The sequence below is a fragment of the Phaethon aethereus genome (assembly GCF_964289735.1).
Source record: "Phaethon aethereus genome assembly, chromosome: 16".
Lineage (NCBI taxonomy): Eukaryota > Metazoa > Chordata > Aves > Phaethontiformes > Phaethontidae > Phaethon > Phaethon aethereus.
Window position 1 is genome coordinate 3,951,897 of NC_138592.1, and position 126,417 is coordinate 4,078,313.

The window sequence follows — 126,417 nt, forward strand, 5'->3', positions numbered from 1 at the left end:
TAAAGATAGTTAATTAGTTATACTAACAAGGAAATAATTTCAATCATTAATTGCAGCTGTTTCATGCTCCGCCTCCCTAAAAACACTGAACAGCTGTGCCTCCTGAGAAAACAAACAAACAAACCAACAAACAAACCAAAACAGGAGAAAAGTTTAAGAGCAGATTACTGAAAGTGGTTATGGTATAAGAACAAATAGACATGGGACCACCTTATTTTTATTTTAGAATTTTTGATTAGTGAAAATTGAGAAGTTATTTCAGTCAGTCAATTCAGAAAGCAAGCCAGCATCTTCTGCAGATCCTGAATTTCAGTCATTTCTACTAGGTAGTTAATTATGGAACTGAGAATGCTATCTAATGCCAAACAAGATCCAGGTTTCCAAGTCAACATCCATCACAATTACAATTTTCAAATTGAGTTGTAAAACAGCTGAGACACCTCACAGGTGAGCAAACAAACAAAATCTTTCCAATGCAGCAGTCCAGAACAAATCCATGTGCTGAGCCCCATGCATTTAAAAATAAAAAAAATCCAAAACCAAACAAAACCACACAAATCCCATCTAATCAAAATATGATTGTTTTGTCTTCCAGTACAGTTCACGCTAGTTCTGGTTCCTACCACTTGACTGGGCTTTGCCCTTGTGATTGTTCTGTCTTCACATAAGCATCATACAGTTCTCTCAAATGCACCAACAGTTCCTCCAGGTTGTCTCCTGTCAATGCAGACAATGCAATGACCCGGTCATCTGTCTGTTCTTTAAGGAGTGGCAGATTGATCCTGGACTGAGCAAGGTCAATCTTATTCCCAATGACAACACAAGGCCTCTCAGACAATCCTTTTTTATATTGTTCCAGTTCATATTTTAAGTCTTGCAGCTGAATCCATGGCTGAGACACAGAAAGATCCACCACATATAAGAGAAAGCAGCAGCGTTCAATATGCCTTAGGAAGGCCATTCCAAGGCCCCTGTTTTGATGAGCACCTTTTATTAGGCCAGGGATGTCAGCAACTACAATGAGAGAAATTTCACAGTGAATCCAAAGTATCCAACAAGTACAAAAACAAAAAAAAAAATCAACAAACCCCTAAATTTAGATTATATCAGTGAAGATAGAATACAGATTGCTAGTTTGATATTAAGGGCACATGCAAATGAATGTGAAATTTGCTTTCAGTATTATTTTGAAGTTCTTTAGAACTAGCAAGAATTCTACAGAACTGCTGAACTTACTTCTGCGCCATCTCAAAGAATAACCCAGGTGACACAAATTGCTCTCAAGGTACACACAATGTACTACAATTCTTACCTGCTACTTGTTCATAGTCTTGATAGTGGACAATGCCGACGTGGGGATTTAGGGTGGTAAATGGGTAGGCAGCCACTGCTGGCTTTGCACTGGAGATTGCTCTCAAAAGCGATGATTTACCAGCATTGGGAAAGCCCACCTGGAATGCAAACACTTACTAAAGCCACAGTTCTAGGTTAATCCCGATTTAAAAAAAAAAGTAAGCTTTTGCAGATGTGGCAAGGTTCTTCCAGCATGAATATAATTTTGTATAATTAGTTCTGAAAAGCATCCTGGTGCTCCCTTTTTGTTTTTCCTAAACCCTATTTTATTTATATGTGTTTTTTCTTACAAACATTAAATAGATCAAACATGGAAGGGTCCCCATATCTTTTTTTTGCACCATCTTAAGTATTTACTTTGTTCATGGCCGAAAAGGGTATATACCATAAGATCTCTTTTACCCTGAAATAATGTTATGACATTTTGTCCTGCACTTCCCATTTTATCTGCGTTTTCTAACTCTGATTTATTGTTTTGCAAAAGAATTCAGAATTGGCTTTGTCCCTGATTCAGTAACATAGTTTGGCCTATAAATAACCAGAGTGCCTACAAGTTTGGGATTTCATAGTCTTGACATCAAATAATTAAATTGAAACTTGGCCTTCTGGGGAGAAGGCAAGAATTTAAACAAACCTATCCCAGAAATGAAGTTACTCTGGGATATCTTACAGCTGACATATGATAGTTACGTAGATGGTCAACAATCCCCAGACAGAAGTAGATCAAATCCTAAATTCTCCTATTTGCTGATGTCAGACACTCAGAATTCTTACCCGAGTGAAGTACAGAACAGATTAATCTCAGATTTCCAAATCAGTGCCAAAAAATGTGTGAAGTGGACCAGACTGTCCAGCTGGTCAGAGAATTAAGTGTATTGATCCACCACTGCCATCTTTTTTTTTTTTAGTCTCTAAATGAATTCACAAAATGTTGCTAGACCAGACAATTATTCCGCAGTTGCTGAACTACAGCAATAATAATTTACAGCAAAGCATAATTTTAACAGCTTTACCAGCTAGTGCTAAAACATTTTCACACTTAAACATGAAATCAGCTTAAGCCCTAAATTGACTTAGAATTCATGTCTAAATAGTATTTTCATTTCAGAGGATGCCAAACCTGGAACTAACAGTGTCAAATGTTTAATTTCTGTAAAAAAGAGAAATACAAGGGTGAAATAGAAGATTATTTCAACTTTATCAATTTTATTAAAAAAAAAACAACATAAGAAACCAGAAATTAATTTAGAAGAACTCTCCATACTGTACTGTTCATCTGCAGACCTGGCAGACAAAGCCTGCTGTACATCATCAGTGTGTCTGTTAATCACTGATGAATCTTGCACATTGCTTTTCTATATATAGTTTTGATTTTAGCAAAAGTAGGATGATGTCAAGTAGCAAGAGTGACAGTTCTGCAAATCACTTTGGACGCCTTTCTACCAAGTAACAGCAAGAAAGCATCGAGTTGCACCTCTAAACAAGCAAGCCAAAAGGCTAACAAAAATGTTATCAAACATTATTTCTTCAGTCAGTCAAGTGTCATCCTATGATAACGAAGTTGAAGAACCATAGCGACACTCACCAATCCTGCATGAGCTGTTGTCTTGAGTTCCAGATGGAGGACCCTTTCCTGACCTGGCTCTCCTGGAGTAAATAATGTTGGAGCTCGGTTTTCATTGGAAAGAAAAAAGCGATTACCTTTCCCTCCAGCTCCTCCATAAGCTGCAACATACTCTTCACCATGTTGAGTGAGGTCAGCCACAACTTTCCCATCCTCCTTAACCAAGGTACCTACAGGGACCTTAAAGTGAAGAGAGATGCAACCATTACATTGAAGCTCAAAGTCCACAGCAGAGCTGTCTTCAGCAGATCCTTTACCAGCTGATTTCAGATTTGTTGAAAAATCATTCTTCCGTATTCTCAAGCTGGGGAATCCAAAAAGAGAAGTGTACCTCATGAGGCTCACTTTCTGGACCCAAACAGCACTGTCAGACATTTACACTTCATTAAAACATTAACAGTACCATAACCCTCTCTCTCTCCTTTTAAGCAAAGAAGCCTAAACACAGTAGTGAGCTAAGAAACATATTGTAGGTGTGCACCAAAACAGGAATGTTGAAGAAAAAAACCCTATGAAAGAAAAAAGTCTGCTCCTATTTAAGAAGTTCCGTGTTCCAATTGCCCTAGGCATATGACCCCTAGAAGTAGTGCAAATCATAACCGTATTTGTTTTGGACAGCTACACCTTCCAGAGAAGTCTAATTTTTATGAACAATTTAAAGCAACTTGATCTGCCTGTGTGCCAACCAGCCCTGTCTCAGCAGAGACAGCACACAAGACTCCCTGCAAAAACACACATGAGATCTTCTCACAATAAGGTCATCCAGCTTGAAAATCAGCAATGTTAATACAAAGCTAACACACTAGCATCCAACCTTAATTTACTTACTTTAACATACACATATGCACCATTAGCTCCGTAACAGTTTTTGCGTCCTCCTCTCTCCCCATGAAAACCCTGATAGAAGGGGAGGACTGAGGAAAGTGATTTTTTTTGCTGGTCAGCTGTAAAGCAAAATATGCATATTTTAAACACATTGTTTTAGTAGAACAGGCAAAGAGCAACCTCTTGACTGTTCTTTCCCTTTTTGAATATTGCATGAATGCATATCCTACTTACTGTCTCAACAATAACATATCAGGGAAGACTAATATTAATTTAAGTTGTGATGAAGTTTAACTGCCTATATTTATCTGCTTAGATTTATTAACCATGCACTTTATTAAGCGATCATTCCAAAATCAACCATTACAAAATAATCTAGAAAATCAGTTTACTAGATTAGCAGATTTTGCAGCAGGGTGGTGGCAGAAGCAGCTTCATCCACCTTATGAGTAAAATTTGATCAGATCTCAGCCTTATCATAACATAGTCAAGCATCAGCCATGAAAGTGTCTGCAAAATACCTTGACTTTCAAAATGCTTTCTACGGCTGTCAGTGGCATTTATGCCCCTGTTACCACAGCTCAGGACAAAGCTTAAAAAGCAATGTAAAAAAAAAAAGTATAATTTCTTATACAGAAACCACCATGTTAACATTTTTGACATTTACCATTTTGTACCCTACCTGTAGGGTTGTTTTTGCTGCAGTGTGGGGTGTTAAAGAGATAAGACGACATGAAACAAAACAGACTTAGTGAGTTTTACCTTTCAAAATGACATGACCCCCATCACCTCCATTTCCACCATCAGGACCTCCAAATATTTTTCTGGGTTCACTATAAAATGAATGACCTCCTCCTCCTCCTCGTCCTCCAACCACACGCACTTTCCGGTGGTCCACAAAATAGCGTGTCTGTAACAAGGATGGGTTTTGTGCCCTTTAAGTACAGTTTTTCAGAGTCACATTCCAGCAAAAGTTATTAATATGCAGACCGGCTACTTTTAGTCATGATGAGTTCCATTCAACAGTAAAAAAAACTAAATCAGAACTCTGCTGCTATTCACAGATCAACCAAATACAACATACTAAGTATAATAATAATGAAAAGTAAACCTCATTTTGCAAGTATTTTTAGAATTCCCTTAAAAGTACATGCCTGAGGCTATGTTGATACAACCTAAGGCAGCAGGTCAGATACCAGAAGTACAAAATTCACATTAAGGGAACTAGTAACAGGAAAGGTATCCTTTTAATACAGTTATATAATGCTGACAGGTAGGTTAAGACAGCTATCAGTAGAAACCTAAATCACTCAGTAATTGTGTCCCTACTCATGAAAACAAGAAATTTAAAAAATTATATACATAAACTTTTCACTTTTTTAAATTGAACTGAAATTTGCAGAAAGGACATAGCGCATGTGTGGCTGAGATATTCTCATAGTGATTCATGCTTTCTATACCAGGGGATGAAATTCAGGCCAACTTCAATTTTCTAACATTTAAGAGAAGTATTAAAGACAAAGGATTGAAAGTATTTGCAAACAGAGTAAGCAGAGAAAATCTTAATATAAGCCACAACCAGTTGCTCAGGGGGTAAAAAAAGATATAGTGTAAAGAGAATCACAGATCTTGTCCCTATTTCTAACATGAACTAAATATTTGACTTCTGGCAAACTAATTATGCTGCACTATGTTTCAACTTTTCTGTCAGCAAAATAGGTTTGATGATATTTACCTGTCTCTAGGAAGTGGGCTGAAATTGCCAAGTGAAAATATTAAAGAAGTACATTCATAGAGGTAGGTGAAATTGTTTGCATATCGGGATGAAAAGAGAAAGCATAGCCTTGACTGTAGTAACATTCAAATTCTGTCAATTACTAAGGGACTTCATAATGAGAATGAGCACTACGGGTCACTAATTAAATCGCCCAAACAATAGGCAAGGGAGAAAAAGTCCTATTAGTATTATGATACCAAGATAACCAACTGAAAAAAAACCCCCATAAATCTTGATAATTGAAGTTATACTATGATTTCTTAAAAGGTCTCTTTTACAAAAGTATTTGGCACCACCACACGGCGAGACGGGAAACTCTTGCTTTAAATGAGAAATGATTTATTGATCATTAGAAAATACGAGTTTCCACAGACACGTAAGAAGAAGACTATGAAGGAAAAGTTCTAGGACCCTGCAGTTTCTCTGACATAAAATGCTGTCTGTTTGGCAGCTGACTACTATGCAAGACTATAAAACCAGTGAGGAAAAAACCCCCGTATTTTAGCTTTAAAGCTAAGTAAGACTTTTTGCTTTCTCGACCTATGCATGCCTTCAGCCCAAGAAGTGCTGCGGCTAAAGCCACACTTAGGGCTACTACAGCCCTTCTGAACACCGACAATGTCAGAGGGCAGACTTATTTCCTCACTATTCACGAAGTTTATCAGATTTTAGAAAAATAATCCCTCACATCACGAGCATATATTTGATCACTGTGAGGAGAGGACGGCAAGAAACAGGGAAGCTGTTTTCTGACGCGTGCCTGGGAGATGACTACCCAGCAGGGAAACCGCAATACAAACTAACAATGGCTTTATGCTAGAACTTACCAGTTTCCTTTCCGAAATGGCTCTTTTTTGCTTCAGCTGCCTGTCCTTTGAGCACCTCGCGCAGGTTGTGGAGAAAGTCGGCTGCCGGCCCCCCGTCGGCAGCGGCACCGGGCTGAGGAGGAGGGCCGGCCTCCACGGGAACCGGCCGCCCAGCACGGCCCGGCACGGCGGTAGCATGGCGCTGGCAGCCGCCGGGAAATCCCAGCGGCGCGGCGCGGCGCTGGCAGCCGCCGGAACTTCCCAGCCGCCCCGCACGGCCCAGCACCGCGGCAGCACGGCAGAGCACCCGCCGGGACAGCCCGCCCGTGACGCAGCCGCAGAGCAGCGCAACCCGCCCCGCCCAACAGCCGCCCGCGCGCCCGACCCGCCCCCGGCCGCACTCCACCCCGCGCACGCGCAGCTGCGGCGCTGTGGGGAAAGCGCGGGAAGGTGTGTCCCGCCGCCGCTGGTGGGTTCTCTCCCTTCTCCCCTGAGCCTGCAGTCTCCCCTCACACGCCGGCGGCCGGCCCGCCCGCCGCGCCTCACAGCGGCCGCTCCAGAGAGAGCGTCGAGTCCGGGCGCCAGGCTCTCCACAAAGTCCCGTGGTACTTGCTGTGTCCCAGCTCTGCGTCTCACGGAGCGCTAAATTAGTCCGTGGAAGAGCGGTACGGGAAGGCTGCGAGGCCCAGCTTTGGGATCCCTGCCTCGCAGGGGTGCGCCGAGCGTCCTGCCCGCTTCGGTCTCACGGGCGCTGGAAGTCGCTGTCCCCGCAGCGAGCCTGGGAGCCCCGCGCAGAACTGCGGGCTGCGGCAGCTGAAATAACGCGTGTGCGGGTGCCGCGCGTGGGGCTTGCTGACTGACGGGCGGGTACCCCGGCCCCTTCAGGAGCGAGTCCCCCTGCGCCATCGGTCAGCGTGCCATGTTCCCCTCCTCCGCGCTGTGAGGTGAGCAGGTAACTACGTACATCCACTCTGCACACGCTGGGCGTTTGACCTTTGCTTATCAAATAATTCGAAAGCTGGGACGAGCTTTCGTCACGGGTAATCACCTATGAAGTGCATCCGAGAAGTAGGGGAGAAGGTGCAACTCAATCCCTTTATCTGTTGTTTCCGTTCAAAAGTCTCCATCATAAGAAGAGTACCACCAACTTCATTTTCAGATCATTTTTAACCTAAACCATTTTCAAGCATTCTGTATTACAAAACAAAATGATACAATTAATGGAAGAAGTCAAAATGCTGGCATCACTTTGTTTCCACATTAATACATAAAAATGGACAACACATTAAATAAACATTTTGTTATTAACAATTAGAAATATTAACACCAAAAATCATGTATAAATTAGGAAATAAATGTACAAACTATTTCCAAAGTGCTCTTTCAAATACATTATATACACAACATTCAAGAAGTTCTTAATGTAAGACATTTCAGATTGATGTAATGTTGCTGTTTCATTTTAAGTGTTGTTCATAGTCTCTCAAAAGTATTTCAGCACTTTCAAAAACCACATAAAAGGCATATTTCCAAGCTGGCAAAGAGCAATACTGCATTCGTCTGGCTAGCTGTAATATTAACATATTGTAAAGAAAGCCATCTTACTTCCTTTCTGTTCCTTGCTATTTGAGAGTACTTATTTGTATGAAAACACCATCAGGAAAGATGAGAGAAATGAGGACTGACTAAAAAAGTCTTCTATTCTATCAGCAATTAAAATTATTAATGTAGCAAGGGCAGTGCTTGGACAACATTTAATAGTAAACTCTTTAGCTGTCCAGTTAAAGATTGCTCTACAGGAAAAAAAAAAACAATTAATTGAGCGGTCTTTTATTTCCCTTGTGGTCTTGTTTTTTCAAAATATAAAGTACTAGAACTTGAACTCCTATAAATACACTGGCTCAGACAAAGAAAAAGAGAAAATCCTACAGAGGGTGTATTTAGTCTACATTGTAAATTTGTAATCTCGTATTAAAAAATGCTCATGGATGATAATGATCCTAGCCTTTTGCCTTAGAGAAGTATGGACATGGTATTTTGTTCAGCACTTACATAAGCACTTAGTAAGTGCATTTTTTCAAGACTTTATAAGAACATATAAAACGGAATAGAAGTGACTTACATTGTTCATACTGGCTTTCACATACCACTAGTTTTTATTTCTAAATTCTCCCTCTATAGGTATTCTCTCACTGGTTGACCCCATTAATAGTTTCCCTCTCTATATGCATAATAGTGCTTCACAATTAAAGCTGAATTTAGTTGCTTATCTGCAATAAAGATTGATTTTTTTCTTTGACTTATGAACTACTTCTGTCAAGCTACAAGAGAAAAATAAAAGCAATGATAGGCCGTAAGAACAGATGATCAAAAGATTTGACAATGTTTATGGTTATAATGCTTGCTGGTAAATCTGAGCAAGGGCAGTGGAAGAATCAGAAATAAAGAAGGATGCCAGCCACCTGCTTGTGTAATTTGGCATGAAAATGTATATGCGAATTATAAAATTCGGAGTAGCATACTTAAGAGTGGAGTTTTGCCAGATGTTTTTCTCAGCTAAGCACAATATGAAGGAATATTGCCGTCTAGTAGGTAGACACTGCAGATGTCAGAGCTCCCTTCTATTTTTCTTTCCATGATAGAAATACCTTCATTTACATGGATATATAAAAGGTGTCTCTAGTGATTAACATTTCCTTGAATATAGGTTTTGATCCTCGTTCTGTACCTTTTACAACAGAAACGTGGACTTAGGCAGATTATTGAATTATAAAGACTTGGGTAGTTAGCCCTGGTAGGTATTGCAGAAATTGCAGTTAATTTTAGTTTTAACATATAGCGTAGAACTGTCTTCACGTAAGGAATGTATCCATCCCCTTATTCTTAAGAAGTAAAGTTAAGAGCCATGGATTTCAGAGGCTGGCAGGTAACCTTCAATGCATTCAGTTAGAAAAAGGTCAATAACCTACCACAGGGTAGCTCCCTGGACTGAGATATGACTGCATGGCTTTCTGTTGAGCCAGACTGCAGAATAACCTGGCTGTTTTCCAGAACGGGGCACAACTGTGATCAAATGATCCTAAAGCTATTTAGAAACATCAAGAATGAGGCGAGGGGGGGGATAAATGAAAAACTTCTGCATTGTATCAACATACAGTACTATACACAGCACCAAATATCAAACCATTAAAGCATTGTCTTGTTACCAGTAGTGCACTGCTTCATATCCAGCATGAAATGAACACTGTTCACATACAGACGCTGCTTTGTGCTAAGGGGTAACCAACATATTACAATTAATCAAAACTATCTGTACATCCAGTTCAAAAGATGGATATACTATTTAAATGAATCTGACACAGGATCATATTCTTTTATTGCTGGTAATTTCCATATTGTCCCTATAAAAAAGAGAAATAAAAATGTTGGAGAACAATATATCAGAGGTTTACAAACAGTGAGTTAGACTATTACTTTGGTCTATGAATTTTGAAGGACCCACGGAAGTATCACCAATATGCCTGCACCAAATTATCAGATAGATTTATATGCGGAGCTAACAGCTAAATCTGCTTTTTCATAGCAGAGATTTAGACAATTTACCTGCTCATAGCCGTAAGGCCTCTGTTGCTGAGCGGATGGCCCTGTCTGAGAAGCTCTGTAACTTCCATATTGCTGCCCCTGTCCCTGTTGGTAGCTGGAATACTGTGAAGAGGCTCCTTGTGCAGGACCTGAGAAGACAGTGAAATCTATAAGTAAGGCTTGATTTGCTAGGAGGAGTTCTTACAGCTAACGTAATGTAAAGCATGACGGTAACAAAGTAAGCTCTGGAGTAGGAACTGTGAGGAAATTTTGCCTAGACATCCCCTCTAGCTTTACACTAGAAATTGTTAATACCAGTAACGATCTAGTTGCGGCAGTGTAAGCTTCAGTGCCCAGAAAATTTGATACACTTTTAAGTGATCCGCCTCTCTGAAACCTGTATTGGCACAGCTCAATTGTTACCTAAATGCAAGCTACCTGACCTCTATTTTAGTAACAATTGCATGTTTAATTTCCTATCTAATCTGGCTTTACCACCATAAGCACTGCTGACCAGGCAGAACCTAAGACATCTCTTGCATATAGAGATAATTTTAAGAAAAATGTGAATCAGACACACAACTGCATGGAGATATTGATTTCCTTTTGCTTGGGACTGTATATTCTGTGTATAGACGGCTATGTGCAGTTTTTAGCATTATTGGTGAATTTTTATGAATCATAAACTGAATTTTGGGTTTAATTTCACAGAATATGTCCGGTTTGAGTAGTCCAAACTATCTACTAGTACTGCAGAGTGAGGTGTTAATAATTTAATTAACTTTTTAGGCATGTAGGTTCTATTTCATGAGACCTTACATTTCTAAAATGGGTTCGCTGTTTATAGCAACATCAATTTGTCAAGTTTGGTTAACACTGCCAATTCAAGGTCAAGTACCATCACATTTGGGAGATGCACCAGAAACTCCTTGCCTTGAAGCTAGGATTTAGATTATTCCAATCTCTCTAGCCCCTGTTTTTGTACTAAATAACCTGAGATAGTTTCTTTCTCCCAAAGGCTGAGGATACATACAAGCTGTCTCCATAAAACTTGGATTCTTTTGATGACAGCAGGGAGTTCTGCCACTGGTGGCCCGTAGGGTTGGAAAGCCCTCTGCCAGTGTTAGCAGCATCTTCGAAGCACTGCCACTTTTCTCCTTTCATCTCAGTCACAAGGAATAAAACCCCTGTGCTTTGCAAGAAATCCAAGTGAGGGACTAGTGATTCTCTGGACTGTTGACGTTATTTTTTCATGTCAGTTGCAGAACTACTAGATGTGTAGGAGGCCTGAGAATCCAGCAGTGACCTCCTGCTGACACTCACCAGGAAGGCAAACGTGTATTTTCTAACTTTCTTTCAAAAGAGAGAGGGATTCAGAATGCTAACTTAACAGTATGGAATGCAGTGCTATATTAAGATATGTTACTGCCGAGAATCCCTTTACATGCTGTGCTCTTTGGCTAGTTTTGGTATGTGGATGGCCAAGGTTAATCAAGGAAATAGTTTAGAGCATATTTTAGCTTAGGAATGGAGGCGTCAGGATGAAGTATTCAAGCATTTGACTGGTCAGTGACGGTTTTCTTACCGTATCCTTGCTGTTGTCCTGGGTAACTTTGTTGATTTGGGTATTGCTGCTGGGAGTATGTTTGCTGTTGCGCAGCTCCCTGTTGGTATCCTGCCTGCTGCTGGCTGTACTGAGAATTTCCTAAAGAGGGAAAAATTGAAGTAGTTTGGTTACAGAGGAGGCAGGTATTTCACTGTGCATGCGAATCATAAGGAAAACAAAAGTGTAAGGAGCCTTGGTCTGGAACTCATAGACAAGTACTCTTTTCAGAAACAGATGATTGCATTTTGCCAATCAGGATGTTTATTTCTTCAGTGATTTTTAGTTCTTTTGAACAGGAGTTGTTTATTTATACACATCACTAAACAAACAAACAAACAGACGAGTGACCTGTTCCCCAAAGGATTTTTTTTACCCTAGAAGTGTTTCAGAAGAAAAACACAGAGTCACAAATATAAGGGTGCCAGAGTAAATAGTTGGTTTCTCACGAAGCCCTCCCACTGTATTTTCTTCTAGATAATGATGTTTATTAATATATCCCAGAAATACCATTATCTAGTTGTTAGTGGTATTTTTTTAAATAACCTAGGATGGAAATTCCATTTGCAGTATCCTGAAACAACAAAATGAACAGAGACTATACAGACAACATTGCTTTTCCTAAATGCCACCTCGCTGCATTTAGAGTTCAGATATCATAATAGTATCACTGAATTTACTGACGTACTACTGTTGAGAGTTTTTTAGTAGTAGAATTGTAAACTCCTAGTATTGATGATTTTCAAAGATTAGTTTCATTTAACACATTGTTTTTCACAATGTGTAAGGTGAATTAAGTAAGATTTTAGAAAGCTGGTCCTGGAATTAATCAGTAGGCTTTCTTACTTTAGAGAATTTTCCATTTATGGCTGCCAATTTTTTATGGCTCTGAACCCCATTTCTAACTGCAGCCTGTTAGTTTACCTTTGTCAGCATAACCTTTTACTTTAATACAGACATTTTTATTTGCATTATATAAAATGTTTGTTAAACAGTTTTGTAAGAGTGGAGGATACTGATATCTGGGAAGTCTTTTCTCTTACTGAAAAAAAAGTTCAATATCCATAGCTATAATTCCACCTGACTCAGCTACAACTGAGGATCGTTTTCGTAATGAGTATGAGGCTATGCACAAGTTGTTAGTGATCCCATAAGGCTGCACAGCATTCCTGCCTCACAATACCGCTACTAACATGATACTGTGTATACAGTCTGATATAGTCTTGGTATAAAAAATGCTATACATAGCTAAATTTTGTCATGGACACTCCTGAACTAATGGCTAAGTAGCAGTTAGTGATGCAGAAATTGCAAGTCATATTTTACATTTTCATAAGCATTTTCATAAGCATTTCATTAGTATTTTAGGGGATTAGAGCTTTGGTTTAGAAAGATTGCCAATACATTTTCCTACCTCCTTCATAATAGTGTTGTGTAGAGTCGTCAAATGACCTGTCATAGCTCTGCTCAGTATAGGATGACTGCTGATAGGCATAATCACCATGTCCTACAAGGAATCGCAAAGATTTATCAGGTACATTGTTAATACACCTAGAGATATATTGTTGAGTACATGTATTATGAAGCTGCTTCTGCACAGAGAGGAGGCTAAGAGGAAATACAGACCCCCTTAGATAGTAGGTTGAATGCATGGCAAGGAAAGTCACACCTATGGATAAATCTTTTGCATTTACTAATCCAAACTTGGCTTTGTGCTCTTTTTGAAGCAGCTTGGATAGCAGGATGCATTGATGCATCTGTTTGTGTACCAGGCTCCCATGCCCTGGGATTAGAATTTTCTAGCATTTAAATTGGAAATGAATCGTAATGGGTTTGCCATATCCTTGGATGTGGCAGTCATGCTGGTCTACACTTTACCAGTAATACAGTGACTACAGCTCAGAGGCATTACCATCTGGATAGTATTGCTGATTCATAGGTTCTGATGAGCCTTGTCCATGACTGTACTGTTCGCTGTAATATTCTTCCTGACCCATGTACTGCTGCGAGGAACCTGCAAGGCAAAGACAAAAGAGAGCAAACTGAGCCTGTGGACTCTTAAGGGATGGATTTTCCTTATTTAATTTTTTTTAAGAAAACAGTGTTTACATCTGGATAAGTAAACAATCTATGTATGTTAAGAGCAGTTTCAAAGATGTTTTGCTCACTAGAAAAAGGAAATAAATCTATATTCTCAGAAAAAAAAATGTTGGAAATTGAAATTACACAACGGTCAGCAACTTGTCTTAAAACCACTCCCTTCTGTGGCAATACCGAAAGTAATGGCTACATTTCATCTACTAATCTGAGTTATTAGAAAGCACAGGAATGTATTCCATGCTCGAGAACACAGTCAGAATTAAATATATTTTAATTAATCTATTAAATTGTTTCTTAGCAAAATTCAGTTTATGTTAGAACCAGTCTAGCAGCTTTATTACCTCTTAGAACTTTTTCCAGAGAGGTCTTAAAGCATGGTAGTTATCCTCTGGTGTTTTCCTTTCCTTGGCCTAATTTTTCGTACTAATTGCTGGCAAACTATTATCTTCTTTGCAGAAATGTGTTCCTTGTTAACTGTGCCACGTTACAGCTGATCCAATACCATTTGAAAGAATTGAAAAGATTCCCAGTGACTTGAGTGAGCTGTATATCAAATTGTTCATCTTTTCTTTAGAGATATATGATCCCTTTTAGACAGAATTATTTTTCTAAACACCTGAAATAATTAAATAGATAAATATTGAAAATAGATTAAAGTTGATCTGATTGTTGTCATACTTCCACCACTTGAGATTTCCACTGTTCTCTGATGGGATCTCCTGTTCATAAACATGACTTAGAAATTTTGTTGACTTACCTACCCCACAGGATGGACTGAGTATCGTCAATCTAATAACAATTATATCAGTAATCTAATAATAGATTTTACCTTGCTGTGAAGCTCTGTAAGGGCCCATTGGTCGCTGACCCATCATGCTGTTGCCTTGGTTGCTCTGACTCATCATGGCAATGGAGGACTGCCCCTGGTAATGCTGGCTCCCTCCTTGCGCTGAGTTGTAATGTGACGTTGCTGCTTGTTGGTGCATCATGGAGACTACAATGTACATGGAAAATACTGTTTTCTAAAAGGACGTGACATTTCTCTCCCTAGTCTCTTTGGAAACAAGTTAAAACCTTCAACTAACATGCATCCTGATAATTCTGTGAATTTTCCACAGGGGGAGATGTTTTCCTACTACATGCATTTAACTCTTCTGCACTCTTCTGTAATCCAGAAAGGATGTTATTACATGGTCAGTTTTTGCCATTTGCTTCAGTCAGACATTTAAAAATACATCTAGCCTTGATTATTGTTAGTTTATTTAAAGAATGTAATCATTATTACAGTAGGATTAAAGAAAGAAATAAGAACTGATATTGGTTCGTCTCTACCTCCTGACTAATTCACTGCTGCATTTCTTTTATAATCAACTCTTTCTTCTACCTCCATCTTATTATATAGCTGATGATCATACAGTTTAAATAAACTGATATTCTAGCATTTATTTCATCTCTAAATTTCATACTGTTGGCAAGAATTTTTACGCATTGGACATCCCATTCAATACTCAGTAGCAAACGTTTTTACAAATTAATTCTGAGTCATCTGCTAGTCTCTCTATGCCCTGCAAGCAGTGTGAAGTATCAATAAAATAACAAAAATGGGCTAGTAATGTACAAACAGTAAATGTGTAATACTCTTTGGCAGGCTGTTTCATCTAGGATAAAGGTGCTTCTCACATCCCTCCCACGGTTGTGGGATTTGCTGCCGGGGCCTATCAGATGGTGCTGCTGCACTTTTGGCTAACCCTCTTTTCCCAACTCATTACACAGCAAGTCGGGGTAAGTTAAAGCAAGTCTGAAACTGTTCTGACTTACACTGGTGCCTGACACCTCGAAATTCAGAGATGTCTTAAAGCTGTCTTTTCCTCTTGTATGTTTGTCGCTGTCTACAGACAATATTTACAGAACAAATTAATGTGTGGTAAACCTCTGAGGTCACTGAAAAGTCAAGCTGGCCCAGAAGGAGGAAGAGGGAGTTTACCTGGATTAGACTGCATGTTGATGTTTGTTCGAGAGACATAATTGCCTATTGACCCTGGCCTTGCATTGGCACATTCTGAGATGCAGGCACTGTATGGCTATAACCAGGCCCAGTTCCATGACTGCTGACAGTCATACTCAGAGAGGTCGTGGCATAGTGTTCTGGCCTGACTGCTGCATAGACACGTGATTAGGACCTAGAAAAATTAAAGAGAGCAACAAGAAAATCCGTGCTATTATTGGCAAAGTACAGTGAGCAGTAAAGCCCTTGCGGCCTTTCTAAAATACCTTATGATAAGGCAAAACAAAACAAAACAAAAATCCTCATTATTAAAATTCCCTGGTATCTACAGACAAATGAAGACTGCCTGCTGCACAGTTAGAGTGACCCTCCTCTTCCTGGCAGCCAAATCCAGGCTGTACAGAATTGCAGGCAGGAAGAACAAAACCAGCAGCAATGCCCTACAAGCAGTTCCTCACGGGCAGCAGAATTAACAAATGCCAGTAATTTCAGATACTTCAGAAAATATATGGACTCTAGAAACATCCCAGCCTTCTGAAATTGGTCCTTTCCTTCCTCCTGTCCTGCTGTTGACTCCTCTTCCCTCTTCCCACAGACGGTGACAGCGGGAAGGCACAGTAGAGGCTCAGAAACACTTTGGACATCGCTGCATCCATTCGGTTCCTCTAATAACCAACTAACCTTCTTAGCTGGGGCTTATGAAGTACCAAGGGACCCTCTCCTCAGAGGACAAGTCTGTCTCTCCCTTTCCTGAAGTTTGACAAAGTACCTCAGACTTTCAGAAGATAAATTTTACAAGTCACCATAATAATCCTTGCTGTTACAGTACTCCCTTTTCAACATCACATGTAATCATCAGACTGCTCCAATTATATCCCGGGTTTGTATCATCCTCCTTACCTGGCAGTATGCTTGTATCTTAAAATTCTACTACTGTTGGGTAACTAAAATTGGGGAGAATCTGGTTCTTATTTTTTGTTGTTTGTTGCTGTAAATACTTTTATTTATGAATGAGTTTTGGAAAGTTTTCATTGTGAGTTGTTATTATCTAAATTGTGATAGTGTGTATTGTTGTCAATCTAAATTAATTTAGCTAGAATGGAAGACATGCAGAATCCCTAGAAGAGACAGAATTATGTTATGATGTTTAGATAATGATATTTTAATTCACAGTGTATTAAGTGTATCTACAGCCTCTGAAAAATGTGTCTAATCCTTTTAGTACAATCCTCATTAATTACTCTTAATGGTATTTATAGGCATCAAAACGAGAGAATTTGATGTAGATTATTATATTTTCCTCTGATGGAGAGATGCAAGCAGCATTTTCAACAAGAGAGCCAGCTCTACTGAAATCAGTGGAGCCAGGTCGATATATCACTACAGTGATCTAGCCCTGGGTTTCGCTCCAGTTTTTGTATGTCTTGTAAGGCTGATATTTCTACTTGTGCAACACAAGACCACATGGTGTTTGAATGGAGTTGCACTCTGGAGTTCACTCCAGTTGCTCTGAGTGAAAGATGGAAGGAAGCAAGTGTTGGTAAACCTTGCTGTATTTGCATGGGAGAACTTAGAGAATCTTGCTCTTCTTTAAAGGAAAAAAAAAAAAAAAAAGAGGTTTGGCTGATTCATGATTGTAAGGGAAAATATCAAACCATGACCAAAAGTGTTTAAATAAAATCACTGAAACAAAAGATAAATACAAAGACAAATTCAAATACATTGAACCTCTTTTATACTTTCATGAATCTAAGGCAGTTGGGTTTTTCTTTGAAAGGCCTCATTCATGATTTCTGAGCAGTTAAAATTCTCAGTTGGGACCAATTCTGTATGGAGGCAGCTGAGTTTCACTGGTTGGTTTATTGAATTTAATGGGTTTGCCTGCAGGGCTGTGGCATGAAGAATCATCGACTTGTGAATGGTGTATTACTGGAAATCTCAGTGGGTTGTTTTTTAACTTGTCCCCATCAACAGAACTACCATTACAATTGACCTAGCTGCCCCTACAGAGAGTTATCATGTATGTAGGGAATTACCTAGTTACTGTCCTGCAGAGGTGATTCCTGTCAAGTCCTGACTGAGGGCAATAAAGACTAAAATGTAGTAGCTCCTATGTCTTCTTCCCTCTTCTTCTCTCTTTTACAATGCTTTACAACTTTCATCTTTATTGCCATTAGATAAGAAATTTCCACAAATACTAGAGCCCATATATTTGAATTGTTTGTGTGTATGTATTCCTAATTTCAAAAAAATCGCTGTCCAACAACTGTTGACCACTGTGACATAATTTCTGTCTCAAAGTCCATCTGCACATCAAGACTGCTGTGTCATATAGCATCATTGTGCTAACTTGATTCTAGCTGGCACGGAGACAGTAGCAGTAGAGACGCAACCAAGGGGAGTGTCCCTAAGCCCAAGGGTGTGAGGGTCCTGTCGTCACAGCAGGCACCATCAGCAGAGCACATGCCATCACTGCTGCTGTTACCTTAGGCTACTCAGAAGAGGCAAGCTACCGCATTCTCAGCCCCACCTTCGTTTTGAAGTGTAGCTATATCCTCAGTCTGGTTTCCAGTCGACTGATATTTTCATTATAAAATACCTGGCACCCACCCAGGTGACAGAGTCTCAGTGACCAGCCAGAGAGTGAACTACCCTGAGACCCCCGCAGCTCAGGCTGGGTTTTGGTAACCCAGTCTGCACTAAATTACTACGAAAAATTGGAAGGTGGGGGGCAAATAAGTAAAACCAGCAACAATAACACAGAAAATGTAGATTCTTAGTAACACAAAGCAATGTTTTGACTGACTTATTATAATATTTACACTAGATAATAAATCTTTCAAAAAGAAGGCACAGATAAATGTAGTAAGTTCACTTTACAAGCTGTAACTGTTTAAAGTAGGTACCTCATCCATTAGTTTAAAAGGTACTATCAGCTTGACCACAAATGGATTTTTAAAGTCAGAAGTCATTTCATGGCTTGCATCTGCTCTTGAGTACCACTGCCAAGGCCTGTGATTTTACAGTCAGATATTTCTATTTATAGAAACTCTTTTCTCTCTCTGTCACTCTGCGAAAGACTCACAGAAACAAGAGCTAACTAAATAACTACGAACTACGAAACAAACAGATTATGCATGCTATAAAATGCAGAGTAAAAAAAATTTTTTTTACATTTCAATTAGTTTCTTTTAGTTGCACAAACAAAAACAAATAGACAAAGTATATTATCTATCTTATTCATACGAGATGTCTCTGCAAACTCTTTGGCTATGTAGTACAATGTCTGCAAGCTTCTGTAGAGGACAAAGACTGATGCAACACCATATTATTTTTAAGAAAGCATGTATCCTGGAAGGTCTTTCAATCTGACGGCTTGGTTGTGCGGTTAGTCATGCAAGCAATTCCATTTTACCCTGGCCAACACCAGCATTTCCAAGAGAAAAATACCACAATATATAATTTTTCTTAGTAAAGGCTTGGATGCATCTTTACTTGGTGATTTTCATTATGCATTTTTTAAAAAACGTTTTTAATTTCCCCTACAGAAATACTAAGCAGATTGGAGTCCTTGCAGAAGCCAACATCATTCCTGACTGTAGCCATTTTGTGATGATTTCAGCATGTGCCTGAAACCCCCATATGCCTGAAAGGTGAGTTAGGAGAGATCTTTTACAGCTCTGTAAGTATATTCTGCATTAATGATTTTGTTGCCAAGCAACAGCAAAGCAGCACAAAGGGGACCGAAGCTCACCATTGCTAATCTGACTCTGCATGAGGGAGGAAGGAGGAAGGCCCGTCCCAATTGCATCGCTGAGATTGCTCTGTGAATGGAGAGATTGGTTGGATGCACTCTGAGTCATTCCTCCTGGGCCCAAGTTTATGTTTTGCGTTGGTGGCTGCAAATAACAAGGAGGAGAAGCAAATTTTTTGTTAGGTTTTAATTACAAAAATAATAACCCCCGAATTAGCCTATGTGACTAAAAACTGCCTCAACTCAGTATGTGCTTCCTTCACTTTTTGGGCTTGCTTGCATAAACCTTTCTTTGTTTGACTATTATGTGTGAATGACATTCAGCACGATACAGAGAAGCCAGCAGGCAGCACAGCGAAGATCTTAAAATTGTGCTTGTAATAGTGCCTGGCTTCTCTGCCCATTCTTCCGTACTTACATGAATTTCATTTTGTGCTGGTCAGAACATAACTGCTGAGAAGACATGCATTAGCAAAGATGACACAGAAGTGTGTTGACAAATTGACCTTTGTCAAGCATGAAGCTATGCTGTATTTTGTGTTACGTGTCATACCGCCAAAATCAATCCATTTAGCAAGAATAACACAATGTTTATAGACAAACCAATGCCCAAATGCCAAATGAGATTTTTGACATAAAAGTTGCATTTTTTCCTCTGACTAAAGAATACAGTAAAAACAGGTAAAAAAATAATTAATCTGGAACAAATGGAGGCTGTTCAGATCTGCACCACTGCACCATTTACAGTATATAGACCTTGAGCTACGGAGACAAGAGATTAACACAAATGTCCCAAAGAATGTGTTTTAAACTCAGTAAAAGTAGCTTTTGATTTGTTTAGTGGTCTACTTGACACCTTCAAAACTTTTAGCTGGAAAAAATGATTTATTGACGGTGATCAGTAGCAGAATCAAAGAACATTTTCCTCTGGCATAGTAAATGTATCTGATGGTAGTGCTGGTACTTACAGCAGGAAGCAAGGACTGCATATTCTGGTTAGAATCTGCTATTGTTGCCAAGTAAACCAGGTTTCGGTGCAAGATTTGTTGGTATCTACAGAATAAGGAGCAAAGCTTATTTGGAAAGGGTTAATAATACAGAAAATTCCAAACCTTTCTCTTTTTTTCTTTTTTGCTCTTTACAAATGATTAGTTCAATTATATTAGCCCACTTTTCCTCTGTCATAATAAATAGCAATAGTAATGACATATCTGTGCTGTCATGCTTTTCATCAAGGATCAGTGTTTTCAACACCTCTTTTACAAATGGCTAAGCTCAGGGGAAGGGAGAGGTAAAATACACTCTCCTTTGAAAACACTTTGAGTGAACTGTGAAGCTGAGACCTCAGTCTTTGAGTACTGACACCCGGTGAGCTGCTCTAACAATTAGCCACTTTCGCTTCCTCTGTTTAACAAGGATCCTAGTAGTAATGACATTCCAGAACTCCAAAAACCAAAACCTGTTTGCCCAGCCAGCAAGCTGACAAGAACAAGACTTTTTTCAAGAGTGCTCTAACTGGAGTGTTTACTCAAGTAAGCACCACCAGAACCATTTACGCTTCTTTACAGTTCTTGATGAACTGGAAAAGCTCATAATAAAGAACAGCAGGGCATCCAAAAGCAAACTAACAGCTGTGCCACTGAGCAAAGTGAAGAGTCAAACTTTTGGAAACAGGGAGGGTTCCAAGAAGGCAAGAGAAAATGCTTTTTTAGCATCAGTTTTCTTCTGATAAGGGGAAAATGGGTGGGAAGTGGGAAAAGTGGCCAAAAAATGACTTCTTTAGCAAAGCTATCATTTTTAGACAATTTTTTTGAAAGCACAGCTTTCTGCGTTTGGCCCCATAACTTGACCTTTCATGAGGCACGCTGGCTCCTCTTCCTGACAGATTTAACCCACGCACTTTATAAAAGCATTTTGCTTTCAAGATTAGGAATAGTAAGCAGTGACACAAACTTATGTGTCTACATGCATATTGTTTTAGCCATAGATAACCGCACTGCCGATCCTTAACATTTAAATACTTTCTGATGAAAATGTGTTATTAACTTTGTACCTGATTCTACTTGTATTTAATGAATTTGCATAGAACAAGTGGTCCATTAACCATAATTGTTTGTAATCATTGTAATAAATGATCTCTTAGAAATATTGTAAATACTTAAATACTTTGGAAAAAAACCCCTCTGTTCCAAGAACAATACACATTTCTTAATACAAGTGAATATAAAAAAAATAGTCCAAGTATTTTCTCAGTGATCAGTGAGATCACTATGAACACCAGTCAGTGTTCATAGTACTATTCTTGAGAAAAAGTACACCAAAAATTTCTAGCATACTCCAAAACTCGTAATACTCACTGAGTACATTCTGCAGTTTTCCCCTTGCTCTGATAATCCATAATACATTGTATTAGGTGGTGATTTTCATCTAGCATCTGCATAAAAGAAATACGATCAAAACATGTTACTATAAGAATCGTTTTAAAGTCCTGTGTTTTTGTGATACTCCACATTCACCCTTCTTGGCAGGGGATGGTGTTTTGGGCAGTTTTGTTGCCTTGGGATATTACAAAGTACCTACACATGACTTTATGGAGACACAAGACTGTGCTTCTCAAATAATTCATCAACAGTTACCTTTAAAGGAGTTAGTTGAAATACCCAACACAGAAGAATTAATGGACTTACCATTTTTACTCCTTAAATGTTGGATAGATTTTTATGCTAAAGAATGAAAACACTTTCTCTATGAAATTCCTCTGCCTCATTCTAAATTATCACCCAACCCCTTCCAAAACTTCAGATTTTACTGACATGCCTACTTTCAAATAAGAAACATACCTTCAAAAAATTTAAACCTACTAGTTTTCCTGCACAGGACTAGCGTGTGCAGACTACTGAACTTGACGAAGTATAAAATTTGCATTACTGGATCTGCTGAAACCACATTTAAGAGAATTATACCCCAACATGTCCTTTGGGGTAGTTCAGCTCTAATACAGGGAGGACTTAAAATGAAAACACAGAGTAATTATATACCAGTTAATTTATGTGTATCACTGGCTGCTAGCTTAGCTTCATTCAGTAAATTCTACTGACTGACTTGTTCCAAGAAAATTGGGGCTGCTGGACAAAATGACAACTCACCCTCATTTAATGAATAATTTAATGAACTTATAATACAATTAAAAGCTTCAAATATCCTTTGAGGTGTTTTAAGATTTCAAATGTAATAGTTTGTCTCTTTCTGCCAGCTTTCTTGTGAATGCAGCAAGCTTTATGCGGGTGAATGAATGGAAAAATAACAACAGGATTTTAAAATTTAGATTTGTCTGGCAAAAACTCACTACATAATACAATTTGTAGGTATCACTGCTACTAAGTGCTTGCAAGATTTGAGAAGAACTCACGAGAAAAGAACAACGTGTTTTCCTACGAGTTAAATGTGAATTAATCCATGTGGCTATGTGTTCTGATCAGAACAAATTCTTGACCCATTCAGATGCAAGGGGCTAGATTATAGGAAAACGAGAAGAGTCTTTTTGACGCACTTGCAATCTAACTAGTCACTCCCTTAGAGAACTCAGCTTGTCCTGCTTCTTGCCTGTAATTTGCCGGTTGGTCTTAACTTTGCTGGACACCCTTGTCCATCCCAGGCTCTGACTGCTGGCGCTTGCAGTGATCCCCTGGGGCTCCGGTCAGCGGAGCAGAGGCGTTGCGGTGGCCTGCCACGGCAGGTCGGCAGGCTGCCGGCTCGAGTGCGGACGGGGAACGTCAGAACTGTGTCAGTCAAGAATCCATGTTCCTCCTGCATGCATGCCTGTGCTCACATGGCAACCTGGGTGCAGCGTATAATTTTGAGAGAAAATACTCCTGCCTGATTCACAGCGCAGCGCTTTGCTTCATGCTCTCTACTCACTGCCGTACTCAATCTTCACCTGTGTCAGTGGAAATTCTGCATACAGAATTAGCAAAGAATACAAACCTGTCCTTTTCAGTTTCCACAACAGGTACAACTGACAACATTTTCACATTCAGTTAAGATACGTATTCAACAGCAAGAGTCCAAGCAATATTGCAGATATCTTCTTCACCAGAAAAGGGATATGCTCTGGCAATTAGCTGAAGAACATTTTGCTTACTGAAAAAGGAATCGGGAATAGCTCTTTTCCTAACTTCCTAATGAGGAAAAAAGAACCGAGTTCTGATCTCCATTACACAGAAGAAACTGAAGTTTACTGCCCTGCAAATGCTATTTGGTGAATTATTTTAAAGCGCCACCATCACCGTTCTATTGCCAAAAGCCCTAATTTCCTCCTTCTACTTTAGGAATAGCTGGTACTGGAACAAAAACAGCTTTGAAAGACTATCAAAAGTGACTTAATAAATAAAAATAAGCTGCTTATATATTACAAATACAAATAAGAATAATCTTGTTTTCCAATGAAAATGGTATGTGTTCTAAAAAGTTGACTTTAATGAGGATTTTTTGAGTTCCTAGCCCGGCACCTGCTCCTTCTCTCACTGCCCCATTTCTATACTTGACTATGAAGCCCATCCAGTTACTGTGCCTGCAAGTCTTTCCCTCAGCATCACTGCTTATCAAAAAGAAAATCACTGCCAACAGTCCAGTGTTGATGCACAGCCCTGAAGTAACACGCCAGCAAATGTACCCAAGATGGGAAATGTTTTTACACGTTATTGGTAAAGAAATAGCAATTTGAATCTTCCATAAAATTTATGAATATGCAAAAAGAAAAGGGCTTGAAAATCAAACCGAAGATACCTTGGCTACCCTTTGTCTATGGATACAGTCATGGTTTTAAGTACAAACTACCCGAATTAGGAAATTCTGTCTTAACCCCCACCGATCTGGAGGGTTGAGAAAAGCATACCCACTGAGTCTGAAATATTTTAGTATTTAATCAGTTCACAATACCACATGTGCTGCAAGAGCTATACAAAACGGGATTAGTTTCCAAATACTCTCCTGAGATTCAAGTCACCTCTTTAGTCTCTCGTGTAGCAGTTTGTTCTGCCTTAACCTCTGTTCCGTCACAGTCTTCCACTGAGGGTTTTTTCCCTAGAACTCATAAATTGGCACCAGATAATGGTTTGGCTGCAAAACCCACTGCTGATCGGTTAATTGGTGTATCAGCGATGGCACGTCTTACTTGGTCACTGTTTGCGAGTGGATCATGTAGAACATGGACACCTCACTCCCACCGCGCCACGCGACCCCGCGTAAACAAAATACCTCTGCGGTGGGGAACAGGCAAAAATTACAAAAATATGGTAGAAGGACAAATGAGAAATAGCGGTCAAAGTAAAACCACGCACGTTCTTTATTGACATTTCCAGCCTCGTCCTTACTGACCATTACCTTCTGCAGGAGGAAGGGGTGTAGGGCATGTGTGCACAGTCCCTGCTGGCATTCCTGCCAAAGGAAACAATAACTTCCCAACTAGTGGCCTCCACACGAGACCCAGCTGGAGATCTCCTCTCCAGAGAAAATCTTTCAGAACCTTTGTTTGTCATTAAACACCAGTAAGCACATCACAAATAGTAATAGTACATGAAAAACACCAGTGATTGGTGCTCCCTCTATCTTCCGAGAGATTAAAATTCTGCATCCAAATACAAAAGAAAACCCGTGCAAATTCAGTATTTCATTGTCATTCATTTTTTTAGGTTGGATTTTTGCAGGGCCAGAAGCTGACATGCCATCAGAAATTAATCACACATTCGCAGGTTTTGTTGCAGTTTCCCAATGTATTATTGGCAGCTTTTTTCCCCTTTGCCCGCAGCAGACACCGTGCCATCCCGATTTTATTCCCCGAGTCCTTCTCTCGCTCCCTCCTCGCAGCGATCTGGACACCTTTGCTTTGTTCCACCTCCTCCTCCTCCTCCTTCCCCCACCTCTCTCTCCAGCTGTCCATCTCTGCAGCCCTGGCAAATTCACGAGTTTTCCTGACCGCCCTAGAAATAAGCCTCCTTCCTCAGCCAGAGGAGCATGAACGGAATAAAGGTCTAAAATTGTCTGTATAAAAGCATGCTTTTTTACCTTCTGGATAGTTTGCTGGGTGACCTCCCCTTTGCCTCTTGGGCGAGCAGAAGCAAAGGCAACCGACATGGTGGGGTTTTTTTATGTGTCTATAATATATCGGTTCCAGGCTCTAATAATATTGTTATTATCTGGCCGCTCTTGCCGTGCACGGGCTCTCCGCAGTGCGCGGGGAGGGGAGCCGGCGCAGATGGTACGATCTGCGTCCCGCAATCAGCCACGGGCACCGCACCCCCGGCCGGCACGCGCCACCCGCGCCCCGCCGCCCGCGCCGCCGGCTCGGGGCGGGGAGGCGGCGCCGGGGATTTCGGGAGGGGGCGGGAGGCGGCCGCGGCCGCGGCCGCCGCCTCCTCCCCGCCGGCCGCACATGGTGCGTCCCTGCTGCCGGGCTTCCTGTCGCAGGCGAGCGGCATCTCCCTGCCTCCGCCAGCGGCCGCCAGCTGCGCCAACTGCGTAGGACGACCGCCGCATACGCCAAGTGCGCCAGCGCGCGGAAGCAGGGGGGACGGCCGCCTACGCCGAATGCGTAACGAGGGCTCCGTACGCCAAGAGCGCAGATGGAGCCCCGCCTCCCGCCCCCTCCGCGTCGCGCTCTCGGGTGCAGCGTACGGAGTTGGCGCAGGGGGCGCCGTCGGCGTGCCGCCGGAGTGGCGCGCGGCTCCGGAAGCGGGGGGGGGGCGATGAGTGTGCTGTTTTGAGGGAGGCGGCTGGTTCCGGCCCCGCGGGGACGCACGGGCGGCAGCCATGAGCTACGACCGGGCTATCACCGTCTTCTCCCCGGACGGCCACCTCTTCCAGGTGGAGTACGCGCAGGAGGCGGTGAAGAAGGGCTCCACTGCGGTGAGTGAGCGCGGGGGGCGGCCGTGGGTGCGCCGGGCCGACTCGCCGAGGGAAGGCCCGCGGTGGGGCCTGCCCCTCGCCACGCTCCCGGGCCTGCCGGGCCCGCGGCACGAGTGGGGCCGGGCTTGCGGGGAAGGGTGGTCTGTCACGGTGCGGGCCGCTGGAAGCGTGACCTGCCTCCAGAGAGGAGCCCTGAGGCCTCAGCAACGGTGTTCGGGCTAAATACGGGGTTTGGAGCTGCCTTAAAAATCACCGTTTTCTTCAGAGTGGGTGCCGTGCTGTTTGTAAAGCTCTGGCTCTGTGTCGGGCCGTTACTGCGGGTTTTATAGGGGGCATGTTGGAGTCTTTATGAGCGTGGGTCCCGGTGGAGCTGGGCGTCCCGGAGTCTGGACAGCCGTTGCACCGGTTGCTCCTCAGCGTGGAACCCTGGCAGGGAGCAGAGCAGCCTCCTGCTGCGGGCCTAAGGAGGGTAATGATCTCTGTTTCATTATGCGGTGTGTGGTGAAAATGGTGATATTTTGTGCTTGTGCAAGATGCAGATTCCCAGTGGATCGGAGAAGGTGTCAGTAAAGGCATGGAGAAGCAACTTTCCGGCTCCTAGCTCCCAGTTGTCCCAAGCTTTTGCTCAATGAAGGCTTCTTTCATTTGAGGGAAAAAGAAATTATAAATTCCCATTAATACCCGGAAGAAAATTTACCGCCTTTGGAATGGGAATAAATGTAACAAGCATTAGTGCTGAACAGACTCTTTTTTTTTTTTAATATATAAGTGAAAAATACTGTAAAAGTGGAGCTAACATCTAATATAATCTACCTCTGTCTTGTTTCTTGTTGAGCAGTTGGTTGGGTTTAATGTTTTTGGAAACGTCTGTAACACAATAACAGCAGGGCCACCCCTTAAGAAAAAATGATTCCTGTCATCTTATGAGAAGCAATGTGAATGAGTGTAAAAGGTCAACTTTTTTTTTCCCCCTCTCTGTTGTTGCAAAAGTATGAATTAGGACATTAAGGCAGCAAGCTACTGACAGGCTGCTTGTAGGTTTTACCTGGTTTCATCTTCAGTGTTTTGGTTTCTGACTTGAGCGATACCAGTGGACCAGTTACAGTGGTAGCTTGGTTGTTGATCCTGCTTCTGTGACTGCAGGAACACTAATGCTGGAACTGGGGAGAGATGGGGAAAACAGTTGGTAAGAGAAGTGGGAATATATCTCGAGAGCCACATGGATTTAAGTTGGTACAAGCTGGTTATGAAACTGCACCCTGGAATCTAATGCAACTTTTGTTACACCAGTCCCATCTCCAGGTTGTGGCAATAGGAAATAAAATACTTCAAGTTGAAATAATGTTTACAATGGAGGGTTTGTGTGTGTGTGGCTTTTCCTACTCCTTTCCGTGAAATCTGCAACTATTAGGTTTTTTGGGCCCAGCTTAACTTTTTTTTTTTCCTTCTTCTTTTAATGTATTGAAGGTTGGAGTAAGAGGGAAGGATATTGTTGTTCTTGGTGTGGAAAAGAAGTCTGTGGCAAAACTTCAGGATGAAAGAACTGTACGGAAGATCTGTGCTCTTGATGACAATGTCTGCATGGCTTTTGCAGGTATATGATCCCTTCAGGCTTTTTGGAAGTTATTGGAGCACCTTTGGGTATGTTTATGGATTCTGAGAACATAAAATACTTAGCATAATTGGCTCAGGGCTGTGGGGAAGGAGTTATTTCCATGGTTGCTTATTCTTTTTTAAATAAGAGTAGCCTACTGTATGGATAAATATATAGAGCAAGCCAATGATCTACATGTTAAAGTTACTAATGTCCTCTAGGTTTAAGGTGAGGATGAAGACTATGAACTGATATGTTATTGGCACAGATACATCCTGCTTAAATATAGAGATGTAAATTTATATGTATATATTTAATATTTTATATAATATATTAAAAATACCTATTATTAATACACATAACAGTAGCTATAAGAGACATTTGTTAGTTAGAGGGACCTTTTCCCACATCCATCAAGCCAAAAAAGCTAAATTTTGCAGTCTTGCATAAAACAAAGAAATCTCCTCTCTTCTAGTTCAGAAGACTCCTCCTGAAAGAACAGCTCTGGACTTGAAACATAAATATTCTACTTTGACATTCTTCCTGTTCCAAATGCCTTAATTTCCATTGTTCAAAGGTTAAAAAAAAAAAAGTAAATGGAGAGAAAATGTATTTCAGAAGCTTTCTCCTCTCTTTAAAAGTAATTTAGAATCTTAGTGTTGTTAATACTTTAAGGGGAGATCTGACTTAACTGGCAAAAGCAATGGGTTTTAGGTCTAGTGTGCAGGAATGATAGGCTCAGCTACTTCTGCTGCCTTGCTCCCTTAGCTAAGGGTTGTGGTATGTGCAGGTGCGTTCACAAGCTTGCAGAAAAGTTCTCTAGTAGAAACAAAGCTGTAAACTGAAAATGGCATCATTAGCCATAAAAATGCCTTTTAAATTTTTTTTCAAAGGGTCATACTCATCACTACCATCACGCTGCTGTAGCCTCATCAACTAGACAAGATTTGCTGTGCAGATGAAGCTGGCTTATAGTTAGGGGGACTGCACGAAAAATAACCAGTGTGTGTGAGAACTGAGAGTGCTTTGCTATTTGCTGTTAGATGGAATGCTATCAGTCTGTCAGTAATACTCCGATTACTTGGTTCAGAACTGTGTGTGTTAGATAACTCACAAACATGAAAGCTGTAAACTAAATCCTCTACTTATTCTGGTACATTTGCTTCTTTCTGTTGCCTTAAAAATGCTATTCTTGCTCAGCAAACCTGGGAAAGTGTGATCTCATTTGATTTTTTTCATTGCTGTTGACACTGACCTTGTGAGCCTTATGGGGCAAGACTAGCCTTTTTATTTGTGCATACAGTACGAAGCATGAATCTGAGAATACTCTTGTTTCAGGGCTGACGGCTGATGCCAGAATAGTTATAAATAGAGCTCGTGTGGAGTGTCAAAGCCACAGGCTTACAGTGGAGGATCCCGTCACCGTGGAGTACATCACACGTTACATTGCTAGCCTGAAGCAGGTATGTTGGACCGCACAGAGATGCTTAAAAGTATGTCCTGACAAACAGTGCTTCAGACTAAGTACGCAAAGTGTCTGTCGTGGCCTTGTTCTGCTCAGCTGATAAAAATCAGTGTAACAAAACAGACTGCAGCTGTTTATTAGAAATAGGGATGTAGTAATAGAAAAGGAGGATTGATTACTGTTTGGGTTTTTTTTTCCCCAAGATGAAGAAATTAATTAGTACTTGTAAGGACTGCGTAACTACATTTGTGGTATCATCAGGAATGCTCTGCTAATCTACAGCTCTAATTCACTCCCCTAACAATGGTGCTGTGTTATTGTCAAAGCGTCTTCATGGCTCCTGTTCATTTTTCCTCCTCCTAAGCCATTGCAGGGAGGGGTAAGAAGGGAGCAAATCAGTGCAGTACTTAATATGTTTTACATTTGATATTCATGAATTTAAAATGAATTACAGTGCCAAAATATGCCCAACTGCATTCTGTGATAAAATTATTCATTTGCCAGTGTATTAAACTGATTTTCAGCAACTAGTGGGGATTAGAAAAAGTCTAATTTACTTAGGCACAGGCATAGGGACGATGATAATAGTGTAGTTCTTGCAATAATCACTAGCCTGCCGGAGCAGAATACCACTTCGCAAAGTTCTGCTTTGTTCCTTTACAGTAACCTCACATTTGTGTCTTTCATTTTGGCACATTCACAAGTTCTCTAAAACTGTTACAAACCATAAATCTTGCACAGTATTCCTGCTGTGGTGCTGCTGCTGGTGTCAGGCCGCTTTGTTGATGGGCGCTTCTGGTGTGTGCTGTGGCAACAGCTTTGCTAATGCAGGGTCAGCAGGAGGAGGGCTGTAGCAGTGGCCTGCGTATCCCCACAGAGGATGCCGTGCTGTCTGATGGAATCATTGCAAATCATTGGTGAAAACTGACTTTGAGCTGTCGTCACCCTCTTTTTTTAAGCTTGCTTGTCAAAGCAGAGCATTACACCTGGGCTTGCAGACTTAGCCCTCTCTGCCTCTGGGCACCACCCAGCAGCTGAGGGAGATTTTTCCTGGTAGCTGTGATCGTGCAGCAAACATCAAACAGGTGTTAGGAACAGGAGCTGGACAGTAACCACCTCTTATGTGCCTTGCTTATGGTCTTCTGTAAGACATGGGATCCTAACTTTAACAGGTAGATTGGTAAGGGAGCCCACTGGAGATATCTCTGGTGCCTCTTCTGATTGTAACTTCTACAGTGTCTGCTCACCACTCTAAAAATGTTTTTAGAACCACAGAACCATTTCTGAAGTAAGTGTCCCTTCTTTCTGATCAGAGATACACACAAAGCAACGGTCGCAGACCTTTTGGTATCTCTGCTCTTATCGTGGGATTTGACTTTGATGGAACCCCCCGGCTGTACCAGACCGATCCCTCTGGTACATACCATGCCTGGAAGGTGAGTTGATTCTGTCTCTTGTGGAGAAGTAATGAAATATTTGTGAGTTAATATCCCTTTTAAAGAGGGTCTGGTATAGAAAGGAGATCTCACTGGCCAGATGGTGCTGGTTTACAGCTGCAAAAATCCTTAAATGATCAAATTTACTGAGAATGGCGGCCTGCAGTTCAGCATCACTTGGGAAATCTTGTCCTGTTTTCCAAAAAACCACCTGTGCCTGATGACTGTCTTTTTGTGTGACATTTGGGCAGTAACATGTTTGGTCTCCTGAAAAATACATGGTGATCACAAAATGGTTTCAGATTATATAATTGCACAATGCATATTTCTTGCTTATTCTGTAAATCAGGTCGTCTTCTAAACTTCCATTCATTATCTTTTTTCCCCTCGATGTTTCCAGGCTAATGCCATTGGCAGAGGAGCCAAATCTGTGCGTGAATTTCTGGAGAAAAACTATACTGATGAAGCCATTGAAACAGATGATCTAACTATTAAACTTGTCATCAAGGCTCTCCTTGAGGTGAGTCTGTTTTGGGTCCCTTGTGTGACTCTTCACTGTATGTCTGATCAACTTCTTAAATGTGAGTACGTGCACTTTCCTGTGACATGCACGAGGATTTTTTGCTAATGGATCTGTGAAGACTGTTTGTTGTAGGCCGTATGTGTGGGATTAAACTCAAGGTTCAGAATGTTTCAGGTAACAGTTTCTGTAGTTTACACAGAAGAACTTCACAGAATCACTAGGTTGGAAAGGACCTTTAAGATCATCAAGTCCAACCATTAATCCAGAACCACCATGTCCCCTAAACCATGTCCTGAAGCGCCACATCCACACGTTTTTTGAACACTTCCAGGGATGGCGACTCCACCAAATAGCAATTTAATAGCAAAACTTAATAGCAGTTCTCTGGTGAGGAAAAGAGACTTCAGTTCTGGGCGTGAAAAAAATGCACCAAAGATGTGTCGAACCATATGCAGAATATTTTTACTGAAGTTTAAGATACAGAAAGTATCAGAAGTCAGATGGTAGAAACGCGGTGGTGTTCACCAGCCCCCGAGGGCATTGATGCCAGAATGAAGACCCTTATTTTTTTGAGAGTCACACTGCTACTGGAGTTGAGTGCTTAGAGCTAACAAGCAAAATACTCCCCATCCATATTTCTTCTTCTAAGAAGGCCCAAAAGGAGTTTGTTAGAACTGGTTAATGGATGCATTCCTAATGCTCATATCTAACTCTTGTTAAGGTTGTGCAGTCTGGTGGGAAGAACATTGAGCTGGCGGTTATGAGGCGAGAACAGCCGCTGAAGGTAAGGTCTTTGTTTTGCTTCTCTCCCTCTGTAGCGGTTTCTCTGATACTGTTGTTGATCTGTATGAACTTCCAGCCCTTAATCTCACATTCTGCACTGGCAAATACTTCTTCTGTTTATTACTAGTGGCCAAGGAATGTTGTTGTGTCTGCACAAGGTACCTGTGTCTGGATAAATATCAGCTAACTTTCTTTCCATGCCAGAACTAGAATTGCTGAAATAAAAGCTTCTAAGTTGTATTAGTATCTTGAGGGTCACCTGCGTTTCTGTTTTAGATCCTAAACCCTGAAGAAATTGAGAAGTACGTTGCTGAAATTGAAAAAGAAAAGGAAGAAAATGAAAAGAAAAAACAGAAGAAAACATCATGATGAATGAAATTCAACTGCTTAGCTGCTTCTTTTTAATTCAAGTGATGGGCTATTCTGTATAGACAACATGTAGGCATTCCACTTATTCATACTGTGCCCCTCTTGAGACCTACAATAAACCTACTGATTTTTTTTTAAAGCTGTTATTTTAAAAAAAAAAAGCTGTCTGTTCCTTGGATTTTAATTAGCTAGGATTATTTGGTTGGATACAAAACAGCAGTAGTGACCCATTAAAGGACAACCACTTTGTTTGCATTTTTGTCCTTGGACACTTCACTTTGATTCTTTTCCATGCTGTCCCAGATGTTAGCTTCTCCCCTTTTTTCTTTAAAGTAGCTGTCTCAAGTGTTGTTGTATGGGCCTCAACAGCATGTAACTAATATGGCATTATGCTGCTTCTTCCCTGACTAGCATCCTCAAGTCTAAACGGTGGGGGCCTTGTGATGGCAGGTGTGAGGTTACCTCTGGAGGCCAGTCCAGGGGCGGAGGAGTGGCGGTTTGGGAGGTCAGCAGGGGAACGGATGGCTGCAGGCACGTCATCATGGTGGAGGTGCATGGCTTGGTACTGCCATAGACTTTGCATGGTTAATCTCGGTCAGAATAAAGTGTTGCTGTTGTGATTGCCCACCAGGGGATTTATAGACCATACAGACTGTTACATACAACATGGTTAAACTAAAGCTCTACTCCAGCTTCTCCTTTTGTATTTACTCTCACCCTGCTTCCTCTCCCTCTCACCCACAGGAGTTGGGTATAGCTCTGTTTCTGGTTGAGCCTGGTTACTGTTCCCAGTCCTGGTGTCAGCCACTCCTCTCCTCCCTGCAGCAGCCCTATGGGAGGCAGATTCCTGCCTCTGTGCACTGAGGCCACAGTGCTTGAGAGGCAGGATGTGCTCTGTGCCATCCCCTGGCTGCAGCCATTACCATGTACCATCTAATAAACTTAGAGAAATGTGAAGGTGCCAGGTGACAACCATTTGCTCAAATGCTTTGAAACCAGCCAAAAGAAGCTGTGGCTGGGAATAGGGAACAGCTGGCCCAGAGTCAGCCATGGGCCCATGCTGCTCTGAAGCAAGGTAGGTACAGAATAAAGGGGGCTGCGCAGGGGGGAGCAGGACTGACACCAGCCCCTTCTGCCCTGTTAAAAATTGTGGGTTTTTTTTTTCTTTTGTTTGCCCTTCTGTACAACCCTCAGGCACAATAAGCCCACTGCTACTCCTGAGGGCACCTGTACTCCCAGCTTTCAGGGAAGGGGAAAGTTGGTCACTTCATGGCTTGTGCTGGAGGGCTTTGGAGTGTCTGTCCCTCAGGCCTCTCCTGAGCTGTTGTCCACCAGCCTCAGCACCTGTGTGCAAGGGTAATAGGTGCCCCTTTGTAAAAGTTTCCCATTTATATCCACCAAGGGGGTAGAACTGGAACAGCCCCTGAAAGCAGCTCTTCAGTTACTGGCCACAGGCACAGCCAGGACAGACAGTGAGAGGGAGCTCAGCTGCACCCACACAGGACCTCTCAGCCCCAGGACAGCTGCTCAGTCCCAGCCGGACTGCTGCAGGCAGCAGACAGAGCCTGCTGTGACTCACCCACTCCCCAGTCTCTCACACCACAGCCAGGCTGTTCACAGCTAAATGCTGCAGAGAAGAATCAAGGAGATGAAAAGAGCCATGCTTCCTTGTCCTGCTCAGGAAAGCATTAGACCACAACAGCTGAAGAAAGTGAGGTGCAGGAATACTGTGTGGTGTCATTTACCAGTCCTGGAGCTTGAATGTTGAAGATTGACATTACAAAAGCCATGTATGTTCCCTGCACAAGTCACCTTGTGCTGGAAAGCGTTGTGCCTGGAAGTCAAGAGGGCTGACAGCCCTCAGGGCTCTCTGCCCCTCAGCAGTCCCAGGGCTGAGCCACAGCCCTTAGCCCCCTCACACCCCCCCCACACAGCAGAACGAGCCAGGCACAAGCACTGGATGAGACTGGGACTCATCCATAGTACAGTAACTTCAGCAGCACAAGTAACTACGATTGCATCTTGGGTATTAGATCTGAGGCTTTACTGTACAAACAAGGGGAATTACTGCCTTAAAAATAAGTGAGAGGCATTATTGCACAGAAGGTAACAATGATTTCTTTTTGCCACTGCCACCTGGGATAAGCCAGCTGACTCTGGCAGTGCAATTCCATCTTCACACTTAATGTCACAGTGGCTGTTTTGCCAGCAGAGAAATTAGAGGCTTGCAGCAGCTTCCAAGGAAGCTGTTCCAGCACACACCCTGTTTTGCTGGTGTAGAGGCCAGATACCAAAGGCAGCTGTGGGTACTGAAGCAGCAGCACTGCCGCCCAAAGAGGTCCAGTTAAGCCCCCGCACCCAGGGACTGGGACTCCATGGGACAGCCACAGGCTCAGGGTGGTTTGGGCAACAACAGTAACCCTCATTAGGCCATTCCTCACCAAGGGAGCTAGAGCTCACAGGGAACAGGAACAAGGCAGGTCAGTGCCTGGATTAGGGGTTTTAAGCCCTTCTCAAATGCTCTGTAATACCCTCCAAGCCTGCTGGAACTCTGCAGCCCAGTTTTCTCCTTTGAGCCCTGCTAGGACAGGCACCTGAAAAGTTGTACAGACTGGTGTCACTGAGCTACATACACCACAAAGTAGGAGGGAGACATTAAACATTTACATGTTTATTATAATTACAATTTACATTACTCCAAAGAGCAGCCCCACTGCTATGTTCTAATTCTTAGCAATAAAGTCCTACAAAAATAAATCCAAGCTTTTACAGTAACCTAGGTCAATGCATAACTAAAAAATTCTAGCTATGTAAGGGGTTCAGTCATCAAGGTGCTTTTTCAACAAAAGTCCCTACCAACCAAAAAAAAGGGACACATGCCTATAGCAATTTAACCCACTTATTCATGCAAACAAATGTAACCCCTCCCTCCCAGCCCCTCTCCCCACATACAGATTTTTAAAAACAAAAGAAAAACAACTAAACTATTTACAGTATGGGGGTATAGAGGAAACAAATTAAACATGCCCATCTGTTAAGCTTCATCATATGGACTCCCATCCCTAGTTTAATGAAAACATTCCATAGTGTTCCACCACAGTCTACTAGTGTACAGAGAACTGTCCGTGTTTGGTACTACCTATGAGCAAGGTACAAATCGAGGCAAGAAGTCAGAGCTTCAGCTCTCCTTCCCAGACAGTCAACTACTGCCAAAAACTCTTTATTCTGAGCGCACGAGCGGAGACATTTCCCCCTCCCGTCCCGCCGAGGGCGCAGCACATCGCTGCCCCACATTGCCCTGACCCAGTAAGGAGCTCCACGCCTCTGAGGAGCGCCCAGCACCCTTCAGCCCCAGGGCAGTCACGGTTCTGCGTGAACCTGCAGTACCTCCACAGCAGTACCAGCCGACAGACAGTTGTACAGTCATTTACACTACTACATGATCAACAATCCAGTACTCCCAAGTGACAATATACATAACTCCTCAGCACCAGGAATCCATTCTTCCAGATACCAAGTGCTACTTCACACCTGCTGCCAAGAACAGTGAGACCAGCAGCACCAAAGAATCCATTTGGTTCCTCAGAAAAAAGAAATGATAGCTGGTTTATTTCAAGTGAGCTTTGGTTCCATGTTAAAATAGCATGATTTATCTTCTTCAGGGTTCAGAAAAGGAGTCTTACTTGAACCTTAGACTATAGCAGCCTTTGAGAGACCCAGAAAGAAGAATCATGTAAGTTATGCACTTAAAAAAAACAACACACAAACAAAAAAGACACCCTGAAGAAGGTACCCCTGAACACATTCCCTCTCCAAAGAACATTCCAGCTGACAGTCGCTGGTCCAAAATAAGTCCAGAATATAAGCAGTAGTACATGAAGTTCTGTCACTTGAGCTGAGACAGTAAACAATATGAACCATTTTCCCACATTAGTGCAGCAGTTGGTTGTTTTCTTTCTATATACAGTTTCGTCTTCTCAGGAGAGATGTTAGAACCTATTCAGAAAAAAAAAAAAGGCAGAATTGGATTTGGTATCAGGGGGATCTTCCCCCAAGAAAAAGAAAAGCAAAGTTCACACCCATGCATCTACTGAAGTGCTTAGCTAGAAAGCCTCAGCTCCAGCAAGCAGCTCTTGCTTTCGCAGACAGAAGGCTAGCCCAAGAAATCAGCAGAACAATCCTCATATTAAAGAACACATCAAAACCACTCATAGTTCTTTCTACCACTTCAAAGCACAGATCAGAAACAGTAAGGAAAAATTCTTGATATATCCATGAGACTGGAGAGCAAGAGGCTGCACAGACAGTTTAGGCAAGAAGTAAGGAGACAAACCTGGCTCAAAGACAGTATTTATTCTTGCTAAAAAACTTGCCTCTGAAGTTACACTCGGCCAGTACCAGCTCTGTGAGTGGTTTGGTTTCGCCTTGCTGCTCCGCTACCCCTTCCTCCTCGAAATCCACCACGAAAGCTGCGGCCACGAAGGAACCGTCCAGACACTCCAAATGTCTCTGTATTGAGCTTCCTTTCTTCAGCCCACGTGGTACGTCTAGAACTGAACAAGACCGCATTCAGATTTAACACTAAATAACCACCAACTCATTTAGCTAGGAAGCTTCAAGCACCCTACTTTGTTGAACTAAACTGCAACAAGAACAAGCTGCAGCATACACATGCTCACTAACTCAATTCCTCTGCTAAGCATGGATTTGAAAGTGACAGCTGTTGGCTTTTGTAAGCTACTTTTATACTGGAAAATGAAAGATGGGCCTAGAAAAGGGTTGAAGTTGAACATAGTCTCACCAGCGTTTCAAACCCTGTCTGTTTTTTTAGAAAAAATACAAATTCTTGACACCATCAAAGCCTCTCCAGAAGCCTCATCACAACTGAGGTTCAGCAGACTGCCACCGAGGTAGCTCCACAGCACCAGTGCGTTCCTTCCTTCGCAGAGCCTGCCTAGCCCCGAGCACCGTACAGCAAGCTCTGGGAAGAAAGCTTTGCTAAAGGGAAGCAGAAACATTACCAACAGTATTTCACATACTGAGACTTAAGGGACATCTGACTTCACCAAGCAGTTGATAACATCAGCAGCAAAAGACGAACCTTTCTTTTAATAGTCCCAACATTTAATTTAATGCATTTCCACAGACAGACCTGACCTCCTCCCTGCCCAAACTCCAGGCTTAGCTTGTTCCTGTCTGCAAGTTGCACCATCTTCAGCACAACATGACCCTGATGCCTCCTCCCACAAATGAGATAAGAAATTTGTTTAAAATCAATGGGTTCAAAGTCAGTACTGGGAAACAGAACTAGAAAGTCCTGTATCATAGTTTAGGCAAGTGTATCAGTATCAGTTGAAGTCCTTGCTTTTTGCTTGATCCCACTGCACAAGGCTTAGTTAGTATCACTCGTAAGCCATCAAATGTACGGCAATACTCCCTTCTAAAGACTGTTCTGCTGACTTTCTTGCGTTCTAAGATTTTTAAAGAGTTAAACCATGTGACATAGATTACGTCTAGAATTCTATGCATAAAATTGCATTTAAAAAGCAAGCTTTTAGAAAATACTCACCTAGATTTCAGTTCTGAAGAAATGTTGTCGAAGAAAGACTTGGATTTATCATAATAACAGTTGGGTCCCAGAAGATCCTCCTCTGCGTTACCATCATTGTTCTGAGTTGCTACTCCTGGGTCCCCTTTTTCTTCCCCTGTCTCTGCTTTGTCATCTGAAGATAATAAAATGTATTACACTTCCTTGATGCATACTGAAGAGCCATCTGTTCTCTTGCTCCCTCAAACAAGATTTGAGATGCTGCGACATGTAATCATGCAGTTTCTCAGAACAGGTTTGTCTATGCAGTGTTTACTGCTAGCTCAGCAATTCTTAATAAATGAAGTCACAAACCTTTAAAGTTTAGTTTCTTCTTGAATTCTTTATCGAGTTCCTCTCTGTTGAATTGTGCATTTGCACTTTCGAAGTCAAAGTCACCTTCAAACTTTATTGTATTTTCCTTCACAGTAGTTGGTCTGTTTTGTCCTCTAGAACGGTTTCTAGTTCTCCTGTTTCCTGAAAGCAGGAGAGTTTAAACACTTGGTAATGGACAGGGAGGCTAAAGGACTTGCTCAAGACCAGAGGAAACCAGGGTTAGAACTACAGGAGTTTCTGGCTTCCAGTCCTGTGGTTAGGCCACACCTCTTTGAAGGTAACTTCTGAACTTGTCTGTAGAAGGTTTATTATAGCAACACTTCAACTTTCTGAAGAGCATTCCTGGATGTCAGTCTTACCATTAAGACAGGGTATACCCAACTTCCCTTCTTGTATGAAGAGAGGATATCAGAACAAGTACTATACCAAGAAAAGCTGAGGGAAGGGAGGAAAACTATCTTTTCTGTCTGCCACTCATCTGCAAACATGGTACTGCAATTAGTCCACAAACTTGTCATGATGGCAAAGAGGAGCACGTCACTAGTTTCAGAAAATCCACCTAAGACTCATCTACCCATAAAGGGAGCTTTTGGCTTCTGGCTTCCAATTGAGAAGCTATCAACTCCTTTTTGGAAAAGCTATAGCCCCTTCTACAGTGCTGCCTCCAGGCAAATTAATTTGAACCACAACACCTGAGTCTGAAGTTTTGTTTCCTGCCTTTTCTCATTTTGCTTGGGCAAAAATACATTTGAATTCAATTTCACTGTCTTTTGACCTGTGCTTAACTGCAGTTTTGAGAACTCTGCTCTGCAGAAGCGAGGGCTCCATAGTTCCTCTCAGTTGTAAGAGCTCTGGGAATTCTTAAACAGGTTGCCCTTCCCAGTAAAAATACCTCAGGTTTTAGAGAAATCTAGTTCCTGCTGCCAACTCATAGCATCAATCTGTGTAACATATCTTCAAGTTTCTAGAAAAAGACACTAGAATTCTGTCACTGGAATGTTCTGAACTTCTGTGACTCTAGAACCTTTTGTTAGGGAATAGTCTCTGGATGCCCAAAGCCTTATCAAGCTTTATTTTGCTCTCAAGCTTCTGTCTGGTGATCCTTCACTGAACTTAACAATATTTGCCTTTGTAGTCTAACACAACTGTTTAGTGTCAGGTTAACCTACCTGATCTTCTCCTTTGAGGTCTTCTGTTTTCATCATTCACCTGCCCCTGGGTTTGCACAGGTGCTGCCTGAACTGGATCTACTGAACAAGAAGGATAAACTTAATAAAGGAGCACAGGAACAAAACCAAAGCAGTTTAGTCTTGCTATGCACCTCTGAAAGATGCTTCAAGGCAGCACTTTATAGATGAAGTGGTGCATACATACCATTTGTCTTACTGTTGCCCTGGGGAACCTGCCGACCATTGCGTTGAACCCCTGGAGTTACTTTCACTGGGGGTGGCTTTTGTGAATTCATGTTGTCAACTGGGCCGGTCTGAACAGCCTGCTCTACCATGGGGCTTTTGCGGACTGGGTGAACAGAAGGAAAGCCAGCACCTGGAAAAAATCCCAATGACTAAGTGCTTCTCAGAAAACATGCCGACACTATTCAAACCCTACCCATTTCTATGGAGAAACAGTTTTGCCAAGAATTACTCAAAGCCTTGCATTGTTTATCATTACACGCTATGTTTAAGTGGCATATACACTAGGTAAGGCACTACTGCCAGACAAGTCTTGGCTCTCAAATCCAGAGCCTTAAAATAACGAAATCTGCTCATTTATTTCTTAAACCAAGTTACACACATTAGATAAGCAAGCCAGGTCAGTCTCTTAGTTTATACCAAAATCTAATTTCTAGGCATATCCTTGGTTATGCAGGATTTTACTTTACACGATACTTTTAAATCTGAAGCAAAAATCCACCATTTTGACACTGCTCAAGAAAGCTTCCCCGCTTTGTCAAAAAAGTTTTGCAGCCAAAGCTTAACCACCTCAACTACATCCCATTTTGTAAGCCACTTCTAGAAGTCCTTCAATTTCATTGCTTATTGTTAGCTTTCAGACAAAGAAAACCTGAAACCAGACCAGGATCTCAAAGTTACCCTTTTAAATTCCTTCTTGGTCAAGGCCAAAGTGTTACCAAGACTTCTGTTGCTCTTCCATCCAGGCTTATTTATTCACACTACAAAACATGTAAATACTTTTCATGGTTTGGTATACCTTACACCAATTATATTAAAAAGTGACAGTCTTCAGTACTCAGAAGAAACACTGCATTCTAGATTTAATTAGAAGTTTTGGAGTACTACAGGTTTATGTAGTTATGCATAAGAACTGCTTGGAAGCAAACTTTAACTGAACATACTTTAAGAGCAAGAAAAGTGAAAAGCTGAAGAGTACACACAAACCAAGCCACTGACACTTCTGGGTCACCCAAGTCCACATGAGATATACCCAGTAGGTAACATCATGCAGGTTCCCAGTTAACATACACCTGGAAAACTTGCAAGGAAGACAGACATATCCTAAGGATTATTCAGTAGAAGGAGGCTGCTGTGCAAGCTTACCAGGAGAAATTTGCAAAGCTTAGCTAGAATATTGAGAAAGTATGTACAGATAGATGGCCAAAACCAGACAGTAAGTAAAAACGGTTTCATGCCAACACAAGCATACATGCTGAAGTTAAAAAACGGATGAAGCTAATTACCATGTTTAAATGCAGGCTGCACCTGGTCTCTGCTCTGAGGATGGTCAGTCTAGTATCTCTACTCAATCTCCTTTAAAAGTTTTTACACACAGAAGCAAGCACCTAGAACTACGTTATCTCAGCTCACCCCAACTCAGAAATTGCTTACTGTTAGTCATGCTTTACTAATTGGGAGTCTTGACAAGGTACTACGCCCCATCATGCATGAAATCTATCCTGATATTTCCTCAATTACAACCATGCTCCTGCATTTTCTATAAACCTATGTCTCTAACAGCAAAACCACCCACAACTTAAGCAGTGTGCTTGTCTTTCCAGGAAAGACTAATCAATTCCTCGCCCAGTCTCTAAGGTGACACACATTCCTGGATAGGATGCAGCACATCAACACCCCTAAATCTCAGCCCTCTCCTGATACTTACACAAGAGGATCCGCTGTCCTGCACTTCCTCCTGTCTCTCAACTGATACCTTCTAGGACAGGAGGTACACTTCATGTAATGAAAGGCAAAAATAGCTGAGAACAAACTGATTCTACTAGCATTACCCATATAAGTACTATCATTCTAGGAGGGGTTAACAAGAACAGAGTGTTTGCAAGTGCCATGCAGTTCTTCCAAATATTTGGAGTCCTCAAACTGCTGTTACCCTTGGAAGAGAGCTGATGGGGCTCTGAAGACATGTCAGGCTCTGAAACAGGTTGTGGAGACGGAGAAGAACTAGGGCTGGAAGCAGCTGCTGATGCTGGAGGGCTTACCAATTTCTCTAAAGAGATAGAGGGAAGAAGAGAAAGCAAAGATATATGGATAAGATACAAGGTAGTGAAACATCTGAAGGACTTGGAAAGAGATACAAGAATCTCTAGAACAGCATTAGAGCAGCTTACTTACAGTCCTCACTGGGAATACAAGCTGTTTTTACATGTGATGTATATGTGAGGTATGTTAGGTTAGAAATGAACTGGCTTCAACTGTTAGGTATTCACATTACTTTCAGAAACTTCAGCTATTTAGTTTCTTTCTTTCTTTAGCGTGCATGTGTGTCTGTGCACATCTAAGTGAAATGCAGGCCTCCTTGCAATAAGCTCATTGCACAAAATTGTTAACTACTTATTCACTGCTTGTTGCAGCCTGACAGTTGGCAAGGAATTCTGTATTTGTTACTATTATATGGTTTCACAATAGCTGCATACAAGAACTGTACCTTTATTCTAGCGAGTAAAGTTTTTACTTACCTAAACCTAACGAAGCTGCATACTGCTGGCTAAGCAAAGAGCTGGCAGCAAGCTGGCTGTAAGGTGGCATACCTCTAAATGGGCTGTAAGGCACATGTGGCTGAAAGGATGATGTAGAGGCAGAGCCCAGTGAAGACTGCAACAAGACAAAGTACATTTCCATTTACAGTGTCCAGAATCCAACTGGCTTCGGCAGTGATTCTCTACACTACATCATTACTATAGTAATGCTGTAATATTACAGCAGTAATAACACTTTAAACTGTCAGTAACCACTGAAAAGGGTTAGTTTTACCTCTATGAATTTCCTGCATTCTCAGCTAGGTAAACTAGCCCTGGCTTTTTTTGACCAAAGTCTTTAATGTTGATATTTTAAACATTACAATGAAATTTAGGATGCTTCAAACAATCTGAAGATTCCTGAAGACACTTACTGGCCTTCATTTTTATAAGTTTATACCAAAATCCAGTCCATCACCAATGTTTTATCACAGCTTTCTATCAATGCTTCAGGCTAACTTACTTGAACAATGGCAGGATCTTGTGGCAAAGTATGCTGAGCTTTTGGAGGTTCACAGACAGTGATGTCTTTGATGTCACTTCCTCGAAAAATAATGTATTCATAGATTTCTTCTCTCGGAGGAGCAGGTCTGTCTGTGGGCCGGTCTTCAGTACCAAAGGATCTCACTTAAGCATTAAAAAGATTACTATTACTCCAGTATTACCATTGCAGCATTATGCAAGTTAAGATTTATGCAATTAAAAATTACTCTTGTAATACTTGCCAATTGTAACAAGGAAAAAACGGTTACCTCCAGAACCCTGAATCTCCTTATTGCAAACATCTGTCCTCTCAAATGCCAACTTTTTCAGCAGCCTGCATAAACAGTTTTGTTTACATAAAGCTGTGAAGGTAAAGACCATAGACCAGCTGGAGTGAAGAATCCTACTCCAAAACCGAGGACCTCCCCACAGTGCCACACTGCCACATTCCCCTTCCCTCCCCAGCACCTGTCCCGTGTAGGCATTCAGCCTGAGACAACTGCCACCACAACAGACCCCAGGAGAGGCCCCCGAAGCAGCAGTGGGGAAAAAAAAAATCTCAGAAGGCTTTAGAGCTCAAATTTGCACCTTTGTTTTCATATATTTTTTATACAGATAGAGATAAGATTTTACCAATGACAAGAACTCCCTATTAAAATTCTCTCTCTACTCCATGCCACAGGTTTTATGATTAATATCCACTGACTACAAAGCAAGCTTTTAGTAATAAATCTAAAAGCTCGGTGCTTACCAAGGCTTCACTGAGTCCCAGCTACTCAGAACACTTGAGCAGGTACTAACCAGGGATGTTACACATTAGAGCGGAACAAAGGCTGCAGCTGACTGTGTGGCAGCTACCAGGTAGAAGCATAAATTTATCTGAGCCATTAAAGAGGAATAGATCAGGCTCAGACTTACTGGACTGTTAGTGCAGGAAAATAGCATAGTTAGATGAGACACTGACATACAAAAGCTTGGTATTTCGGCCACAAGTTACAGAAGCTTATCAGTTTTACTGGTCTAGTTGTTTTCTGTCTTCGTGAGGCTTTGCCAGTTCAGATAAGCACCAGCACATTCCGGTCTGATGTGTGCTTTCTGCCAGTAGAAGAATTCTTCATTGGAGTTGCATCAGTTGCTTCTAACAGGCTACCACAGAAGTATACAACCTCTCTGCCAGGACATGCCATGATTCCCGCAGGACCTTTACAAATTACATCCTTACAGACCTTTCACAGGCATCTGCCATGTCACTGTCTGTGGTGATGTGCCAGCCAGCTGCCACTCCCACTGCACAGCTGGAAAGATATAAGCACAGACAGCCCTGCCACATGGATGATAGGGGATGGAGGGCACCACAGCTTCCCCAGAAAGAGGGCAGCAAAAAGCAGATCCACTCAACCCCAGTGTTGAACATATCTGGTATACTAGACTGTTACTAACTTACTAGGAGTGTTGATGGTTGTAGAAAAGGCTACTCATCAAGAGTCCTGTTCTCAGGGACAAAAAGCTGTGCCCAGGTGGTTCCCCCCACCAGGCAGCAGTTAGTCCTGCAAGCAGTCTTCACCTCTGTTCAGCATGTATGTCAGCTCATAAGGAGCAGTTAGCTCCAGGTACAGCAGGTCAATGCCAAACTTTGTCCCTAACATGCTGATGCTGTTTAGCACCTCAGCTTACGCTAACTGGAAGAGAATCTTAACTGGTGCAAGGACAAGCTGTCAGTCACTTCCTTTGAATGACTGTCTTCCATTAGTTCCTAGGGTATATAACCTCTCCAAGTTATTTTAGATCTCCAGCTGCTGCTTGATCATATTACAGCTGTAACCTAGTCAACTAGAAGCAGATTATAAACTGAAAGCAATGCTTGTGGCCTTTTAGACATGAACTGTACCACTGAAATCCCTGCTCAAGATTAGATTATTACAGCACACAGCTCATGGCAAGACATACTAAAGCTACCCAGGGACTACTGCAGAATCCCACGGCTAGCTTGGAAAGCACCACATCTTCTCTGAGCACTGGGGTGAGCCTGTCAGCTTCCACACAGAGAAACACATGACCTGCAAAGTCCAAAGCTGTCCAGGCAGCCTCTCAGCTGGCTGGTCCCAAGGTTTCTAACTAAAAAGGTGGAAAACAATGTCGTTGTAGACAAAACAGCAGCAACGGCATTTGAGAGGGCTCTAGGAGTTGAGCATGCCTGCCCCTGGATTTGAAGCGTTTAACGGTTTCTGGCAAATCACAAAGCACAGCTTTAAGTTTCTGCAGAGGTCTGAAGGGCTGTCTCCCATGAAGAGTTACAGTGACTATTGTTTACAGATGAACAGGAAATCAATCCCACACCATGCTGCAGCTAGTGTTTTACAATGCAGTTTGTACTCTTGTGTAGGGCTCTGCTGAGATAAACCTCTGAAGTGCCAGGAAGCATAACAAGAGTGACTGGATGTCTGGAAAGCAGAGCTTACGTGGGTATTTCTTGCTCAAAAACTCCCGTTTCTTCAGACTTCTACAGAAGAGGGAGTAAGTTTCTTGTGTTCAGTGCTGACAGGACAGTAATGGGCTTAAACACCCTGTGTTTGAAATTTAAGTGTAGCATCTAACAGGCAACTTTCTTGCAGTGCTTAATTAAGCACATGGAATCTCCTTATCCAGTCTTTAAGATATTGTGCATGTGTGAGATTTAACAGGAACCAAATACAAATCAATTGAAGTTAGCCCTGCTTCAAGTAAGAGGCTGAACCAGATACTTCCTGAAGTCTCTTTCAAGCTAAGTTTTTCTCTATATCACTCAGATGATAGAAGTCAAGAGAACAGCACTTACATTACATACTAAAGTTGTCTGAGCCTTAAACAGTGGCATCCAGGGCTTAATAATTTACTAGCTACCTGGACAACTTCAACTGCATGTCAGTAATTCATAGTTCTTCTAACCCTTCAGAGATCAAGTGTTTTAAACAGCTGTCCCGAGTTGATATTGCTGTCACAGTCTTCAACATCGTTGCTATATTCATAATTCTGACACTAATTTTGATATAAAAGTCTCTAAATTTAAAAAACCCTCTGAGCTAAAGTGAAAAGCAGGGTTTGTACTGTAAAGTTTATAGAGCAGCACTTTAAGTGGAGGGAAAAAAAGTATTCTCCATCTATTGTAACAATTACTTCTTAGGCATTCCAGTTCATCAAAACTGAACACTAATAGACCAATAAATACAAGAACTGCCAGAAATCTTATACAGAGGATATACTTTCTCACACCATAAAGCACTTTAATCTCATATGCTTTTGAAACACCAGTTAAGCTCTGAAGTAGCAAGTACTATGTGTAAGCTAGGACTATGTGAGAAACCACTTCCACTTGCTGCTGGGTAAAGGTGAAGACCTTCCTGCACATACAGTATAGGAATTGCATCCTTCCTGCAATTGCATCTTCTCAATTACTTTCAGTGAAGCACTAACATAAATAGCTCCATTTGTACACTTAAACAAACAGCTACATCCCTAGGAAAAAAGTGAATTTGTGAAAACCTAACGTTTTTAACTTCAAAATACACACTAATAGGTGTCAAATACTCATGTCCAGCATCATATAAACATCATTATACTGAATAAATACTGTGGCACAGGCTGCCTTGAGGATAGCTGACAATCATGCAAGCCAGTGTCTCATGCCAGCAGATAATCTTTCAAAACAAAAGATGTTTGGTTTGTGGACAATCCTGTTGGCTTGCTGAAGGCAATGAAGAAGGCATGAACTTCCCAGAACAGGGAAGGGCAAAACTCAGGGAAAGAAAAAGCTGATGCACACTAGCTGGAGTAGACAAACTGGACATTAAAAGCAGTACAGATGTAACATCTTTTTTGAGACACTAAACAAGACTGGACAGGTTTTTCTGAGAGTAAATATGGGAGTTCTCAGCACAGGTGACAACTGAATCCAAATGATGCCATTTAAGTAGAAGATAGAGATCACTATTTCTACAGGGAAACAAGATGCAAAGCCTGGATGATCAGCCTGCAAAGTAGGAAGAGCCAGGCCCACGTGCAGATACCCCACAGCACTCTGTACATGAGCTCTCACCCTCTTCACCCGAGCAGAGTCCAGTTACCGATCACGAAAGGAACAAAGACACATCAACAGCACCTCTGCTTTCCCCAGCACTAGCCTGGGGCCCTGCTCAAGCCAAGCGCCGAGATACTGCCGGGCACCCATGTACAGACAGGAGAGGGGAACCAAACCGTGAACAGCGATGCAGACCGTCACCTTTCTGGCTCTGAAAACAGTAAGAGGAGCCAGCTTTGCTGGCAGCTCTTCTTCCTCTTCAGGGGACTCGTAACTTGCCCAGAAAACCAATGGCTCCTCAGCATCCCGGGACCTGCCCTGCCCCGCCGGGGAGGCGCAGCAAGACCCCGCCACGGCCCGTGCCCGTCCCCGCGTCGTGGAGCGGCCTCCCAAATGCTGACTCACGGAAAGCCAGCAGCGCCGAAGGCACGGGGCTCCAACCCGCCGCCCACCAGCTCCCCGCACCCCGCCGCAAGCGCGGACAAGCCGCGGGCCTCGCCGCAGCCCCTCGAGGCGGGCGGGCTCCAGCCGCCGTTCGCCCAGACCGGGCTCATTGTTCACAGTACGGAGGCGGCATGAGAGGCGGGCGGACCCCCCGCGTCCCCTCAGCGAGCGCCGGGCCGCGACGGCGGCGGCGGCGCCATCCTAGGCCCGCCCGCGCCCCCAACCCTGCGGGAGGGCCCCGCCGCGCCGCCTCACCCTTGGCCAGCGCCACGGTGGAGTTCTCGGTGTCGATGGTGTAGAGGATGCCCTCATAGCGGATCTGCGCCTTGGAGATCAGGCTGATCTTGCTGCCGATGTAGGGGGTCCCCGAACTCATGGCGGAGGCGCTGGGCCGAGCCGGACCGCTCCGGGCCGAGGGGAGGGAGAAGGCCGCGCGGGTCGCCGCACCGCCGCGCGGAACCGTCGCGCCCGCCCACGCACACTGCGGAGCCGGGAGCCCCGCCGCGCCCGCCTTATATAGGGCGGAGGGAGACGGGCTGGGGGGGGCAAGGCGGGGGCGTGCTTCGACCTCGCCGCGCATGCGCCGCCACCGCCTGCTATTGACCAGACGGGAGACGGGGTCAGACGCGGAGGAAAGGGAGGGGGGTGAGGAGGGGGGGGAAGCCCGGAGCCTGTGTCACGTGACCAGTCCAGGCGCGGGTGCCACGTGCTCTGAGGGCGGGGCGGAACGAGGCGGGGCGGGGCGAGAGCGCGCGCCTTTCCCGCGCTGCATCGCCGCCGCGGCTGAGGGGAGAGCGGGAGACGGGTCCCGCCCCCGCCCGGCGGCGGGTGGCTGCGGGGCGTAACGGCGGGGCTGGGCCGGCTGCGTCGCGTTACTGACACGGGTGAGCCGCGTGTTGTTGCCCACCCACCCACTCGTGTGGCACAGATTCTGTCACATCCCCCGGCGGGGGTGGGGATCGCCTCCCGCCCCCGCCGTGCCGGGCTCTGAGGGGAGCGTTTTCCGCCCTGGGAGCCGACCGCCGCCTCACCTCACGCCGCTGCCCCGCAGGCCCCCCCGGGGTTCTGCAGCAGAGAGGCGGCTCCAAGGCTTCCCGCGGACGTCTGCTGCCTCAAGCCGCTGCAGCGCTCTGGCGAGAAGAGGAATGGCTGCCTCCTGCCCCAACCCCTTTCCCTCCCTCCGGTGCCATGGCCGCTGAAGAGCCTGATTTCGTGCTGGAAGAGCCCTTGATGCATGTCGGGGGCCTGCCCCGAGAGGCGCACACCGTGCCTTTGTTCAGCAGGCGAGACGGGTACCCGGCGCGCCGATGGCGGCAGGTCACATCGTGGCTGAGGGACCACAATGCTAGGCCGCAGCTGGAGAATGAATCTTTCATTGCAGCATCTCGTGGGATTTCTCCGGCTCCCCAGCCATCTGCGGGTCAATGAGAGACAACCGGTAGCATCTGGCAGACATAGTCACAGGAGGTGAAGTCACTAACCAACGTGAGGGTGGATGGGGATCAGGCAGGGCAGTTACATTTGGGGCAGCAGGTCAGAGTGCACAAATTGCACTAATTTGTGTGACACAAATGAATAAGACTCAAAACCAGCAGCTGGAGACAATACAGCGGGAGCCATTGTCTAAGTGTAAAGAGGTTTGCTGGAGTTACACGTCTTCCATCAGTAATACAACAGTGGCACAGTAGCATGCAGTCCACAGGTTTATCCTCATGCCAGGACGACCTTGCTTCCTTGCACACCATGGTTGAGAGAGCTGTTTGCCGCATGCCCCAAGCTGTCTGCCTTGTGACCTTACATATTTTATGGTGCTATTCTTCATGCTGTTTATACAGCCTTAAGAGTGGATCACCCCGTCTGAACAGGGAAGACCCCTTCATTCTCACTCTCATACAGGCACACATGCAGTCTTTCTCGTGTTAAATTTTCATCGTTCTAGCATGGAGTTGCTAAAAAATGTAAATGAATTATTTCATATATATTAATTGGACAAACAGTATTTTTGAAGAAAAAAGTCAGCCCTTAAAGTCAATCTTTTTAAGATTTTTAGCTCAGCCTTAAGTATAACTTCTACAGGGCAAGAAAAGATTCCTTTCTTACTGCAGTAAACAGTGCCCTTTAGCGAGCAAATTACTGGTTAGAAATTCCCCTGATGAAAAAAACTCATTTAGCTCCCCTGTATGAGGACTATCTATTTAAGAATGTAGAAAAGTTCAAATGGAGAAAAAATAGGTCGAGAAATAATAATAATGCTTAGTTTGGGACAGCCACAAATAATTATTTTGAATGGGAAAAATGATGTCAGTATAGGCAACCAAAGGTAGAGAAGTAGTACTCCCTCTTTTGGTTTATATTCTCCAACTCCACAATTTATTTAACTTGATGTCCCTTATTTCCACTCCTAAGATTTTTTTTAGAAATGGTAAATGGGCCTCCAGGTTTTTCAGTTCAACTAATTTTTTTCTTTATGCACACCAAAATGTCACTAATTCATGAGAACCTCTAGTTCCAGTATTTTGTTCTGTATTCAGGAAAAGGTATTACGATTGTTTTATCCTTTCACTTTTTTTTAAATACCAGGAAAGAGAAAGGGACAGTCACATGTACCAATGCAGCGATGTGGATCCTGCAGGAAGACGTAATTAAAGAAAAAGAAGAATACAGCAAAGTGTCATGAACTATACACTGGTAAGGAGAGATATGCAAACATACAGAATTTTAGTTAGAATCATCGTGGCCATAAATCAATCTGCCTCTGGAAGATACTCTTATTGTAATGAATTTCCTCAGTATCTTTTGTTTTGACAACAGTCAGAGATAACAAGTGATCAGCAAGAAGAAATACGACACCTGACATTTAAAATGCCCCGTTAGTGTTATTTATTCTGGTAAAAAATACAGTTCTTCATCCATTAAGTGTTGAAAGGGGGAATGAAAGAGCATCTTTCACTGTGTAAATTCATGACAAGTGTGCAATCCTGGGCATCCCTCATATGAAGAGGGAATATTTGGCTTCATACGAAGAAGCCAATTGCAGTTCATCATGGTACTAGGAAGAAACCTAGCGGAGTGGCATCTCATGACAGCAGCAGACACAGCTTTCACAGAACAGCATTCTGGACCACCAGTAACTGGTCTTTGGAGACCAGAGGTAGGATACAGACAGAGTATGTAACTACGTAGCTAGTTCATTTACAGGAAAACCTATGTTGCCAGAACTAAGGAGACTCCTGTGGCAGCTGGAATGCAACTAGTGGCATTTGGGATGGTCAGCACGAACACATCTAATGACATTTCATAGCAGTTAAAAGAGAAATGTGTGACTTACTTACAGCAATGATGAAAATTTGTGGGGTGTATGATGGCAAGGGAGCACTTCTGTGGTGGCTGGTGGCCATGCCCTTGGCAAGGTGATCTGAACTGACATCTGGCAGAGTTAATGACAGAGGGCAGCTGTTGGAAAGACATCTGTAACAAGCTCCAACTGCTGGAAGAAGTGAGCCGGGCACTGGTTGCTGAAGCATCACCTTTTGCACCTGGGGACAGTGGGATATATTTGCAGTTGATGGCAAAAAAGAGGAGAGAAAAAGAGACTAGCATGGAAAATAGGGGAGGTGAAAGTGGAACTGAGATTTGAATTTGGGTGTGGCAAACTAAACAAATTATACAAAGGAAGGGAGAAACGTGAGCCCTAGAGGAAGAAAAGTTAGAAACATACCAGTAGTTTCAAAGAAAAAAGTGATAGCTGCAGGGAAGGAGGGAAAAGTCACCACGTACAGAACATGATTCTCTAGCGGTGTGGGGAACGGGTAGTAGAAAAGAGCCCAGAAATGAAGGAAGGACTAGAAAAAGCTGGAGAAATCGAAAAGATGCAGGAAGGGTGAGAGGGAAAACAAACCATCCATCTGTGTAAGTGTTTTTATTCTAAATAAAGAAAAGCAGAGAAAGTAGAATGAAGAAAAAACATGTAAAGTCAACTGAAAGAAACTCGAAAAAAGGGAAGAGAAAGGGAAGGAGAATGGAATAAGGAAATTAAAAGAAAAAATAGAAACATGAATAAGTAGAAAAATTGAAAACTTGGTAGCTTTTATTTAGATAATGTGTGCTTCATACAGTTAGTTTCTTCATTCCCCACAGTCTAAGGAAAAGAGATACAATGATGTATGTAGGAAATAGTGCTTCATTACATTAGTTTGTCTTGCATCTCAGGAAAAGGGGTATCTCTTCTGAAAAAAAATCCATCAAAACAATAGGTATTGTTTTCTTTTTTATTCCAGAAATAAATATAGAGATTGTAATACTGTTCTGTCCTCTCTTCCCTTTCTCTCTTTCTCTTTTTCTCAGTTTTGAGTCTGTGCCTCAGACATTTCAATTTTGACATCTTTCATTCCACCCTCATATATCAAATTTAAAGTTGGTTTAACTCCTGGATTTAAATGAAATATTTCAAATTTAATTATTTTAAATTAAATGTCATAGTTTAGGCTTGTGTGGGACTGGCTCTCTCAATTAGTGCCTCAGTGGTGTACTTAGTGGAACTGGCATAAATCTGCATTATTCAACTGCATTTCTCAGCAGTCCAAGCGCATTGCGCAGTCAAGACAAAATATGTTTTACCAATAAGGATGCAACGGCAGAGAGCTTCAGCTTCTTATCGAGACCCACAAAGTTTGTGAGTGTCAAAGCAAGACCACAACTTGGGAATTGCTGTTTATTTCAATGCTCTAACTGTGTGAAATACAAAAATGAGAGGAGGAAATGTTCATGTGAGTTTGGGTGAAAACAAACTTACTATTTTGTACAGATACACAGTCTTTATAAGGTACGGTGTCAGTATCTGAGATTAAGCTTTACCTATTAAAAAAGTAGCATTTTGAATTACCTACTAGATTTAACAGCCTCTTAATCTATACTTTTTAAACAGCTTCATTATAAATACACTCACATTAAAATAGTATATCTTTATTTTCTTGTTCCATGTATGCATTCAATACCACTTTTCATACTGTAGTCAGTTTACTCTCTTCCCTGCCAAATCAATCATTTTCTATAGGGAAAGACAATTCTTTACTATAACACAAAATGATAATTTCTTTCTGTATTTGTGAAAATCCCAAAATGCTGGAGAATTTTTCTGTTTGTGTAGCACTTCCATGTGGAAGATTCAAATTACCATGTGGCGTTTTAAGATAGGTTCAATATACCCACTTAAATTTATGGGATAAGCCAACAGTGCCATTCTGACCTGCCCAGTCTTTGCTGTTTGTACATCATGAATCTACAAGGCCTACTTATAAAAGTTGTGTTTGATTACCTGAACCTATAGAGGTTAGAGGTCATCGGGACACTTTTGACACAACACAGTAAGGAGGGAACATACATTTACTAATTTTTATAAAACTGAAGTATCTCAAACATGCATCACATCTCTTATTAGGATGAATACAAACACAAAATCCAGACTTTTTTCACACTCGCATCACTACACTACAGTGTCTACAAGCTGTGAAAATGAGACTAAAAAATCACACTCAGTAGTACTAGACATAAGGCCAAGAACACAACCCAAAATCCTGTTTGCTGTTGCAATTCATTTCATCGTTGAAGCTTGGGGAGATGGAGCAGTTAGAGAAGTGTAAATACCTTTTATACTGAGGCTTTCTGAATCGCAAATGGCAAGATGAAGTTATCCTTGCTAACGAGGTGGTGATTTATTCACGGATGTGGAAGCTGGAGGTAATTTTAAGAGATTCTTTCATGAAGACAGGTAAATGGATAATATATGTGGTACAAAAAGCTTGATGAAGCTTAAGTTTGCAGTTTGGTCACAAAAAATGAAGGATGAAGTCTTACAAGCCAGACCTAGATTCTAAAAAAGGTGTTTAGGCATCTATCTCCCATTCAAATGAGTAAGAGGATTCAGACCTAAGTTTAGAAATAATTAGGGCATAAAGAGAGATAGTTGTCTATCTAGGACAGTGGGGAGCACCGAACATAGCCTAAAATACAAAGTTCTATTAAGAAAAATCTCTGACTTTTTTTTTTTTTTTTGCTGCATAGGCTGCTTTTTCTTGGGTAGCGTTGCGCTGAAGTGAACTGCAAGCCTCTGTGTATCCTTCTCACAGATACACTGATGTGAGGGGATGGGATGAAAGAGGGATTTCATGAAGATTTTCAGGCATGTAGTGAGCAAAAAGTGGAGTGAAGAACATGCTGAAAGGTGAATAGAAGATAATAAACGGAGAGAGGAGGCAAAAAATTGTCCTTGGGGGATGAAATGCTGCACAGGATTAGCCTGCAAATACAGATTTTGTAGGGTTTCAGTTTTATGCACTAACTGGGAGGATAAGAACCGGTGTATTTAGCTTCATGCCCAACCTTCCGAGAGGTTCAAGAACTGCAATGATAACCAATGATCTAAATCCACTTCTAGGCTAAAAAGAGTCCAAGTTACAACTAGACTACCACAACTGACCTACTTGGTACACTTGACAGTAGTCTCAGTGGGGAAACTAAGGAGCAGATGGGAATACAGCCTGAATACAACACGTTGTATTCACTGCGTACTTCAGAAGCCTGGGTGTTGCAGACTAGCAAATTTTACCATTCCCTGTACAGAAATCTATCTTTACTAGTTAGCTTTGGATAAAATTCCAGAAGGCTTAATAGCAGAGTTTCTTTAAGAACTTCTCCTCTCTCCGTACTTCTTTCTCTACAAATTGTTGAACTATTCAGGCTATGAGTATTGAGCACTATTTCACTGGCCCTGAGGCTTGAATGGGGTTCAGTCAAGACCCTGCTGCCCAGTTCTTGCTAGCGCAAATCAAATCATGGGACAACATACATCACTGGGCTGAGAACATAGAGGAAAGAGCTCCTTTATTAGACGTTTTAGTTCATGTGCATTAATTCTCTATAGTGGACTCTGTTCTGGAGCCAAAGAAATTAATCTCTCTCTCCTTACCTGTTTTACAAATGACTAGTAGATTCTGCTTCTTTCTGTTCAGCTAGGTAACGTATCATTTTACCTAGACCCGGCAGTATGCTGTTCTTTCCCTGCATAACATCTGTTGTAGTCTTCATAGCTTGAATTGTTCTTGGTCTTGTTTTAAAAGGCGTGTTTCAGAAATGTCTTTGAGGATGTGAATTATTAGTCATTGTTTTATCTGCCAGGGTGCTCTTCTTCATTTATTTTGTTATTTTATATTGTCATTTTACTTTTTAAAATAAGACTAAACAGGCTTTGGAGTTTAAAGTTTATAGGTTTTAATTCAGGTTTACGTTACGGTAATTCATAGCAAAAGGATTTTAGTGCAGTTTTAGAAAGTAATTTATTTTTGTATGACAATAAACTGGCATTTAATCTCCTTCATATTTTAGAACCTAAACTGGAAATCAGTCTTCACATGAGACAGTGGTGTCTCTCTGGCTGGTCAGTTCTAATTCGTACTTCTTCTTACTGTTGTAGTATTTGTGTATACACTTTCCACATACACCTGAAAATTCTGACATTTGCTGTTCCAAAGCCTTTGCATTTTTTGTACTTCATACCTCATTCCTCTATTTATGTATGATAAGGGTTTTATTAGTTAGTGCACTTTTAAACCACATTTTTGTTCTGTAAAGTAACCCTAACAATAACATTTGAGATTTGGCATTTCAATTTTCTCAATTCATACTGACATGCTTAATTTTTTCCAGAGAGCCTCACAGCTTCATCTTGGACTCTGCATTTTACTCAGCAGCATCCTCAGCATTTACTCCACCCATGACATCATTTGTGACAAGCTTCTAAAGGCTATCTGGGATATACAGTTGTTGCTAAGACATTTTGAAGGCAAAAGGTTTGTGCAAGTATAACTCAGAGCATAGACTGGTCTAAAGAATCTTAATTGTTGATGAAGCAGAAAGAACCCCAAGTAGAGTTGAGGGTGAGATTGTGAGTTAGAAAAACATGTATCTTCTTTTATTCTAAACTGAAAGAAATCTGATACTTGCATCTGCAAGAGAACTAGAAGTCCAAAGTGCCATGGTGCTGAGTAACTTTTCAAATAACTATCATCTGAGCTGTAATAGGATAATAATGCACTCTGGTCTTTACAGGGCAAGAGTTAGTGATTCAGTCTCTCTGTGCAATGCAGGTGGCTCACTACTCCACCCAGGTATAAAAGAGGATGATGGTGTGGCTCCTGTAGGAGAGATGTTGCTTCTGAATTAAAAAGTTTGAATTTAGTACACCTAAGAGCAGCCAAATTACAGGAGAAAGTTTAAGGGTTCTGTTTTCTGTGAATCTCTTTTAATGACAGGAAAGCTTTAGGAAGGGGGCAACTTGGCCATGCACAGACTTTTTTTTTTCTTTTTGAGTCAGTGGAGATGCTGGTAATAGTACAGGGGTAAGAGCTAGCATGTTGTATGATCATACCAACACATGTGCCAGCATGCAACTTCGCATAGCTTTTAAAGTCGCAAGGATGTTATATTTGATGGGTTCTTGCTGGGGATTAGGGTGTAGCAGGGATGGCTTCAGGCTGCCAAGTAGTAAAATTCTACTTAGATGGCTTCATGTCAAGGAATAGTAATGAATGAGTAAACTTACTGGCCCACTAAACTGTACAGAGCAGCAAAACTAGCTCTCTCTTGTGGTCTGCTGAAAATAATTAAAAGAAACAAGTTTTATAGTTTCATGAAAACAATTTTACTTTCTTACACAAGAACATCCAAGTTATCTATTGTTTCCCTAACTAATCAACTTTCCTATACAAGATATTGTAATTGTTGCCTGCCGTTTTGTTTGGTCATTAATAAATGGTTAGTTTACACACATGGATGGGTTTACTGTCCTAGCTAGAAAAATTAAGTAATAGCTACAGCAATGTTGTTATACTTGTGTGGTAATGGTAGAGTATTGCAAGTAACCCCATAGAGATAAAATAGACAATAAGGAACAACTTAACATAAAAAACTGGCCCTCCATCTGGGTGTGTCATTTCCTTTGGGTTGGAAGTTTTCCCCATCTTGTATTTTGAGAGATAAAATATTTGTCTGACTTGCTTCAAAACATGTACTAGTTTCCTCTGTCAACTGTGGGAACACATCCCATATTTATTTGATTTGTTTGGAGTTTCAAAAATGAGCAAAAGGAATTTTGCTTTGCATTAAAGGAATAGGGGCAAAGTCGTTGAACTCTGATAGTGAGAATATATTTTAGGTAGTGCAAGAAAGTAACCTATAGTCTGGAATCGCATCCCTAACTATTTTAGACTGCTGGAGAATTCAGAAAAAAACCCATGTATAATAGCCTTTTGTGCTGTGTTTTCATTAAGTCTGAGGCAGCTCAATAAAGAAGCTACAACATGATTTATTTTAATCAGTTATTACAGAGAAGTCATTAAAAAAATTGGCAAAATCTTACTTACATGCTTCTTGCATTCCAAATCCACAAAATGTTTAGATGCTATCTCATTTCATTATAACCAAAACAAACCTCCTTTACGAGATTTCTTTCATTTTTTTCTTTAAATGATGATGTTTCCATACCTGTACTGTCTATGCTGGCTTTCCAGTTCAGTGGCTTTTGTGTCTGTTTTCTCTGTCACTAAGATTAGTCAGGTTGCTCTAAGGAATCCTATCGTCCCATAAGGCTTGGTAAGAGCATTTGGCAGACTATGAATTAGAGATGGAGTAGGGAAAATTATTTAGCCATTTTTGTCATCTGAAGACGACTTTCAGAAATGCTTCCACATGTAATTGTTCCTCCAGTTAAGATCTACAAGAATCTGGATTTTGACCTACGTATTGTATGTATGCTGAAAGTTTTACCAACTGTTCGGCCTGTTGGTTTCATTGACATTTCTTATGTTGAGCTAAAATGTGTATATTCAGGCACACACACAATCCTCTTTTTAAATAACCTCTCTTTTAAAAGAGGCGTGCCATGGGGCTATTGAATGATTTAGATAGGGACACAGGGACAAATAATGTGTCCAGCTCTGTTCCTGTAACTTACGGTCATTGTGATAAAACAAATGTCTATCAAACTCCACAGGACAAATATTTTCATCTACAGCAACTGCTCTTTCAGAACTGATGTGGCATTAACTCTACCTGTTCTTGTCACTGACCAAGAACAAACAAGATGAAGATTTATCTTCAGTTCTTTCATTTATTTTTATTTATCTATTTTTGAAGGTGAGTGGAGGGAAGCATATGAAGAAAGAGGATAACACAGATTGCTGTAACTGGTCAATTGTTAAAAAAGTGTCCAGCAAAAACTCTTTGATGGAGCAGAAAGGCAATGATCTAAGAATGCTGTATCATGGTATTGACTGGAAAAAATCAAGCAGTCCTCAGTTCTTTAAGGAGTTGCAGTTTTAAGAGTGCATGCTGCTCTGCTCTTGATGCACAGAATGGAGAGTGTAAAATAGCATCACACTGTCTAGGTTTCCATCTCCTCTGGCTCTTGGCTTCATCTGATACAGAGAAGAGGATTAGAGAGATGAGGAAGCAGTGCACAGCAGCGCATACAGCATAATCAAAGAACAGTTAGTATATTGACATAGACAAGGATATTTTCTGTGGCCTTTACATCTCAAGTCATCCTAACTATACCTCTTAAGAATGACCCCAGTGACCATTACCATCTCATGTATGAAGCTGGACAGAGCTGTAAGCAGAACAGAAGCCACTTTCTGACCGTAGCAGGCTAGCAAGCTTGTGTCTGGAGGCAACGGACTGATTTGTCCATTGTTTTTTAAATTGTTAGGAAGTGAGGACTTGGAATCTAGAAGAGGAGTAAAGGAGGAAGAGGACCAGTGACCTGCACTGCTCAAAATGTAAACAGCAAGGACTGGTGGAGAGAATGCTAGATATTGAATGATGCTGGAAAGCTCAGGGAAGAACTAGAACAGTTCTGAATCAAGAGGGTGCAAAAGAGTCCAGAACTGGAATATCTGTTGCATTAGTATACTGTTTAGGTTGTCTGAGGATATATTGTCGATAAAACATCCCTGGCAGGGTAATACTTCGCTCACAAAGAATCCCAGAACCATTGAAGCAAAAACTGCCAAAGTCCTCTCTCACAAAAAATAAATATTTCAAACATATTCTAACAAATCCTGACTGTAAAATGTGGAAATTGGATTTCCAGTAAGAAGACCCATCAGTAGGCATATTTTCTTGACATGTTCTGTCAGAGTATCACTTGGAAATAATGATTCAATTTTCTAAAAGTTACCTTAATTTGCTTAGAGAGGAAAGCATTTTCATTTTGCCCAGTCAGTTCTAATAATTTCCTAAATTCAAAGTATGTGAAAATATTGAAGCTAGTTGTAGTGACCAGAAGGACTGCTAATCTTTTAATAAATTTTTTTTTTGCATTAATCATGTATACTCGCACAAGAAATTTTTAAGAACAGATAAAACACAAATCTTTGTTGACATGCCTGTTTATTGTCTCTTCCACAAACATAATTCTGGACATTTGCTAGTAATCTCCATTCAGAAGATTTGCTTAAAAAAAAAAATCTACTAGCTGCTGGGGTGTGTAGTTGGAAACTTCCATCTTCTTATACAAATGCCTCTTTTTCTTGGTAAAGCTCCCTAGCTCTTCCCTTACAGATGAGTCTGGATATTGATACTTCCTATCTTGGCAGGCAGTAACAAGCATGACGAGTTAGATTAAGAGCAGTTGGAAAGGAAAAGCAAAATTCCATAGCTCTTTTATACTGTAAAGCTTTGAAGGCCCTTAAACAATAATTCTTTATCCCACAATATATTCTCTGGGCATCTTCTTTTGGGCACAGGATGTTGAGTTGCATGGACTTGGTATGCCTCAGTACCATACTTAAGTAACTCCCATGTGAATTGCACGTAGCATGTATTAGTGACACAGCCTTCTAACTGTCTCATAAAAACTAGAGCAGATTGCCAAGGCAGTTGTGTGCTCAGCTAACTTTTCTTTTTGAAAATCAAGCTCGTAAGTAGTCTCTCTCTAACAGATATTTTCTATGTATTTCCTAATTAATAACTAGGTATTGTTAAATACCTTGTTTTTAAAAAGAGGATATTCCTTAAGCTGTCACATATTTATTCAATCATATCTCACTATAATTAAATGTATTTTATGAAAAGAAGAGCTGTTTGTTTTTCTGCTCCATTTCTGGAGTTCCAGTAACTGTTATGCAGATATAAACACTTAAGTAAGTGGGTAGTTTTGACATACCTCTTCCATAGCAGCATTGTGCTAGGTGTTCTGTATGGAACACTGAATTACAGTCAAAGGGCTGGTGCTTCTGTAGCTAGCAGAAACAGTCTAGGACATATCTTAAGTGGAAATAGGAGCGTACGTAAGTATGCTTATCGCAAAATAAAAAGGCACTGTACAGTTGCTTTCCAAATCTACTGTTCATCTCTTTTTATTTTACAATGCCAGGATTAAGACATTTTCCTGGAGCATACTATACTTAATTTTGAATATTAGTCCCTGTGTATTATGAGCATTAGAGTTCTTCAGGGCTTCACCTAAGGACAGCTGAAGTACATGGGATGACTTTAAGACCAAGACTTTAACAGTATTTTGAGATTCCAAGGAGAAGACAGTAAAGTGCATAGACTGCAAAGAGGCACTAAAGTTTTATTTATCTCCATGTGCATGTCTGTAGCAAGACTGCATTTGCCCCTAAATTTAAAGTACCTAAAACAGGAATATCTTTCCTACAGATTGTCAAACATTCGTATTCCAGATGCATACAAACTCTTGCTGGTTTTGTTGAATACTTGTTAGTGCAGACTGACACCCATTTGCAGAAGAATCAGCACACAGACTTTCAAGTTTACCAACTGTGAGCTTCTGCGACAGGACTGCATCATCTTCAACCAGGGCTCCATTCCTTTGTCTCCTCCTGACACTCTGTACTTACCAAATTGTCCACTGAGCTCTTGTACTCCTCAAAAAAACCTGGAAATGGGGTATACGGCAGAAAGGTAAGGTGGAATACTGGCTACAAGGACAGTGAAGCTTTCTGAATAAAACCAAAATTTGTTTGGATTCTGTCATCTTGTTTGACTGAACTTTTGGAATCAAGGTATTACTGGTTAAAACCCAACCTTCGGCATTTTAAATTATCAGTGGCTGGGTAAGGAGGCAGAGAAGGGGGCAGGAAAGGAAAGCAAAAAATCACCAGTCAAAACTACCACTATCAGTTTTTCATCTATTTAATGATGGGACTTTAGTGTTCTGACTGCTCAGTTAAGACTCACAGGCACTGTGTACAGACAACCAAAAGAAACTCCTTCTCACAAACCATCTGTAGGCTTCCCTGATATGTCCCTTATCACCATAATCCATACTGTTGTCACCTCTGTCAGATGTTCCCATAATGAATTCTAGGCTAACTACATTTTTAGAAAACAAACAGAAAGAGAACTGCATTACCACTTGCATCTGTGCCATGATCTACATAGGCTAGTTCTAGGGAAAAAAAAAGTATTTTAGACAATAATATACTAAAAGGAGCAGGTTAAAGAAATGGAGAGTCCTCCATTTTTCCTGTATAGCTCCTGCTACCTTCTACTCTTCGACACTAGAAAGTATCCGTATGTGCCTGTAATGTTCAAGGTCTCTTGATGTACTTGCTGATGGGTGATATACATAGCATTCACTGTATATTGAGTCTGACTATTTCTACACCACCACTGATAATTACCAGTAGCTCATTATGAGAATTCCTATGCAAATTGCTCTTTTATACCATTTACAGAAGGTGAGCAGTACAGTACAGAGGAGCTGGAATCTCAGTCCTAAAGGATCCAGTCTGGAAAGTTACTTCCAATGTCAAGCAAGAGGCAGAGAGTATGAAAAGATAAATTATTCAGTAATGAATCCTACAACACACTTATAATGCACAAGTTGTAATGAATCTCAGTTGCTCTTGTAATTTTGTAAAGTTGTTTACCTAATATGGTAGATATGCCATATGGTACACTAAAGAGAGCGTTAGAACAAGGACATGAAGATTTCTAGGTTTTTATTTCTAGTTTTGTATGCAACTGTAAACCACATTCAAGCTGTCCTAGAATGCGAGCAGTGGAAGAATATAGGCTGCTCTGCCCCTTCATGCAGTAGCCAGCATGCTGCTGCCACTTGATAATTTCATCCACCTCTCACGTCACATCTCTCTTCCTCCATCACTCCTCAGGCACTGCAGCCCAGCGCTGGGCTGGACTCCTGGTTAGGTGCCACCAAAGACAGAACTTACAGGCACCCTGCACCTTTGGGCTGTTTTAGCTTAAGTCTAGCTTTTTTACCCATTTGAGCAGCTGATGTAGATTAACTCTTCCATTGTTTAGGAAATGTGACCAGACTCCTATTCTAGATAGTTCTTTGACAAATTGCTTATAGAATTTCATCACAGCTAAAACTAGCAATGTGCTCCGCAGTGGCAGCAGCAAACTGCTTGGGACTACCCTGCTTGAAGCAGCATTCCTGCTTTCTAAGAAATGGGCAACATGACCTACAATGATGTCTGTAAAAATCACAGCTACTTTGCAGCATTGTAATTTCACAAAAATTGATAAAATGGATATTAAAAGTCATAGAGAAGGACAGAGCGTTTTCTTTCTCTCCCTCGAGTTTTAAATGACTGAGAAAAGCTGCAGAGTACAAAACATTTGAGAACAAGAATGAGAGATCAATACAAAATTTCTCAGAGGAGCTAGGCAGTCCCGCCTAGTGATGCCACCTGGTGAAGTGATCAGAGCCTTAGGAAAGGCTCAGCATTGCAATTTTTATTCAGCAGCCAAATTCTACTGCAGGTGAGAGGAGGACACAGGAAACTAGAACAGTAATATCCCTTACCATAAACTGTGAATTTCTAAGATTTTTGATTTAAAGATATTTACACACCCTATTATTCAAGGCCTGTATACTAAGAACAAATACCTACCAGTTTTTATGTTTCCTCTGTGAGGTTTTAGCAAACAGGTTCTCCCTTGTAGACATGTTTGCACATTTGCAGGCAGGGTAAGACATGGGACAGCACTGTTCCCATCGCTCCTGGGGCCAACTAGCCAGCGGAGCAATTTAATTCGTGTTACAGTACTGCAAGTTAAGTGATCACCACAAATACGTAACACAGGAAGCGTTGACACCCGTGTTTGGGCAACCCTAAGCAGAAAATACTTTGTCTCTGACCTATTTAAGGCAATCCCTTCCCACAGGTAGCTGGTAGCTCTTATTCTTCCATGTCTCCACCTTTGCAGCCTTCAGCCAGCTATCAGACCAGTCGATTCTGGGCATTGTCACCCAGAGCATCAGCAGGTGCCGAGTCCATCCCACTGCAGTGCAGTTCCAGCCTCCAATTCCACGCGTTCCCAACACGTAAGAGCAAAGCTTATTTTATAATACTGAAATAAGAGGTGCTATTTTAAGCTTGATACCCCTCAAAACTTACCACATGCTACCATTTATCTTTCTGTTAATATTGTTCCAACAGTTCAGTTTTCTGGGGAAATGGCGCCTGGCAAGAGAGCATTTATTAAAAGGCAGGTTGTATTCTTACTTTAACTGTATTTACTTCCTTTATGATGGTTGCACAATAAGGTCGAAGTGCAGCTCCCCGCTGTAAGGCCGGCGCTCGGCAAGACATGTCCACCTGCAGCTAGCGCCGGGCTCGGCGCCGCCGCGCCCCTGCGGGCACGGCCGGGGCTGCCGGCCGCGGCCCGGCGGGGCCCGGCCTGCGGCTGGCGGCAGCGCCGGGGGCACCGGCTGCCGCTCAGTGCCGCTGCACGGCCCTCCCCCCCAAGGGTTAAGCAGCAGCGGGGGTGTAACGCCGGCTGACACACACGCGGGGATCGTCCCCAGCGCGGCAGGGCCCCCGCCTCGCGGTGCCCGGCTCGGAGCTGCGAGTGGACGGTTTGAAATTGCGATCTCCCTCTCTTTTTTCCCCTCCCCGCTCCTCTTCATTTTCCCTTCCCTGCGCCGAAATCGCAGCCGCCCGCCCGTCCCGGGCGCGCTTTCCCGGGGCTTGCCCCGGCCCCTCCGCCGCGGGCCCGGCGTGCTGAGTCAGGCTGCTCAGGCCGCGGAGCGAAGCCTGCGGAGACCGCGCCCGGCACCCGCCCCCGCGGCCCGGCCAGCGGGGCTGCCTCCCGCCGCACGGAGGGGGCGGCCGCCGCCGGGCGGGCAGCGCGCCTCTGCCAGCGGCGGAGGGAGGCGCGGGGGCCGGCGCGCTCCTCCTCGCCCGCTGCCCCCGCCCGGGGCTGGGCGTGGGGCCCGCCCGCCCCCCGCGCCGCCGGTGGATCAGTTACAGGCAGCTGGCACAGGTGTGGGGCGCCCTTCAGACTCGCGCCGGCGGGGGAAAGACCCGGACGCAGGGAGCAGCGGGGAAACATGCAGCCATTTTGGGCTGAGGCAGACAAAGAGCCGCTGCCGCCCCGCCGTCCCGCCAGCTGCCCGGCCTCGCCCGCGCCTACAGCCGCGGCCCACCGCCCCGTGCCGCCCGCCCCCCTCGCCCGCCCGCGGCCGCCGTGCTGAGCCGCCGGCGAGCCGCTGCCGCCCGACTCCCAACTAAGCTTTCGCAGCCATTTGCCCTGCCTTTTATAGGCGGCCGGCGGCCAATCAGCGGCGGGCGGAATCCCTCTCCGGCCGGTGATGTGAGGCTGGGCGCGCGCGCCTGCGCAGTCCGGGAGGGCCGAGTGTGTGTGTGGGGTGGGGGGAGGGAGGGAGGAGTGAAAGGGGAGGGGGGGGAGGAGGGAGCAGCTCACAGGAACCCTCCAAAAAAAAGATGGCGGCGGGCTCGGATCTGCTGGATGAGGTTTTCCTGAACACGGAGGTGGATGAGAAGGTGGTGAGCGACCTGGTGGGCTCCCTGGAGTCCCAGCTGGCGGCCTCCGGCCACCACCACCAGCACCACAAGGCGCAGGAGCCCCTGAGGGCCGCTGGGGGGCTGCTGGGGAACCATGTTGTGAGCAGCAGCAGTAGCAGCAGCAGCCCTAGCCCTAGCCCTGGAGGAGTAGTAGTAGGAGGCAATGCTAATGCCCAAACAGAGAGCAGCAGCAGCAGCAAGATGGGACTGAGTGCCCCAGAGATCACAAAAGCAGGTAACATGGGCAGGGGTGGGGGGCTCTGAGGGAGAGGGGCCCTCCCCTCCCCCCACTCCCCAGCTCCGGCTGCCTCCTTCCCTCACTGCTTTCCCCCCTTTTCCCTCTCTCCTCCTTCTCGTTGTGGCAGGAGCGGGAGTGCAAAGGGTGGTATCGATCATATGGGGGAGAGCCTCCCCTCATCATGCCCCCTCGATGTGTATCCGCGCCTCTGCTCCCTCCCCTTTATTTTCCCTCCTCGCCTGTGCTTACTAGAGGGTGTTTTATGGTGTGTGGGGGCAGCCTCCCGGCAGAACGAGCCGGCAGTGCCCGTCCGTGACTCTGCCGGTCCCCTCTTCTTTTCCTGCCCTTGTTGCTGGAGTGTGAAAGGGCTCTCTTAATCTCGGGGGCTGAGTGGGGCAGAGCCCACCCCCTTGGTAATAGCTGTGCCTCTCATGCCGTCTGTGACTGCTCCCTTTCCCTTTCCAGGGGTGGAGAATATGGGGGGGATTCCCTCTTGATAATGCCGCCTTAGCTGTCTGTGTAAATGCTCCTTCCCCTCCCCCTTCTTCTGTTGCTGAAGTGCAAGGGGGTGTTATTAATCATGACACCTATTTCCTGTAGAGGAGGAAGCGAAGGGGGATTTCAAGGGGAGGAAGTCCCTCAAAATGCTTCCCCCCCATATCTGCCTGCCTGGATATTCCTCCCCCACCCCCTCCCTTGTTCCAGGGGCTTGGAGGGGGCATTCAACACCTCCCATTCCTCCTCTGCCCTCAAGGGGGTGTTGTCACAACACCAGGTCCCAGGAAGGGGGGGAATTCAGGCCACAACACCCCACCTTGTACAGTGTCTTCACCCACCCACCCTCCATGGCTACCTGGGAGTATTCCTCCTTTTCGTCTCGTGAAGGTTGTAGGGGGATAAGTGTGAAGGCTGGGGCTCAGGGCTCACTACATGAGAACAGAGGGAAGCTGTTTTTCAGGGGAATTAAAAAAAATGTCTCCCCAGAATCTCTCTGCAATTCCTCCCCTCCCCCCATTTTGTCTTTTTCTTTCTTGTTACTGAAGTGTAAGAAGATGTTACGGACCTTCTGTCATGGTTAATGAAGCCCTTCTAGGAGGACCTCCTTAACCCTTATAACATGCATCTCAGTATCTGTCTGTCACTATTCTTTTGCCATTTCTGTCTCCTTAGGGCCAGGACCTGGACTGTGTGTGATTGTACTTGTGATAACACCAGGCCTCATCAAGGGGCATGAGGATTATTCAGGACAAGAAGCTACATCATCTTGTCCCTTCTCAAAACCAGCTTTGCTTTTTATTTATTTATTTGTAACTATCTCTGGCTGAGGGAGCTTCAAATCCAGAAGAACAAATTCTGTAATAAAGTGGAAGGGTCTTCTGCTAACCTACTCCAGGCTTTGCAGTACTTCTTATCTTTCCAGGCCGACAACGTTTTTCTTTCCTTTTGCTTTTTCATATTTTGCTATTGTTGAGCCTCCTGATCTAACTGACTTACTCTGTAGGAGATGAAGGACTAGAGGGTAACGTGTGCTGGGCATAGGGAGTATGTCTTATTAATGTGTCTTCCATTGCCGTTTTTCCCTCCTTGCAGTTGCAGTCCTGTTGCTAACTGTGATGTCAGGCTTTAGAATGGGGAAGAGGTCTAGGATGCTCTTCCTCCTCCCTTCCCTTGGTTTATATCAAATCTGTTTTTCCTATTTTGTCTTACTGTAGTGTTGAAAGCAGGGGTGTTAACAATTAATATTGAATCTGTCAGTCTTGGATGGGAAATTGGAGGCTTCAGGATAATGTCTTCAAAGCCACCTTCAGTTTGTACTGTGCCCTGTTTTCTGGGCTCTGGGCAAGACAGCCTGGGAGATGGTGAAGACTTGGTGATGAGGGAGAACATTCTGTCTTGGCTGGACTTATCTTCTTGCTCATTCTCTCTGTTTAACCTTGTTGCTGTTTTGCAGGAGCAGGAGGAGTGCAAGGGGGCGTTATTAATCATAACACCAGGTCCCAGACTTCAGCTCTGGATGGAGCCACCACAACGAGCACCAGCACCACCACTGCAGCAGCAGGAGGATCTGAAGTCACTGCTGCTCCAGGGACCCTCAGTCAGGGCAAATCGGTGGTTATCAGCACCATGGCAACTGCCTTGTCCACCAGGAATGGCAAGATTGGGACCACAACAGTGCAAACTTTGAATGGGAGTAACGTGGTGATGAACTCTCACCATACAGGCAGCACTGCTTTCTCCGGGACTCCTGTGACTGCTAACCCTCCTTCTGCACCTGCTGTGGCCCCTCTTGTTAACAATGGACCTGGGTCTGTGGGGAAAGGAAATACTGTTAATGCTGTTTTGCCATCGGCTTCCAACACTGTCATCCAGACTTCTTTCCTTAATACTGCTGTGTCCTCTGCATCTTCCTCCTCGCCCACAGTTATCTCCTCGCAGCCACCACCAAGCATCGGAACTGGGGCGCCTACGGTAACGCTTGTGAGGCCACCAATTCACACAGCAGGACCCACAGTAGCTGCAGCTGGTGCAGCCACTCAAAATGGGAGCAATACTGTGATCAATTCAACCATCAGTGTGGGGAGTTTTCCTGCTGTTGCTACGGCCACTGTGGGATCTGGAGTTTCCCTCCAGACATCGCTTGTGAACAGCCAGTCTGGTTCTGCTGTGCCAGCAGCTCCCGCCACACAGGTCATCAAATCTGAGTCTCCTAAAACTATAGTCCAGGCAGTATCCCAACAGCAAACGCTGGCTACTGGTGGCCAGCCCAGTACTACAGGGGGTAACATGATTATTGGGCAAACTATGCAAGCTGGGCTCTCCAATGTTGCTCCCAATCCTGGTGGGATACCTCCTGCAGCTCCTGGCACCCCCACAGGAATGGCTAAAGGCACTGCCAATACGGTGGCACAAAGTCTGCCAAGGACTCCAACAGCAACTACGAGTGGAATCAGAGCAACTTTGACTCCTACAGTTTTAGCACCTCGTTTGCCTCAGCCACCTCAGAATCCAACTAACATTCAGAATTTTCAGTTACCACCAGGTAAGTAAGAGGATTGAGGGGTTTTATTTTGTAAGTGTATTTCTTGCAGGAAGGAAGGTATCCAAATAAGATTTCTTGCAGCTTATTTGTGAATTGTGGAAAAGACATTGCATTTAAGAATGAGAATCGTCTGGTTATGAGTAGTAGAATAGTAGCATTCCACTACTTAGCGTGCGATTTAGGGTGGCCAAAAAGTCTCTTCAACAGTAAGAATTTGAAAATAATTCTGCCTGGTATCTTTGTTACAATGTGAGTGTAGATGAAGCTGCAAACTGACAAGGCGTGACAATGGAATATTATCAAATGAAACATTGCTATTTCGTTTTCACGTAAGGCATTTTGACTTTTAAGGCGGTTTTGTCAGTAGTTCGTATAACCTCTGCATGCTGTTCAGTTCCCTCTCCGTCCCTGCGTGCCCCCAGTGCCACAAAGCACTCATGAATAGAGAAGCAGCAGATACAACACAAGAAAACTACCTTCTTTTGCTTTAAATACCTTCAAAGTCTGACTTAAAAACTCACAGATTTGAAGCTTATGATGATCTTTTTAGTCACTGGAGTTCTGATGCAAAAGGCAGTCTTCCTATGTCCTTACCTCACCCTGTTGTGTCTAGGGTTGCAGCTTTTGTAGTAGCTAGTCTCATGCTTAGTGCTGAGCATCTCTGGACAAGGAATCTAGTCCTGAATTCCGTGGGTGAGTAAAAAGCAGGTTGAGAAGCATTTTTTTTGGTGAGAACTGTTCTGTCCCTCCTTAAATATCCTACATTTGGAGATTTAAGGTTGTATATTTGCTGTTATTTTGAACCAGATTTGTACACACTTTCATTTTTAACTGAAAATACTTGTATGAACCTACACATAGTTTCCTGTCTTTTTAATAATATATAGTAATAGCTGTATTCTTACTATTCACTGTTTTCAGGGTGGTATAAAAAGAACAACTAATTAAATTTTACTGCTAGTACCAAATGAAATCAGTGGTGGTTGTGTATCATCTATTTCAGTTTGTCTTGGTGAAAATACATCTATTGAAACTCCTAAACAACCTTAAAGCAATGCACCTGTCAAATAAGGTAGATCAGAAACCATGCTGTGTTACTACACACCATCTTTTTGTCATATACTATTTATGGTACGTGATGTCATATAGTTTGATGAAGTCTGTCAAACATTCTGTGTACCTAAGTTCTAACTGGTGTAAATATTCCTCTTTTTTTTTGTATAGAAGGTTATTCGCTGTAATTTGAATGACACATGTTGCTAGTTTAAAAATAGCAGTAAAACTCAGACCTTGAAATCCCAGTGCTTAATTTGAAGCTTATAAATGGATAGGCTGGAAAAGCCTTGTTTGTTTGTTTATTTTATTGCAGTGTATTAGAAGATTTTTCAGGTTTATAGTCTATTTCCATGTATACCTACATTTTCACTAATACAGCATTATAAACCTGATTATGGGAAAAATACTACTGTTGAGTCCAGTGGGACCTTTTTTCCAGGTAGCTGATGTTTTCAAACTGCCATAGCATGCTGAAATGCGTTACTCTTAGAAGTAGCATTGCCAGTCCTTAAGCATAATTGGACCATAAATTGCTCCTTTGGAGGTCTTGATAGATCAAAGTAAAACAATATAGGTTCTAAACACTTGAGGTTTTTTACTAAGCACTTTTCTTGTCTATCCTACACTTTAAAAAATATTTATAACTTCAAAAGACTAGCATGACTCTTAAAGTAAGTAAGCATACATGACTGAATACATGGAAATTGGAAATTGTGTTCTTGCATGGTGAGACAGACTTAATATTGGAAAGGATTTTTTTTCAGTGGAACAGATTTTTTTTTTTTAATTGCTTTGGTTTACATACACCTTGCAAAAGTAGCCAACTTTGAAAATGTTTTGCATAAAGCATTCCTTACAGAACACTTAAGAAGTGATGGATATTGAGCTCTTACAAACATCTCACAGGTGCAAGGGCTAAGCACCTCTGAAGGTCTATCCACATGCAACTGCTTTAATCTTTAGTAGAGTGCGTATACATAAACAGTGAAAGGAGAATAGATGACTATGCATATACATAAATAGTGAAAGGAGAATAGACGACTATGCTTTTGAAATTCTATTTCAAACTACAGTGTTGTAGGCCGGATTTTTAAAGGCGGTTTGGTAGTATGAAGCTGCAACTGCAGCGCTCATATGCTGTGCATCTACTGTATACATCAAATTTGCATGCACAAGTTTAAAAGTTAGTAGTTTGTGCTATAATAAGAGTTTGTAAAACTTAGTGCATGAAATAGCTTGAGATCATACACTGCACATGTTTTTTACACCCAAGATTTACAAATGTTTAGCAAGAAAATTCTAATGGAAGATTTCATCAGTAAGCAGCACATGTTTTATAGTTATTTTCTTACCCTGAATTACTGTTTCTAGCTCTCCAAAATACAGTTACAGTTTCACATGTATGGAAAGCAGAATATAAAATGTCAGTAAGTGTTATTAACCTGGGACTTGAAAATTAGAAACCCTGAAAGGTTTCAAATGTTCTCTTAAAAAGAGCACATGGAAAATAAGCTTGATCAACGCTCTTTAAAATATATTACTTTTAGAATAATGCTTTGTATTGCATCAAGGCAATTGTGCAACAAACATCAACTGACCAAATTAGAGATGTTTGAAGAGCTAATGGGCTGTAGTTGTCATGACCTTACTGGATTCTGGTATATTGCTTCTCAAAGAAGCTGAACTATTTGGAGCATCTGTGCATTAATAATGGTTTTCCACTACTAACATGTTTGAGGAAGAGGACTGTTGCTCTTTGTTCAGGAGCCTGTGTTTGGAACTTTGTCATCCAATTGGACAGATCTGGGTAATGAAGGTCCAAAGATAACCTTATTTATAGCTTCCTAGCAAAGACATGAAAATATTGTCAGATAATTTTCTAGGGGGCAGGAACACAAGTTTCTCTTTATACAATGCTACTTTAAAGATGTAACATCTTTTGAAACTGTGACTGTAAATAAATTGTATGAAGTTCTTTGTTTCAGAGTACTTCAAGTAGTAATGTGAAGTGTGTTGGTACAATAGTATGGTAAGAGGTAGGAACATTGGTGACTTCGTTAAAGCATTAAGTCTGTATTCTGCTGTTATAGATGCTCAGAAGAGTTAGCAGAAAAGTGTAACTGAGATTATTCCCGAAGATTAATCTTTTGCAATGTAAGAGTTTGTAAAGTGTTTAGAGGTCATCACTAACACACGGTAGAACATCTTGTAAAATGACAAAACTGAGATACTTTAAAATCACTTTTCAAAATACTGTCTTCTCCAGCAATGCTCTAATACCATTTCAAAACCAATGTCTATGAGCTTATGCTTACTTTATCAGTATTGTCAACTTGAGGGTTCAAAGATTTGGCTTCTTTTCTTGCAGATGCTTTATGTTATTACTCTCTTCTGCTTTATTTTTATGTACAAGCATCTCATAATAAGATTTTAAGGTACCTGCTTAAAGAAAGGAACAGGTTGGAGGGAGTGCTGTGGGTATACAGTAAGAACAATATAGAACTGGTAGGTCTGGACAGTTTTCTCTACTAGCTTAGGTTTTTTTTTTTCTCTACTAGCTTAGCTTTCTCTACTTCTCTACTGAAATCTAGAAACGTTCTCTTCTCTAATTTCATATTTGCTAGCTTGATCCTAAAGACTAACATTTTTTTCCCCCGAATGAAGAAGATTCGGTGACACTCAGCCCTCTTTGAAGATAGCAGATAGGATATGTTGTGTTTATGTAATTTTTTTACTCTGTGATCATGACTAGTATTCTCATTAGCAGTAATGCAATTGTGCAGCTGTAGTAGAACTGCTATCACAGATTTGTTTTGCTTTGTATCTAATAATAAAACTTCTTTATTACTTTCACAAAACTCAGTTGGATCTGCCAGTTGCTGATGATAGGGGAAGAGGCTAGACTTCTTCATTGCTTTCTTTCTGGATGGTGTCTCATGTGCCATTCCTGTGGTGGCTACAGGATGGGCCGTTTCCCAACTGTGAAACAGTCCTTTAAAAATGGAATGTTCCAGAGTTCTGAACAGTACTAATGCAAATGACATCTGCAGTTGGTTTAAACTTACTGTTGGCGCTTTCTGGAAGCAAATGGTACCTGGAAGAACATTGGTGCTATACTTCTGCAGACCATGGAGGATGGACTACATCTCTTTGCATGTTCAAGGTTTTCTTCACGGCCTTAGAGGCTAGAAACTTCACTTGGTGTTAAATGGAAGCTTAACTTTTGTAGAAAACAATGATTTTAGCTTGTGTTAGCTATGCAAGAAGGATTCTAACTTAGGCCTTAATTACAGTGCCTTTAGGATGGGAAACTAGCTGAACACATACTTAATTTGAAGCATGGGCTCGGGTCCTTTTGTCTTGAGCAGTCATACTTTTTGGAGCTGGAGTCACTGAAAAATAACTGCTGCAGGAGTAGTTCAGTTTCCTTCAGTAAGGTGTTGGGGTGCTAGGCTGTTGGGCAAAAGAGAGTGGATAGAAAGAAGAGAAAGGCAGCAGGCTGGGAAGAATCAGACAATTATACAATAATTTGCATTACTTTTTCATACTGAAAAACTTCAGTAACTTTGGGTTACTTTGTACTTGAAACATGTACCCCCAAAGTGCCTAAAGTAACTAGGAATATAAATAGATGAGGAAATCTACAGACTTGCATAATGTAAGAAATATAGAAAGGAACAGAAGAAATACTATGAAGTAGTGGAATGTAGTTGTTTCTATTTCTCACTGACTAGCAAGCGAGTTCAAACATATCCTGATTATAGTTTCCCTGTACGTTGCATGTGCTGCCAATATTATGCCTGTTAACTGTGTTGGCATGGCTGTATTTTGTTAAAAATAATGTCTGTAATGCACAGCAATGGTAGGAGCTTCTTATAGTACCTATAATATGTTTTACTTTGAAAGCATTTTACAAAACTTAATCCTTGCAACATGCCCGTGTGGTTGGTAAATAAAGTAGTATGAACTCTGCTTTAGAGCTGGGGGAAGGAGCAAGTTAGAGAAGTTCTGACTTGCCGAAGGCCATGAGGGAATCGATATTTTGTCAAGATTAGAGCTTGGGAGTCCTATACTTGGCACATAAAGTGGTATCTCTCTGAAGATAACCGCAGATCTCTTCTAGGTGAGGGGTGGACTTTATGTTCAAATCATGCATCAGCAAAAGGAACATTCTGCTTTATTTAAAATCTGCTACATCAGATCTGCCATATGTCGCCAGACTACAAGTTGTGTTTGTTCTAATTGCAACTTTCATAATTGAGGAATCCTGCATGCCTAGCTTTGTACCCCAAGAACTTAAGACTCGGGGAGCGGTGTGATAGGATTTTTTGTTTTGTTTTGTTAAAATGAGTGTCATGAGGCAAACCAATGTCTCATTTTGCACATCTGATAGGGGTGTCTCTTTAAGTGATGGGATCTAATGGGAATATAACTGGATTGCATTAAGCTGTGAAAGCTATTAACTTTGACTACGTATTGCTGAGTTCTGTTACGGAAAATACTGTTGTTCCCAACAGCCTTTGGAAGAGCATGTATGGATTTGTTTCATACGCCTATCTGTGCTTCAAACTGTGGTCTTTTTGTATTTGTTTTTTTTGGTATCACTAGGCTTATGATCAAGGTTGTTGGTCAATGACCAGAACTGAACGATTTATTTCTTTTGAGCCATTTTGCACTCTGCTACTCCAGAAGTCACATGGGGTTTCTATGTTCAGTGAGCTAAACTAGTTTTCCATCTCTGGAAATCTATATGGGTTACTTCTAAAATGCAGTGCCTTGGTTTGAGGACCGCAAATTTGAATGCTGCCCAGGACTTGAACCGTGTACTAACACAGGATACTACAGCAAAGTTAGCCATCTGAGATGAAAATGCAACAGTTTTGGGCACTGGTAAGACACGAATTAGTAGGTGTCACAAAGTCTCTTCAAATGAAATGTTTTGCTGTATGAAAACTCTTTATTATTGTTTGTCTTCTCTGTTTTGGGAAATTATATGTAAATAGAACCCTTAAAAAAAAAAAATGCATGAAGTAGTTCAGGAACACGGTTGAAAACACTGATACTAGCCTAAGTGGGTTTTAGCAAAGAGAAGAGATTGACTTGGGGAAAGCTTGCTTTCTAGCTTTCTGTTCTCAAAAGCCGTGTGATCAAATACTAAGGGTCTGCGTGTAGGAACTAGACACAGAAGTCACTTAAGAACACAGGTTAAACATTTTTTGTTACTATATGCAGTTTTTGTCAGAAATACTTGAAATCAGCATTTTTACCTGAAAACAGCTACTCGTGTCAGGATTGTTCTCTGTGTTGAAACTTTAAGGATGTTTATAACTCCATTTATCTGTCTGAATCTGCACTTGAATTTTATGCTGTTGCTTGATGTAAAAAGAAGGCTTTTGCCAGTTGGAAGACAGTAAGTGTTAGCAAGTTTAACTTTGTTAGGCATATTATCTCTTGGGAAAGAGATTTGAAGAGGTAGTGGCATGAAAAAGAAAAATAAATTGGAAATTGTTTCTCACAACTGAAGACAATGACAGAAAGGAACTTATAGTTGTACTTAGTAGACAGTTATTTCAGTTGTATTATGAACTGTAAAGCTCTATACAAAGGAAAGCCAAACTCTAGAGAGAGTATGTGGCGCTCACAAGTTACAATGGGCTTTTTCTGTGCACAGCCACAGGGATGTTCCTGTGTACAAATAGCTGTGTGATCTGTGAACGTTGCTGAAGTTTCCCTGGTGCACTTCTGGGACTGAAGTACCAGTATGTCTCTATCCCTTTGACAGGTTGCATACAGTTGTTTTACAGAGACAGTGGCTGTGGGGATACTCAGGCTTTGCTTTTGTGGTGTTATAAGTTGTTAATGCATTAACTTGAATTTGTTTTTAAACTAATTAAGGTCTTGTCTAAATGCAAGAAGTAGTGTATTTATACTGATATAAGTTTCTTGAAAGGTGTAAAACCTTTCTTGTCTGGATATAGTTTTTGCTGTATCATCCCTCTTGCATACTGTTTCCTCATAAGAGAAGGAAAATAGCTTATACAATAAGTATCTTTTACAACGATACGGTTGTGTCCATGCTGGAGATTGTACCACTAAATTATCGTGGCAACCTTGTCCCATTTCCAGCTCAAATGTTGAGAGAAGCATAAAAGCTGTACACAGACCAGGCTGTAACTACACAGGTGCAAAGACTGTATGATCACCATATTTCAAGTTAGATAAGGCTTTTTTTTTTTGTCATTGAGACAATGGACAAGTGAATAGAGCAAATGATGGGAGTTTTGATTTTAACCTTTTAGGACAGTTTTACCTCAGCTTAATCTGGAAGTTTTTACCCTGGTTCTATTCTGTGGTAATTTCCTTCCAGAAATGCTGGTTGTCTTTTGGAGGTATGAGTGTCTCAAGGAACTGAGCACCAAGTTTTTACCACAAAGCCTCCTGTCTTCAAGTAATTTTCTTCAAGTGTCTTTAGTGTAATATTTAATGTAAACTGAAATAATGGTCCTTGAGGCCTTATTTATGCCTTTAACTAAGGTTTTTTTAAATATGGAATATTTTTTGTGAGAACAAAACCTTGATTATCATCACTACATAATGGTATAGATTATCAATAATCAAGAAAGAGGGTGATAATCATAAGGAATTGATACAGCTGCACCCTGTTTCTGCAGTGAGATCTGCATAGGCAAAGTTCAGCACCTCAGTAGAGCTTTCTTAAGGCATCATACAAATGTAGATAATCTTTGGCTCTGTAACTGTTGTCAAGCTAGAAATAACATTTTAAAAAGATGAGTTTCTGTACTTGCATTACCAGTGATCAGAAGGTTACACTTTGAACATAAAAGGCTGATTCTCACCAAAGTGCATTAATAGGTTATAAATCCTTTTACCCAAGGACAGTCCTTTTACTGTGAATTTGTACAGGATTTAGTGCAAGGTTTGACTCAGTTGCTAAGCTCTTTTTGTAGGATTTGGAAAAGTGTATTGATAAAAATTGAGTAACTTCTTGTCAGTGTAGGACTCTGTTTATAAATTAGAACTGTAAATTATGAACACCATGCATCTTTTAATTTTAATGCTTTTTTTCCTTAAAATGCATTGCTAAAATACTTTTTTCAGTAACACATTGTAACCAGTAGCTAGACAACTAGTAACGTAAAACTTGCATCAGAATGTAGTAGTATTCTCCATGGCTAGCATGACTGTTCTAAGATTTGTATTGAATCAAGTTAAGTCTCTCTAGTAAAACTGGTCTAACTTATCATTATAACTTGATTAATATATGCTTCTGAGAGTAACTGAACTATTAAGAGCCATCACAGTATTTTTGTACAAAATAAAGCACATGCTGGATAGACTCTCTACAGATGACCAGTATAGATTCAGTTGAAAAATGTGTGCTGTAGATATCAGAGCATAAACAAAAACTAATCAATGAGGTGCAGTGCCATGCTCTAGTCTTTCTTGAATGGTTTAAGGGGGCAGCAAGGCTGTAGTAAGCTGTCTTCACACCTTCCTTCAGCTTATTAATCAAGTATTTCTGTAAGGGAGGGTTAGATTTAGTGCCTCTTAAAATGTAATAACATCAGGTGCATAAGTGGTGGTGTGGCGAGTGGGACCAGTTGTACTCATATGAGTCAGAAGTACCTGCTCCAAGGAGTAGCACTGAGGCATTGCAGCACCTGTGGCAAAAGAGTCAATGGAGGTGACCAGAAGAGTGTTTGCCAAGGTATCAGTGGAGGAGGTTGGAAGAAGAGATCTGGAGTAGGAAGGCTGAGAGTGGCTAAACTGTGCAGAAGTTTGTAGAAAAGCATGAGGTACTGTTAGTTTTTAATAAACATATGTGCAGTCGTGTTTGCAGTAGTATTAGGGTTGGACTGGAAGAAGAGGCAAGTGTTCATGCCATGAACTTCAACCTCTTATTTCCTTTCATTCTTCCCTTTTCCTAATGTATCATTTGGTTTTCTTTCCTTCCCTCTTGCCCATGGGGGAGGGGGAGAGAAGGCACTAATTATTTATAAGTATTAGTCATACCCAGTCATTAAGCTTAGTCATTACTCAGGACTGTGCATTTGATGGTTAGTAAAAATCAAAACTAGACTTGATTTTGTTTAAAAGCTTTCTGAATTCAAGCTTACAGGTGTGAAAATACTTTTATTTCTGTGTTCAGACTAACTGAATAAGCAGTGCTATTTAATAAATGTTGCTATCAGCCAAATGACATGTAATATCATGTCCACGTTGATAGTTTGTATTTGAACTCACAGGCATAGTGTTTGGCATATTCTCAAAGCATAATAACTTCTGTATCAGCAGTAAGAGAGTCACAAAATTGCAGGCTGTTTCTGCAGAGGAGGATTTGAAGGGAATGTTTCCACTGAGGCTGCCCTGGGTAGTTGTCAGTCGGTGGAATCATCTAATGTTGGGTTGCCACAACTCTGGGTGAAAATGTGGTATCAGCAAAGGGTTTTGTCACTGCTAAAATTACAAAGGGTATATACCTAGAGTAGGGCATTCACAGTGGGGACAAATTAAAGAAATACATTTTTTTACGGGTTTTCCTGTACTTAGTTGTTTTAGGGTGTTGCTTTTTGAAGGAAGATAATGTGGATTTAATGCATTAATCCTCATTAAGTATTTGTGTACAGACTGTGGTAAATGCAAAGTAGTTTGCCCATTCCCATTTCACCAGGTGCTTGAACAGCACTAATGTTGATATGCCTTGGTATAGACAAACCGTTTGCCAGAAATGGAGACTAGTTGAGTTTTAGTATCTCCTATTTAGAATAACAGATCAAAAGAATTAGTGACATTTTATTTTGTGTCTTCCTTTCTCAAAAACAAATCTGAATTTTGGTATAACTACACTATTGTTTGATGTAAGTGTATTGACATTAATGGCAGAGCTAAATCTGAATCCCTTTGAGATCAATAATTAAAGTAATTGGTTTAGTTCTTGATAGTGTCTTTCTTGGTTCTTTCTGCATCATACTAAAGACAGATTTGTGTCATGATTGGGTTGCAGTTTGACAGAGCACTCTGGTGTTTTGCTTTGTATGCTTGACTAGAAAGGAATGTTAACACACTTTCAAGGAATATAGCTTTCCAGAAAAGTCAAAATAGTTTCAAATCACATTCTTGTTGAAGCATTTGTCAATTGTTGCTATGTAAAATTACATATTTCCCAGAACACTTCTTGCACACCTTTTCAACTGAGCAGGTAAGATTTTTTCCATATGGGATCACTGTTTAATACAGTGACTTTTTGGCATTCCAGCATGATGTTATTCCTTTAACTATATGCTTTAAAGGCTTGTGAATCAGTGCTTTACAAAAGATTCACTTCTTCACTTTTTAGACAGTACAGTTGAGTTCTGTAGTTTGAAACTGAATTCTTGAATAGTAAGAGTAGGCAAAAGCTTTTACTATGAAGTAGAGTCTCTTTTGTAAGAAAAAACAAAAGCAGTTTTTCATAATGTGAACTTGTGTACTTGGTCTGTACAAAATACATTTTCTGTGCACTGCAGTTGGGATTCTTGATGATTTTTGAGAATGTATTTTTCATGTATGTTGGCACTAATTGTAAATCAGCTGTTCAAGAATTTGTATTTCACAGACCGTAACCGTTAGTCATGATCTCCGATCTGCGTGTGCAGGTTGGGCATGTGGGGTGAGTGCTGATAGGCAAATTAAGTGGAGTGCTATAGTAAACTAATGCTGTACCAAAACTTTTAGGCATTGTATCTGGGTAAAATTTGACTTTATTCCAGAGTGACATGAGTTGAAAAGTTAAAGGAGTGATGTGCTTTTGTAGGTCTGTAGTGAGTTCTTGTGTAAAACTTTGTGCCATGCCAATCTTCACTATGTTGTAGAGTTTAGTGCCTGTCAGGAGAGACTCCAAGTGTTTTGTATTAGAGATGCTCTGAAGCAACACCTGACAGTCATGTTTTTTCATGCCAAGTTGTAGCTCACCTTAAGCACAACAGGTGCTGAATGTTTAACAGGCACCTTTAAGATGGGTTCGGCAGAGTGTAATTGTGTGCAAAACCTGAGCATTCATTGCTGTGGGCTGCCCATTACTCTGAAACAAGAGATGAGGGAATCTGGTACAGTATGGCAGGTTGCTCCAGTGTGCTGGACAGCTCTATCCTTGCCTGGCAGTTTTATGGTCTGTAGACCTGCAACTCGGCAGGGAACGTATCTACTACTAACTCATGTTTGTACAGGCTGACCTCATCTGTGCCAGTGCAGTGCAAGCACTTCTGGAGCAGGTGAAGGCACAGACAGTGAACAGATAGGTAATTTTCAGCTAGCTGGTTTGTAGGAGCCGATGCTTGCGCTATGTGGACTTCTCCATAAGCACTATGGTTATCCTTGTGGAGCTAAGACACCTTTATAGAAGTCACCAACCACATTTGTTCATGAAACTCAAGAGCCTGGATTGCTGATGATGTCAAAGACTTGGGCAAGAAAGTTCAAGTAAAAGTTTTTTCTGGATTTGTTGTGCAGCACAGATCACTTGAGGTTCTAAGCACCTAAACTAAGTGCATCTAGTGTGGTGGTGCACATCTCTCATCGGGTACAAAATAATGTGTCTTCAATAACATCTAATCCACAGCTGTGTTGCCATTTAAAGTTGTGCTATGCATCTTGATTTGTAGTCACTGTTTCCCATGAGTTGGTGTATAGATTGTCCTTCTTGAGCTGCTGCATGTCTTCTGGTTTATTACAGATGCTGCTCTTTGACGTATGTAAATAATTCTAAATCTGCCAAAAGTTGTCTTGTGTTAGGGAAGATTCCCTTAATTACCCAAATTTTCATGGAGCTGCAGTGGACTAGTAGACTTTTCCTGGCCTTTTATTCCTATAGAGTGAGAACTTTTCCAGGCAGGTCAGTTGTCATAAGAGGAGGAAAGGTAGATTGTTGGACAGTGTTTTTGGTACCAGGTTATCATTTCCTTTTCTGCAATAAGGGACCCTATCATATATTTTACTTCTGCTGAACGTTCTTCCTGTAGTTTGTATAGACAGCTGTTCTTTTCTCCAGCTGTCTCTCCAGTATTCTTCTAGCTTTTTTGTATTGGGAAACTCTTAGAAACTTTGTCCTTTTATAAAGGTTTTGTCATTCCAGGGTCTCTGTATAGCCTGATCCTACAGAGCTTTCACTCATCCCCTTTGCTTTCTATGTTTTTTGTGGTGTGTATGGTAGCAACTTGCATAACCTTAGACACTTGCTTTCCTTTTTGTTGCAACAGAATCTCTTCTGACAATACAGAGGGGATACTATTATAAAGCTTTCTTCTGCTAATATGGCACAGCCTGCTTATGATTACTGTCAGATTTTTTTGCCATGTCAAATGTTTTGCAGCATCTTGCCACAAATGAGTATGTGCTTGAGAGCTTAAGGCACAAACTGCTTTGACGTTGAGATAACCTCTAAGTGAACTTTCCTGGCAAATGTAGTTAGGATTTGAAGATCTGTCAGATGTCAGTGGACTTTATGATCAATAACCCTCTTTTGTAGAGATGTTTGTAAGGACTTTCATTTCCTACACCAGAAGCATCAATCCTCTAGTTATTCTTTCAGGCTTGGACATTCTTTATGAACATCAACCTGTGTGTGTATTGAAGGTGATTCTTTGCTGCCTAACAATTCTCCCTGACCCTACCTGTCTTTTCTCTGGAAATAAGGTTCGGTTACTTTTTTACTTTAGCAAGAGAATTTCCTCAAGAGACTGGAAAAGGGTATGCTCCATGCAATTTCAAGAGCGTGCATCCATTAATTTTTCTGTCATGTCTTAGCTACTAAAAAAAAGAACTTACTAAAAGTCTAGGTTCCTTAATAATGGTTCTAATTGTTCTCAATTCTAAATCTTAATTCTCATCTCTCATGAGCCATATTCTGGGCAATGAGCAAAATCCATAAGCTCGAACCTATCTATTCTTCTGTTCAACATCTGCATCGGAGAAAGATGATGTCGCTTGTGATCTGATAGGATGCTTTCTAGGTTTTATATTTCACAGATATGCAAAAGTTACAGTCTTGTATGTTGGTATGCCCAGTGACAAGCGGGGATATACCTCTTTATGGTTCTCATGTTAGGTGCTTGCTAACAGCAAGCAACAACTTCATTGTAGATGAAGTCTTTCAGTATGTCACTGACTGTATGAATCGAGTCCCTGAGGAATGGAGCATTTATTCTGAGAGAGGGTGACACCTAGATTCTGTTTCAGTGGCTACCTGCTAGGCATGGTTGTCAGAGGTGACAAATTTGCCAGACTGTTTATTTCCTCAGAACAGTAATCTGAAGATGCCTGCTGTATCTGCAGAAAGTTTTAACTCTTATTATTGGAAGTCCAGCTCCTACAAATATTATTAATCTAGGTTTTATCAGCAAAAACTGGTAACAAAACAAAAGACTCTTTTGGTTTGGGTTTTTTGGATGTAGAGGTTCTTTAGCAAGAAAGCTGTATGTCTCAGGAGTTACACAGATCAGTGGTCTGCAAAGGCTACAAAGTATTTTTTTTATTCTTCTTCCTTTATTATTCTGGTAACTTTTTTTTCTTTAGTCTTTGCTAAGCCAAGCTGTGTTTCAAAGAAAGAAGGAAGAGGAAGGCATTAGAAAAACACAAACCAGGCTTTTTCCTGACATGCCATATGGCCAGAGCTCTTCACTTTTATTCCAGTGCATGATTTTACAAGTTTTATTAATTAAAAAAAAAGAACAAAACCCAAACCCAAAACAAACAAAACCCCAAAGCACAACACTTTGTAAATGGAAATGCCATTAGCAAATGGAAATACAAGTAGCAAGAGGTAAAGACAACACAATGTAGAATCACACAGTTACATCATATAATAATGAACTTTTCCATCTAAACACTCTTGAAAACAGGAGAGATCCGGGAAGGTATCAGCAACACGAACACACGAGGTGACCATCGTACTAGTCAGGAGCACAAGTCTTTTCGGCATAAGGAGCAATCCAACTCAGTTTTGTTAATTCTTCATTTGGAGCTGTGATGAATTGTTTAACTCAAACTAAAATATGATCTTCTTTCAGGATTCTTGTAAGCCTTTAACTTCTAACAAAAATTGTAATTAATTTTAATTAGTTTTTTAATAAGACACTTGGAAAGAATGCTTGAATGTTTGCATTTTTAATAGTGAATATGATTTTAGAGTACATGTGATCAGGAAAAAGAAGGCAGAGAGATATTTAAAATGGCCAAGTTTTACTGTCACCCTTTTCTAATTGAACATCTCCAATGATCTTTATTTGCTGTTTGGTCTCAAATAGCAATTCATCTATTTGTGGACAAAAACTTGGATGGTAAACTTGAAACAAAAAGATATTTTTCATCCTTACTTTAAGTATGTTGCTGAATTTAATTATACAAGTGAGATACCTTGGTACAATTCTAGCTGTCTTCTAGTATCTGGTAGTCATTTCTGGTTCATACAGCATTTGCACCCTTATGCATTGGAGTTTGAGGTTATGATACTTGTCTGTGTTTAAATATTTAAAATATAAGTTTTGGAACATAAGAGAAAGAGATTTTTTTTTCTATACATGTGGCTGTCAGCTCCTCCTTTTTCTGCTGCAACAAATGAATCAGCTGAGAGATGGTTAATGTATGGTGGAGAGAGGGGGTTGTTACAGTACTACATTGACTTTGTTTAGAAGCAGGAAATAAATGGGACTTTCTTTTTAATTCTTAATCAAGTTAGCTCCAATGAGCTTTCTCAACTTTACTGAAAATCCACTTAATGCCAGCTTGGGTGTAGTTTTGGGTTAGTGAATTTCTTTTTTAGCTAATTGGGTTGGAAAGGAGTCTGTAGTTGATCTGAGGGGAGAGAAGCTGAGAGCGCAACTCCATTTCCCTTTTAAAAGAGTTCTCAACAAGACTGGAGAGGTGTTAAGTGTTCAGTCAAAAATTAGTTGCCTGCACACTGTATTACTGGAGAATTTCTGCACAGAAATTTCAGTAACAAAATTCATCGCAATCTGAATTTCTACACCTTTTTTGAAATCACCCATATACTACAAAATATAATTTCAAGCAGGTAAAATGTCTTATATCATCATACTCTGATTAAAGTTTATGCAAGACTAGTCTGATGTTTGTAATTGTCTTTATGTTTGTATATAGTCCATTAAGCGTACACAGCAATTTATCAGTGGTAGACCCTAACTTAAAGACATGTTAGAAACTGTATAAATTGAAAATAACTGTGTATCAAATATGAGTGTGGTATAAAAGAACTATTTAAATAGGGACAGAGATGAATGTAGCTCTGTATGCATTACTTTTTTATTATGACTTCAATACTTGAGGGAAAGGTTCAGACTTCCCATAGTTACAAATCTAGCAGGATAGCGCTTAGAGTCAGGGTTTGAATTACAAATGATTGTTTTGTCTGTCTGCTACCAAAAATTGAACTTTCTTGATATGTTTTTCTAAAGCTCACATTAATATGCTTTTCAACTGTCTGTTTCAGCAGTTGTGCTATGTTAATGTGTAGGCATGTTCTAATTTTGCATGTAGCTTGGGGAGAATATTTCATTGTTCAGACATTGTGCTTGCTCTTCAGGGGTAGTCAGCCTTCATTTTGTGGTTCTCTCCCTTATTTTTTCATTCATGTTTTGGGGAGCAAAACAATGAGTTGACAGTACTGGTGTCCCAAGGGGTGGTTGTGCTGTTGCAGGACACGATTGTGTAGTTCAGATACATTCTTGAGCCTGCTCTGTGTATTGAGCTGGAGGCTGGAACAGGTCGCATAGAGCTGCATACCCATGCCTCATGCTATAAAAGTTCTTACATGCAGGTGAGCTGCTTTGGGTTTGCACTTTCAAATAACTTTAGTCACTTTTGCATTGAGAGAGAAGTTTAAAAAATAAACAACCCTTCCTCCCCAAACCTAGAGTTAGTATCTCTTATGTTGCTTCTGGAAGGAAAAAATATATAACTCTTTAAAGATTGGGATGGTACATTAACCCTAGAATATCTGAGAGAACCCACGAAATAGTGAATTTTAAGAAAAAAGTTGTTTATGGGATGTCGATATTCTGTGACATTTAAAAGCTTCTGAAAGCACAGGCCTATATAGTTGCATTGGGCCTTTTCAATTGCTAGAAACTAAATGGTATTCACAAACCTTAATATTTGATGTTGACTTGAAACCAGCTCCTCTAACCAAACTTCAACTGTACTGATGTTTTCAGTTATAATATTTAAGGTTTCCACTGATTCAGTGTTTAACCTCTTTAGCTGATTATTATGAGTGATGACAAAAATGGGCAACATGAGTTCATTTCCCAAGATCTTATGTTTGCACATTGGAAGAGAATGCCAAGTTCTGTTTGTGCAGGAATGAGTTGAGCAGGTCACTCTCTAGTCTTTAACATACTGAATTTCTCCCATTTTTGTCAGTAGCCCCCTCCTGATAGCGTGAGGCTGATGGTGAGACAGTAGTGATGGTTCCAGTGAGCAGCTGACAGGATCAAGCTCTGTATTCACTACCGAGGTTTTAAAATTTCTTGTAAGATGTGGTGGTGGTGTATGCCTTTGCTGTTTTAATGAAAATGCTTCTCCTTACATAAGTTACAGGAGAAATGACCTTACTTCTTGGAATGGCTTGGAAAATGGTGTTTTGGACTTGACAGCTAAACTAAGAGTCTTGCAGTCTGCAAGATTGTAAATAAGCTTTCCCCTCTTCTTCCCGACAGAAAAAGTTTGAAAATACTTTTTTCTAGATACAGCTTTTGACCATAGCACATTGCAGTCTCACCTTAACAGTTCTAAATAAGTCGCAATGGAAAGTCACCTTTTTGATGTAAACTAGCATAACATCTTCATTAAAAGAGACTTAATGGAGAGAATGCACGGAAAAAAATAAGGACAAATCAACTAATATAATTTGTTTTTCTATTGAGCACATTTTTATAGAAATCAATATATGGATTTTTGCAGTTTAACACTATTTTTTCAAACAGTCCAAGAAAACTGTTTTTTAAGACATTGTCTGTAAGCATTTTAGCACTTCATCTGAATAGAAAAGCAAGTAAAAGCTTGACTCTTTTGAAGTAGCCATACTCTGAGATGGCATAGACCAGATCTCCAGATATTGCTGGGGAGCGTGTATAGGCTTTTTATTCACTGAACAACACTTAAGAAAAACTTTCTGATTTCAGTAGTGCCTCTTGATTTTCATGGTGAAGTTTCCTCCTGTAGTTCGTTGCTCAGAAAGGCTAACTAATTTTGAATGCCCACTTTGTTTCCTTAGTTGGCATTTTCAGAGCTGACGAGGTTCTGAGGCTCTCATGAACTGACTGAGGTATGCTGAATGAACGGGCTCTTGAAAAACAGTTCATGTTGTCCAGATCCTGTTTGCACCTTCGAGAGAGAGACTATCATCTGAAAATCTGTGTGTTAAAATCTGGTTCCCTATAGCTACCCAGTGGTGTTAAGTGTATTGATCTGAGTGACTGAACAGGGAATGACTGCCTCATTTCCCTCTCCATTTTATTTTTCTTTTGGGGTGTAACATGGCATAATACAATCTGTTGCAGATGCACATGAGAGAGATTATGATTTTATAGCCACTTTGATTACTAAATTTTTTATGGGAAATTAATTCAGAACTTAGACAATTGTGTTCCTGTTGATGGTGAAGCCTATGTTTGATTATATCTATATATCCCCCCCCCCCCCCTTAAAGAAAAACTAACAGGGGTCTTGCCTAATGGCAAGTTTTTCTTTTATTTGTAGTGTTTCATAAAACAAATTTCTTAGTAAAGAACAGGTAGGATTTTTACATGATTGCTAGTTTTAACCTCTAGTCACATGGAATTTTTTGGTTGGGGCAAATACGACTCATTGTGTGTTCTGATGCACACTATACTGAGCATTTTGATAGAGAAGGATTATTTCTGTAATTAAGCTATTCTATACGAAATGTGATAATGCAGCTGGCTATTTTGCTTTTATTCTAAACCATTTGTGTTAGCTGTGTAGCCCTTCATCAGTACATTAATTCTATATGTATCCAACTTGCATAAAAAAACCCTGAAAAATATGTTCTTTCATGTTTGAAAAGGATGTATGTTTCTTGACCAATTTTAACAGGCATGGTCCTTGTGCGTAGTGAGAATGGGCAATTGCTGATGATCCCTCAACAAGCCTTGGCGCAGATGCAAGCACAGGCACATGCCCAGTCTCAGCCTCAAAATACTATGACTCCTCGTCCTGCTACACCTACCAGTGCTCCTCCAGTGCAGATATCGACAGTGCAGGTTAGTTCAGTAATTTGTAGTGTTACAAACCGTAAGATATTTTTCCTGTGAAGAATACACCAGAACATAAGGTATGATGTTAGTGATTTGAAGAAACCATTGATCGAACTGGTGCTGTATGGGCTTTTCCACATGGCGTAGGCATTGTGTTTTGTTCCTGATTCTGTTACAATTTGGCTATTACTCATGAAAAATACTTATACCTAGCTGAATCGCATTAAGTTTAAAACGGTTTGAGATAAAGACCACCATTCAAGACCATATGTGGTTAATGTGTACAACTCTTTTCTCCAAAGAATCATTATTCTTTGTAAGCCTAAAAGAAAAAAGTGGATATGGGTTATATGTACACTGAGATCATCACAGTGGCATTAAGTTCAAGACTAAAAATCCTTCTCATGGTTTTATAGTGGTCCAGATGTGTTCTTTTGTAGCTGTAAAAATGGCAACTATCCAGAGACGAAAATACTAGATAAGGTAGATTATATTTAAATGTAGGAACTAATGTGTTTGGGTTTTCGACTCTTCCCCAGGCTCCAGGAACGCCTATTATTGCACGACAAGTGACACCAACGACTATTATCAAGCAAGTGTCTCAGGCTCAAACAACAGTGCAACCCACAACAACGCTACAGCGTCCTCCTGTTGTGCAAGTGAGTTTGTAGAAAAGTAATGTATACATGAGATACATCAGTTGTTAAGATTAGCTGAAAACCCACTTGAGACTGCCAGAAATACAGGCAGTATAATTGCTAAGCACATGGCAGAAATACCTTCTGGATTATCCTTGCTAAAACATTTGCAAATCTCAATTTAGTTTATATTTTGGATGTATATGTGTAATTTTTATATGTATTTTATTAAGACTTCATATTATACCTATATGTGTGTATATTTAAAGCTGTCCTGTTATTAGTTTGTATAATCACAAAATTGACTAAAATACCTTTATGATTTCTGTCTCAAGAAAGTGACACCAATTCCCTTTGGATTTGGAGCTGTGATGTTATTCCTGGGATGGATCTGTAGTCCTCTGAATTCTGCATCAAAATTTACAGTTGCAAAACAGACTGTACTGGTAGCCACTTCCCTCTTACATGAGTCTCTGCTTTGGTCTATGTACTTGGGCAGATTCTGATAACTCAAGGATAAATAGTGGTGTTTTAGTATGTGGGATCTCTTCTAAAAGCCTGGCCTGTATTAATGATAGGCTTTCTTGTAGATTTTTTTTTTTTGAGGGGCGGTGGTGTGAGTTTAAAACACAGCGAAAAACTGTGAAATTCTCCACATGACTTCCAGGCAACAGTGATACAATATGATTGCTGTCGCCTAATCTGTTTCATTGTTCTTTCTTCATCCTTTGAGTAGACAGGATTAGAGAGTTTTAATTTAAAACATGCAGGTTTTGCTATGCATCCAGTTAACCTTTTTCCCCTCAGAGAGCCTTTGCCTATGTCAGTGGTCTTTCCAGATCTAAGAGTTAATTTACCTAACTGAGTCTTCTTAACTTGCACTGCTGTTATACTGGACAAAAAAAATCATTCCATCTGCATATTTTTTGCTGTAATGAGCATACCACAGACTTAATTTATCCTGATTTCAAAAAATGAGACAAATTAAATCCTTGTCTCCTTTTCTGTCTCACAAAATACCAATGAAAGTTAGCTTTGGCAGCACTGGAGCCTCTTTTCCTATGCATCTTTATATAAAGAGCAAGGTTACAAATGATTTGTTTAAATTCTGAGCACTAGCTTTAGGTCGGTAAGAATTACTATGTCTCTGATTGGGTTGTCAGTAGTAATTAGACTGTGTTGGAAGTCCATGAATGAACTATGTACATGAAAAGTTCTTGTTTAAAATGCTGATTTTTTTAAAGGTAGTATTCCTACTTTGAATTACCAACTTGTCTACAAAACTTGAAAAATGTTTTGTCCTATTGTTTATCAAAAAGACCTAGGTAAGACCTGATTTTTTTGTGTCTGTTTTGCCTTTTTAGAAATTTATTCCTTTGAAATAGGCATTTAAGGAACAAGCAGAAAAAGCTATTGCATTCACAGAAATTTAATATTAATTTTAATTGTATTTTGAAACCACGGTGTATGAGGGTATGTGTATGGCTTATTGCCGTTTTATTCAGTCACCAAAAATCGTGCAATTCTTAATCAACTTTCAGAATTCCAGTCTTGAATGTGTAGTGTTTTGTGCCATCTGGTGGCTCGCTCTTTCCACTGCAACAGATGACAGATTAGTAACTTCTTTTTATAGTAGCTGTGAAAGGTGTTCTACTGTCCTGTGGCTCAGTTTCTGTTGGATGGTTCAGGAAAACAGGTTTTGGTACTTTATAAGTAAAATAATCTTATGTTTGTACTCTCTGCAGCCTCAGATTGTTCTGGGTGGTACTGCACAAACAACTACGTTGGGGACAGCAACAGCTGTACAAACTGGAACTCCTCAGAGAACAGTGCAAGGAACGACGGCAACCTCCACTGCTGCCACAGTAAGATACTGAGTGCATTTACAGTCTTTGTTCATTCACATATACATGTGTGCATGTATTCATGTGCATACGTACGTGTATATATGCATACATACATACACGTAAACACAGATCAGAGTGGAGAGTAGTAAAGATGCAGGAGTTCTGTGAACTAGTGGTCTTGAAAAGGTAAACTTTTAGTAGAACCACTTACAAAGCGTGAACACAGGTCGCTTGAATTTTGACAGCTGTCAAAGTATCAATTTTGATTTCTGTAACAGTTTGTAAAGAGCTCCTTTTTTAAAAAAACTATTAGTTGTATCTTATAGAAAAGTGGATTGTTCAGCATTGCAGAGTAGAATCAGTATGGGAAGGGATAAGAAGTTGGCACCTACTCATTCAAGATGCCTATTTTCAGGACTGCACAACAGGAAGAATCTGTGCACTACGCTATGCACTGGGAAAGAGGAGCTTTGCTACTTGTTGTCCTGCTAAAACACGTATTTTCCCATACACAATGTGCCATTCTTATAATACTTGGTGTTTCCTAACTTCATTAAGAATCATAATTTATTATATTTTGATAAAAAAAAAATGTACAGTACATATGCATGTATGAAGGAAAACAATAATTTCAGTCTGATTATGTCTGAAGTGGTGAAGCACATAAATCTATAAATATTCTGCAGTGATGAACTCAAGAAGGACTTTATTTCTCAAGAGTGTGTGGTCAGGTCATGTATTAAAAAGAGTTTATCTTCCTTTCTCTGACTGTTCCCCTTCTACCACTCCTCCTCCCATAACAGGAGACTATGGAAAATGTGAAGAAATGCAAAAACTTTCTGTCCACATTAATAAAACTGGCATCATCTGGAAAACAGTCTTCAGAGACTGCGGCTAATGTGAAAGAACTGGTACAGAACCTGCTGGTAAGAAAAATTCACTAAAAGTTGTAAGAAACAGTATTTGGGCAAATCTAGACTCAAAACTGAGGTTGGGTTTTTTTTGAGAGAGGAGGGAGATTATAAAATCTGAGATAAAGCAGATTGAAACTTTGCCTCTTCTGAATTAATATATATGCATAAATTTTCCTTTAAGCTTGTAAAAGAGATATTACTGCTCATATTCATAAGAACGTGAGTTAAATTGAAGTGTGAGTAATGTAAATGGTGACTTTAAATTCTACTTTTTAATTGGTAAAATGGTGAATAAAAAGATTAATTTTATACTTGAGGTAAGACACTACAGCTAGTGCAGTAGCTGAGCATAGGAAATCACAATTTTTTACCAAACAAAGTAAGTAATATTATCTGAAGCTAATGTAAAAGCTTGACATACTTAGTATTTATAGAATGAGCACTAGTATTGCTTAGCCTAGTTGTTAGCAACCTTTAAGTTAAGGTAGAGCTGTGCATTCCAGATGTTACAATGTGATAATCAGAGGTTGTCACAAGACCAAAATTTGAAGTGTATCTTCCTGTGAGGGATATACTTTTAGTTTTGTGAGAGACACCTGCCTTTTGAGCATACGATGGGCACAACTTTAGTTATTTGAAATGGAGGAACTATAGTGCCTTTGGAAAAGAGAACACCAGGGATGGGGCTGCCTGGCTGTTCTGAGCGATTGATAGGTGGCTGATTGCAGGTCACATGAAGTATTCCTGTAGGTTCCATGTGGCTCTTTGGCCTATAGGTAGGACATTGCTGTAATGGTGAGAACAACTGAAGATGTTTCTTAAAATTGACTGAAAGACAGGAAGAAAAAAAGGAAAGATGGGCCTATAGATCTTACTAGTTGAAATTTGTGGTAAAATTAGTTACTACCATAAAGCTACTGATAACTAAAAATAGCGAGGGATGATAAAACCACTTATTTTCAATAAATTGTGTTGAATATCTGTGAAAGTCAATTCTTGCAAGTTTGTTGATTTGGATTTTCTCTTTTGAAGGATGGAAAAATTGAAGCAGAAGACTTTACCAGTAGGCTGTACAGAGAACTTAATTCTTCACCTCAACCTTACCTTGTGCCTTTCTTAAAGGTAACTTGTGTTCACTAGTCCTTATATATTTCTGTGCTTATGTGTCAGCAGCAATGAACACAAACACACTTTTTACCAATATAGATGGAATTCCAAAACGGTGTAAATGGAAGTTTTAACTGGTGCCTGGTTAGACTTTTGCTCCCTTAAATATTTCTGCCTTGTGGTTCCAAAAGTTTGTTAGTATGATTCATTGGCACAGTCAATAATGAAATTTCTACCGTAGTGTCACATCATAGCTCTTTTGAGAAGTCTGAAAAGTTTTCTTTTTATGACTTATAAGCAGTTTCTTTCTATAGCACCAAACCTATGAACTAATTTATTATCCTCTTTTTAGTATTGGAAAAAACCCAAGGGATCGAATGATACTGAAAACTACCTTATGGACAAACTCATACTCTTTTGCCTGTGCTGTATACCTGTTTGTGTGGATAAACAGGAAATTTGTCACCTCTCAGTAATAAATCCCAATTTTATAGTAATTGAACACAGCTCAAAATAATGTTTATTCCAAAACATTTATCATCTGAAAATCAGAGAAAGTACAGCATCACTGTATGGTAAGAGTATAACTCTGCTTGACTAATGTATCATTAAGAGAGAGAGTTGTAGGTGTGTGTTTTGACATTTCTGGGTTCTTAAAGGCTTGTTCGACCTTGAGCTGTTCGTGAGGACAAAAATTGTTACCATAAGTAAACAACTAATGTAAGAATCTGGCAAGACACTGTGGTCTCGGAGTTATTCTGAAATGTTTACTGGTGTTCCAGTATGTGTGTTAAGCCATCACATGTTATAGCTTGGTATATATGTAGGAACAAAACTGAGGAGGGCAGCATGGGCTTGGATTGTTAAATACATACCAAGGGTTCCAGATAGGCTTGCATAACCTGCATGCCTATGCTATCCGAGCTTCCACAACTAAAGGTACTGTCACTCTGTCTAGCTTTAAATACGAAGTAGCATGGTATTTTTGTGTGCGCTGCTATCATGTTTTCTCAGGTGCACGCAGACTGATTAATAATGGACTGAAATGAAATGCATTGCTTTTTACAATGAACATGTTCTTGTGTGATCTAGGATTAAAAAAACTCAAGCAAATTCTTTCCTCTTTTCAGAGGAGTTTACCTGCCTTGAGACAGTTAACACCAGACTCTGCAGCTTTCATTCAACAAAGTCAACAGCAACAGCCAACAACGCAAGCGACGATAGCAACGATTCCATCTGCAGCGGTGCTTCTAAGCTCCTCAGTTCAGCGCACAGCAGGGAAGGCGACTGCAACTGTAACGAGTACTCTCCAACAACCTGTAATCAGCCTAACTCAGCCTACACAAGTTGGTGTTAGTAAACAAGGGCAGTCTACACCACTGGTACGTGAGCTGAAGTGCATCATTGTTATTGCACAGTGTTTTTCTGAAAATACAGTGACTCTTCTTAAATTGGTGGTTTAGCTCAACCAGAGGTCTTTGACCTCTTTAGAGAAACTAGCTACTAAGGGGAAAAAAAAAAAGTATAATTTAAAATCCATTCTTGATTTAAGTACTGTCTTATTTCGTATTTTAGCATGAGATATTGGCAGATTGTCTTGATCATTGCATATCCATGAGAGTACACTGTTCTGGAGGATCTTTCATTCCCCATTTCGTAAGTCTAACAATGGATTACCCCAAAGGAGGAGAAAGAGTAACTTTCTCAGGCCTGCACATAAACTAAATAAGAACAGTATAATGTGCAGCACCCTTTTCTCCCCTTCTTGTAGCAAAGCAGTGTCTGAATGTAAGCTTTTTCTAGTGTGTGTGTTAATATACGTTATTAAATTACTAGGGGTTTTTGCTACTTAATACTTCAACGTTCCCTGTAGAACATTCAGCATTCATCTGAGCTGCTCTGTCTAGAAATTTTCATATAAAATGAAAAGGCAGGATCTCTTTTGTCAATCCACAAATATTTTTCAATTACCTTGAGAGAAAAGGTAGTGATTATGTTGGTCTTACTGCCTTTATAACCTAAGTATTCTAGAAAGAGGTTAGGAACCTAGGGAAGGAATAAAAACTGAACATTGACTAATTAGTGCTGGATTTACAAGAAAATAATTTGGCCTTTAACTTAGATACATAAAATAGTAGCAAAAGTAGCAAAAGAAAGACTTGTAGAGTTACAAGAAATGGAGCTTGCAAAATAGACAGCGTTGGTAGATTTCTTTACAGTAGTTTGAAAGTAAGTTTCTGAAAACTAGTTGAGGCCAGAAGACAAGTTTGCATAAATGGCTCTGATTGTATCCTCGTGATGTAACCCTGCTTTTATGAGGTCACGTTCAGAAGCAGTATGGCTACAGTTGCCCAAGACTAGGTCTAACCTAACAATCCAATAGTACAAAGCTACACAACAGTACTTTGTGCTGGTTCTGGATGAAAACAGCATACGTAGAGCCATTTGGATTATCTTTATCATGTCTCTGTTAATTTTAGTTCTAGAGTTTGTTCGTGCAGAACCAGTTTGCCCCTCTATTTCACATGTAGAAAGTTTTAACTGGACCTTTGTGATTATAAATGCTTGGGGTTTTTTAATACAAAAAATAAATCAGTAACCTATTTCTATCACAGAAGGTGGAATATTAGTTTTCCTGTAAGGTATAATTTAGCTAAAGAAACTTCTAAATACCTTAAAATGTGCTGATTCTAGATTAATGAACAGATGTGTTAAAATCACAACTTACAACTTGATTGTAAGGTTTTGTTTGTGATTGGGGTTTGTTCTTTCCACTTGATTCGTAGCCGTAGTTATTTCTCAGGTTGCTTACAGTTCTTTTTTTCTTATTATTTGCAGGTTATCCAACAGTCTCAAAAAGCAGGGGCATTGATAAGGCCTCCACAGGTGACGTTGACACAGACACCGATGGTAGCATTGCGGCAACCACATAGTCGTATTATGCTCACTACTCCTCAAATTCAACTGAATCAACTTCAGACAGGTAAGAGGTCAAGATACTTGGTACATGCTATGTTTGGTAGCATTAACTGAAGTCTGGTTTATGAATGCCAGTTCTAAAGTGCCCAGTAGCTGTATGATGGCTGTTGTACTACTGCTGAAGTCTTCAGTGCATAGTGCCATAGTGCCTGGGGATACACATATGTCAGGGCAGCATTTACAGTCAGAGAAATTGTTTGGGTACTGGAATCGTGTGGGAGGGTCCTGTTGTAGATGGCTGAAATGCTGACAGAAACTATTGAGGTAAAGTCTTTGCACCAGACCTGTTGCCATTACTACCTGTGACTGGCTTGTAAATCTGAACTCTGATAAAAATTTGATGGACTACAAATCTTGTCTGTCTCTTCGCAGTACCTGTGGTAAAACCAGCAGTATTACCTGGAAACAAAGCTATTGCCACCGTTTCAACACAAGTAGCTGCTGCTCAGAAGAATAAACTGAAAGAACCTGGGGGAGGCTCTTTTAGGTGAGGAATCGTATGCTTATTTGTGCTTGTGCTGCCTGGGCAGCCTGCTGAGCTCAGTGAGAACCTTTCTGTGTACTGCAGTGGTGCTGCAGCAGACTGGGTAAACTCACAAGAACTAGAAGTAGATTTTTCTGTGGGCAGGTTTGCTACTGAATTTAATAAAGACTTTAACAAACAGCTGTGGACATACTTGTGCCAGTCTGGTTTTAGCATTTAGATGGCACAAAGGGTAAATATCAGACCTCACAAACAATTCCTGCCTGGACAAGCAGATAGAATTTATTCCTTCACTCCTCCCAACTCTGCTCGGGTTATTCGGATGTACAGCCTGTCTTACAGTGATGAGTGCATTTTATTATGGTTTTGTGGTAGCAATGCGTCTAGTCTCTTGTTTCTCAAGGTGTTGAAACGTTACATAAGAAACAATCTTGAGAAAACAGGAAGTAGGAAAATACTTTTAGTGCTCTTTGGAATAAAATTATGTTAGTTTTATCATATAATAAAAGCAAATAAAATGCAAAAAATGAAATAAAGTATTCAGGTTTACTGTGGAATTCATTTTATGCGTCTGTGATACTGTAGCAGGATGCGCAGATAAGCGCGAACTGTTATAACGAGTTTTTCTTTCTTAAGGGATGATGATGACATTAATGATGTTGCATCAATGGCTGGAGTCAACCTATCAGAAGAAAGTGCTCGGATATTGGCAACAAACTCTGAGCTAGTGGGCACATTAACAAGGTCCTGTAAAGATGAAACCTTCCTTTTCCCAGCACCTTTACAAAGAAGGATATTAGAAATAGGTACGTTGATTTTTCCCTGAACTTTAATAAACAAATTCCACTAGTCTTGGGTTTAATTGAAGTCATTTTCCATAGAAATTTATTTGAGTAGTTTAAAGTTGCTGGAGTTGTTAGCTTTTGCATATTCTGATGCTTGTGGGCAATCCTGCAGCTTATGAAAGTAGAGTAGTGTTAAGGGATAGCAAACCCATAGAGTTGCCTTCTAAAATGCTGGCAACATAACATCAAAATTACTGGACCTGGTTAAAATTCTGACTGTGTAAATTGATAAGGCATAACAAAAAGAATTAAATTTGTTTAAAAAAAAAAATAAATCCAGAAACACTTTTACCATATATACTTAGTTTAGAATTGATGGTGGAGCAAAAAACATTCTTCAGTTATTTTTTATGTTTTATTATATGGCATTTATTAATAGACTGTAAATTTTGTTAAGCTACTGTAAATTTTCAAATGTATGCCTTTTCCTGTTTAATGCTTGTCTGAGAAATACCTGAAAGCCTTATTTTGCAAACAGCATTTAAATTTCCATGACTGAGATTAGCCCCATGTTTAGCTGTATTGTAAAATCATTTTTTACATCTGGCTTCTGTGCTGATCATAGGTAAAAAACATGGAATAACAGAAATCCATCCGGATGTAGTTAGCTACGTATCACATGCTACACAACAAAGACTACAAAACCTCGTGGAAAAGTTATCAGAGACTGCTCAACAAAAGAATGTTTCTTACAAGGTAACTATTTAATTGCACAAATAAAATGGCACAATTGCACAAATTCAGCAGGCTGTCGTGTTGGCTGTAATGCACGAGTAGATGTTCTTCATTTTGTGAAGCTGGGTTGTTTATTTTCTTTGACTGATTCATCTTGCATTAAGATACTAATACACACGGATGACTAGAAATCTTCACTTGCATATACAAGATGTTTTTAAAACCAATGTAGAGAAACTGTGCCCTCCCCTTTATTTATGTCAAATGTTTAGAGTCTGAGTGATTGTACAATCAGATAGGCAGATAAAAGCACTGCTTTGAATGCTCAAGAGACTGCTATCTGACAGATGTGTGTTCTTAATAGATGCAAATGGCTAAACAACATTTAAAAAAACCCACACAGCTCTGAAATATGTTTGTGAGGTTAAAGCTGTGATGATATTAGTTTGGAAGTAAAAATCTCATGATTCATGGAATAGAACAAAATGCTTTTAAGTATTCTAGCTGGTTTGACTGGTATAAATATATGCTTGCTAGTTGCTTGAAAAGGATGAGGTGAACATTTGAGCTTTAAATGTGTATGTTCTTCTACAGTACAGTACAAGCTAACAGCTTTGTTTTTAAGAAATGTAATGAGAAACATATTTGCCATATTTTCAGGATGATGAAAGATACGAACAAGCAAGTGATGTTCGGGCACAGCTCAAGTTCTTTGAACAACTTGATCAAATAGAAAAGCAGCGTAAAGATGAACAAGAAAGGGAAATCTTAATGCGTGCAGCAAAGGCAAGTGCTTGGATTTCACACACGTTTGCAAAGTGTCGTTTTTGACGTCAAAACTCCAGCAGTTCTTTTCATTCTAAAGTGCTTGAAATGAAGGGGAAGACTAGTCTTCAAAGATGGAGCTTGATTAATATGTTCTTTAGCTAGAGTTGTGTTCTGCTTTTCATGGTAAAGCATGTGAGACAGCTTTTTTGCCAGTCTCATTGCATGTTTCCAAAGGAAAGTAGGTCTTAAAACTTAGTTTTTGCACTTTGCATTGTGGAGAAGATGAATTTTATAGCTTGGTGGTACTTTTAAATGGAATAGAGAGGTTACAGGTATTTTGGAGAGTAGAAGTAGAGTTCAGAAAGATTTTTACAAGTTGGAGCAATACAATAAATAGGAAGCAGTTGATGTAAGCATTATACTTTGTAGTTTTACTCAGTAACCTGAATAGAGGATGAATTTAACTTACTAGGCAGGAGCGCTCTAGAAATAATTCACAAAACAACCTAAGGTTTCTGTTGGGTTTGTGTTGATCCAGTATGAGTTGATAATGTCAAAATGCAATTTTTTTAGTGCCATGTTCGCACAGAAGTTGTGAAACTAACGCCTTCATTTTAGTTGGTTCGTGTTCGACCTGAGCTCGAATACTCTGTCCAGTTGTTGGGCCCTACACCAAATAGACTTAATAAAAGCAATTTAAAGGTCTGGCAAATGTGACGTATGAAGTAAGATTAGAGAGTAAATCCATTTACTTCAGAAGAGAAAAGACTGGGGTGAGACATATGTCTTCATGACTGTATTTTGCATATTCATATAATTCCCTGTGTTTGCTGCGCCTAAAGTGCAGCAGGGAAGACATAGAGGCTTTACATTTTAAGGGTGCTTGAGCATTGAGTTAAAACAATTAATTTTGTTGTTAGTCTAAAGAACATATGGGATTAACAACAGTGAGGATTTGTTTGAGTATAGTTAGTCTTGCCTTATGTGAGACTATGGATGAAAGAACTGGCTTGAAGTTCTTCCTGTTTTCTGTTTGTTTGATGACTTGGAAAAAACCAAAAAACTAAGAGAATTTATATGTGTAGCAAAAGAAAAATGAATTGGCAAATATGCGTTAAGTAGTATTAGACAATAAAGTTTGCTGAAATTACACGTTCTGTTACTTGTGTTCTGGTGACGCCACACCTCAAATACTGTGTTCAGTTTTGGGCCCCTCACTACAAGACATTGAGGTGCTGGAGCGTGTCCAGAGAAGGGCAAGAAAGCTGGTGAAGGGTCTAGAGAGCAAGTCCTATGAGGAGCAGCTGAGGGAACTGCGGTGGTTTAGTCTGGAGAAGAGGAGGCTGAGGGGAGACCTTATCGCGCTCTACAACTACCTGAAAAGGGGGTTTGTAGTGAGGTGGATGTCAATCTGTTTTTCCCAAGTAACAAGTGATAGCACAAGAGGAAACAGCCTTAAGTTGTGCCAGGGGAGGCTTAAATTGGATACTACAAAAATTTTCTTCCCCGAAAGGGTTATCAAGCATTGGACCAGGCTGCCCAGGGAAGTGATTGAGTCACCATCCCTGGAGGTATTTAAGAGTTGTAGATGTGGTGCTTAGGGATATGGTTTAGTGGTGGACTTGGCAGTTTACGGTTGGACTCAATGATCTTAAAGGTCTTTTCCAACCTAAATGATTCTAAAAGTATGATATGTACAAGTAATTGTAGGTGCCTAAGTGAAACAGGAAATTGCTGATGTAAATGGTCTGTTGGTCAGTTAGCTGCAGTTTGTTCAAACAGAGTCTGACTTGTATGTGTAGGTGTAGCAGAAAGTTACGGTTTAAGTAAGTGCGTAGTTACAAAGCAAGGGGAGGAATTTTTCCAAAAAGTACAGGTCTGATTCCTTTTTTTCATATGCTAAGCTCAGTTCACAGGTCTGTGTAATTTGTGTCTTGTAATGGTTTTGTTTAAGGCATAAATGCTTAGCTATTTCTTTGCTATTTTTAACAAAGCTGAAAAAGGGGATGCTTTTCCAAAAATAGATACATAAAGCTAAGAAATAGAAAACTGCTTTTAATTTCTAAAAACTTTTTTCTACTCTTACCCTCTCCAGGAGTGGTAGGTAATCTCTACTTTCTGCTGAAGTTTAAGAAAAACTTTCATACGCTGTGTAAAACTTATAATCTTTAACTGCTTTTGTAACTGGATTACTTTTTCTTTTTTTATCAACATAGTCTCGATCTCGACAAGAAGATCCAGAACAGCTTAGGTTGAAACAGAAGGCTAAGGAGGTAAGTGTTCACCTTGATATGAACTTTTATTTTGGAAATTGAAAGAAAAATAATTAACTATACTTGTTCTGGCAAATGCAGATGCAGCAACAAGAGCTAGCACAGATGAGACAGAGGGATGCCAACTTGACTGCATTAGCTGCGATTGGTCCCAGAAAGAAAAGGAAAGTAGATTCACCGGGATCTGGATCAGGGACAGAGGTACAGTGTAATTGCAATCTTTGGTTTTGCTGCGTCAGCCTCTGTAAAAAAACTTTTCTGTTCAGAGCTTTTTTTCCCTAGTTTGTGGGAGCTTTCTGAGTGGCAGAAGTGTATTTTGTGTTCAGATTTGCTTGCCTCAAGGCCAGGATCAATTTTTAGCATCTGTGTAAGTGGCATAGGGAATGAAATTTGAGTTGTCATTCCCTGATTCATGGAACTGGGTAAATGTTAGAAATGCCATCTCTGTTCTGTCAACTCTCTGCTTTTTAGGACTTCCATAGTTTCGGGAAGAGATTGTTATGATTGTAGCCAGTCTAACTAAATAATAGTGCAGAGTAACACTGCTGAGGTGGGTGCAGTGGTAGAATTGAATCACTGCTAAATTTGACAGCAGGAGCTTCAGGTTATATGAACTTGCCTAAGTGATCGGCTTGACCAATTCCATCTGATTATGATGTTCTTGCATAGCCTTTGTATATTGTACTGTTTAATCTGGCCTTTAAAAAATTTCTCTGCAGACTAAGTATCAGTATGCTCAGTATCTGATTAGTTTAATGTTAATTTAATTCAGGTAGGTTGGTAGATTATCTGCTGTATTTCTAAACAAGTTAATAAACATGAAATGGTATAAAATTGCCTTCTATATGGAAGACCTTCAATGTGGGATTTCTCTAGTGTTTAAAAAGAACAAGACCTTCTTGAAACTTGTCATGTATAGGGCCAAAACCTCTTTTCATAATTTGAGGATTTTTCCCTGCAGTTTTGTTTCTGATAGCAAGTGAAAGGGTAGTAATAGTTTAATAAAGCTGTTTATTACTCCCTGAGCATTCTAAATTTTTAGTGCTAAAGCATTTATATTGTAGAAAAGCCTTGTTTCAAAAGTATGTACCTTGTTTTATACTGAATTGTTAGAAGCAATAGTTTACGTGTGCCTGATATAAAATGTTACAAAACAATCTGAATACTAGTAAATGTTATTTTTATTTATAAAAAAAATCAAGCCTCTTGAGCATCTTTTAAAGTAATTTTGCATTTTCAAATTTACTAAAATGCCTGTTACTGATAATAAGACTTACTTTTATATACGTTAACAAATTACTGTATTAAACGTTTATAAACGTGGTTTAAAATGGTAAAAAATTGCAGAATGTGGCACTTTCAGAGATAGATGCGTATATAAATGAAGTCATCTCTGAGGAATATGCTGAAGTATCTCATGCATTATTAATGTTGGCATTGCTTACTTACGCATGCTCAACTGTGCAATGTTAATAGTCTGTTAATGTCACTTAGGTTATGGAATGTGTTTTACATCTACTGTGAACACTTGTTTGTATTTCATCTAAATCTGCCTAATTTAGTTATCCTAGATTAATCACTTGCTGGTTAACCAATTAACTACAGGTTCCTTGGAAATCTAATCTTTTTGTCTGTTTAATTAAGAACCAGCTGCTTTTGATCTGATACTCACAGCTGTTTGCTGCTGTGTCACTTGACATTTTTAAATTGAGCTCCACTTGCCACCATTTGTATGCAGTTTGTAGTTAGGGCATATTACGAGAAGTGTGGAAAATAAGGTTTGTCATTACTTAGATTTGTAAATGTAAGCTTTTGATGTCTAGGAATGCTGAATCTTAATTACATGCAAAATCACTTCTAAGTAGTAAATGTACTGTTTTGTTTCAAAATTCAACAAAGCAGGCTGCTGTCAGTTTTACAGTTTTATGTCCATGTGATTTTATTGAAAGTTACCAAAAAGCTTCTTAACTTATTTCATGCCTACAGGAGTAGTATAGTTCTGTGTCTTTAAAGACTCCTGAAATCTTACCTTTGCATTTAAAATATTATAGTCTACACAATAAAATCAGGAGGGTAGATTTAGGCTAGATATAAGGAAGATATTTTTCACAATGAAACCCTGGCACAGGGTTGACCAGAGAGGTGGTAGATGCCCCATCCCTGGAAACATTCAAGGTTGGGGTGGACGGGGTTCTGAGCAACCTGGTTTAGTTGAAGATGTCCCTGCTCATTGCAGGGGGATGAACTAGATGACCTGTCCCTTCCAACCCAAAGATTCTATGATTCTACTAAAGAATGTTTAAAAAACAAAAACTAAACACCCTGCCAACCATTCTTTCTAGTGTCTTGTTAGCAGTCACATGTATGTATTTGACAAAATTTAGTTACCATCCAGTGCTCTCCTGCATCTTCTAATTTCCATTGAAGCTGATGGAAATCAGGCATCTAAGTCGTGCAAGTGCCTTAAAATATCCCTTTGAAAATCCAGCCTTTAAACCATTCTCACTACAGGATTTCAATGATTTGGTACTTGCTGGTTCAACAGGTAACTTGCTTGAGAAACAAAAGCCTGACTTCACTGTTAGTAGTGTGGTGAAGCAAGAACATCTGCACTGCACACAGTATACCACTAACCCAGAGATGGTAATTTCCAGCGCAAGTTTACATTGGTTTGTTAATAATGTACACTGATCATCAATACACTACTTTAACGTGTAGAGGGAACTGTATGAGCCTCAGCAGCTTATTCACATGGCTATTTGCACTACTCCAAATTTTGGCTTTTCTCAAGTCTGGGGTGTTCTTATTTAGAACAGTCTTAAAATTCTACAAGCTCTCAGGCAGATAAATCTTTATTCACTAGTGGAGTGTATTTGGCCCTTCTTGTGTCACTAAGCGTTGAAGTTCCATTAAAAAGGAAAAGAAAATATTATCCTAGTAAATGAAATTGCAGGAAAAAAAAGAATCCCTCGATAAGCCACAGAAATAGAACCTGTTCCAAATCACTCAGAACACCTTCATTATTTACACAAATATACAAAGACCAAGGTATCAGCAATTGGCAACTGCCAAAAGGATTCGTGACTAAAATTTGAGGTGAAAGTTGGCTTTTCGGTCTCTGCGTGCCATCTACTGGTGACTGTGCCTTACTGCTGGCACAGGCGAGGAGGAGCAGGGAGGCTGCTTCAGCGTTTGGTTTTGGTCGCTGCTTTTCTGAGCCATGCTGCTCTTTATCTGTCCTTGCTGGGCCGTGCCCTTCTGCTAGCCTCAAGCCGGACTGCACCCCCATTACTACCGAAAAAGCGTTTCTGGTGCATGTGCACAGGATGTGATCAAATCCCCAGTCTTTACTGGAAGATGCACCTTGTTACTGGATAGTGTTCCTGCCAATCCGGATGGCTGATGACTTTAAAGCACTCCAGGATTTCCTTGCTTGTATAAAGGAAAGCATAGCAGTCATAGAAGAGTTGCATTAATGGTGTGTATTCTGTCAGAACTGGGTTTTCTGCAAGTAAAAATGCATTGGAGTTAGCTCCAACAGACTTTTTATAACTCACTTATTAGGTAATGTACATCTAAACAACTGAAGGATGTGGGTATCTCTAAAGATACCGAATTATTATTTTTTTCCTCCTGTTTTTTTGAAGTGACAAATATAATAATATGCTACTTGTTTATCGTGCCAGTTTGTGTGGAAAACTACTAGTGTGTACCAGAGGGAAGAGTGTTGCTGAATGATGAAGAATTCAGAAATCATTAGGGAATGTTCGACTGTGTCTAGGATAGTTAATTAATAATATAATCCTGAGCTTGGTTACAGCTGTTGTCACCAAAAGGGTGCTCATGGCACCCTACCAATGAAGATCACGGGGAATCCAGGACACTATTCAAGACCTCACAGTCCAGGAGGATAGGACTGCTCCCCAGTTTGTCAAGAACTCCGGGGCTACCCTTAGGATCTGTATGCTGACGTTGTGAAGAGACTGTCTCTTCTGTTTGTTTTGGTTGTTGGGATTGCCTGTGATTAGTGCCTTCCTAAAGATAAGAGCAGTGCTTTGGGTTTATTTTTTTGGGTATATATTAAATGTCACTGAAAACTTCTGATTGTTCAACTGTTATTTAAGAAATAGAAAAAAAATCTCTGGTCTGGTGGCATACAGTATACTGTTTTGATAGCTTCCTGTACATAGGCGCTTAGTTCTTACCTTTCTTGATTTCTCTGAAAAGTTTTGGGATACCTGGGGGCACTGACATGGTCTGATTTATCTGTTCTTCTCATTTCCAGGGATCTGGTTCAAGTGCAGCAGTCCCAGGCAGCTCTGGGGTTGGAACAACCAGACAGTTTACGCGACAAAGGATAACGCGGGTGAACCTCAGGGACCTCATATTTTGTTTAGAAAATGAGCGAGAGACAAGCCATTCACTATTGCTATATAAAGCATTCCTTAAGTAAAATGGAAAAGATCAAGGTATTTTTGACGGAGAGACGCCTGAGGACATTTTTTATATATTTGCAAATTACGCCTTTTTGTAAGAAGCAAATGGGATATTGTTTAAAAAACAACCACCTCTTTACATGGAACAGTTTTATATTCCTGTTTATAAATAAACTCTTCAGTATAAGAGAAATACATTTCTGTAACAGTGAGGATACTTACAAGGCCTGTGGATACTATAAAAGGACAATTAAATTTTAACTCATCTCTTGATTGAGTGGCCTTCTTGCCAAACAAGCCATATATAAAGACTGATGGAATCGTTTAGCAAATAACTAGCTACCCTTTGTCAGCCCTGTAGCAGTTTCGACATTAATTGTGCATTTTAGTTCAGTTTTCTTCAACTAAATCAATTATATAGGCATATGTCTACAGCAGATGACCTCATTTCGTTTAGCTTTTTTTTTAAACAGTCAGTTAGCAAAGCAAACTGATTTTTAAAAAATATTTATCTTTCCCCAGAATGTTCAAAATCTAGAGGGATATACAGTTAATTTTAAACATAACCTCAATTTTAATCACATTATTGCTTATTAGAGGCCCTTGAAATCCCATAAAGGAGGGTTACTTCTGAATGTTTTAGCAGCATCTGTAAAAATGCATTTTATTTGCTATAGTTTGTAAAGCTGTAAAGTTAAAAAAGGAAAAAAAGGAAAAAAAGAGAAACCTTTTCAGCATAAATATATTTTACTTGCACTGTGTTTTTTAGCTAAAGTGAAAGCTTAGATTAAATAAAATCAAAGTTGAGAGGAATCATCAAAAGACTGTTTCTCAGTGTGAATCAAGTGTTGAAAAATGGTTGGTGTATTTTGTCAGTAATTGTACATAATTTTTGGCACATAACATAAAAATGGCTATGTAAACTATAATTATTTTGCTAAAAGACTGTATGCAAGCTGTGGGCCTACTTTAAAGATGTCCAGAGCAAAGTCCCTTCTTTGTACCTATTTTTTTATTACAAATATACTAATTGGTTCTTTATATTTTCAGAGGTTATTGTATTAAATTGTCTATTGATAGTACTTTTATGACTGTAAATACTTTGGCTTTCTTTGTGTGAACTCTCATGGTAGAATTTAACTCTTGCGTGTAAACTGAATGCTGATCAGTATTTTTATCAACACCTCACAACTGTTACACCCCTTTTATTTTGTCTTTTAGGAAATCCTGTCTTTCCATTTTTTTCATGTAAATTTTGCACAGTTACTTGTTCATATGTAAATATTTTACTTTCAAAAATGAAGTTTTTAATTGCTATTGTTTTATATAGGATTGAAAGAAAATTAACTCCTTTATTAAAAACAAATTTATCTGTATTTGCTAATGTATTTTTCTCTCTAAATCTTTTCTTCTCTTGGATTTATTTTTCTTGGTACAGTAAAAGATTAGTCTACCTGAGGGGATGCTGTTTCCTAAAGATGCACTTTGGGTTTTTTTAATATTGTTTAGTTTTGTCAGTGTTTTGGAGGTATGTAACTTTATGAATCTTGACATTTCATCGTTGTCTTAGGGGTCTTGGGCTCAGATCAGTGGATAGTGGGGTTTGTTTTGTTTGCTTTTTAACAGGGAAAGTTTCTGGAGAGATCTTAGAAGTATTTTGGTTTTGTCTAGTGAAGGTTTAACAAAAGACCCTCTCCTTGAGGTCAGCCTACTCCATCAAACACAGTTAACTGTGGTGGTTTTCAGAAGAAGGTGTGACATGAAACACAGAATTTGGAACACAACTATAAAAGAATATAATCAGGGACACACTTTTGAGTAAAATTTGAGGAGGTGTATTTCTGATGCTCTGTACTGAATGTTTAGCTTTTTTGGTTTTTTTTTAATTCCTCCTGTCATGGGCAACTTAATAATTCACAGTTGCAAGGGCCTAATCCTGCTATTAGATTAATAGCAAAATCACATTAATTTGATGATTATTTCTTGCATGCAGACAAATCTATCTACAGGCTACTGCACCAAGCACACTACTATTGAACTGGCACTCAGCCTGGCACTGACTTTGTCCACATGAGACCGGTTGTGTCTCGGAAAAAATGGATTAGCTCCTGAAGTGATGTACTCGCCTGACACCCTGTATGACACTTACTTGAAGATTTTAATTGTTTGTAAACTCCAAAATGTCTTTCAAATTGTGTAATGTTATTAAGTGGAAAGAAACAAATTTGACTTTTGGCCAAAACATTGTCATAGCCTTCCTTTAATTGTAACGAGTGTTGGTTGTAAATGTTAATCACCACTGGCTGTCCAGCGACCAGGCACAGCATCTGCAAAGCTGTGGCAGGTAAGTTGGGAAGAGACTGACCTTCAGGTGTTGCTGCTTGTAAGCTGGGGGTAAGACATGTTTGAAAAATTAAAGTTATTACATTATGTGCCGCGCTTTGCAGTCCCTCTTCAGTAGAGGCTGTAGTTTAGAAATATGCTGGAGAGGCCAGTGGAGTTGGGAGAGATCTTCTGTAAGACCGTAGCTCTTGGTTTTGTTTTAAATAACACATTTTAAGTCACATTCAGCCATTCACTCAACTTAATTTTTCTCAGCTTTTAGAAGTTCTTTTAGTCTGAAAAGCTGGTAGCATCCATCTCCCTCCAGTAGTTGAAATTAATGTAATTTTTGACTGGGATATTGGCACTTTATTGTCAGTAGTGGAGTCAACACTGATGTGGCCACTGGCATACTTCTGAGGAGATGTTCTCATGGCAGATTAGTTGTTGACTTTGTGGGTTTCTTTTTTTATGATAAAAATGGTAACTCTTCTTGAAGCTGCTCAGAAGCTTTACATTTTAGAGCAAAGTGAGGCGGCGTGGCATTTACAGGACACTGCATGTGTACAGCAGCACTGCTCTTGTGCGTTCGTGACCTGTAAAGAGAGAAACCATGATTCTTTTCTGGCCCCTAAGATTGCACAGCTCCAAAGAGTGAGGGTTAATGTGCGAGGGAATTTATTGTCCCTTTCCCTCACCCTCCTCGTCCAAAGAGTGATGCAACTTCTTTGTAGCGCCCTCAGAACTGGAGGTGCAGGTATTGGAGATTGCCGCAGCTGGGAGGCTCTCTGTGCCAGTATGATACTTTATTATACCTCTTTTATCACCCTTTCAGCCCCATGTCAGGGACGGGTTGCTTCTCTCTTGCCTATAAGTTTACCAGCACTTGTGTGTGTGACCTAGAGGTGGGCTCTCTACCCTGTTTTACAGAAGTCTTCATGTCTCTCTGTTTTCTAACACCTTTGATTAGATAGCTGTAATGTTCCTGAACTATTGATACCATTCTTCTAGCACAAAAATGCAACAGAATGAATGGGATATAAGAAGGCACGCTGAATTCAGCCTGTTTTTCATATTTCACAGGTACATAATTAAATAGATGTGTTTTCAGGGAAACTATTGAAATATGTAGTGAGAGGTGCATGCGTGAATGCTCTGATAAATGCCATCAAATTCACAGTAATTAAGACTTTATTGGAGAATTTTATCTGATCCAAGAAGTTTCCCTGTGTTTTTGAGACTGTCTAAATTACAAATGACGGTGTGAGAAGCCTAATGCAACAATAACTTGAACCATTTTCTTATGTTTACAGTTATTTGTCCACCTGCAGAGAAGAGTCTTAACTTTCGGGTGTGAGTCAGGTAGGACGGCAGCTTGGTTGGGTACACAACTGTAATGACAATTTCGGCAGTAATTTTTCCCTGGAGTGTGTACATACAGCCACGTGTCCAGGTAAGAGTGCAAACCCTCACACTTGTGTGTTCAAGTTGGGAGGGGTCACTTTAAAGAATTCCAGTGCTTGTGCAAGGATTTTTACACATCAGGGCTTTAGGCAAGTACAGACCAGCCTAATTATTAAAATGTGGTATAAAGTGTGGGGACAAAAGGCTTTGGTGCTACGGGCTGATCCTAATCTTCAATTTTTGGGAAATGTCATGCAAGCAGCACTGTGCATAAGACTGGTTTCTCAGTATTTGGGGATATTTTTCAGCAAGCGATGTTTCCCTCTTCATGAAAGTTGCCAGGCTGATAAATTTGGGAGATAGTTGTTCTCCAAAGGGATGAACAGGGAGAGCAGCACAGGAACGCCCGCTCTGCCTTGCTGACCTGCCTGCAGTTTGCCCAACACGTGCCGCCTCTAGGCGAGTGTCCAAGTCCTCCCAGTTAGAATATCCCGCAGGCTGCCAACTGGGACTGGACTTCAAATTGCGTTTTAATAGCACCGATCTGTCCTCCCCCAGCAGAGCTGCCTCGGCCAAAACCTGCTCTCTGGACTTGCCCATCGCCGCCCTGGGCACGGATTGCACCAGAGACCGAGGCGCAAGCCAGGGCTCCTTTATTTTGGGTGGGGGTGTTATTACTCAATGACGTAGCAATGCGGGAGAAAGAGGATAAATTCTTTACAACTTGCTTTTAGGAATTCGGGCACAGTCCTTGTGTTCCTGTGGCTCCTGAGGGAAACTTGCTCCGTGCCGCTGCAGACGTGGGAGCGCGAGCGGGGCGCGCTGGGGGGAGGCTTCGCGCTTCGTAGCCACTACCTGATTTTACTTTTGTTCTGCTATTTCAGAAGCAGCTTTCCTCGTGAAACAGGGTGTATTTTCCCTTTGTTTTCCTGCTCGGCTTGTTCACTGTTGCTTTCTGTAAGGAGCTGGGTTGCACCCTGTTTGGTTTCCTCCCGGGAGTTTCCCTGGGCTGAAGTCAATAGGTGACTTGTACAAACGAACGAGCAGCGTTTGGTCTGTGATATGTACCACGCTTCTGTGAAAGTACTGAATAAATGTGTAACAAATCTCACTTTTACTGCACTGTAAAAGTGCTATATGGTTTTACTTGAGCACTTATGTACTTTTCAATCCAATAACAAAAATAAGTTGCCAAAAAAAACCCCCAGTAGTTGCAAGTGCTTTCTAGTTTACGGTGATGCATTTGGTGCTCTACTTCCAAGCAAACACGTTGGAGTGTTGCCCAGTTATTGCAGATTGGGCTGTGAAGAACAATATATCTCATTTCCCAGGAGACCAACATGGTGATGTTTAGACACAGCCTCTTTAAGAGAAAATGAAAATCCTAATGTCATCTGAGGCGTGTCACCCTTTAGCACCCAGGCTCCTTTACTCTGTTTTGAGTGGGACGAGGGAAAGATCTGGGTAAGTCTTGGGTAAGGCCCTTCACCTTGAGGTGGAGCTGGTGGGATTGGCAATTTGTATTTGAGAAACAAGAGTTGTTACATGCCTAAAAAGAAATCAGATGTTCTCATGCTTTTCACACTGATGCACAGCAGAGGTGTGTGATTTGATGTTGTGGGTTTTTTCCTTCACGGAGCAGCTTTTCTTCTTCCTCCTCTTTCTTTCTGAATAGTGGGAGTGCGTTTTGTGTGCGGTTGCTTATTCTTAACGCAGATGTTCAGAGTCCCTGTTTAGAGCACAACTCTAAACCAGTTGTGTTGGCAGAGCTGAGTGCCGGTGGAGGTGAGTGCTGTTCCCATCCAGCCGCCCTCCCGCCCCGAATCCCAGCGGAGGTCTGTCCCGCCCTGTCCCTGCAAGGCCAGCCACGCCACGGCTCGAACCCAGCAAAATGCCCCAAAACTCTCAGTTCCCTGGTTGCAAAACGCCTGAGAGCTGGTGTGGGTAGGGCCGGGAGCCGGAGCTGGTGGCTGCGGAGGAGGGAATGAGAGACTTTCCCCTCTGCCCAGCCGTGTGCCCCCGGCAGCAGACGGCAGCTGGGGCGTGCGGCCGCACACCGGGATGAACACGTTCACCCCCCGGCAACGCGCCTGAGGCTGCACCCGCTGCTGATGTGTTCAGCCAGGCTGGTTTAAATGTGGGAGAAGCTGGTCCTGTGTATAGTCTATGCAAAGGAATACATTTAAAAAAAATAGTAAAGCCAGGCCCCTGGTACGTACACAACGTACACAACACACAAAGCGGGTCTCTGCGAGCATCCTCCATCCCCTCGGCAACAGAAGCCTGTGATGGGTGAGCGGGGCCCGGCCTGGCGGGGGCAACTGCCACGGAGGAGGCGAGGAGTGGGCTCACCCCCAGTGCCAGCATCCCCTCCCTGAGGTGTGCGCTGCCGTCTCGCGGACAGGGTCGTCTGTGAGTTTTTGAAGTTCTTTGCCAAGGTGGAGGAAGGTCAGGAGGTGCAGCGTGACCCCGGGTTCCATCGAGCCACTGCCTGCAGCCGGGCTTGTGGTTCCTCCTGTGCCCAGCCAGCTTTATTTATTTACATATACGTATGGACACATATATTATGTGTCTGTATATGTTTATACAGAGATTTGTATATATTTATATCTAAATACACACACAGGTGTGTATAAAAGTCTCTGCAGGGGAGCTCCTTCTCCCTCAGCAGGGCTGGCTCTGTGACCCAGCAGGTCTCCTGTATCTCTGGTCCTGCCTAAAGCTGATTTTGCAAAACTGGGGAGTGTAAGTTGTCACCCAAAGCTGCTCAGAGGTGTGAGACGGGATCATTTTGTAATTGTGCAGCAAGGAGCCTCTCGGGTGTTTCATGTTGCACATGAAAGGTGTGCAGTGGGATGCTTGCTCTGAGGAAGGGGATGCTAATAGCTACTTCAAGGAAAGCTACTGGGTTTTTTCTGTATCCAGTAAACATTTCTGCTGTAGAGTATTTTGTGGCTGGATTAGGAAGCGGGGTGGGGGGAAGGGGAAGTGTGAGAAGCTGAGAAAAAAATAATCAAAGAGTTGGTGAAATAGTTCAACACCCAGCATGAGTTTAATGGGAGAAAACTGGGGTCGTTGTGGAGTCGAGTGGGAGGGAGCGAAGAGGTCGGTGCTGGGCTTTCGGTGCCATGTGGTCAAGGGAGTAGAAAACAATGACTTCTGGAAAAAAATGTAAAAAAAAAAAAAAAAGGGGGAGGGTTATAGAATCATAGCATATTTGGGTTGGAAGGGACCTTTACAGGTCATCTAGTGCAACCCCCTGCCATGAGCAGGGACATCGTCAACTTGATCAGGTTGCTCAGAGCCCCGTCCAGCCTGACCTGGGATGTTTCCAGGGATGGGGCATCCACCACCTCTCTGGGCAACCTGGGCCAGGGTTTTGCCACCGTCGTTGTGAAAAACTTCTTCCTTAGATCTAGTCTAACTCTCCTCTCTTTCAGTTTAAAACCGTTGCCCCTTGTCCTATCGCAGCAGGCCCTGCTGAAAAGTCCGTCCCCGCCTTTCTTAAAGGGGGCTTGTAAGTCCCGAAAGGCCGCGCTAAGGTCGCAGCTGACCCCCGTTACCGCTGCATCCCACTCCTGCTGCGGGGCCGCGCGGAAACCCTCGGCTGGGAACGCTCTGTAATTGCTGCCGTTTCACTAACGAGGCGCCGTAGCCCCCTCCCCTGCGCAGGGAGAGGCCGGGAGCCGCGCACGGGCGGCCGGCTCGCCTCGGCGGCGGCAGATGGTGCTCTGAGCCCGGCTATGCCGCCTCCATCCCTCCTCCATCCCTCCTCCATCCCTCCTCGCTGAGATACAGCCCCGCTCACATCACAGGCCGCGGCGGGGGGAACGCTTTTCTGCTTAACGCAAAGTATAAATTATTCATTTGCTGAGTGCTAAATAATGGAAAGTAGGAAGGGGAGAAAGGGGGTTGTAGCTTAGTCGATGTGGTAGGAAAAAAACCAAACCTCCAATTAAAAAAAAAATAAAATAAAAAAAAAGAACTGAGGACAGCCCTGTGTGCTTCAGCAGACTTTGATCGGAATGGGTGCCCCAGACTATTTAATGTATTTAAGTCTTTTTGGAGGGTGCAGTTGCCGAGGGTAGCAGATGTCTGCGAGCTTACAAGTGCAAAGGCAGGTACAAGCCAGGGGAATTAGTTGAGACGCAGAAGAAAGCGAGCTGCCGATTAGAAACGTTTACAAAACAGCACACAGATGTTCAAAGGGAACTTCTGGTGATGGCAAGATACAAGAAAATCAGCGTCAAAAAGCATGGTACACACAGAATCAACATTTTAACTGCCGCATCTTAATTTCCCCCTTTCTTTCAAGTGCTGATTTCTACAAGTTACAAATCTATAAGGCTCGATATGAGATGTGTTTGAAGAGGGTCAAGGTAAGCTGATGGTGGGAGCTGTGGCTGCTGGAGGTAGAAAATCCCAAATATCTCAGGAATGTGCTTTGGGAGGGCTGTCAGGCGGTGAGGGCACTGCTGCGGAGCAGGGTCTGTCCTGGTTCTTGCTGCTTCACCGCTGCTGCTTGTGCCTCTGCAGGGCAACTTCTGTGCGTGGAGGCGTGGGCTGGGGGGGTTCCCTGGTGCTCAGTGTCAGTCGGGGTCCCTGTGGCTCTTGGCCTTAAATCCTGGTTAATCCATGCTGAGTTCAGCAGCAGTGGGATTTTTTCCCCCTCACCCATCACTGGGGCATGCAGTGATGGGGAGAGGTGGGCACAGGACCAGCCTGTGGGGACAGCAGAGGGGTGACCCTGCTTCCATCCCACCCCTCCATGCCGCTGGCAGCAAGCGGAGGGTCGAGCCTGCCTCTTCTCCCGTCTCCCTGGGTGCCCGGGTCACCACAGACCTCTGAGATGCTCCCAAAACCACACTCTAATGTCACCCCGTGGCTGGAGGGCTGGCTGGGTCCCCGCTGCCAGCACTGTCATGTCCCAGCCCCGACCGCCACATTGATCCTAAACCACTCCGCGGGCAGCACCATGTCAAGGAATCGTTGCATTTTCTAGGTCATTAAGTCCTTTGCTCTTTAGTTCTTTGCCTCGTGAACACCATCAAGGTGTGTTATAATCACCCCAAAATGCAGCTGCTAATTATTTGGTGTCCCCGGGTGGGGGAGGAAGAGCAGAGTCGCATTAAATCGCAATGATCAAGAGCTGCCGTAACAAATGAACTTGAACCTACTTGACAGGAGGAAGCAGAGGTGCCGCCTCGCGCGCTGTGAAGGGCTGTGTTTAGTGGTAATCTTATTTGTAATCTAATCAATATGTTTACTGAAGGAGAGAATATCATCAGGTATTACTTTAAGACACTTAGGGGATGTGACACTGCTCACAACCCGAATGTAAACACGTTAGTTGACCGTATTTGCTAATAGGAAACACAGACTGTGGTTTAGCAGGGCTGGCAGAGGGGTTCATTTGGGGAGCGGGAGGGGACACGTCTCGCTGCAGTGGGGATGCTGGCTGCTTGGGGTGTCAGGGGTGGAATACACCGTCTGAGCCCCTCCTCGCCTCCCCATCCCACCACCTCCGAGCAAGTGCCATGGTCCTTTCTTGGGCCACCTCCCCTCCGCTGTGGCTGATGTTGATGCCTGCCCCAGGCCGAGCCCGTGTCTCCTGTCCTGTGAGGCTGGAGAGATTAATCTCATGAAGGTGATGTTGAAAAAGTTTATTTTCCCACAGGAGTTCAACACGTTGTTATAAAACCCCAACTAGTGCTTTCCGTCAGAGAAAGCCAAGTGATGGTGTCTTGCTTTCAGCCTATCTTCGGCTTTTCCTGTGTGCTTTGATTCACACTGACACTGGGTGAACACCTTGACTTGGGTCAACGCCAAAGATCACGAACCGGGAGCATCGCGCCGTCCCCACGAGGGTCACATGCGGCTGTGGGGACAAGCACGGGGATGGAGACGAAGCTGTCGGGAGGTGCGTTTTCAGAGCCGTGTCCCCTGGGCAATGCCAGCTGAGGCAGGAATAAAAAGTATGAAAAGTCAGACTGTTTTTTTGTGTTCGGGAAACTTTGGAGGTTTTAGTAAAAACTTAGAGGGCAACGCGTAACATCCATAACAAACAATTAGGCTCTAATGCACCCAGGGGAGGAGTTTACCACTTACCCTGGGCAGTCAGAAGGTGCCTTTTATCCTGAAACACGAGGGTTATACGTATAAAAGTGTGTAATGTTTCCCTAATAAAACTTTTATCCCATCTAATGTATCCCAAAGCTCTTTAAAAACTGAAAATACAAACTCAGGAGGTTTGGCTGCAGTTGCAGGGGAAAGGGATGGCTGCTTAGTTCAATGCAGCCCCTGCAGACTGGCAGCGAGGGGGGACGTTGTGTCCTACCAGGGCAGAAATGTTGTCCAAGAGAGGTGGGATGGGACCATCCTGACAGGTCTCGGCCAGACGTGCCGAACTCCTGGAGCATCTTTTGGGGTTCAGAGCCCATGGCATCGCACAGGCATGCACCCACACCGCGGTTGCAAAGCACCTTAAATCTGAGTTAAACTGGCAAGGAAGCTGGTAGGAAAACAAAAACGACACCAAAAATAAATGCTGCCTGTTTAATTATTTAAATTAAGACTTATTTGAAAGCTGTGTTTGCAGCAAACATCCCCCTCCCCTTTATTTTTTAATGAGCTCCAGTCTACTGAAAGGGGGGAAAAAAAAAATCCAATAAACTCCCCTTGCAGTTTCTTAACATGTTTAATTAAACGGGTAGGAACAACCCCTCCGTCCGCCGCTTCCAGAACTGTCAGCACTCCTTCCCCAGCGCGTTATCCCCCGGCTGTGGGACAAGACCCCAGGGGATTTCCAGCGGGACTGGGGATCGCTGCTACCCCCCAGGAGGGGTTTGGGGGTGCAGAGCGGAGGGCTTGAAGAGCTTTTCCTTGGGGAAACTGAGGGCCACCGCCAGCCCCGCTCACGTGAAGGCTTTCCTGCATCCCTAGCGCTGATGCTGCGAGGGAACGGGCTCAGCCCTTGCCTAGACCAGAGGACAAAAATCACCAAGGGGAACGTGTCATTTCTACCCTCCTTTTGTCATTTTAATTGAATTATGTCATATTGCTTTACTTTGCTAAAAATCATTAATTAGCAGCTCAGAGCAGCAGGCCAGCAGGAACGGGGAGGTCTGGTCTCGCTGATGTTAATGCGGTAACGGCGGGGTTGGACCGGGGAGTCAAATCAAATAAACCGTCTTGGGGAATAATGAAATAGTTGGAGACTGCTGTGCGTGAGGAGGGGAGGAGGTCAGGCGTGTGAGTTAGAGCCAGGGCCGTTTGCAAGCTAATTATGGCCAGTTACTTACCTGAGCAGAGGTAGGCAGGGAGGTTTGGGTGGGCTTTGGAAATTGTAACCTCGTTCCTGCTGCAGCCCCTATGGTAGGACTAGCAAAAAGCAGCTGGTGGGATGTAATAGAAAATTACAATTTTTTTGCTTGTTTGTTCTCAACTGTTCTTCTCACCTGGATCGTGTCACGCTCTGGTTTGGGAAGGGTCATCTCTGTATGTCCCTCGCACGGCGAAGCCCAGCTTTGGTGCAGCCGCTGTTCATCGCTGTGCTTCAAGGTTTTAAACAAGAAAGGAATCAAAGGAAACCCTCATGCTTCAGTTTTGTCTCAAGTGCAGGAGGGCAGTGCAGCGGGAAAGGGGAAAGGCTGGGATGTTCTGCTTCGTGTCCGGCAAAGCCTGTGTGCGCATAAGCTGCCTGCGTGGCGTGAAGGCTGCGGAGAAACGCTGCCGGCAGCTCTGCGGCCCCAGCTCCGGCTGCGCTGCCTCCCCGCACGCCCGGCCCCTGCGGCAGCCGCCCGCCTGCCCGGGCCGGGGGAGCACGGGGATGGGCGAGCCGTGTCTGCCCCTCGGCCCGCACCCAGCCCCGCTGCGCCCGGGGTCACCGAAGCGGCTGGAGCTGCTGTGTCGGCGGCGGTTGGCGGCCGGCTGTTTCCCGTCGCAGCTGGCAAGGTGTGACCACAGCTCACGGGCACCTCCATCGCCCGTCCCTGCATGCTGGCCGTCCCGGGGCTCAGACATGGATCCGTCCGTCCGAGCGGGGTGGGGATGGGACCCCGCTGCTGCGCGGGCGGGACCCCGGGGGCGGGCAGCAGCCTCAGCGGGCTTGCAGCAATTGCGGGGAAGATGGACCGGGCTGGCAACCACAGCCCAAAGCCCAGCAGCTCTCGGGCATCAACACACCCTCCCCGTGCAGCCGCCGCGGCTGCAGGGGCGCGGCTGTGGCTTTTCCACCCGTGCGGCTGGAGAAAAACAACTCAGGAAGGTGGGAATGTCTGGGTGAACCGGTCAAAACGTCTGTAAAATGGCATTTGCTGAAGTCACGGGGAGGCTGTGCGGCTGGTGGGTGCCCAGGCACCCCAGGGCATCGCCTGTGCGTCCGGTGCTGCTGCTGCCAGTGAATGTGCCGGCTGCTGCGCCGCGCGGTGCTGGCAGAGTGCTCCTGAGGTGGCTTTCTGTGTTTTTTTCATTCTGGTATTTTTGGAAGGTGATATATTTTTATCTGAATAACATAAAGAGAAATTAAAAATAGACCCCACTCATCGCCGCTGACAGAGGAGTTATAAAAGCCAGTGTTTCAGTGTTTCAGGAGCGAGGCACCAACACGAGAGCCGCCAGCAACTGGAAAAGCCGATGGGTGAGGGGTGGGCGGCTGCGCTGGGGCTGGCGCCGGCACCGACCCGGGCGGCGAAGTCGCTGCCTCCGGCCAGGGAGGAGGGCCAGCGAAGCGGGCAACGGCATCTCCGGCACGGGGAGGTGCGAGCCCGGGTGCCGCTGGCTGCACAGGACGGGTGTGCGAGGGCCACGAGCCGTGGGTGGGTTTCCACCCAAGCAGGTTGTGTGGATGCTCTGGAGCTGACGCTCGGCTGGGGCAGTCCCTGCCAGCTGGCATCTCTCTGCAGAAGGCAGGTAAATATTCGGGCAGCTCGTCCCCCTGAGCACCCTGCTGCCGTTGCTGCTGCAGCTTTTGGGGGCAAGCTCGGGGGTGCTGGTCCCTTAATTTAAGGGACACTGAAGGGGAAAATGCAGGAGAGGTGCGATGGTTCAGGGATGTCTTTCCAGAGGACCTGACGGTGACGGGTAGCTCATTCCCCCATGCTGGCTCAGACACGCTCTTTCCTCCTCGTCTCCACTCACCTCCCGCCGAGCCTCCCCTCCTCGGGGCCGTACTACCCCGAGTAAAGCATGAGCAGCCGCTGGCATCCCATAGCACGGAGCTTGTCTTCCTACTGCCTGCAAGCAGGGAGCAGTGTCCCCACGCTGGTTTCTCTGCGAACCTCCGGCCGGTGTGCGGTGACACTTCCACAGTCAGAAACATTGTCCCTGGCCACCGTCCCTCTGTCCCTGCCCATCCTTACCGCGCGGATGCTCTGCTGCTCCCACACCCACCGACCGGGAGGAATTGGTCCAGGGCTGGTGCACCCGGACCCGAGCGCCGCGGCTCTCCTCTGCGCAGGGAGAGGGCTTTGCTTTAATTCTGTTATTATCGGATAGACTGAGTCATGCCAGGATAAATACTGTAGATATTATAGCCTGTGTGTACCTTAAAAAGATATATTTGAATGCTAACGTTGCTGGTTGTCACCATGCTGTGAGAAATGTAGAAATAGAAATAGAGAAAATATAATAGATACTGCAGATTTGCAGCCTTAATAGCTTTACAGCACATCCTAATTATTATATATCTATCACATCAGTATACTCTAGCACTCATGTGGTATTTTTATTTAGCTCCATCTGGTGTATGATAACATGCCTCTGATACCAAAATTATCATGAACTGGAAAGAAATCTAATATAGAGTTCTGCAGAGAATTTCCTTAAAAGACATCCTAAAACAAGCACGTCATGTAAAAACAATAGTGCGCTTCGGACAAAGAGAGCACTTCTGGGTGAAAAGGAGGGATGTGAGCTGCTGAAAGCGTGCACGCACGGAAGCACTGGTGCGGGTTCCTTGCTGTCCTTGCAAGTCCGATGCCGATGCGGTGTTTGCCTTCATCCCAGCTGGTCTCTCGGCTCGTAGCGTCACACCCCGCCACCGTCTGGGGTGCAGGATGATTTCAGGTTTTCTCTAGTTTTGCAAGAGACACAGCAGTGGAAAGGACAGGCAAAGGGACACTGGAGACTCAGAAATGCGACGGGAATGGGCCAGCAAAACACCCCGTGAATATAGGCAACGGGGAAAGGCATAAATATTGAACAGCAAAAGAAATCCTGCTCCCTGTTGGCTCCTTTGCCAAGAGTTTCTGACTTCCTCAGCTGTGCAGATGAGAAAATGGCTTTACTTAAATGGCAAAAACAACAAAATAAATTCCTCGCTCGCTCCCCCGCCCCTGCACCTTCCCCTGGGCCACGCATCCTCCTCCGGCGAGCGAGGGGCAGCGCGTGGGGCTGCTGCCCGCTGCCGCGGTGCCGTTAAGTGCCAACGGGACAAAACTGGGGATGAGTTGCGGGACGCGTGTCAGTAGAGCGGAAGGGGCTTTGTGGGGGAAATCCGCTCCCAAGCTGTGTGGGATGCACATGCCTCCCGTGCTGGGGAAGCCACCCGCGGAGCCCCAGGGATGCGCCGGCACTGAAACCCTCTGCTCTTGCAGAGATTCACCTTCCTTCTCACAGCCATGCCCTAGACAACACAACGGCAGCGAACAGCTCCAGTCACGTACTCCTGGCCCTGCAGAGGGTCAGTTTAGAGCCAGTATCAAACACCTGGCTCCACCTCGCCCCAGGTGCCCAAAGCGTCAGCACGTTGCATGGACCCGCCAGACCTCGAGGCTGCTTGGAGGAAAGCACTGAGAAAACAGTGGCTGCACTTCCACCGGCGAGGAACCGCGCGAAGTTTTCGGAGGTTGCTCATAACACAAGGTGTGATATGTACGTGGTACAGGCAGGTAAGCTAAGACCTCCCCGCCTTGGCATCTGTGAGTTCCAGTGGGATTTCCCAAGGAGTCTCACTCTGCCTCAGCAGCAGGACACGGGTGGCTGCACAGACCCAAGCTTTGAGGTCAGAAGGGACAATTGTATCCCAAACTTCTGTTCAAAACCCACCTGTCGCTCCATGCAGCGGATCCTGCACCGGACACAGAGGCGTGCTTGACCAACCTGTACTACAGCAGATGAATGAGGGGCTGTGCTATATTTACCTCCGGACTACTTTTAATCGTATATTTTCCTCCAAACGAAGAGTTGCCAGCTCGGTACTTAGAGATCAATGTATTTTATTCATCACCTCCAGGCAGGCACCGTTTCCTATTAATGTTTTCCCCACTTTACAGTCTAATTAAGGCCATCCGACCAGCAGAATGCTGCTGTGTTTGTTTTAAACTACTCTGCTTAATTATTTTCTTTAAACCTTGCATGGAGTAGCCTGTGCCAGACCAGCACGTCCCTGCTGCGGGTTGGAAGCTCAACATCAGCTCCCTCCTGCTCCAGGGCAGGAGCCAGCACACATGGGGACACTGCACATGGTCTCTCATGATACCATTCTTTGTTTTAAATTTGGGAGCTCGGAAAAAGCCCTGGAAGCTGCTCGGCATCGACCCAGCATTTTAGCGTGAGCGGTAGCAGGACACCTTGCTGTGGAGTGACTTCTGAGCGGTGGGAAAGTCCCATCTGAGCCCGGTGGTCCAGAACCACCCGAGCAGCGGTGCATCTCCCACAGTTTTCTTTGATATTGTCCCCACGCTCTCAGCACCGGTGTCATTTATCTTGGCTCAGTTGCACATCTGATTTTGTCGCAAACAGCCTCAAAATCCTTTGAAGGGCATGGCTCCCCCGAAACAGATTGTAGGACCTCCACCTACCTCTCTGCTACGTTCAAACCAAACTTCTCTGAATATATTACACCGCGGAGCCATATGTTCAGCGCCGCTTCCCTCGGTGCGTCGTGTGTTTCGCCGGCTATAGGCTTCCCGAGCTATATGGACATTGCCAAGAAAGGGAGCGGTGGACGAGCCCTCCTCCCGCTGCAGCAAGAAGCACATTTTCAGCTGAGGAGGAGGTGGGGTGGGGTGGGAGTGGGCTCGATGGGCAACCACGAGATGCCAGGCATGAGCAAGTCCCTCAGGTTTTGCTCTGCGGATCCTGCTCCGCGAGTGCTGCAAGGATGACCCTCCGGCTGGTGGCCCTCCCTCTCGTAGGAAACCGCCGCTTTCTGCATCTCTTGCCCCTCGGAGCCTTTCGGCCGCACCGCAGAGGTGGTTTTGCCACCCCACTGAGGCGAGCAGGTGCCTCTGCCCCGCTCCCTGCTCTGCCCACGGCTGGTACCCCCGGTTAGCCGGGTTTTTGATTCCTCCTGTGCCCATCCCAGCTAATACCCAATGCCCTCGGTAGAGCCCTGTCCCACTCGGTGTTTTTCATGGTTTTCAGTTTACATTTCCATGTAACACTTGGCTGGATAAAGAAATTGGAGTGTGTCGGGCAAAAGGCATCAAGGGCATTAATGAATTTTTGCTGCCATGGGGGGACAAATGTGTTCCCTTCCCATCCGAGGAAAACGGGGTCTGTTAAAGGCCTGCCAGGTTTCACCTTTGTTAGTATTAGCAGTCTCTCCCCAGGGTGGGGACTGTACCTCCTGCTTTTCTCCCGCTGTCCCCGCCCCAGGATGAGTCCCTCCCCGGTTCCGTTTTGCAGCCTCCTTCCCCCCCGCCTCGGTTTTTGCACCCTGTGGCTGTAGTTGCCCCCGCGAGGGGCGACCAGCCCCACGGGTGACGCAGCCACCCTCCCTGGGGGTGCTCGGCGCGCGCAGGCGCTGGCGGCGGGGGCTGCCCGGCCCGGCTGAACGGGTGCCGTCGAGTGCAATTACGGCTCTGAAATGTGCTTTCCTGTGAATACGTTCCAGTACCGGCTAATATATGCTCTGGTATTGGCACCGTTTCCACTAATATTCCTGCCAGCGAATTCTCCGCTCTGCTTGAATATTCGTGGGAAGTGAATGTGAAGAGAGGCACAAGCCTAAATGAGGTGAGTTCATTTAAGAACTCAGGCTCAAAATTCAGCGGCTATTTCTTGCAGCACTCACCCAAACGTTAGCTCCTGCACTCTGTTAATTTGAGTCTGTGTTTCGGACTTCTGAGCAAATTTCCTGCGTTTCTCCCTCACTGAATCTGCAAACTCTTCCCCCCTCAAGATCAGTAGCTTTGTATAAAAACAGCAACTCTCCGTGCTGAACTTTGCAGTCAAAGGATGTTTTCCCTGACTCTTATTTAAATTATTCTGCCTTCACCTCCTCATGCACGGTTCAGAGCGCGCGGTGGCTCTGCGCTGGGATTGAAATGATTCTTGCTTAGGCAAACTCTCATTTGAACTTGTCAAAGGAATTCGGCGTGTTTGTAATTAAATGCCTATCACACCTTCTTTAACCTCGCTTACACGAAGCCAAAGCGCTAGAAAAGCCTGTAAGAGGCAGGAAAGGCTCATTTGCACCTTGAAATGCCCATGTTTTCAGAGATCAATGCTGTCTGTACAGAACAAAACTATAAGCAACTTTCAAGTGCTTTTTTTATGTAGTGCCTCTTTTACATATCGGATTTATGTCTGATTATATAGTGACTAAGGTGCAAGATAATAGGAAAGCAGCTTCTGACGCATTAACTCCTTCACACGTGCAGTGCCTCTAGCACGGCTTGGCTATGCTTTCTCGCGCTCACTCTCTCCTAAATACAATCACACCCAACGGGATGATGGAGCAGGAATGCTACTGTTACAACGCCAAGCGCGGGAAGTTTAGCCTGTATCAGGATTAGGGTAATTAGTGTTTGCATTAGGCTGTTTCTTGGCCATACAACCAATTCCAGGTGTGGGAGAGGCCGGGCAGGCAGGAGGGACTGCTGCTCTCCTCCTCTTCCTCCTTGCCCGCAAGGCAGGACAACGACCCGACCTTGTCCTTGCCCTCTGGCTCCGTGGTGGCTCAGACCACGCCGCATCCGTGAGCCCATGTTGAGCTGGGAATTGAGCAAGGCCAAACTTTGCCCAGATACCACCCTGCCTACGCTGCAGCCGGGGTCAGCTGGAAGCAGGTACCTCGGTAATCGTCCGTGAGCCACTCATGAAAAGCTATGAAATTTCCAATTAGCTGGGAAAAAGTGTAGATAAGCGTGTAATTCTCGGTCCAAATTGAATCAAGCATCCAAGCATGCTCTTCCCTCACCACTATGTTACAGCAACCTCCCCTCCACATCATTTAGCATAGGATTTTTTTTTTTAATTGGTGACAGACATTATCCTTGTAGTTCAAACTTCACTAGCGGATGGAAGGAAGGGGCTGTCTTCTTTATTTGGTATAAAGAAAAGTTTTGCTGTTGTGAGATTCTAATGCATAAGCTTTTTTGGGGTTCCATAACCCTTCCCATGCCAGGCTGGCTATGCCAGACCACTTTTAGTTTGATAGAATCACAGAATCATTAAGGTTGGAAAAGACCTTTAAGATCACCAAGTCCAACCGTCAACCCAACACCACCATGCCCACTAAACCGTGTCCTGAAAATGATGCAGCAAAGGAAAGCAGGAAGCTTAGTTTGAGATACGGCATCGCATTGACTCAAGGAGAAGAGTCCTGGATGGACCTGTCTCATTGAGAAGCTCTGCCAAAGGGTTTGCGTTAGAAACACATTGACAATGTAGAAAACCGAGGGAGTATCAATGGCCCATGTATTAAAACTTTCCAACTCCGTTTAGGATCCCATAGAGACCTGAAGGAGATTAGAGATCAGGAGACAAACTGATGCTGTTGCATATGCAACATTGAATTTGTGCAGCCAGCCTGCTCTGGGTGAGGGACATCCCACGCTGACACGCGCCCACGGGGAGGGCCAGACCCCCAGGGCTGCTGTGCTGCTAAGGACTCCCAGCCAAAGCCCCAGGCGATGCTGAGCGCAACGCAAATTGGAAAACCTGCTACAAAAATAAATAAATGGTGATCAGGCCTTGGCTTGCCCCACTGGAGCAGTGTTTTGGGTGCTGGGAGGTGGCATTTATAGAGGTACGTACCCACTGAAACTGTCCTTTCCCTCTTTGCTCAGCACAGAGTAATCCCGTCCTTTCCACCTGGCGTAAGTGCCCTTTCCCAAGGCTTTCTGATGCTTACCACTTTTCAATATGTAGCAAACAAAACCCAGCACAGACCCTTTTTTATTTAATTCTATCCCAGCATGGAGCTGTGAAAAATGTCCAAATCGCAGGGATGGCCAGGGAGCCCATTCCCCCCCAGCTCAGCTGTTTTCCCAGCGCTGGGCTCATCTGAAGAAGCACCGATCAATTATTTTTCTGTCTACGCAGCAATTACTCCTAATTGCTGTCTCCATTGTGTGCCTTCGGGTTTTGAGCATGGCTGGTGGGAGGTTTGTGCTCGGCTTGAAAGGATGCAGGCTTTTAATGATCAGAGAAAGTGCCAGCGAGCTGGAAGTTCACAAAGCGGTGCCCTTATTGCCGACGTCCAGTGTGAACTTCTCCCATCTGCATCATGCAGCCTCTGCCATTTAATAACGTGGGGGAACCCAGAGCTGGGCAGGGAGGTTGCAGGATGGATGATGGTTCAGCTGCGAAACCATGCTGGGGGTGTTAAAGCGGACTTCTGGGGGCAAGTGGGCGTTGCACCAGGACTGCTCTTCGTCATAAAGCGTTTTGGGATCGTGCTTAGAAATTTGCAGGCAAAAAACTACGGTTCATCTGGTGAGTTCACCCCCTTGCTGTCCTCGGCAGTCCCACCACCGTATCACCTGGATCCACCAGCTCTTCCCCAGTCACGTATTAGCAAATACTGGGGCAGGCGTGAGGGTCGCACAGGCACCGAAATGCCGATGTCTCCAGCAACCGTTCTCTCCAGCACAAACACTGCCTGTGCGGTGGGGCAGCGCGGTGGCACCAGCATCTCCTGCGCTTGCAACAGAGGCTTGGCTTTACTTCAGCGTTTTTGTAACAGCAGGAGAAACCTGAATCCTGCAGGAATGTGTCTTATGCCCAAGAAAACTCAGCTTGGGCCAGGTGGAAGCAAGTGTCAGGTCACCATGTCCCAAGGTGGCCTTTGCTAGCGAGAACAAGAGCAAGCCTTGGTGGGACAGGGTGGCGAGACAGCCAGCAGCGATGGCCATGGGTCATGGTTGGGACAGGGCTCCAGACGGATGCCTCAGCAGGCTCCAAGTGCGATGCAGAGCCGATGAAGTGGGATCAGCCAGTAACCTTGGAGGCAAAGCCCTGTGGTGGAGGTAGAGAGCTCCTCAGGCCAGGGCTGAGCTTGCCGCTGCAGAGAGCTGGAGGAGAAGGTGGTGTAACCCATCACCAACCCGCTTCCTACAGCCACGTGTCTCATTTGGTGGGATGGATTTGGATGTGCTGCTTTGGACGGTGATGGCCGTGGTGGGACAGTGAGAGGCTGGGAAGGGTTGGAGGAAGGGACTGGTGGCCTTTCCGAAGCCCCACAGGGAAGCACTGCTCCCGAGGCTGCATACCCTGATTTTCTTGTGTAATTCCAGGGAAATAGGGATGACTGTCTGTGATTAACTGGATGGGTTTTGGTGGAGAGCTTTGATCCTGTCAGAGGAGATGTGAGAGTGCTGGAAAGAGAAGAGAGTGCGAGGAGGGGAGTGGGGAGGTGAGAAGTGCTGTCGAGATGCTCCCGGCAGACTGGGAGGAGGTGATGGGTGCGGGGGGAGATGTTTCCCACCGTGGCTCAAACAGGAGCGGGAGGACGGCAGCTCGGTCTCCTTCTAGGGGAGAGTTTCTTCTTAAACATAGGCTGTGATTTCCATTGGTACCGTCAGGTCAGCCCCCAAAACGCTGTCAAAAGGGCAGTCTGACATCAATCACTGCAGTCCCGTCTCGCCCTGCTTTCGCAGCAGCCCATAGAGTGCGTTTCGGAGACTGACGTGTTTGACTCAGAGACGTGCTGTAGAGCAGAATATTAGGCAGTGCGTTTGGTTTGGTGGTGCTCTGGGTGTTCTAGTGGGAACTAAACCACTAAACAAGCTGGAAGCAATGGCCTCGGTGAGGGATGAGCTGCCCAAATCCCTGTCCGTGGGGCAATGATCCACGCAGCCACAGGGAGCTCTGGAAATAAGGACTGGCAACACCGAGGACGTGGGGACAGAGCAGGCAGGAGCTGGCAGCCCGTCTTGGAGCCAGTCGCCTTGCGCTTTTATTGAATCCTCCCGAAATGAAGCACGGGACGTCCGCAGGCTCATGGCTGTTGATAGCCGTGCCGGGTGTGCAAATCCCTGGGGAGCCGAAGGGTAAATAAACCCAGTGCCAAATAATTAATATCGACTCTCCCTTTTGACCTTCCTCTCTTTGCGGGGGAGAGCTGTGCGTGGGATCTCACCTGCGTCTTCCTCCAGCGTGAAGCCCAGAGTTATCCCGCAGCCGCCAGCGTCCCGCCTCCCGCTCGGCTTCCCCATCTGCGGTGCATCCCGGAGGATGAAGCAAAAACATGTCTGGATCAGATCTTCTTTGGAAATTTAACCTCGACACCCCCACACTTTAATACAGCACTTCCAGTTCTCTGTTGGAGGTTTTGTAGCCGAGGCTTGTAAAAAAAGGGGAATTTCTGGCATTATTTACAGTTAAAACAATTGAGTTTGACACATTTATGGCTGAGACAGTCAATATGACTTACGGCAAATCAATTTACTGCATTTGACTGCGACATCCATGCTGCCAGGGATTTGACTGAGAATTGACGGGGTTATTTGCCGGAGGGCTGGGAGATGCCGCCACTGTCAGCGTTACGGCCGTCTGGGGTCCAGGCTGGAAAACCTCGATGCTCACAGTGTGCCGAGGGCTCAGCCCGCCCCAACCGTGCCCCCACTGCTCCTCCCAGACCCTGGGAATCGCTAGCAGGGGCTGGGGTGGGATGAGGCTGGAGCGGTCCCTCTGCACCCAGTTGGCATTTTCACAGAATCACAGAATCATTAAGGTTGGAAAAGACCTTTAAGATCAAATCCAACCATTTTCTCAGCTTTGCCAAACTTTTAGATTTGTTTTCCATCCCTCCCAACTTTCCTTAGAACTTCTTTGGATGTTTGAAAATAGAGATGTTGAAAACCGAGTTTATGCTACTAAGCAAAGTGATACAGATAAGAGAGGGTTGAGGGAGAAGCTAGAAAGGCAGCATTTTTTTTTTTTTAATTTTTTCACTGATGGCAAGTGGTAAGCATGTTTTATTTATGTATTCAGAGATCCGCCAATGTTATGTTTTTCTCCTGACTGATGCATTGGCTGCAACGACAGCTTACACCGAACCGGCTGTGCACGAGGCTTACTTACCCTCCACAGGCACCTTCCCGAGATTGACAGGGAATTATTCTGCACCTTGAACTGCTACTCAGTTAATGCAATGCAAATTTTGCCTCTTTATTACGAAATGATTTCTTAAAAAAAAATGCAGGTTATTTTTTCAATGAAAGGGGCTAGATGCTTTTCTGAGATGGAAAAAACAAGCCATCTTTAAAAATTTTCGTAAACTCTACCTTCCACCTGCCTTGCTTTTCCCTGACTACGGTGGCAGCGGAGTGTAGGTGTTGGACGAGGGCTGGAAGATGGAGGTGCCTTTCTCGCTCCCTTGGCTGCTGGAGAACTGGAATTTGCAGGGCTGCTCGTCCTGCCTGCGACAGCCGCCCCGTGCGTTCCCAGTGCCTGCTCTCCTTTCCAGTTACACTGGTGAAAAGTCATTTGCCTGCTTCTCTCCGAAACGCTTTGCGGGGTCCTGGTGGTCAAACCCAGGCGGGAGCAAAGACCAAGGCGTAAAGCTAGAGAGAAATGCCCCCGGGTGCTGACGGGGCAGCTGCCAGGCTGGGGCCGCGGCCGGAGGAGCTGCTCATTCTCAGGCACACACGTGTGTGCGCGCACGCGTGCACGCGTGTGTGTGCACGTGCGCACACGCGTGTGTCAGGAGTCAGCAGGCCAGTTTATGCCGATGCCGGTTTGCTCATGCCACGCAGCCCTCCCCGCCGCGGCGCGGCTTCGGCCCCGCTTCAAGCTCAGCTTGGGAACTGCTTTGGCAAAATCATCGCTGAAGGAGGTTTGTAGCAGCGTGCGGTATGGAAGGCGTCCAGGGTTGCGGTTTTCCAAGGTAACAGCTGAAGGAAAGGAAAAAAAAAAGGTAAGACTGAGCTTTTGTTAAGTAATTAAAGAACTCAGGCTTGCTGGAAAGCCCCAGGGCTGTGCTTCTGCGGCTGATCGGGAGTCTTTGTTTGCACGAGGCTGGTAAACAATTTGCAGTTCTTGGCAATAACCTGAATTATGCTGTACAAAAAAAAGAAGTTAAAACTGCAGAGTTTATATAGTTATTTCAGGGCAGGGGGAGGAATGAGGGAGGAGGTTTCTGACGGGTCATAGCATTGACCGAGGTCGGCGTGAAGATGCCCTGGCTTCTCTAACTCTGTCCACAGGATGTTTTTAGGTAAATAAATAAAGTTCAGCAAGAGCAGAGAGCCCAGGATCAATCAGTGCTGGCGCTCCTTCCTTCAGTCTAGGTCTAGCCACTGCTTTTCAAACAGTGGGGCTCGACGCACAAAACATTAATATGCTCTGATGTATCCTGGCTGCATGCTTACAGCCCGGAGATTTGCATGCTAAATCTATGCTCCTGGAGCCTCTACACCCACATCTTTAATTAAGCAATGCCCCGTGTTTCTGCTCTATAGGAGCAGTGAATATATGCGACTCTAATGCACAGGAGATAATTTTGTAATGATTTTGCTGTTTGTTTAACTGAGGAGGAAGTTGACTCGGTAGGTTAGCCTTACCGCAAGCTACACTTTGTTGGAAAGATATATAAATAAGGCGAGCTGCAATTTCCCGGCTGGCACGAGCTGCCAAGACGGCGCCTTCACCGGTGCTGCCGGGGAGGCCGT

The 126,417-nt window shown here is 42.6% G+C and overlaps 5 protein-coding genes across 5 annotated transcripts; 2 read left to right on the plus strand and 3 right to left on the minus strand.

Moving 5' to 3' along the window:
- Positions 1 to 275: 275 nt before the first annotated feature.
- On the minus strand, positions 276 to 7,291 carry MTG2 (mitochondrial ribosome associated GTPase 2; the record flags this gene model as incomplete). Its single annotated transcript, XM_082007149.1, has 7 exons — positions 276 to 1,014; positions 1,313 to 1,451; positions 2,939 to 3,157; positions 3,806 to 3,921; positions 4,565 to 4,712; positions 6,407 to 6,626; positions 7,257 to 7,291. The coding sequence occupies 7 exons, from the start codon at positions 7,289 to 7,291 to the stop codon at positions 620 to 622; spliced, it is 1,272 nt and encodes a 423-aa protein (XP_081863275.1). The 3' UTR covers positions 276 to 619.
- Positions 7,292 to 9,759: 2,468 nt separating this feature from the next.
- On the minus strand, positions 9,760 to 25,561 carry SS18L1 (SS18L1 subunit of BAF chromatin remodeling complex; the record flags this gene model as incomplete). Its single annotated transcript, XM_082007356.1, is given in 13 exon segments — positions 9,760 to 9,786; positions 9,989 to 10,116; positions 11,553 to 11,672; positions 12,985 to 13,077; positions 13,483 to 13,584; positions 14,500 to 14,664; positions 15,655 to 15,705; positions 15,708 to 15,803; positions 15,806 to 15,850; positions 19,430 to 19,574; positions 20,398 to 20,482; positions 21,787 to 21,863; positions 25,493 to 25,561. Coding segments are annotated over 13 exon segments (1,203 nt in total).
- Positions 25,562 to 26,236: 675 nt separating this feature from the next.
- On the plus strand, positions 26,237 to 32,607 carry PSMA7 (proteasome 20S subunit alpha 7; the record flags this gene model as incomplete). The annotated part of the gene is made up of 7 exons (XM_082007002.1): positions 26,237 to 26,332; positions 27,800 to 27,926; positions 29,265 to 29,389; positions 30,705 to 30,827; positions 31,228 to 31,347; positions 32,072 to 32,134; positions 32,410 to 32,607. The coding sequence occupies 7 exons, from the start codon at positions 26,237 to 26,239 to the stop codon at positions 32,500 to 32,502; spliced, it is 747 nt and encodes a 248-aa protein (XP_081863128.1). The 3' UTR covers positions 32,503 to 32,607.
- A 3,420-nt stretch (positions 32,608 to 36,027) lies between these two features.
- Positions 36,028 to 47,773, minus strand: LSM14B (LSM family member 14B; the record flags this gene model as incomplete). The annotated part of the gene is made up of 8 exons (XM_082007111.1): positions 36,028 to 37,055; positions 38,072 to 38,225; positions 38,405 to 38,566; positions 39,595 to 39,675; positions 39,800 to 39,970; positions 42,357 to 42,492; positions 42,880 to 43,043; positions 47,653 to 47,773. 8 exons carry the CDS (start codon positions 47,771 to 47,773, stop codon positions 36,884 to 36,886), a joined length of 1,161 nt encoding a protein of 386 aa, XP_081863237.1. The 3' UTR covers positions 36,028 to 36,883.
- Positions 47,774 to 64,175: 16,402 nt separating this feature from the next.
- Positions 64,176 to 102,984, plus strand: TAF4 (TATA-box binding protein associated factor 4; the record flags this gene model as incomplete). Its single annotated transcript, XM_082007453.1, has 16 exons — positions 64,176 to 64,491; positions 66,446 to 67,534; positions 85,721 to 85,887; positions 86,421 to 86,540; positions 88,265 to 88,384; positions 89,170 to 89,292; positions 90,313 to 90,402; positions 91,518 to 91,769; positions 93,226 to 93,370; positions 93,739 to 93,853; positions 94,487 to 94,656; positions 95,261 to 95,391; positions 96,031 to 96,156; positions 98,355 to 98,411; positions 98,493 to 98,612; positions 102,697 to 102,984. The coding sequence occupies 16 exons, from the start codon at positions 64,176 to 64,178 to the stop codon at positions 102,862 to 102,864; spliced, it is 3,309 nt and encodes a 1,102-aa protein (XP_081863579.1). The 3' UTR covers positions 102,865 to 102,984.
- Between the last annotated feature and the right edge of the window lie 23,433 nt (positions 102,985 to 126,417).